The sequence below is a fragment of the Callithrix jacchus genome, chromosome 15 (assembly GCF_049354715.1).
Source record: "Callithrix jacchus isolate 240 chromosome 15, calJac240_pri, whole genome shotgun sequence".
Lineage (NCBI taxonomy): Eukaryota > Metazoa > Chordata > Mammalia > Primates > Cebidae > Callithrix > Callithrix jacchus.
This window is the reverse complement of record NC_133516.1, coordinates 8570751-8714929: the sequence shown is the minus strand read 5'-3', so window position 1 is coordinate 8714929 and position 144179 is coordinate 8570751. Positions and strand designations below refer to the sequence as shown.

General features: G+C 37.4%; 1 long non-coding RNA gene across 1 annotated transcript; it reads left to right on the top strand.

The window, feature by feature from the left end:
- Positions 1-26295: 26295 nt before the first annotated feature.
- Positions 26296-129208, top strand: LOC144579417 (uncharacterized). The gene is made up of 3 exons (XR_013526882.1): positions 26296-26356; positions 65154-65222; positions 129152-129208. It is a non-coding gene; the product is annotated as an uncharacterized LOC144579417 (long non-coding RNA).
- The last annotated feature ends 14971 nt before the right edge of the window (positions 129209-144179 follow it).

Below are 144179 nucleotides of genomic sequence, written 5' to 3'. Positions count from 1 at the left end.
TCCATTCATATCATTCCATGGGTACTATTTATTTATATATTTGCTTTTACTTAGAACTTTAGTTCTAAGAGATTTGCTTTCATAAAGGCTCTTGGGTGACATATACTATAAGAAATTGTTTATTTTTAATGTATTTATATTAATTCTATTGAATAGAGTATTGGTTAGAGAAAAATCTAATAGTATTTAATGACACTTCCTTTCATGACATTGCATGCTTATATATAATCACAGTGAAGAATCAGAGGGTACCCTATATTATATAACATGAAATATTTTAAAGAAATTCGATCTTTAATTCTGTTTTAGGTTTTCACCTTTTAGGTTGTGTTTAAATAATAAAGTGTTTAAGAGGCACTAAAACTGTTTGGGTGTATATATATATATTTATATATATTAACATTTACATTCTATATATCTGAAAACTTTCTAGCAACTTATGAAGTTAGAAAGTCAGTCAACCCTAGAGCTCCTAAGAATTTAGTGATTTGTTACTTAACATCTCTGTCAACTTCAATCAACTCTCAGTCTGCAGTTATTACAAAAGGTATAGACTTTTCACCTCTTACTGGGAAAATGATCACTCAGACCTTCTCAACATCTCTCCTGTTCATTGCTTCTTCCTCTAACAAGTGCCAGATCGATTTCAGATCCTCATTATCTCTTCTCTCAACTATGTCAAGGGCCTCCTAACTGGTCTCACTGCCTTTTGCTTCTGTCTCTCAGAAACTAACCCAACTCCTAAGAAACTAATCATGCTTAAAAATAGCATGGATTATGCCATCTTCTTACACAAAATTATTAAATAATTCCCTATTGCAATCTAATCTAAGCTCAGATACCTTGCTTTTATTTGCAAGGCCATCACAATCCATTTCCTTCATATATCTTACCTTCTAGTCAAAGTTGATAACTGCTGGTGAGGCATGGTACCTCACACCTGTAATCCCAGCACTTTGGGAGGCCAAGGCAGGTGTATCACTTAAGCTCAGGAGTTCAAGACCAGCCTGGCTAACATTGTGAAACCCCATCTCTACCAAAAATAATAAGAAAAATTAGCCAGGCATGGTGGCATGTGCCTGTGGTTCCAGCTACTAGCTAAAGCAGGAGGATGGCTTGAGCCCGGGAGCTCAAGGCTTCAGTGAGCCGTGATCATACCACTGTATTCCAGTCTGGGTGGCAGAGTGAAACATTGTCTCAAAACAGGGAAGTGAAGATGCAGGGGAAAAAAAACCCAGCAAAGTTGATAACTTGCCTGTAAATTGGATAAAAGTTGATAACTGCCATGTGTCACTGGACATGTGAGGATTTGTGGGCAGTCAGAAAGCATGTTTCAAGCAGACCTGTACATTTAACACATGATATCCAGAAATCCTCCTTATTATTTCTAGTTGTAGCAATTCTCATCATTATGCAAGTTAACGACCACTTTCAGCCTAATTCTTCCATGCCTCATTCCCTCCCAATCCAGGCAAAAGTAGGAGTTTCTCATTTCTATGAACATCCAAATTCTTTCTTTGAGCCAGCTTAATGGTAATTACCATGATCTGCCCTGCATTATCATTCTTTTGCGCACTCCCTTAAGCCTTTCCAATGCTGCAAAATTCTTAAAGACCACAGTCACATCTCACTATCCTCACACCTCCCAGAGCACCTATTCCAGTGGTCTACATATTGTTGTTACTTCATCAGTTCCGTTGCTTGGAAGATGTATTTAATGTATTGTTGACTTGGCCAGAGGTTATCATTGTTATCCATTTTATTGGTAGAAATTGGGGGCTTCTAATCATTACTTTGAATTAGTTATCCTAAAATATCTGACATAGTTTAGGTCATTTTTTATGTAAATGTTTTAATTAAAGTTGATATAACTGGACATAATATGAGAAGAGTGACAGAAAAGAAAATGCTACAGATTGTACTTATGAATTTGTTGAGCTCAGAATAAGGAAGCAGCATCAGTTCCAGAAATATCTGCTAGTTAAGACCCAAGAAGTCAAACATACCTAACCATCGTGCATATCACATTCTTTCAACAGGAGGTGCCAAGAAGAAAAGGAGCAATCTACCATCTGCTAGGCCATCTGTTTCATAAGACCTATTCCTTATTTAGAGCCATTGGGGTTTTCATTTCTTTAAAAAAATGATCAGCATCATCAAAGACCCCAAATAAGAGCATATGATAATGTTATCTAATAGGCATCTAGGTTAGCAGCAGATTCTATTTTTCTCCAAGTTGTTTCCCAGTTGAATCATGTCCTTCACAATGTATGTAATATGGAAAGAACACAATCTGTGAATCAGAAGCCCTAAGTCTGAATCCTAACTCTGCTTCCTACTAACTTATCTAGAGCAATTGCCTACATCTATGACCTTAAAATTCTTCCCATGTAATATGGAGATAATAACGTACTTACAGGATGTGAGTCAAAATGTAAGCCCTATAAAGGCAAGGATTTTCATGTGTTTTGTTCACTGATGTATCCTGAAGACTCATCACATTGTTTTGCTTGTAGAAGAAGCTCATTCAATACTTGTTGCATGTGATAGTGCTGAAATAAGATTGATACCCATAAAAATGCTATAAAGACTATTATCAAATAATAGAATTTCAGGATAAGGAGCTTAAGGATTTCTCTAATTCAGTCTTCTTGGTTTATAGATGAATAAACAGAAGACTGGAAACACTGAACAGTGCAAGATGTTATAGCCTTTCTTTTGTTTTTTTTTTTCAGATGGAGTGTCCCTCTTGTTGTCCAGGCTGGAGTGCCATGGTGCAATCTTGGTTCACTGCAACCTTCACCTCTCAGGTTCAAGTGATTCTTCTGCCTCAGCCTCCTGAGTGGCTGGGATTACAGGCATGCACTACCACGTCTGGCTAATTTTGTATTTTTAGTAGAGATGGGTTTCTCCATGTTGGTTAGGCTGGTTTTCAACTCCCGATCTCAGGTGATCCACCTGCCTCAGCCTCCCAAAGTGCTGAGATTACAGGTGTGAGCCACTGTACCTGGCCCACATTCCTTTTTAAAATTGTATAATCAACTGGGCACAGTGGCTCACACCTATAATCCCAGCATTTTTGGAGGCTGAAGTGGGTGATCGCTTGAGGTCAGGAGTTTGAGAGCAGTGTGGTCAACATGGTGAAACCCCATCTCTACTAAAAATATAAAAATTAGCTGAGTGTGGTGGTATGTGCCTGTAGTCCCAGCTACTTGGGAGGCTGAGACATGAGAATTGCCTGAACCTAGAAGGCAGAAGTTGCAGTGAGCCAAAATTGCACCACTGCACTTCAACCTGGGTGACAGTTTCAAATAAATAAATGATACAGATAAAATTGTATAATCAATCTATCACCTTAGTATGGTGCTTTACAAACGTCAGTCTTTTGTTTAACACCTTCTTAACTTTTTGCTATATTTATATACTTTAATATTTCCTTACTACTCTTTTTTAGGTTGAATTAAATCATTAAACTTCAATACTTACTTTAGCCTTGTGTTAAGCAAAAATGTTTGTGCAATAACATTTTGTTGTTCAAGTAATATTTTTTCAATACACATTAAGATAAAAAGTGTACACTTAGGTGCCACCTAAAATAGTTTTGCCTGTTTCTCATAATGTGTATTCCATGCCCTTAGAAAAATAATGTCTAACTAAAAACATCTGGGATGCATTGTGACTCTGTATGAGCATTCTTCTTGGAATAAAGTAGCAAAGAAATTTCTAATATGGTCAATCACAAGTTTTTATATTAGAATAGAGGAGTATGTTGCCACAAGACCTGCCCTGCAAGAGCCCCTGAAGGAAGCACTAACTATGGAAAGAAAAAATCGTTACCAGCCACTACAAAAACATACTGAGGTGCAAGGACCAGTGATACTATGAAGCAATCACATAACAAGTCTGCAAAATAACCAGCTAGCATAATGTTGACAGGATCAAATCTACACATAATAATACTAACCTTAAATTTAAATGGGCCAATTAAAAGACACAGAATGGCAAACTGGATAAAGAACCAAGACCCATCAATATTCTGTCTTCAAGAGACTCATTTTACATGCATACACACACATAGGCTCAAAATAAAAGGATGGGGAAAGTTTACCAAGCAAATGGAAAATAGAGAAAAGCAGGAATTACAATTCTAGTTTCTGACAAAACAGACTTTAAACCAACAAATATAAGAAAAGACAAAGAAGATACACGAGGGACTCAAGATGGTGCGGTGAGAACAACCCAGGATTGAAGCTCTCGGTGAATGCGCAGAGGGTGAGTCAGGGCCGCATTTCCAGATGGATCTTTGTTGCCCACAGAACGGGGAAATTCCCAGGTATAAAAGAGACCCGGGACGCCAGGCAGAGGTTTTGGCCGGTGCAGCCGGCGGCCGGTGCAGCCAGCGGCCAGCGCTGTAGCACAGTGGCGCTCCACAGCACTCCACACAAAGCGCACTGGTCAGGGTGCCCTGTTGAATCGGCAATCTGAGACTTGAGAGGGCTGAACTTGAGACTGAATGGGACTTGGACAGTGAGCCAGGCAAGGAGATTCCAGGGAAACAGTGTGTGGGGTAGCACAGTGGGACAAACAAAATGGTGATTCCAAATGCTCTGGGTGGAGAGGTTCCCTGCGGGCACAGCTGAACCCAGGGTGGTGCAGCTCCGTGGGGGAGGGGCGGCCGCCATTACCAAGGCAATCTGCCCCTACTGAGGTACACACCCATTGCTGACGCAGCCTGCCATTGCCGAGGCAACCTGCCAGAACAGAGAGACTCCACCGGAGGGCATAGCCTATGGCAGCAGGGCGGAGACCGCAGCAGCAGGGCAGAGCCTGCAGCAAGAGGGCGAACCTCACACCAGCAGAGAGAAGCCTCGGCAGGCAAATAGTGACTAGACTGCCTCCTATCTGGGCAGGACAGCACAACAGACACTCACAAAGAAAGCCCTAACCCCCAAGACAGAGCATCTGAGAAAAAAAGGTTTTTTTTTTAATGAGTTCTGCTGCAGCAGAATTAAACATAGCAGCCTAACGGCCCCGAATGAACAACAGAGCTCATAGCTCAGCACTTGAGCTCCTATAAAGTACAGACTGTATCCTCAACCAGCTCCTTGACCCCTCTATATCCAAAAGACTGACATTTGGAAGGCATCATTCTGGGACAAAGATAGCAGAAAAAGAAACTGGTAGCATCCCTCACTGTTCTGCAGCTGCTATAGGTGCACCCCAGACAAGCAGGGCCTGGAGTGGACCTCAGCAGTCGTACAGTGGAGGGGCTAGACTGGTAAAAGGAAAACCAAGTAACAGAAATACTTTATCATCAACAATCTGGGCATCCACTCAGAGACCCAATTGAAAATTCAGCAACTACACAGATGACAGGTGGATAAATCCACAAAGATGGGAAGAAACCAGCACAAAAAGAGGAAAACACCCGAAACCAGAACACCTTGCCTAATAGAAAGGACCAAAACTCCTCACCAGCAAGGGAACAAAGCTGGACGGAGAATGCTGTGACGAAATGACGGAATTAGACTTCAGAAGGTGGATAATGAGAAACTTTTGTGAGCTAAAAGAACATGTTGTAAATCAATGCAAAGAAACTAAGAACCTGGAAAAAAGATTCGAGGAAATGATAACAAGAATGGATAACTTAGAGAGGAATATGAATGAATTAAAGGAGCTGAAAAACACAATACGAGAACTTCGTGAAGCATGCACAAGTATCAATGGCCGAATTGACCAAGCAGAAGAAAGAATATCAGAAGTCGAAGATCAACTCAATGAAATAAAATGAGAAACCAAAATAGAGAAAAAAGCACAAAAATGAATGAACAAAATCTCCAAGAAATGTGGGACTATGTGAAGAGACCTAACCTACGTTTGATAGGTGTACCAGAATGTGACAAAGAGAATGAATCCAAGCTGGAAAATACTCTTCAGGACATTATCCAGGAAAATTTCCCCCACCTAGCAAGACAGGCCAACACTCAAATGCAGAAAATACAGAGAACACCACTAAGATATTCTGCAAGAAGAGCAACCCCAAGGCACATAATCGTCAGATTGAACAAGGTTGAAATAAAGGAGAAAATACTAAGGGCAGCCAGAGAGAAAGGTCGGGTAACCCACAAAGGGAAGCCCATCGAACTCACAGCAGATCTCTCGGCAGAAAAACTACAAGCCAGAAGAGAGTGGGGGCCAATATTCAACATCCTTAAAGAAAAGAACTTTCAATCCAGAATTTCATATCCAGCCAAACTGAGCTTCATAAGTGAAGGAAAAATAAAATCCTTTGCGAACAAGCAAGTACTCAGAGATTTTGTCACCCCCAGGCCTGCTTTACAAGAGCTCCTGAAAGAGGCACTACACATAAAAAAAAAACAACCAGTACTAGCCATTCCAAAATCACACTAAATGCTAAAGAGCATCAACATAATGAAGAATCTACAACAACTAACGGGCAAAACAGCCAGCTAGCATCAAAATGGCAGTTTCAAATTCACATATAACAATATTAACCCTAAATGTAAATGGACTAAATGCACCAATCAAAAGACACAGACTGGCAAATTGGATAAAAATCCAAAACCCATCAGTGTGCTGTATCCAGGAAACCCATCTCACATGCAAGGATACACAAAGGCTCAAAATAAAGGGATGGAGGAAGATTTACCAAGAAAATGGAGAGCAAAAAAAAAAAAAGCAGGAGTTGCAATTCTCATCTCTTATAAAATAGACTTTAAAGCAACAAATATCAAAAAAGACAAAGAAGGCCATTACATAATGTTAAAAGGATCGATACAACAAGAAGAGCTAATGATCCTAAACATATATGGACCCAATGCAGGAGCACCCAGATATATAAGGCAAGTTCTTAATGACTTACAAAGAGACTTAGACTCCCACACAATAATAGTGGGAGACTTTAACACTCCACTGTCAATATTAGACAGATCAACCAGACAGAAAATCAACAAGGATATCCAGGGCTTGAACTCAGACCTGGAACAAGCAAACCTGATAGACATTTACAGAACTCTCCACCCCAAGTCCACAGAATATACATTCTTCTCAGCACCACATCACACCTAGTCTAAAATTGACCACATAATTGGAAGTAAAGCACTCCTCAGCAAATGCAAAACAACTGAAATCATAACAAACAGTCTCTCAGACCATAGTGCAATCAAGTTAGAACTCAGAATTCAGAAACCAACCCAGAACCGCACAGCTTCATGGAAACTGAACAACTGGCTCTTGAATGTTGACTGGATAAACAATGAAATGAAGGCAGAAATAAAGAAGTTCTTCAAAACCAATGAGAATGAAGACACAACATGCCAAAATCTCTGGGACTAATTTATAGCAGTCTTTAGAGGAAAATATATAGCAATAAGTGCCCATATGAGGAGAATGGAGAGATCCAAAGTTGACATGCTATTGTCAATATTGAAAGAGCTAGAGGAGCAAGATCAACAAAACTCAAAACCCAGCAGAAGACAAGTAATAACTAAGATCAGAGCTGAACTGAAGGAGATAGAGACACGAAAAACTCTTCAAAAAATCAATAAATCCAAGAGCTGGTTTTTTGAAAAGATCAACAAAATAGACAGACCACTAGCCAGATTGATTAAAAAGGAAAGGGAGAACAACCAAATAGATGCAATAAAAAGTGATAAAGGGGAAATCACCACAGATTCCACAGAAATTCAAACCATCATCAGAGAATATTACAAACAACTCTATGCACATAAACTAGTAAACCTGGAAGAATGGATAAATTCCTGGACTCCTGTGTCCTCCCAAGCCTAAACCAGGAGGAAGCTGAAAGTATGAATAGACCAACAACAAGGTCAGAAGTCGAGGCAGCAATTAAGAGCCTACCACACAAAAAAAGCCCAGGTCCAGACGGGTTCACAGACGAATTCACCAGACACACAAAGAGGAGCTGGTACCATTACTTCTGAAACTATTCCAAAAAATGCAAAAAGAGGGAATCCTTCCCAAATCATTTTATGAGACCAATATCATCCTGATACCAAAACCCGGCAGAGACCCAACAAGAAAAGAAATCTTCAGGCCAATATCCATGAGGAACATAGATGCAAAAATCTTCAATAAAATATTGGCAAGCCGATTGCAACAGCAAATCAAAAAACTTATCTATCATGATCAAGTAGGATTCATCCCGGGGATGCAAGGCTGGTTCAACATACGCAATTCTATAAACGTAATTCACCACATAAACAGAACCAAAAAGGGAAACCACGGGATTATCTCAATTGATGCAGAGAAGGCATTCGAGAAAATTCAACAGCGCTTTATGCTAAAAACCCTCAATAAACTCGGTATCAGTAGAACATATCTCAACGTAATAAAAGCTATTTTTGACAAACCAACAGCCAATATCATACTGAATGGGCAAAAACTGGAAGCATTCCCTTTGAAATCTGGCACTAGACAAGGATGCCCCCTTTCACCACTCCTATTCAATATAGTACTGGAAGTTCTAGCCAGAGCAATCAGGCAAGAAAAAGAAATAAAGGGTATTCAAATAGAAAAGGTGGAAGCCAAATTGTCTCTATTTGCAGACGACATGGTAGTATACCTAGAAGACCCCATCGCCTCAGCCCAAAAATTCCTGAAACTGATAAGCAACTTCAGCAAAGTCTCAGGATATAAAATCAATGTGCAAAAATCACAAGCATTCCTCTACACCAATAACAGACTTAAAGAAAGCCAAACCAAAAACGAACTGCCATCCACAATTGCTACAAAAAGAATAAAATCCCTAGGAATACAACTAACAAGGAATGTAAGGGACCTCTTCAAGGAAAACTACAAACCACTGCTCAATGAAATAAGAGAGGACACAAACAAATGGAGAAGCATTCCAGGTTCATGGTTAGGAAGAATTAATATCGTGAAAATGGCTATACTGCCCAAAGTAATTTACAGAATCAATGCTATCCCCATCAAGCTATCATTGACGTTCTTCACAGAACTGGAAAAAACCACCATGAACTTCATATGGAACCAAAAGAGAGCCCGCATAGCCAAGTCAATTCTAAGGAAAAAGAACACAGCGTGGGGCATCACACTACTGGATTTCAAACTATACTACAAGGCTACAGTAATCAAAACAGCATGGTACTGGTACCAAAGCAGAGATATAGACCAATGAAAGAAAACAGAGGCATCAGAGGCAACACACATATCTACAACCATACAATGTTTGATAAACCTGACAAAAACAAGCAATGGGGAAAGGATTCCCTGTTTAATAAATGATGTTGGGAAAACTGGCTAGCCATGTGCAGAAAGCAGAAACTGGACCCCTTCCTGACACCTTACACTAAAATTAACTCCAGATGGATTAAAGACTCAAACCTAAGACCTGGCACCATAAAAACCCTAGAAGAAAATCTAGGCAAAACCATCCAGGACATAGGAGTAGGCAAGGACGTCATGACCAAACACCAAAAGCACTGGCAACAAAAGCCAAAATACACAAATGGGACCTAATCAAACTCCACAGCTTCTGCACGGCAAAAGAAACAGTCACTAGAGTGAATCGGCAAGTAACAGAATGGGAAAAATTTTTTTCAGTTTACCCATCTGACAAAGGGCTGATATTCAGAATTTACAAAGAACTCAAACAGATTTACAGGAAAAAAACAAACAAGCCCATTCAAAAATGGGCAAAGGATATGAACAGACACTTTACAAAGAAGACATATATGAAATCAACAATCATATGAACAAATGCTCATCATCACTGGTCATCAGAGAGATGCAAATCAAAACCACATTGAGATACCATCTCACGCCAGTTAGAATGGCAATCATTAAAAAATCTGGAGACAACAGATGCTGGAGAGGATGTGGAGAAAAAGGAACACTTTTACACTGTTGGGAGTGTAAATTAGTTCAACCATTGTGGAAGATAGTGTGGCGATTCCTCAAGGCCTTAGAAATAGAAATTCCATTTGATCCAGCAATCCCATTATTGGGTATATATCCAAAGGACTATAAATCGTTCTACTATAAGGACACATGCACAGGAATGTTCATTGCAGTACTGTTTACAATAGCAAAGACCTGGAATCAGCCCAAATGCCCATGGATGATAGACTGGATTGGGAAAATGTGGCACATATATACCATTGTATACTATGCAGCAATCAGAAATGATGAGTTCATGTCGTTTGTAGGGACATGGATGAATCTGGAGAACATCATTCTTAGCAAACTGACACTAGAACAGAAAATGAAATACCGCATATTCTCACTCATAGGTGGGTGATGAAAAATGAGAACACATGGACACAGGGAGGGGAGTATTAAACACTAGGTTCTATTGGGGGGAAAAGGGGAGGGCCAGTGGGGGGGGGGAGCTGGGGAGGGATAGCCTGGGGAGAAATTCCAAATATGAGTGAAGGGGAGAAAGGAAGCAAAACACACTGCCATGTGTGTACCTATGCAACTGTCTTGCATGTTCTGCACATGTACCCCAAAACTTAAAATGCAATAAAATATTAAATTAAAAAAAAAGAAAAGACAAAGAAGGACTTTAAATAATAGTAAAGGATTCTATTCAGCAAGAAGAGCTATCTATGTTAAATATTTATGCACCCAATACAGGACACCCAGATTTTAAAAACAAGTTCCTTGAGACATACAATGAGACTTGGATTCACACACAATAATAGTGGGAGGTTTTAACACTCCACTGACATTATTAGATTATCAAGAGAGAACATTAACAAGGATATTCCGGACTTGAACTCAGTTCTGGATCAAGTGAACTTGATAAATATCTACAGAACTCTCCACCCAAATTCAACAGAATGTATGTTCTTCTCATGGCCACTTGGCACTTACTATAAAATGAATCACATAATTAGAATTAAAACATTTCTCAGCAGTTGCAAAAGAACTAAAATGGTAACAAACAGTCTTTCAGACCTCATCTCAATCAAATTAAAACTCACAACTAAGAAATTCACTTAAAACCACACAACTACACGGAAATTGAAAAACCTGCTCCTGAATGACGCTTGAAAAAACAATGAAATTAAGGAAGATATCAAGAAGTTTTTTGAAACTAATGAGAACAAAGAGATAATATGCCAGAGTCTCTGGAATTGATCTAAATACATGTTAAGAGGGAAATTTATAGCACTAAATGCCCATATCAAGAAGCTAGAATGATCTGAAGTTAACAATTCAATATCTCGACTAAAAGAACTAGAGAACCAAGAACAAACCCAAAAGTTACCAGAAGACTAGAAATAACCAAGATCAGAGCTGAACTGAAGGAGATAGGGACATAAAAAATCCTTCTAAAAAATCAACAAATACAGGATCTGATTTTTGGAAAAATATAATAAAATAGGTTGACTACTAGCTAGACTAATGGAGAAGAAAAGAGAATAATCAAGTAAATACCATCAGAAATTATAAGGGGGATATTACCACTGACCCCAGAGACATACAGGCAACCATCGGAGAATACCATAAACACCTCTATGTACCTAAACTAGAAAACTGAGAAGAAATGCATAAATACCTGGACATATACACCCTCCCAAGACTGAAACAGGAAGAAATGGAATCTCTGAATAGATCAATAATGAGTTCTGAAACTGAAGCAGTAGTAAATAGCCTACCAACCAAAAAAGGCCCAGGACAGATGGAATCACAGCTGAATTCTGCCAGAGGTACTAAGAAGAGCTCATACCATTTCTACTGAAACTATTCCAAAAAGATTGAAAAAGAGGAACTTCTTCCTAACTAATTCTATGAAGCCAGTGTCATTCTGATACCAAAACTTGGAAGAGATATAAGAAAAAAATAAAACTTCAGGACAATGTCTTTGATGAACATTGATGCAAAAATCCTCAGTAAAATACTGGCAAGCCCAATACAGCCACACATCAAAAAGCATGTCTGCTACAACCAAATTGGCTTCATCCTGGGATGCAAGGTTGGTTCAACATATGCAAATCAATAAATGTGATTCATCACATAAACAGAACTAAAGACAAAATGATATGATTATCTCGAGGCAGAAAATACCTTCAGTAAAATTCAACATCCCTCCATGTGAAAAACTCTCAATAAACAAGGTATTGAAGGAACATACCTCAAAATGACAAGAGCCATATATGACAAACCCACAACCAATAACATACTGAATGGGCAGTAGCTGAAAGTATTCCCCTTGAAAATGGGCACAAGACAGGGATGCCCTCTCTCACCACTCCTATTCAACATAGTATTGGAATTTCTGGGCAGGGCAATCAGGCAAGAGAAAGAAATAAATTGTATTTAAATAGGAAGAGAGGAAGTCAAATCTTTTTTTGCAGATGACATGATCATCTATCTGGAAAACCCCTTCAACCAAAAGCTTCTTAAGCTGATAAGCAACTTCAGCAAAGTCTCAGGATACAAAATCCATGTGCAAAAATCACTAGCATGCCTCTGTACATTAATAGGCAAACAGAGAGTCAAATCATAAATAAGCTCTCATTCACAACTGGTATAAAAATAATAAAATACCTAAGAATACAGCTAACAGGGAAGTGAAGGACCTCTTCAAGAACAACAAGCCACTGTTAAAAGAAATCAGAGAAGATACAAACAAATGGAAAAACATTCCATGCTCATTGATAGGAAGAATTGATATCATGAAAATGGCTATACTGCTCAAATTATAATTCAATACTATTCATTAAACTACCATTGACATTCTTCACAGAATTAGAAAAAACTATTTTAAAATTCATGTGGAACCAACAAAGAGCCCAAATAGCCAAGACAATCCTAAGCAAAAAGAACAAATCTGGAGGTATCATGCTACCTGACTTCAAACTATACTACAAGGATGCAGTAATCAAAACAGCATGGTACTGGTACAAGAACAGACACATAGACTAATGGAACAGAATAGAGAACTCAGAAATAAAGCTTCATGCCTATAACCATCTGATCTTCAACAAACCTGACAAAACAAGCAATGGGGAAAGGATTTCCTATTTAATAAATGATGCGGGGAGAACTGATTAGCTATATGCAGAAATTCGAAACTGAATATCTTCCTTACATTATATACAAAAATCAACTCAAGATGAATTAAAGACTTAAATGTAAAACCCAAAACCATAAAAACCCTAGAAGAAAATCTAGGCAATACCATTTAGGACATAGGCATGGGCAAAGATTTTATGAGAAAGATACCAAAAGCAGTTGCAACAAAAGCAAAAATTGACAAATGGGATCTAATTGAAACTAAAGAACTTCTGTACAGCAAAAGAAACAATCAGAGTGAACAGAAAACCTACAGAATGGGAGAAAGGTTTTGCAATCTATCTGTCTGACAAAGGTCTAATATTCAGCATCTACAAGAACTTAAACAAGTTTACAAGAAAAAAACAACCTCATTAATAAGTAGGCAAAGGACATGAACAGACATTCCTCAAAAGAAGACATACATGTGACCAACAAACATATGACAAAAAGCTCAATGTCACTGATCATTAGAGAAACGCAAATCAAAACCACAATGAGATACCATCTCACACCAGTCAGAATGGCTATTAAAGTCAACAAACAACAGATGCTGGCAGTGTTGTGGAGAAAAAGGAATGCTTTTACACTGTTGGTGGGAGTGTCAATTAGTTCAACCACTGTGAAAGACCGTGTTCTGATTCTTGAAAGACCTAGAGGCAGAAATACCACTTGACCCAGCAATGCCATTATTGGGTACATACCCAAAGGAATATAAATCATTCAGTTATAAAGATACATGCACACATATGTTCATTGCAGCACTATTCACAATAGCAAAGACATGGAACTGACTTCAATGGCCATCAATGATAGACTGGATAAAGAAAATATGGTACATATACACCATGGAATAAGATGCACCTGTATAAAGGAGCAAGATCATGTCCTTTACAGGGACATAAATAGAACTGGAAGCCATTATCCTCAGCAAACTAACTCAGAAACTGAAAACCAGACACCGCATGTTCTCACTTGTAAGTGAGAGCTAAATGATGAGAACACATGGACACCTGGGGGAAGCACACATTGGGGCCTGTGGGAGGGTGGGAGAAGGGAGAGCATCATGAGGGATAGCTAATGTATGCTGTCTTAATACCTAGGTGACAGGATACTCTGTAGCCAACCACCATGGCACACCTTTACATATGTAACAAACCTGTACATCCTGCACAGTTACTCTTGAATTTAACATAATTGTTGGGGGGAAGAGGACTATAGATAACGGAAAATATCAAATAATTGGAAAATCAGCCGAAGTTTTTCTCTCTTGTTCTGTCTTAGTGGAGATGCAGAGTTTTGAATCCTAAACTGTTCTCATGGTAGTGTGTCACTGAATCAATGCAGAAAGGATTAAATACAGAGACGCTGGAGGAAATGGGAGGCACACAGTGGACACTTGAAACTTTGAAACATTATATAAAAAATTCTTAACACATTATGCATATTCTTCATCTGTGTATGCACCTGAAACTGTTATTTTGGTTACTTTGTTTTTCAGATAAAACAAGAGTTTTAATCCTTAATTTGTGTGGTTTTATTTTTTTAGTTCTCATTTTAAAAATTCTTAAACAAATTTTCTGGCTCAGTAGGATCCTCATAGTTTGGGGATATATAAAGTAGAACAAACATCTATACTCGTATAGCATTTTTAATTTTAATTAGAAAAGCTTCTCCTATAAATACCTCTAACTTTTCCCATAATTTTATTAGGGAGACATTGCTCACAAAAACAAGGAAACTGAGGCCCAGAGAAGTATAACTATGAAGTAGTAAGACTAATTGTTTTTAAATGACTAATTTTGAAATAAAAATTTTAGCTGTATAAAGTATTTTTGTATCATAACATTACATATTTATATGTAGTATCAATATGCTTAAATATCTATAAGTTTGGCAATGGAAATATATGTAGTATATGTACAGTTAAAAGTGTTAATAATGTCAATTGCACAATACTTTGTTATATTATTTTGAAATTACTTTTTCTTTATCCAAATGATACATGCATATACTTAAAAAATTAGTTAAACTAAAGGTTGTCTGACCCACTCTAGTTCTCCCTTTCAGAAGGAAGCATTTTCAAGTCTTAGAGGGGTTTTATCTGACATTAACCTTCATATTTCTAAAAAGATTCACTTACATTGTTATTTTTTGGTCTATCAATTTTAGACATTATCTATTGACTTCCTCTCAAAATAGTTGAGGATTTATTGTCATTTCAATAGTGCCATATTAGATAAATGTTATATACAACTAAACCAGGTAATACACTATTACTATGCTTACATGCTCATATAACTTTTTGTAATCCTAAAGTAAATAATTGTCTTTTTATTTGGTTAGTGTTAATATGAACATTTGTGAGTCTAAGAGGCCTTGGGCATGGAAAGAATTTCTTACAACTTTTGATTTTTAAACTAATATTTTGTTTATTAAAAATGCAAGTTACAAAACCTGATTTACTCTAAATGTTTAAGTTCATTTTATATGCCTTATGATATTTTAAAGTTAAGTATATTTTGTAATAAAAGTAACATTTTCTTTTAATTGTTCTTGGATTAAAGTTCAATTAGTTCAGTTTAAACAGATTACATTTCTTTAAACAAATTGTTTTATTTTATACAGTTTGTTAAATTGCCTTAAACATTAAAACGTTATTCATAAATTTGAAATTTGATATTTTAGCCCTTCAAATATTTAAGATGGCAGACTTGTAACCCTAATGAACAAAACTTTCTGAGCACTCTACCAACTCATGTAAACCTAATAAGTTAAACTTATATAAGCATACCTTATTTTATTGCATTTAGCTTTACTGTGCTTTGCAGGTATTGCGTTTTTTACAAATTGGTTTGTGGCAACACTATTTCAAGCAAGTCTATTAGCACCATTTTCCAACAGCATAGGCTCACTTTGTGTCTCTATCACATTTTGGTAATTCTCATGTTTCAAACTTGATTATTATTTTGTCTGTTATTGTGATCCGTGATCAGTGATTTTTAAATGTTACTATTGTAGTTGTTTTGGGGCTCCATGAACTATGCTTATGTAAGATAGCAAACTTAATTGATAAATGTTGTATGTGTTCTGACTACTACACTGACTGGCCATTGTCCCATCTCTCTCCCTCTCCTCAGGCCTCCCTATTCCCTGAGACACAATATTAAAATCAGGCCAAGTAACAACCCTACCATGGCCTCTAGGTTTTCAAGAGAATGGAAGAATCTCACATCTCTCACTTTAAATCAAAAGCTAGAAATACTGAAGCTTAGTGTGGAAGGCATGTTGAAAGCCAACACAGACTGAAAGGCAGGCCTTTCATGCCAAATGGTTAGCTAAGTTGTGAATGCAAAGAAAACGTTCTTGAGGGAAACTAAAAGTGCTACTCCAGCAAACATACGAAGGATAAGAAAGCAAAGCAGCATTTTTGCTGATATGGAGGAAGTTTTAGTGGTCTAGATAGAAGACCAAACCCACCAGAACATTCCCTTAAACCAAAGCTTAATCGAGAGCAAGGCCCTAACTCTCTTCAATTCTGTGAAGGCTAAGAGAATTGAGGAAGCTGCAGAAGAAAAGTTGGAAGCAAGCAGAGCCAGCTTCTTGAGGCTTAAGGAAATGAGCAATGCCTTAACAATGAAGTACAAGGTGAAGGAGCAAGTGCTGATGGAGAAGCTGCAGCAAGTTATGCAGAAGATCCAGCTAAGATCACAGAGGATCCAGCTAAGGTGACTGCACTCAACTGCATTGAAAGTGGTGAAGAAAATCATTGAAGAGACTTTCAATGCAGGTGAAATGACTTATGCTGGGAAAAGATGCCATCTAGGACTTCCATAGCTAGGGAGGGGAGGTCAATCCCTGGCTTCAAAGCTTTAAAGGACAGACTAACTCTCTTGTTAAGAACTAATGCAGCTGGTGAGTTTAAGTTGAAACCATTGCTCACTTATCATTCCAAAAATCCTAGAGCCCTACAGGATTATGTTACATCTACTCTGTTTGTGCTCTTCAATAGGACAACACAACCTGGATGATGACTGTCTCTTTAGAGCATGGTTTACTGAATATTTTAGGAAGTTTACTGTGGGTACAATGCTGATTTTCTTCACCACTTGATTGACTATAGGTTAAATTTCTACATCTGAGTAGAGTTTGCATTATATTTTTAATCCACGTTCACTACTTCCACTTTTTAAAAAATCTGTATAATAGTTTTAATTTTTGTTGTCCCTTGGCCACAACTTTGAAGTTATTATAGTGACAGTTATTTTCAATGTGCCCTTTACTAAGTTTTCAAATGCTTCACCCAATCTCTGAAGTCTTAATAGTTTTTCCAAATGTTCAAGCACACTTCCAAACGCTGTCAGCTCTTTGTTCTTTCCAGCCCTGCAGAACTCTCCTCCAAAGCTGTCTGTGCCCCTGCAGCCGCCTGTAAGGCTGCACTTGCTCTTGCTGTGAGCTCCTGGGGCTTTCCTTTACTGCTGTCCCGTTTTAGGTTTTCCATTTTTGAAGTTCCCCATTTCTTCCTCTTTCTGTATTTGAGTCTTCGTTTTACTAAAATATATTGCTTAATGGTTTTCTGTTGCCTTCATTCTGGGTTTCCGTGGGGAGAAGTTGTCTTGTTTGTTGTTATCCAGCTGTGCAGGCACCAGGATCTCCACTTCTTGTAGTCATTTAGTTGTTTCTATATTGGCTTTTCTTCTTCCAAATTTTGTTGATATCTCTTGCCTTCTATGCTCTCCTCCAATGTCATTTTACTGAAATGTGTATTATATTTAACTGAAAGTTTCTACCTTTCAGTTTGAATTTCTTGCTCTCACTACTCTCTCCTTAACACCAATCCAAAAGAGTGCCCCACAGAGTAACTGACACATATCAATTCTCAGTATTTGCTAAATAAAGGAAGCATACCTGGGGTTGTTGATACTCCTTCATAATATGGCATAAAGGCTTCATCTGGTTTCTCAAAAAAAGGTGTTTATTATTTAGGTAGATGTTCAGAAGGAAAGTTTTAAAAACACAATTCTTTTCAAGAAGTGATTATTTCCCAAAATGTTTTTTGATAAAGGTATTCAGAATATCAGAAATGTGGGATATTTATCCATAGGAGTAAAGTTTAAGTAGTGCTCATAGGTGACTCTACTAAGCAGTGAAAGACTGCTCCAAATATTTCCAATCAGCTTCTCAATTAGGTTACAAAGTGTGACAATGGCAAATACGAGAATGACTGTACCCGATGTGCTCTCCTTCTCTATATAAAAAGCACCATATAATTTATTTTCTAAATTGGGACTGTTTTGAAAATGAAAGTGGGGACTATCAATTATGCAGCAATGTTAGTGTAAACCAGAATTATCCTAGGTGAAATGGCGTGCGTGGCCTCCTTACTGACACTGTAGATTAGACTGGGAGAGACTGTTGTAGTTGGGGCTATTATAACACAACATCATAGACCAGGTAGTTTAAAAATAGACAATTATTCTTCCAGTTCTAGACACCGAGTGGTCCAAGATGAAGGTGTCAGCAGATCTGGTGTCTGGAGGGGGCACTCTTCCTGGTTTACAGATGACTGTTTTCTCCTTACATGACTTGATTACCTCCCAAAGACCTCACCTCCTACTACCATCACATTGAGGTTAGAATTTCAGCTTGTCAATCTCTGGGGAACACAAACATTCAGTCCATGGCAGAAACCTAGACCTACAATTTACAGAGTAGCAATTTGGAGTAGGCTTCTAAGGGGTATTCATGGATTTGTAACTTGAGGTAAGATTCACAACTGCCATTTAAATTCTCACTCATAAGTGGGAGCTAAACTATGAGGATGCAAAGGCATAAGAGTGACACAGTGGACTTTGGGGACTTAGGAGAAAAGGGTAGAAAGGGGGTGTGGGATAAAAGACCACAAATTGGGTTCAGTGTATACTGCTTGGTAGATGGCTGCACCAAAATCTTACAGATCACCACTGAAGAACTTACTCATGTAACCAAATACCACCCGTTTCCCCCAAACCCATAAAAATAAAAAGCTAAAGTAAATAAAATAAATAAAAATTTAAAAAATACATAGGATAAACTACACATTGAGCCTATCTGAAGGGAAATATATTCAGTGAGTAAATCAGAGAAATCATTTTTTGAAGTTTGGGATTCATCATTAATCAAAATAGGTAATAAGCCTCCTCTTTAATATTGAAAAATCTCACCGTCATTGTATTATAGGTATTACCTTCATTGTTAACTAAATTGCATGCTATTTGATAAAACAAAATGTTTCTCTATAAACTATGAAACTAAATTATGGTGATGTAACCAAACTTATAAATGAAGTCAGGCAAACTAGAATCACTTTTATCATGATTAGATATTAGCAAAATTTTTCCTTTTCTTAGTTTCTATTTTATTTTAGTCACTTGAGTATTGTTGAGTTGTAGTGCCTCATTTGAATTTGTTCATTTTGTTCCTGAAATAATTTTATAATTTTTAATCTGAATAGAAAACACCCTACCATATGTGCACATGAGTGCACACATGCACACACACACAGTATGATAAATGTTAAAAAATAATAAAAAATATACTTCACAAAAACTTGCATTTATTTCTTAATATTTAAAAAATAAATAATTGCCCCAGATTTGCAGATAGTTTGAAATGTTTTTCAGTATTTTTCTGATGACTTTACTTGCACTATTAATTACACTAGTAACAATTCAATCTAATAGGTTTCTTGAAAATTTCCCTTGAACTTTCGGCATATTTTCACCATGACATTTTTATTTGAAATAATAGGGTTGGATTAAAAATGTCAGTAAATTCTTTTTAGTTCATGAAATCTTGCATCTAGCTGGATAGTTATATAAAATTAATTATCCGATGAAAATAGTAAATTATAATCTATTCACATAAAAGCTGCTGAAGAGCAAGAGCTATTTTATTGATGCTTAGAATATTGACAGGCTTAAACAGAAATAAAAATATTTGAAATATTTTTATATCCTGGTGAAATTTTGGTCAGCAGAACTTTTGATGCAGAAAACATAATTAAAAATCAATTTCACTTGGTTGTAGAGACAATAACATTGTCCATTATATGTCAAATAATGATTCCAGTGAAGATTTGTGTTCTTTTGTTTAAAAGGCTGTCAAATATCAAGTAACTTTTAATTGCTGAAGCAATTGTCTTTGTCCCTGTTAACAAAGGATTCTGAATTCTTTTGTCTAAAATGTAGCCAGGAGTTCTCATCTGGGTATAAGTATGCTTGTCACACTGGCAAAATTTGTATTTTGTAGTATACAAAATCTGTATACTACAAGAGAGTATGCAGTACTTTCCTTTAGCATACCTTAAAATAATCAAAGTATGCTAAACTTTATTCCAATTGCATGAAGGAATATGTTCATAGAATACATTTAACAAGTACAGTCATCTACTGTGATATCATGTTTATATTTTCTTCATTATAATATAATGTGGGCATGCCTGCCGTTAGGAGTTATGAGAGCTATAGCATAACTGTTAGAATAATTTGATTATGCACAGGTAATAGAATATGATATGCTTAAGCCTGTGAGGTGTCACCTATTCTACTTTCATGGAGACTTGATACTAAAATAATCATATGTGCTATAGATTGTAATAGCAAAAAAAAAAAAAAAAAAAAAAAGGAAACCAGCTAAATTTTTATTAACAAAATGCTGTGAAATTATGGGATGCCCGTTTAGAAAAAAATTTCTCAAAACACAGTGATAAATGATAAAGAATAAATCGTAGGGCTCATATATATAAATGTGTTTAAAATTTATTATGTGCATGTATAAGCTTGTATCTGCATAGGAAATTTCTGGAAAGAGATCTCCAGGGTGGAGAAGTGGTTAGGGGAAGGAAAGGAGACTTTATTTTTTTATTTCTTTCTGTACGGCTTGAATTTTCTTTCTAAAGCCGTGAGCAGCATTTCCATTACTGCTCTAAAACTAATTGATTAAAAACAGAGGCTCTTGCAAAGATATGAATAGACATTTGAAAAATAAATACAAATTACCAATAAACCTACAGAAAAATGTGTGCCAGTAGTATGTTAATACTGTAGCAAGATTTTCTTAGTCTTACCAAAGATGAATGCTGTTTCAAGAACAATTTTTTTGTTGATAATGATATCATACTGATTTCAAATTAGAGCATCATCACAGTCATAGCCATAGTCAATATTATTAAATTTTCAACTCTCATGATGTCCAGTACACCGTAAATTAGCTAGGTACCTAAATTTCACTACTGATTCTGGGACTAAAAACTTTGGGGTAAATATCTTAGGGTTATAAAATCAAGGGAAATCACATTATTATATGTGGAAACACATCTTACCTCTACTTTGTTCAAAGTCCTGAAGTTCTAGATCTAATTCACATTTGTTGTGCAGAGCCTCCTACCAAAACTGTAGTAGTCCACATTTTTACAGAAGTAAGTTTTTTTAATTATTATTGTACTGAAACATTAAGCATTTATGTTTAGCTTCCTCCAAGTACTGAATATAATGTAGTCTTGGCTTTTCTTGGCTTCTCAGCAGTCCTTGCTAAATCCAGCCATCATGTTCAACACCTGTGGTTTTATGGGACAGTCAGAGCACACTTTAGTCTGAACAATTTACAGGTAACTCCTCCAGAAGGCAGTGGGGGAATGAGGTTCTGCCCCTTCTTTCAGCATCTCCACTTCTTGATCCAACAGTTTGAACAATTATATGTAGGATTACATAACAAACAGAAGGGGAAATGATAATTTCCAACTATAAGAGCTATATATAAACTGTTACTCACAATGAAGAAAATTTAAATTAATTAATGATTAACAGAGCTGGATTTTTTTTTTCCTTTGAGATGGAATCTTGCTCTGTCACCCAGGCTGGAGTGCAGTGGTGCGATCTTGGCTTACTGCAACGTCTGTCTCCTGGGTTCAAGCGATTCTTGTGCTTCAGCTTCCCAAGTAGCTGGGACTACAAGCCTGTGCTACTATGCCAGCTAATTTTTGTATTTTTAGTAGGGATGGGGTTTCACCATGTTGGCCAGGCTCGTTCTGACCTCCTGACCTCAAGTGACCCACCTGCCTTGGCCTCCCAAAGTGCTGGGATTTCAAGTGTAATTACTTGGCCACCACACCTGGCCAATAGCTAGATTCTAGAAATATGATCAGCTATTACAAACTAGTGGTCTTGTATGTATTTGGCTGGCGCAGTGTTTATAAAACTTTAAACTTGAATGGCTTTTTAGGCCAATAATGTACTCTCTAGCTTAACACAAGCAGCACCACTTCCTAAATTTGCATTTCTACCTTTTCCCACATTTACATCCATACACTTGTCTTCTGAAGGGGTTTGAGAATCTATATGCTTTAAAATTCCTTAACTTCTAGCCATTTAATTGTATTAAGTTGTAATTGTAAAGTAATAGGGTGAGAGGTACAGAGATCATAGGGAAGTAATCTTCCTAGTTCTAATAGGGTACGAATGGAGGTTCTGTAGAATCTTTCTGTTTCTGGCCTTTACTTACTATGATTTCTGAGCTTCCAAGGCATTCATTAATCATGTAGATATAAGATGACTACGGACTTAAAACCTTGAAAGGGAGAAGGCACATGATAAGAAATTCTAGATATGTCTTATAACCAAGCTGGATCAAGATCAGAAGTAATGAATTCTTGTTTTAGATACAGGGATATTCAGAATTCTGACATTAGTCAGCATGCCTGTGGCTGCCCACCTGTACTTCCACCAAAGTTAGCTTGTCAAGATTTCTGAAAACAGAGGCTTTTAGGATTTGAGAATGAGGTAACTTACCCTTTAAAATCCATGCTGTTACAAGCAATCTTGATAAATCTACAGGGAGAGTTATCCAATCAGAGGCTCTGCATTTCATTTTCCCACTTGCTACATTTCAATTGATAATTTTCAACAGTTGTGCAGTGTAGTCTACAATTTTTTGTGGATAAAAGAAAATGTAGACATTTGTCTGATTGAATCTAAGTTTTTATAGCTATTGACTCACTAATGTTGACAGGGATCCACTGATCTAATTCTTCCAGGATGAAGTACAGCTTGGCTGACCCAGTTCTTGGGATGGGAGGATTAATGAGCTCTCTAAACCACACCTTCTGAGGAAAAGAACTCTGGAGGAGTCAGTTAGCATCCTACTTATGCGATTACTATTAATGACTGAATTCCTTGTTTCTGATTTTGTTAACAAAGTGAGACAGGTGGTCACATTATTTTATTGATTGCTTAAACATTCAATTATCTGGAGACAAGATACAAGAAGCTGGAGTTGGTAGTGGCTAAGTAGGTGGGCTCTGGAGTTAGAAGGCCAGGGATTGAAGTCTGGCTCCTTCACATTTTGACTTGGGCATTCTCAGAGATCATCATTGGCTTCCAGGGAGGCAGTAAGAGTTGGGTATAAGGATGTGGAATTTGGCATTAGCCTTCTTGTTTAGATCCTGCCCTGATACTTCCAAATTGTGTGATCAGGAACATGATAAATGCTCAAAAATTTGTATTCTCTTCCCTCTTCTCTTCCTGCTCTTTTTTCCCTTCTACTCTTCTTCCACTGTAGTAGTAGCAGTGACAGTAGTAGTAGGCATAGTTGTAAAGCTCAGTGGCATAATTTATACGGTGAGAGTAGAATTAGATGTTGGGGAAGATTACCGTGGCAGATTCCTATGTCGCCAGAAACAAAATTTGTGTTCAGGGAACATGCTTGAGGAGGGCAAGGGATAGAAGCAAAAAATATTGTGGCTAGTGAATGTTGAGAGTATTATTTGGCAAGGTCAGTGGCATCTCTGGCATTAGGCACTAATACAAAGTTTGAACATTAGCTGATGATAAGAGTAAAATTGGAAACCAGAGTCTCATTTTCTGGTTACTTTTCTCTGTAGTCTCTACCCTTTAGGAAGTGGAATCTTAAATTTTGTAAAAAAAAAAAAAAAAAACCTTTGTTGTAATCCTTTGTTGTTTTCACATAATGTGAAAACCTGGAACCAAATACTACTAAGTATTCTTGATTCATGTTCTTTATGTACCAATGTAGAATGCCTCTTCTTTATATACCACATTGACCTGCCGCTGCCGCCGCCTCCTCCTCCTCCTCCTCCTCCTCCTCCTCCTTCTTGTTCTTCTTCTCCTTCTTCCTCTTCCTCCTCTTTTTGCAACAGCTTTACTTCCACTTTCTTCTAAAGTTTCCAACTAGTCTAAAACAAGGTCAGATCAAATACTTTTTTTGAATTCACACAATCACACAAGATCTCAATTTCTCAATCACTTTGGTTCTATTTTTTAATTTAAAACAATTTAGGGGTAGAGTTTATCTAGCCCATCAACAACATTGTGACCCATTCTTGTCAACCTCTGCTAAACTTTACAGTGATAAATTTTTTACCTTTGAGTACAGTAACAAATGAAGATGTATGTATAACATATATATTTATTTGGCATTGTCTAAGAGTAATTTAATAAAGGAAACACAGAAAACCAGTCACTGGAAGGGATCAGTATTTCCTAAAATAACTGGAAGTTTCTGAACTTGTCTAGTTTTTTCACCAAAGACAATGATTTTGACAAGAAATAGAAAACTTCCCTTAAACTGATATTCTGGCATATTGGGGTTTGTTTTTTTTGTTGTTGTTGTTGTTTGGTAATTTATCTCCCTTTCAGCAATATCATTGTCCTGTAAATGGCATTTCTCATCTATATTTTAGATCACAAATTTGATAACTTACTCGTCTATTCATTTAAATCTACCTCTTTTCGATGAACCTGTTTCCTCTGTATGAACTACTGAAAGTTAGCACTTTTTCCGCAACACCTTTAAGTGGAACAATAATTATTTGACATTTCATTAATTGATTAATTATTGACATGATCAAAAACTGTACCATAACTTCTTACTCCTCTTAATATTTTATTATCTTCCACTATAACCATTTTCAATTTTATAGCTGTGTACCTACCCCTTGTTTTGGTCTTTCTACTATGTTCATTCTTAGAGGCAAGAGGCAGTGGACGTGCAGTGTAAAAGCACCAGGACAAAGCACAGTTCCAGAGAAGTCAGTGAGTTACTGCTTAAGAAGGGCAGCAGTGGCCGGGCGCGGTGGCTCACGCCTGTAATCCCAGCACTTTGGGAGGCCAAGGTGGGTGGATCGCAAGGTCAAGAGGTCAAGACCATCCTGGTCAACATGGTGAAACCGTGTCTCTACTAAAAATACAAACAAATTAGCTGGGCATGGTGGCTCATGCCTATAGTCCCAGCTACTCAGGAGGCTGAGGCAGGAGAATTGCCTGAGCCCAGGAGGCGGAGGTTGCCATGAGCTGAGATTGCGCCATTGCACTCCAGCCTCGGTAAACAAGAGCGAAACTCCGTCTCAAGAAAAAAAAAAAAAAAAAAAAAAAGGGCAGCAGTGGAGAAAAAGTGTGCTCTCCTGTTACAGGCTATCGGAAATAATTCCACAACATATTGAGTATTAACTATGTGCCGTACAATTTACAATCATTATCTCATGTAATCCTAACAAGACTTTGAGGCAATAATTATTTTTTCACTTTATAGACGAGAAGACAAAGTCTCCACAGGTAAGTTGCCTAAAGATACAGGAATTACAATTTAAATCCTATTTAATGACTGTGACACTATTTTAATGGCAATGTTACTTTCTCCAAGGACACCAAAACTCCAAGATCCCCACTCTTGCATCATTTATCACCATGTCACTGATGAAAGTATCAGCTTGCTCATTGTTATTGGCATCACCTGAGAGCTAGCTAGAAATGTAGACTGTTAGGTCTTACCCCAGATCTACTCAATCAGAATCTTCTATTTAACAAGATCTCCAGGTGCTTTCACATTAAGGCTTGAGCACCCACGGCTGTGTGCAAGTTATTTTCATCTTACTATTGCAGGCTCAGCTTCTAACAGGTAAAGCTGAACTTGTGTCACCCATTCCACGTTCCTGCCTCTATGTCTTTGAGCCTTCCTGCAGCCTAGAATGTACTCTCCATGATATGGTTTGGCTCTGTATCCCCTCTCAAATCGCCTGGGAAATTCTATTCTTCACGTGTGGAAGGAGGAACCTAATGGGAGGTGATTGGATTATGGAGGCACTTTCTCCCAGGCTGTTCTCGTGATAGTGAGAGAGTTTTCACGAGATCTCACGGTTTTAAAAGTGGCAGTTTCCCCTGCACACTCGCTCGCTCTCCTACGGCCTGTTTCCCCTTCACCTTGCCTCCTGCGGTTTCTCCACCCATGCAGAACTGTGAGTCTTAAACCCGTTTTGTTTATAAATTACGTGGTGTCAGGTAGTATCTTTATAGCCATGTGAAAATGGGCTAATACACTCCCTCACTTTCTCTTCCTAAACAAAGCCGGTTCATTCCCAAAGATCTTATTTACTCAGTTGCCACTTTATTGTTCTTTTGTATTCTGATCAATTGGAATTAATAATTTTTCTTTTGGACCCTTGCAGTCCTTAGCAAATATTTCTACAAAGTGTGATTGCCTCGCGTTGGGAGAAGGGCCCTGTCCTCCTCAGAGCTCTTGTTTTCACAGCCCAAGTTTCTGGAAGAGTTCCTTCTTTGACATTGCAGGTGTTCAGTAAATGTTCGTCGTCTAAATAATAAATGGTTTGAAGGATTCATCTTTTTATGCTTTCTGGAAACATTGTCTTAATTTATTATTTGTTCTGAAGGTTATTTAGAATCACGATTCTTAATTTCCAAGTAAAGTTTTATCGTGGTTGATTTTTAATTATGTATTTCCATTTTTGTTCAGTGGTGAATATAGGCTCTATTTTTAGAAACTTGTAGCTATGCACATAATAGAGTTTTATAAATGGACATAAGAGAAAAAGAAGTTGAGAGGTGAAAAATTCTACATACACTTATAAATTTAGTTTAATTTTATATTCAGTTCATCAATGTTTTTGTTGTAAAATCTAGTTCTGAAAGAGGTATGATCATATTGTATATGTACTGTAATTATATACGAATAATCAAACATAGGTTCCTCAGGGTTCAAATACATTTCTTAAATATAAGTTATACTTTAAAAAATGCTTTATTTAAAAAAATTCTCACTCTAACCTAAAATTTAAAATTTTAGACTAAAATGCACTACGATATCTGTGTTTGGGTTGTACCATAGTTTTCCATACATTTTCCTTAGCAGCATTTAGATAATTAAGGCATATTTCATTTGCATAGACAATCTGATTTCCCCTACCCCTACTCACAACCCTCAAAACCTGCAATTTTCCTTAAGAAAGATAAAACTATTGGCAGTGATATAGTCCATCTTTGTTAGAAAATAGTAGCAATTCTGTGTTTCCAGATGGTAGACTGATGCAGGAAGCTGTATCCTAAGTTTATAAGCTGGAAGGGAATTCCGTAGCCAGAGTTGAGGACAACTCTGACTATAGAGTTAGCATTAAAAAATGCTTAAGTCTCTCCCCGTGTACCCTTCTCTTCAGCTGCTACCTCCACTGTCCCTGAGCTCCATGTGTTGAGTTGGTCTTGTGGCATAGCATCTGTTTGTGCCCAATACAAGTAGGACAGGCGAGTTTGGGCCATTCCAGAACATGCAATGGTCTGGGGTCTCTCTGTTCTTGGGCTCTCTGGGAAATGGCAGCAGATGGGAAGACAAACTGAATAAAGGGAAAAGGTGTCCAGAACACAACTGTGAGATGTGACCTTACATAATAATTGAAATGTTAGTTTCTGCTGTCTAATTGGATTTGGTTCATTCTGAAATTCTGTTTACATTAATTAGGTTCACTGCAGAATGGGAAGCTTGCTGAGCTTGAACATCTCCTGTCTTTCAAAATAATGAAAGAAGGTTGGCTCCCTTGGTGGGTTCTTTGTCACTGTGACACTCTATGCCTCATCCCCCAATTATTTTGGACATTAGTAGGATGCTCTCCTGAAATGATTGAGGTTAAATGAACCTTGTACTTAGGCACTTATTTGTTTTAGACTCAGCTTAAATAGGTGTAAACATTGTTTAACTGGTCCCTGGAAAAAACCGGGATGGGAGTAAAAGCATCTGCTGGAGACTTCTTCATTTCTCGCTCAACAAAGGAGCAGGTGGCTTTTGAAGCATGTAACTCACTAATCTTCCTTTTTTCATAATTACTCTCAGGTTTTCTAATTCTAATCCTTTATCTCTTCTTAGTAAGGATCCTGGCAAGAAATAGATGGCACATACAAATTGGATAATTTCAGAGTTTAATGAAGCAATGATTTATAAAGGTGTAGGGGCTGAATGTAGGGAAAATGCAAGGGTTAATGCAGTAATTGGGGTGTAATAGCCATGGCCTGTTGTTAACGGAGCTGTGGCCTTTAGTTGAGGTTCACAGTTTAGGCCATAAAAACCCTGCAGTGGGGAGCCAAAGGAATAAATACTCCCAACTTCTCTCTCTTCTTTCTTTTAACTTTTGGGGGCATATTTCTTATTGACTGTACCTTATTGACTGTACTGGAAGCAGGAGGACAGGAGAGCTTATAATGTCTATACAGGTGCATACAGGCAGAGAACAGGTGGAGAGTGGATTTGGAGGGGCAAAGGGAAGTTCATTAGCATCTCTGACCTCTGCTTCTCTGAATCCTTTATGAGTTCTATTTCCTCCTCTTCCCTACCATGCATAGGTACCGTCTTTCACCATTTGCTCATCTCATTCAAACTGCTTTTTCCTGTGGGTCATACTCTCTCATTCTCTCATACTACAAAGTCTCAATTAGTACTTTCTAAAACATCAGCTCTACCCCTGGCTGGGTTGATTTTTAGGTTTTCTTTTAGATTTTCTTGAAAAACTAGGCCTCTCTTCCTCCAGAGCCACTATAGCTCAATGTTCGTCATGATGTATTTTGCAGCATAAGGACTGCAGTAGTCTGCATACTATTCATTGATAAAAATTGTAGGTAAGTAAACAAGTAATGTTTTTCTTCTAAACACAACTGAGGAGGATCAGACCATAACCATTCTTAAACTTAATGCTGCTATGTTGATTTCATTTGGACAGAAACTGTTGGTATAATTAGGATTACTGCACTTTCCAGGGCATGCAGTAGTTGAAATTAAAAATAATTTCTAAGATATAATATGCAATTGAGAGCATAGCAATGGCAACCACATACCAGATAAATGTCCTGTAACACTATTCCAATTCATTAGCCTGAGTATTCTGACTCTAGAGCATATACTTTTAGTACTTCACCATCCTGGATGTGGGAGTTGGACAGAAAGGAAGGCACCAAATATGATGCCAAAGTGTTGATTTTAAGTGATGGGTAGAATGGTGAGAAGTCACAAAGACACCACGTTTTGAGGGAAGACAAAGAGTTCCATCTGAGTTTGTGCTGTCTAAAAGGAAGTGTCCATTAAGCAACTGGATATGAGGAAGAAGGGGTTTAGAGAGTGTGGGTTTTAGGAAAGTAACTCTACCTGCAGACATTCACGAGTCATGAGCATAGAAGTGGAGTTAAACTGACAGTGGATGTGCTTGTCCCTCTCAAGTATGTGGAATCAGAAGGAAAAAGGGCTTAATTTCCTCCCCTTTGCTGCACCATCAAATTCAAGACATCATTTTTTATCTTCTGCTTGGTCTTTATTTTGACCACTAGTCAATTCATTCCCCTACACAGCCTGCAGCCAGGGTGATCTTTTAAATTGAGGACCAGCAAAGTTCAAAACCTTTAGTTTTCTCATTATACTGAGAGTAAAATCTTGATTGTGAGAAATCTACTCAACATTCAGTGCCTACCACATAGTAAATACTCAACAAGAACTTGTTGAAAGAATGCGTCTAGGCCGGGCATGGTGATCACGCCTGTTATCCCAGCACTTTGGGAGGCCAAGGCAGGTGGATCACGAGGTCAGGAGATCAAGACCATCCTGGCCAACATGGTGAAACCCTGTCTCTACTAAAAATACAAAAATTAGCTGGGCGTGGGGGCACGCACCTGTAGTCCCAGCTACTCAGGAGGCGGAGGCAGGAGAATCGTTTAAACCAGAGGCAAGATCATGCCTCTGCACTCTAGCCTGGTGATAGAGGGAGACTCCATCTCAAAAAAAAAAAAAAAAAGAATAAGTCTATATCATTCAAATTATCTATATTTGTCTACACTATAATATTCTTTATCATGCATTTATTCTCCACTTATTTATTTCTCTATCATTTATTTGTATGATTCTAAAGCCTCATTTTTAATCTCCTCACACAGTTTAAAGAGATCCTTGTTATACCTTATGCAAGCAGCTGTGGATGAATTTCTGTCAAGATCAAATAAAGACAGCAGCATTCAGCTGGAAGACAGGAATGACCTTCTTTCTCTATGTTCTGTTTAGAAAAAACCCTTATTTCCATAATTGACTATGTTGTTGTCTATAAATATTATGCAAACTACCCTGAGTCCTTATAATAACCTTATGGGTTATAATGAGAAGTGAGTAGCAGTGGCCCCGATGACAAGCCATCCTCTGGGGATGGACGTTTTCCATCATGCTTATGGAGCAGCATGGCAAGGTTAGGGTTCATGAAGTAAAGGCAGGTGAAGCAGAACCCATACTCTTCCTAGGTCGTCTCTTTTTTTACTTCTTTCCTACTTTATCTGTTTCCTTCAGGGTAGATGGTAAAAGAAGGGAGAATATAGAAAAAGGTAAGAAATCTTACATGTAATCGGGTTGTAAAGGCTCTCTAATAAAGAAGGGGCTGTAAGAGCCCCCTAATAAAGAAGGCACTGCACACCCCATGTCTCTAGAGATGACCTCTTGTGACCCAACTCAGCCAGGCTCCTAAAGGGCCACCCTCTCTCTCTTTCTCTTGGATTTCTCTATTCCAGGCAGTAAAGTAGGTTCTGTAGGGTAGCTCAAGCCAGGTTACTTTCCAAGGTCTCACATTGGCCTGTACAAATTCAGCTGTGGGGAAACTAGGGTGTTCTCACGTGCTGCCGCCTCTGTTTGCTGCCACCAGGGGCAGCTCCAGATACCTTTATATCTTCAGGTGAAAGGAAGCATCTATTTTCCTGTTCTCAGATACCTGCAGATGCCAGGGTAACATGTTAGGTGCTTCCATGAACTCACTCTCTGAGCTCCAACCTTGGTGCTCATGCTGAGATGAACCTCTGGTTCTGTGGTTCCATCTTGAGAAGTGAGATGTTTTGCTCCCCTTCTCCGAGGTTACTCCCAGTCTTCAAGAGTGGTTCTCCAGGGGTTCTATTTGATGAGAGGAAAGAAGAAAGCCAATAGGCTCTTCTTCGAATCCTCTCACCAAATGTTCTCCTTACCTTTGTCCTTTCCCCTACTAAAGTCCTTTCTCAAAATAGCAACCAGAGCAATGTTTTTAAAAAGTCAAGTTACATGTTATGACTTCTTTGTTCAGAATTTTCCAGCGGTTTCTCATTTCACTCAGAATAAAATAAATTCAAAGTTCTTATAAATAGTAAAAACAAAATTCAATAAAATAATAAATAAAACTCAAAATTCTTCTCATGGTCAATATCCCCCCTTGATCTGCCCCTCACTATTTCTCTGGCCCCATTATCTTCTATTTCTTTACTTTAGCTCACTCTGCTCCTTTTTTTTATTTTCCTTTCATTCCTCTTTTCTTTCTTTCTTTTATTTTCCTTCTTTTCTTTCTTTCTGATGGAGTTTCACTCTTATTGCCCAGGCTGAAGTGCAATGGCATGATCTCTGCTCATGCAACCTCTGCCTCCCAGGTTCAAGTAATTCTCATGTCTCAGCCTCCTGAGTAGCTGGGATTACAGATGTATGCCACCACACCTGGCTAATTTTGGTATATTTAGTAGAGATGGGGTTTCATCAAATTAACCAGGCATTTCCCTTTCCATATGCTAGAATGTTCTTCCTCCAAATATAATTTGGCTAACTTTTAATCTACTTTAACTTGGATGTCACCTTTTCAGAGAGACCTTTGCTGACTACCTTATCTGAAATGGCCCTCTCATTCTTCTGGTATCTAAGCAGCACTGACAAGTACACCCCGAGCTTTAAAAATCCACAGCCACTATGTTTTTGAGTCTAATACAAATACGCATTTTTTTTACTTGATTGATTTTTATAAATATATCCATTCATTTAGCTCCTGTGTTCCCAGGAAGGAAGGATTATCACCCTCTTTATTAGTTCTGCAGCAAATAGGTACTTAATAAGTGCTTTTTGAAACCTGGAGAAAAATCCAGAAAGACGAAATAGTTTCTGAAGCTCTCTAAAGCTCACTACAGGACAGGAAATTTACTGATTTATATAGTTTGGATATTGAAAGTTATCATGAATTTTGTGTGGGCTTCCTATACTCTAGTTTCTATTCTAACCCTTTCTGTATAATACCATCATAACACTTTTTTTTTTTTTGAGACGGAGTTTCGCTCTGGTTACCCAGGCTAGAGTGCAATGGCGCCATCTCGGCTCACCACAACCTCTGCCTCCTGGGTTCAGGCAATTCTCCTGCCTCAGCCTCCTGAGTAGCTGGGATTACAGGCACACACCACTATGCCCAGCTAATTTTTTGTATTTTTAGTAGAGACGGGGTTTCACCATGTTGACCAAGATGGTCTCAATCTCTTGACCTCGTGATCCACCCGCCTTGGCCTCCCAAAGTGCTGGGATTACAGGCTTGAGCCACCGCACCTGGCCCATAACACATTTTTAAAAGAACTGCTGTTATTACTTTCCTCCTGTACTTGCAGCCTTCAAAATAATATATATGTAATTGTGTGTGTGCATAATGCATGCTTGTGTGTATCATGTTCAGCCAAAGCTTGCTTGCTCCTTCCTTCCTTCCCTGTGATAAAGGAAGCCTCCTTTACCACTATTATTTGGTAACCATCATTATATACTGGGTCTGTTTTAGCTATTTTACTTACAAGATTTTCCTGTAACTCTTACAACATTGATATGGTTTGGCTACGTCCCCACCCAAATCTCATCTTGAATTGTAGCTCCAGTAATTCCCACATTTCATGGGAGGGACCTGGTGGGAAGTAATGAACCATGGGGGTGGTTCTTTCCCAGCCTGTTCTCATGATAGTGAGTAACTTTCATGAGATCTGATGGTTTTATATAGGGGAGTTCTCCTACCCAAGCGCCCTCTTGCCTGCTGCCATGTAAGATGTCCCTTTGCTCTTCCTTCATTTTCTGCTATGATTGTGAGGCCTCCCCAGCCATGTGAAACTGTCAGTTCATTAAACTTTTTTTTTTTAAATGAATTACCAACTCTCAGGTATGTTTTTATTAGCAGTGTGAGAACAGATTAATACATGAAATTGGTACTGGTACAGTGGGATGCTGCTGTAAAGATACCCAGAAATGTGGAAGTGACTTAGGAATTGGGTAACAGGCAGAGGTTGGAACAGCTCAGGAGAAGACAGGAAAATGTGGGAAAGTTTGGAACTTCCTAGAGACTTGTCGAATGGCTTTGACCAAAATGTTGATAATGATATGAGCAATAAGGTCCAGGCTAAGATGATCTCAGATGGAGATGAGGACTTCTTGGGAACTGGAGTAGAGGTCACTCTTGCTATGCGAAGAGACTAGTGGCATTTTGCCTCTGCTCTACAGATCTGTGGAACTGAACTTGAGAGAGACAATTTAGGGTACCTGGGGAAAGAAATTTTTAAGCAGTGAAGCATTGAAGAGAAGCAGAGGATACAAATTTGGAAAATGTGCAGCCTAAGGGTGCAGTAGAAAAGAAAATCTCATTTCCTGGGGAGAAATTCAAGCTGGCTACAGAAATTTGCCTAAGTAACAAGGAGCCAAATGTTAATCACCAAGACAATGGGGAAAATGCCTCCAGGGCATGTCAGAGACCTTTACAGCAATCCCTCCCATCACAGGTCCAGAGGCTTAGGAGGAAAAAATGATATCCTGGGCTGGACCCAGGGCCCCCTTGCTGTGTGCAGCCTAGGTACTTGGTGCCTTCTATCCCAACCACTTCAGCCATGGCTAAAAGGGGCTAAGGTACAGCTTGGGCTATGGCTCCAGAGGGTGCAAGCCCGAAGCCTTGGCAGCTTCTACATGTTGCTGAGCTTGTAGGTGCACAGAAGTCAAGAATTAAAGTTTGGGAACCTCTACCTAGATTTCAGAGTATGTATGGAAATGTCTGGATATCCAGGCAGAAGTTTGCTGCAGAGAACTTCTGTTAGGGCAGTGCAGAAGGGAAATGTGGGGTGAGTACCCCCACAGAGTCTCCCACTGGGGCAGTGGAGGTGTAAGAAGAGGGCCACCATCCTCCAGACCCCAGTATGGTAGATCCACCAATAGCTGCACTGTGTGCCTGGAAAAGCTGCAGACACTCAAAACCAGCCTTTGACAACAGCCAGGAGTGGGTCTATACCCTTCCAGGCCACAGTGGCAGAGTTGCCTGAGGCCATGGGAGCCCATTCTTTACATCAGTGAGCCCTGGATTTGAGACATGGTATCAAAGGAGATCATTTTGGAGCTTTACAATTTGACTGTCCCATTGGATTTTGGACTTGCATGGGGCCTGTAGCCCCTTTGTTTTGGCCAATTTATCCCTTTTGGAATGGGTATATTTACCCAATGCCTGTGCCCCATTGTATCTGGGAAGTCACTAATTTGCTTTTGATTTTACAGGCTCATAAGCAGAAGGGACTTGCCTTGTCTCAGATGAGACTTTGGACTGTGGACTTTTGAGTTAATGCTGAAATGAGTTAAGACTTTGGGGGACTGTTAGGAAGACATGATTGGTTTTGAAATGTGAGAACATAAGATTTGGGAGGAGCCAGGGCAGGCTGATATGGTTCAGCTGTGTCCCCTACAGAAATCTCATCTTGAACTGTAGCTCCCATAATTCCCAGATGCCATGAGAGGGACCCGGTGTGGTGGGTCTTTCCCATGCTGTTCTCATGATAGTGAATAAGTCTTGTGAGACCTCATGGTTTTATACAGGGGAGTTCCTCTGCATAAGCTCCCTCTTGCCTGCTGCCATGTAAGATGTCCCTTTGCTCTTCCTTCATCTTCCACCATAATTGTGAGGCCTCTCCAACCATGTTGAACAGTGAGTCCATTAAACCTATCTTTCCTTTATAAATTACCCAATCCTAGTATATCTTTAATAGCAGCGTGAGAACAGACCAAACTAATACAAATGTTTTGCAAGGATCCATTATTATCCTCATTTTATAGGTGGAGAAAATAGGGCTTGTACTGGTTAAGTAGACTGCCCCAGGTTACCAGCTAAGTGGTAGAATTGCAGCTGAGAGCTAAGTCTCTCTCTCCCAAAGCTGCTATACCAATGCTTCCTCAAACTCCAAAAGGACTGCTTTTGTTTCCTTTTTTGTTTGGATATTATTTTTTTACTTTTCCATGAAGATATAATGTAGATACAATAAAGTACACAAACATTAAGTGTTCCATTCAATAGATTTGTAAACATATTCTGTTCAATTGCTTGATATGACTGTTTTTATATCAATACCAAGTTGTTTTGATAATAATTCCTTTATAGTATGTTTTTAAATCAAGGAGTTTGATGCCTCCAACTTTGTTCCTTTTGGCTCAAAATTATTTTGTCTATTGGGCATCATTTGTAGTTCTAGATAAATTTAAGGATTGTATTTTCCATTTCTGTGAAAAATAACAGAATTTTGATACAGATTGCATTAAATCTATAGATCACCTTGGTAGTATGGACATTTTCACAATGCTGATTCTTGTAATCCATGAATACAGGATATCTTTTCATTTATTTGTGTTTTCTTCAGTTTCTTTCATCAGTGTTTTATAGTTAACTACACAGATCTTTTACACCTAAGTATAAAGATACTTTACACCTAACTATTGTTAAATTTATTTATTTATTTATTTATTTATTTATTTTTATTTTTTTTTTAAATTTTTTATTGAATTATAGGTTTTGGGGTACATGAGCAGAGCATGCAAGACAGTTGCGTAGGTACACACATGGCAGTGTGCTTTGCTTTTCTTCTCCCCTTCACCCACATTTGGCATTTCTCCCCAGGCTATCCCTCCCCACCTCCCCCTCCCACTGGCCCTCCCCTTTTCCCCCCAATAGACCCCAGTGTTTAGTACTCCCCTTTCTGTGTCCATGTGTTCTCATTTTTCATCACCCACCTATGAGTGAGAATATGCGGTGTTTCATTTTCTGTTCTTGTGTCAGTTTGCTGAGGATGATGTTTTCCAGATTCATCCATGTCCCTACAAACGACACGAACTCATCATTTCTGATTGCTGCATAATATTCCATGGTGTATATGTGCCACATTTTTCCAATCCAGTCTATTATCAATGGGCATTTGGGTTGATTCCAGGTCTTTGCTATTGTAAACAGTGCTGCAATGAACATTCGTGTAGATGTGTCCTTATAGTAGAACGATTTATAGTCTTTTGGATATATACCCAGTAATGGGATTGCTGGGTCAAATGGAATTTCTATTTCTAAGGCCTTGAGGAATCGCCACACTGTCTTCCACAATGGTTGAACTAATTTACACTCCCACCAACAGTGTAAAAGTGTTCCTTTTTCTCCACATCCTCTCCAGCATCTGTTGTCTCCAGATTTTTTAATGATCGCCATTCTAACTGGCGTGAGATGGTATCTCAATGTGGTTTTGATTTGCATCTCTCTGATGACCAGTGACGATGAGCATTTTTTCATATGATTGTTGGCCTCATATATGTCTTCTTTCGTAAAGTATCTGTTCATATCCTTTGCCCACTTTTGAATGGGCTTGTTTGTTTTTTTTCCTGTAAATCTGTTTGAGTTGTTTGTAAATTCTGGATATCAGCCTTTTGTCAGATGGGTAGACTGCGAAAATTTTTTCCTATTCTGTTGGTTGCCGATCCACTCTAGTGACTGTTTCTATTGCCGTGCAGAAGTTGTGGAGTTTCATTAGGTCCCATTTGTCTATTTTGGCTTCTGTTGCCAATGCTTTTGGTGTTTTGTTCATGAAGTCCTTGCCTACTCCTATGTCCTGGATAGTTTTGCCTAGATTTCCTTCTAGGGTTTTTATGGTGCCAGGTCTTATGTTTAAGTCTTTAATCCATCTGGAGTTAATTTTGGTGTAAGGTGTCAGGAAGGGGTCCAGTTTCTGTTTTCTGCACATGGCTAGCCAGTTTTCCCAACACCATTTGTTAAACATGGAATCCTTGCCCCATTGCTTGTTTTTGTCAGATTTATCAAAGATTGTATAGTTGTATGTGTGTTGTGTTACCTCAGGTGCCTCTGTTTTGTTCCATTGGTCTATATCTCTGTTTTGGTACCAGTACCATGCTGTTTTGATTACTGTAGCCTTACAGTATAGTTTGAAATCCGGTAGTGTGATGCCCCCCGCTGTGTTCTTTTTGCTTAGAATTGACTTGGCTATGCGGGCTCTCTTTTGGTTCCATATGAAGTTCATGGTGGTTTTTTCCAGTTCTGTGAAGAAAGTCAATGGTAGCTTGATGGGGATAGCGTTGATTCTGTAAATTACTTTGGGCAGTATAGCCATTTTAACGATATTAATTCTTCCTAACCATGAACATGGAATGTTTCTCCATCTGTTTGTGTCCTCTCTGATTTCGTTGAGCAGTGGTTTGTAGTTCTCCTTGAAGAGGTCCCTTACGTTCCTTGTGAGTTGTATTCCAAGGTATTTTATTCTTTTTGTAGCAATTGCGAATGGCAGTTCGCTCTTGATTTGGCTTTCTTTAAGTCTGTTATTGGTGTAGACGAATGCTTGTGATTTTTGCACATTGATTTTATATCCTGAAACTTTGCTGAAGTTGTTTATCAGTTTCAGGAGTTTTTGGGCTGAGGCAATGGGGTCTTCTAGGTATACTATCATGTCGTCTGCAAATAGAGACAATTTGGCTTCCACCTTTCCTATTTGAATACCCTTTATTTCTTTTTCTTGCCTGATTGCTCTGGCTAGAACTTCCAGTACTATATTGAATAGGAGTGGTGAGAGAGGGCATCCTTGTCTAGTACCAGATTTCAAAGGGAATGCTTCCAGTTTTTGCCCATTCAGTATGATATTGGCTGTTGGTTTGTCATAAATAGCTTTTATTACTTTGAGATACGTTCCATCGATACCGAGTTTATTGAGGGTTTTTAGCATAAAGGGCTGTTGAATTTTGTCAAATGCCTTCTCTGCGTCAATTGAGATAATCATGTGGTTTTTGTTTTTGGTTCTGTTTATGTGGTGAATTACGTTGATAGACTTGCGTATGTTGAACCAGCCTTGCATCCCTGGGATGAATCCTACTTGATCATGACGAATAAGTTTTTTGATTTGCTGTTGCAATCGGCTTGCCAATATTTTATTGAAGATTTTTGCATCTATGTTCATCATGGATATTGGCCTGAAGTTTTCTTTTCTTGTTGGGTCTCTGCCGGGTTTTGGTATCAGGATGATGTTGGTCTCATAAAATGATTTGGGAAGGATTCCCTCTTTTTGGATTGTTTGAAATAGTTTTAGAAGGAATGGTACCAGCTCCTTTTTGTGTGTCTGGTAGAATTCGGCTGTGAACCCGTCTGGACCTGGGCTTTTTTTGTGAGGTAGGCTCTTAATTGCTGCCTCGACTTCAGACCTTGTTATTGGTCTATTCATAGTTTCAGCTTCCTCCTGGTTTAGGCTTGGGAGGACACAGGAGTCCAGGAATTTATCCATTTCTTCCAGGTTTACTAGTTTATGTGCATAGAGTTGTTTGTAATATTCTCTGATGATGGTTTGAATTTCTGTGGAATCTGTGGTGATTTCCCCTTTATCATTTTTATTGCATCTATTTGGTTGTTCTCTCTTTTCTTTTAAATCAATCTGGCTAGTGGTCTATTTTGTTGATCTTTTCAAAAAACCAGCTCTTGGATTTATTGAATTTTTGAAGGGTTTTTCGTGTCTCAATCTCCTTCAGCTCAGCTCTGATCTTAGTAATTTCTTGTCTTCTGCTGGGTTTTGAGTTTTTTTGATCTTGCTCCTCTAGCTCTTTCAATTTTGACGATAGGGTGTCCATTTTGGATCTCTCCATTCTCCTCATATGGGCACTTATTTCTATATACTTTCCTCTAGAGACTGCTTTAAATGTGTCCCAGAGGTTCTGGCACGTTGTGTCTTCGTTCTCATTGGTTTCGAAGAACTTCTTTATTTCTGCCTTCATTTCGTTGTTTACCCAGTCAACATTCAAGAGCCAGTTGTTCAGTTTCCATGAAGCTGTGCGGTTCTGGGTCTGTTTCTGAATTCTGAGTTTTAACTTGATTGCACTATGGTCTGAGAGGCTGTTTGTTATGATTTCAGTTGTTTTGCATTTGTTGAGCAGTGCTTTACTTCCAATTATGTGGTCAATTTTAGAGTAGGTGTGATGTGGTGCTGAGAAGAATGTGTATTCTGTGGATTTGGGGTGGAGAGTTCTGTAAATGTCCACCAGGTTTGCTTGTTCCAGGTCTGAGTTCAAGCCCTGGGTATCCACGTTGATTTTCTGTCTGGTTGATCTGTCTAGTATTGACAGTGGAGTGTTAAAGTCTCCCACTATTATTGTTTGGGAGTCTAAGTCCTTCTGTAAGTCATTAAGAACTTGCCTTATGTATCTGGGTGCTCCTGTGTTGGGTCCATATGTGTTTAGGATCGTTAGCTCTTCTTGTTGTATCGATCCTTTTACCATTATGTAATGGCCTTCTTTGTCTCTTTTGATCTTTGTTGCTTTAAAGTCTATTTTATCAGAGATGAGAATTGCAACTCCTGCTTTTTTTTTGCTTTCCATTAGCTTGGTAAATCTTCCTCCATCCCTTTATTTTGAGCCTTTGTGTATCCTTGCATGTGAGATGGGTTTCCTGGATACAGCACACTGATGGGTTTTGGCTTTTTATCCAATTTGCCAGTCTGTGTCTTTTGATTGGTGCATTTAGTCCATTTACATTTAGGGTTAATATTGTTATGTGTGAATTTGATACTGCCATTTTGATGCTAAGTGGCTGTTTTGCCTGTTAGTTGTTGTAGATTCTTCATTATGTTGAAGCTCTTTAGCATTCAGTGTGATTTTGGAATGGCTGGTACTGATTGATCCTTTCTATGTGTAGTGCCTCTTTTAGGAGCTCTTGTAAAGCAGGCCTGGTGGTGACAAAATCTCTGAGTACTTGCTTGTTCGCAAAGGATTTTATTCTTCCTTCACTTCTGAAGCTCAGTTTGGCTGGATATGAAATTCTGGGTTGAAAGTTCTTTTCTTTAAGAATGTTGAATATTGGCCCCCACTCTCTTCTGGCTTGTAGTGTTTCTGCGGAGAGATCTGCTGTGAGTCTGATGGGCTTCCCTTTGTGGGTGACCCGACCTTTCTCTCTGGCTGCCCTTAGTATTCTCTCCTTTATTTCAACCCTGTTGAATCTGACGATTATGTGCCTTGGGGTTGCTCTTCTTGCAGAATATCTTTGTGGTGTTCTCTGTATTTCCTGCAATTGAGTGTTGGCTTGTCTTGCTAGGTGGGGGAAATTTTCCTGGATGATGTCCTGAAGAGTATTTTCCAGCTGGGATTCATTCTCTTCGTCCCCTTCTGGTACACCTATCAAACGTAGGTTAGGTCTTTTCACATAGTCCCACATTTCTTGGAGACTTTGTTCATTCCTTTTTGCGCTTTTTTCTCTGATCTTGGTTTCTTGTTTTATTTCATTGAGTTGGTCTTCGACTTCAGATATTCTTTCTTCTGCTTGGTCAATTCGGCTATTGAAACTTGTGTTTGCTTCACGAAGTTCTCGTATTGTGTTTTTCAGCTCCTTTAATTCATTCATATTCCTCTCTAAGGTATCCATTCTTGTTATCATTTTCTCGAATCTTTTTTCAAATCTTTTTTCAAGGTTCTTAGTTTCTTTGCATTGATTTAATACATGATCTTTTAGCTCACAAAAGTTTCTCATTATCCATCTTCTGAAGTCTAATTCCGTCATTTCGTCACAGTCATTCTCCGTCCAGCTTTGTTCCCTTGCTGGTGAGGAGTTTTGGTTCTTTCTAGGAGGCGATGTGTTCTGGTTTCGGGTGTTTTCCTCCTTTTTGCGCTGGTTTCTTCCCATCTTTGTGGATTTGTCGGCTGGTCGTCTGCGTAGTTGCTGACTTTTCGTTTGGGTCTCTGAGTGGACACCCAGAATGTTGATGATGAAGTATTTCTGTTGCTTGGTTTTCCTTCTACCAGTCTAGCCCTTTCGCTGTACGACTGTTGAGGTCCGCTCCAGACCCTGCTTGTCTGGGGTGCACCTCTAGTAGCCGTGGCACAGCGAGGGATGCTACCAGTTTCTTTTTCTGCTCTCTTTGTCCCAGGATGATGCCTGCCTAATGACAGTCATTTGGATATAGAGGGGTCAGGGAGCTGCTTGAGGAGACAGTTTGTACTTTATAAGGGTTTAATTGCTGAGCTGTGCACTCTGTTGTTCATTCAGGGCTGTTAGGCTGCTATGTTTGATTCTGCTGCAACAGAGCTCATTAAACAACCCTTTTTTTTTCTCAAATGCTCTGTGTTGAGGGGTTTGGGCTTTATTTTTGGATGTCCGATCAGGTGTCCTGCCCAGCTCGAAGGCAGACTAGCCACTGTTAGGCTGCCAAGGCTCCGCCCTGCTGTTGTGTGATTCGCGCTGTTCCTGCCGGCTCTGCTGTGGTCTCTGCCACGCCCTGTGGCAGAGTCTCTTCGTTGTAGCATGTTGCCTCAGCAACGGCAGGCTGCGTCAGCAGTGGGCGTGTATCTCAGTAGGGACGGGTTGCCTCGGCAACAGCTGGCTGCGTCAGCAGTGGGCGTGTATCTCAGTTGGGGTGGGTTGCCTCGGCAATGGCTGGCTGCGTCAGCAGTGGGCGTGTATATCAGTTGGGGCAGGTTGCCTCCATAGAGGTGGACGCCCCTCCCCCACAGAGCATCTCGGACCGTCTGCCCGGGATAGTTTGAAATCGCGGTTTTGTTCGTCCCACTGGGTATCCCAAACGATCTGTCCCTGCAATCCCCTGGGCTGGGCTACTGTGCAAGTCTCGTTCAGTCTCAAGTCCAGCCCTCTCAAGTCTCAGGTTGCCGGTTCAACAAGGCACCTGGACAAGCGCGCCCTGTGGGGATTGCTGGGTAGGGCCGGCCGCCGCCGCCCCGGCTGCCGACTTCGCCAGGCAGACCTACTGCCTGGCGTCCCGTGTCTTTTTATACTTGGGAGTTTCCCCGTTCTGTGGGCAACAAAGATCAGTCTGGAAATGCAGCACTGACTCACCGTTTGCGGATTCAACGCGGGCTCCAATCCTGGGTTGTTCTCACAGCGCCATCTTGAGTCCCCTCATACCTGTTAAATTTAAACCTAAGTATTTTTTTTGTTGTTGCTATTGTAATGGGATTGCTTTCTTAATTTCATTTTTGGATAGTTTATTAGTATATAGAAACATTACTGATTTTTGTATTTTGTATCCTGCAAATTTACTAAATTTATCAGTTTTGTGGTGAAGTATTTTTTTCTTTTCTTTTCTTTTTTGAGATGGGGGGGTCTCACTGTATTGCCCAGACTGGTATCTAACCCCTGAGCTTAAGTGATCCTTGTACCTCAACCTCCCAAATTGCTAGGATTACAGGTGCAAGCCACTGCACCTGGCCTTGTGGTGAAGTCCTTAGAGTTTTCTATATAAAATTATGTTGTCAGGAAATACAGACAATTTCTTTCTTCCTTTATGATTAGAATACCTTTTTATTTCCTTCTTGACTAATCGCACTGGCTAGAACTTTCAGTATTATGTTTAAACGAAGTGTTAAGAGTGGGCATCCTTTTTTGTCCCTGATGTTAGTGGAAAAGCTTTCAGCTTTTCAGTATTGAGAATAATAATAGCTATGGTTTTTCATATATTCATTGTGTTGAAATACATTCCTTTTTACTTAATATGTTGAGAGTTTATATTACAAAAAGGTATTGAATTTTGTGAAATACTTTTTCCATATCTATTGAGATGTTCATATAATTGTTACTCTTTATTTTGTTAATGTGGTGTATTACATTTATTGATTTGAATATTTTGAAACATTCTCACATCCCAGTGATAGATCCCTGGGATTTAATGTGTTGTTGAATTTGTTTTGCTGATACTTTGTTGAGGATTTTTTGCATCTATGTTCAACAGAGATATTGACCTATACTTTTCTTCTCCTGCATTGTCATTGCCTGGCTTTGGTATCAGAGTGATGCTGGCCTTGTCAAAAGAGTTTAGAAATTATTGTTTCCACTTCAATTTTTGGAAGAGTTTGAAAATAATTGGCATTAATTCTTCTTCAAATGTTTGGTAAAATTCTGCAGTGAAGCCATCTCATCCTGGGTTTTTTTTTGATGGCAGATGTTTTATTACTTATTCAATCTCTGTACTCATTATTGGTCTGTTCAGATTTTCTATTTCTTCATGATTCCGTCTTGGTAGATTTTATGTGTATGTAGGAATTTATTCATTTCTTCTAGATTATTCAATTTGTTGGTGCATTTGTAGTGGTTTCTTATAATGTATTTATGTGGATTACGTTTTTGGTGGTCCTTCTTTCATTTTTGATCTTTATTTGTCTTCTTGAAAAAGAAGACAAATTTGTCTCACTAGAGGCTTGTCGATATTGCTTTTCTTTTCTTTTTTTTTTTTTTAAACTTTTTTTTCTTTTTCCCCCCCCCCCTTTTTTTTTGCATTTTAGGTTTTGGGGTACATGTGCAGAGCATGCAATACAGTTGCATAGGTACACACATGGCAGTGTGTTTTGTTTGGTTTCTCCCCTTCACCCACATTTGGTATTTCTCCCCTGGCAATCCCTCCCCTCCTCCCCCTCCCACTGGCCCTCCCCTTTCCCTCCTATAGACCCCAGAGTTTAGTACTCCCCTCTCTGTGTCCATGTGTTCTCATTTTTCATCACCCGCCTATGAGTGAGAAAATACGGTGTTTCATTTTCTGTTCTTGTGTCAGTTTGCTGAGAATGATGTTCTCCAGATTCATCCATGTCCCTATAAATGACACGAACTCATCATTTCTGATTGCTGCATAATATTCCATGGTGTATATGTGCCACATTTTCCCAATCCAGTCTATCATCCATGGGCATTTGGGTTGATTCCAGGTCTTTGCTATTGTAAACAGTGCTGCAATGAACATTCGTGTGCATGTGTCCTTGTAGTAGAACGATTTATAGTCCTTTGGATATATACCCAGTAATGGGATTGCTGGGTCAAATGGGATTTCTATTTTTAAGGCCTTGAGGAATCGCCACAACGTCTTCCACAATGGTTGGACTAATGTACACTCCCACCAACAGTGTAAAAGTGTTCCTTTTTCTCCACATCCTCTCCAGCATCTGTTGTCTCCAGATTTTTTAATGATCGCCATTCTAACTGGCGTGAGATGGTATCTCAGTGTGGTTATGATTTGCATCTCTCTGATGACCAGTGACGACGAGCATTTTTTCATATGATTGTTGGCCTCATATATGTCTTCTTTCGTAAAGTGTCTATTCATATCCTTTGACCACTTTTGAATGGGCTTGTTTGTTTTTTTCCTGTAAATCTGTTTGAGTTCTCTGTAAATTCTGGATATCAGCCCTTTGTCAGATGGGTAAACTGCAAAAATTTTTTCCCATTCTGTTGGTTGCCGATTCACACTAGAGACTGTTTCTTTGGCTGTGCAGAAGCTGTGGAGTTTCATTAGGTCCCATTTGTCTATTTTGGCTTTTGTTGCCAATGCTTTTGGAGTTTTGTTCATGAAGTCCTTGCCTACTCCTATGTCCTGGATGGTTTTGCCTAGATTTCCTTCTAGGGTTTTTATGGTGCCGGGTCTTATGTTTAAGTCTTTAATCCGTCTGGAGTTAATTTTGGTGTAAGGTGTCAGGAAGGGGTTCAGTTTCTGCTTTCTGCACATGGCTAGCCAGTTTTCCCAACACCATTTGTTGAACAGGGAATCCTTTCCCCATTGCTTGTTTTTGTCAGGTTTATCAAAGATTGTATGGTTGTAGCTATGTTGTATTGCCTCTGATGCCTCTGTTCTGTTCCATTGATCTATATCTCTGTTTTGGTACCAGTACCATGCTGTTTTGATTACTGTAGCCTTACAGTAGTTTGAAATCCGGTAGTGTGATGCCCCCCGCTGTGTTCTTTTTGCTTAGAATTGACTTGGCTATGCAGGCTCTCTTTTGGTTCCATATGAAGATCAAGGTGGTTTTTTCCAGTTCTGTGAAGAAAGTCAATGGTAGCTTGATGGGGATAGGGTTGATTCTGTAAATTACTTTGGGCAGTATAGCCATTTTCACGATATTAATTCTTCCTAACCATGAACATGGAATGTTTCTCCATCTGTTTGTGTCCTCTCTGATTTTGTTGAGCAGTGGTTTGTAGTTTTCCTTGAAGAGGTCCCTTACGTTCCTTGTGAGTTGTATTCCAAGGTATTTTATTCTTTTTGTAGCAATAGTGAATGGCAGTTCGTTCTTGATTTGGCTCTCTTTTAGTCTGTTATTGGTGTAGAGGAAGGGTTGTGATTTTTGCACATTGATTTTATATCCTGAGACTTTGCTGAAGTTGCTTATCAGTTTCAGGAGTTTTTGGGCTGAGGTGATGGGGTCTTCTAGGTATATTATCATGTCGTCTGCAAATAGAGACAATTTGGCTTCCACCTTTCCTATTTGAATACCCTTTATTTCTTTTTCTTGCCTGATTGCTCTGGCTAGAACTTCCAGTACTATATTGAATAGGAGTGGTGAGAGAGGGCGTCCTTGTCTAGTGCCGGATTTCAAAGGGAATGCTTCCAATTTTTGCCCATTCAGTATGATATTGGCTGTTGGTTTGTCATAAATAGCTTTTATTACTTTGAGATACGTTCCATCGATACCGAGTTTATTGAGGGTTTTTAGCATAAAGGGCTGTTGAATTTTGTCAAATGCCTTCTCTGCATCAATTGAGATAATCATGTGGTTTTTGTTTTTGGTTCTGTTTATGTGGTGAATTACATTGATAGACTTGCGTATGTTGAACCAGCCTTGCATCCCCGGGATGAATCCTACTTGATCATGATGAATAAGTTTTTTGATTTGCTGTTGCAATCAGCTTGCCAATATTTTATTGAAGATTTTTGCATCTATGTTCATCATGAATATCGGCCTGAAGTTTTCTTTTCTTGTTGGGTCTCTGCCGGGTTTTGGTATCAGGATGATATTGGTCTTGTAGAATGATTTGGGAAGGATTCCTTCTTTTTGGATTATTTGGAATAGTTTCAGAAGAAATGGTACCAGCTCCTCTTTGTGTGTCTGGTAGAATTCGGCTATGAACCCGTCTGGACCTGGGCTTTTTTTGTGTGGTAGGCTCTTAATTGCTGCCTCGACTTCTGCCCTTGTTATTGATCTATTCATAGTTTCAGCTTCCTCCTGGTTTAGGCTTGGGAGGACACAGGAGTCCAGGAATTTATCCATTTCTTCCAGGTTTACTAGTTTATGTGCATAGAGTTGTTTGTAATATTCTCTGATGATGGTTTGAATTTCTGTGGAATCTGTGGTGATTTCCCCTTTATCATTTTTTATTGCATCAATTTGGTTGTTCTCTCTTTTATTTTTAATCAGTCTGGCTAGCGGTCTGTCTATTTTGTTGATCTTTTAAAAAAACCAGCTCTTGGATTTATTGATATTTTTGGAGGGTTTTTCATGTCTCAATCTCCTTCAGTTCAGCTCTGATCTTAGTTATTTCTTGTCTACTGCTGGGTTTTGAGTTTTTTTGATCTTGCTCCTCTAGCTCTTTCAATTTTGACGATAGGGTGTCAATTTTGGATCTCTCCATTCTTCTCATATGGGCACTTATTGCTATATACTTTCCTCTAGAGACTGCTTTAAATGTGTCCCAGAGATTCTGGCATGTTGTGTCTTCGTTCTCATTGGTTTCGAAGAACTTCTTTATTTCTGCCTTCATTTTGTTGTTTATCCAGTTGTTCAGGAGCCAGTTGTTCAGTTTCCATGAAGCTGTGCGGTTCTGGGTTGGTTTCTGAATTCTGAGTTCTAACTTGATTGCACTATGGTCTGAGAGACTGTTTGTTATGATTTCAGTTGTTTTGCATTTTCCGAGCAGTGCTTTACTTCCAATTATGTGGTCAATTTTAGAGTAGGTGTGATGTGGTGCTGAGAATAATGTATAATCTGTGGATTTGGGGTGGAGAGTTCTGTAAATGTCTATCAGGTTTGCTTGCTCCAGGTCTGAGTTCAAGCCCTGGATATCCTTGTTGATTTTCTGTCTGGTTGATCTGTCTAATATTGACAGTGGAGTGTTAAAGTCTCCCGCTATTATTGTGTGGGAGTCTAAGTCTCTTTGTAAGTCATTAAGAACTTGCCTTATGTATCTGGGTGCTCCTGTATTGGGTCCATATATATTTTGGATCGTTAGCTCTTCTTGTTTTATCAATCCTTTTACCAGTATGTAATGGCCTTCTTTGTCTCTTTTGATCTTTGTTGCTTTAAAGTCTATTTTATCAGAGATGAGGATTGCAACTCCTGCTTTTTTTTGCTCTCCATTTGCTTGGTAAATCTTCCTCCATCCCTTTATTTTGAGCCTTTGTGTATCCTTGCATGTGAGATGGGTTTCCTGGATACAGCACACTGATGGGTTTTGGCTTTTTATCCAATTTGCCAGTCTGTGTCTTTTGATTGGTGCATTTAGTCCATTTACATTTAGGGTTAATATGATTATGTGTTAATTTGACACTGCCATTTTGATGCTAGCTGGCTGTTTTGCCCGTTAGTTGTTGTAGATTCTTTATTATGTTGATGCTCTTTAGCATTCAGTGTGATTTTGGAATGGCTGGTACTGGTTGTTCCTTTCTATGTGTAGTGCCTCTTTCAGGAGCTCTTGTAAAGCAGGGCTGGTGGTGACAAAATCTCTGAGTGCTTGCTTGTTCGCAAAGGATTTTATTTTTCCTTCACTTATGAAGCTCAGTTTGGCTGGATATGAAATTCTGGGTTGAAAGTTCTTTTCTTTAAGGATGTTGAATATTGGCCCCCAGTCTCTTCTGGCTTGTAGAGTTTCTGCCGAGAGATCTGCTGTGAGTCTGATGGGCTTCCCTTTGTGGGTGACCCGACCTTTCTCTCTGGCTGCCCTTAGTGTTTTCTCCTTTATTTCAACCTTGTTCAATCTGACGATTATGTGCCTTGGGGTTGCTCTTCTTGCGGAATATCTCTGTGGTGTTCTCTGTATTTCCTGCATTTGAGTGTTGGCCTGTCTTGCTAGGTGGGGGAAATTTTCCTGGATAATGTCCTGCAGAGTATTTTCCAGCTTGGATTCATTCTCTTTGTCACATTCTGGTACGCCTATCAAACGTAGGTTAGGTCTCTTCACATAGTCCCACATTTCTTGTAGACTTTGTTCATTCCTTTTTGCGCTTTTTTCTCTGATCTTGGCTTCTCGTTTTATTTCATTGAGTTGATCCTCGACTTCAGATATTCTTTCTTCTGCTTGATCAATTCGGCTATTGAAACTTGTGCAAGCTTCGCGAAGTTCTCGTATTGTGTTTTTCAGCTCCTTTAATTCATTCATATTCCTCTCTAAGGTATCCATTCTTGTTATCATTTCCTCAAATCTTTTTTCAAGGTTCTTAGTTTCTTTACGTTGATTTAAAACATGTTATTTTAGCTCACAAAAGTTTCTCATTATCCACCTTCTGAAGTCCAATTCCGTCATTTCGTCACAGTCATTCTCCGTCCAGCTTTGTTCCCTTGCTGGTGAGGAGTTTTGGTCCTTTCTAGGTGACGAGGTGTTCTGGTTTCGGGTGTTTTCCTCCTTTTTTCGCTGGTTTCTTCCCATCTTTGTGGATTTATCCACCTGTCATCTGTGTAGTTGCTGACTTTTTGATTGGATCTCTGAGGGGACACCCAGATTGTTGATGATGGAGTATTTCTGTTACTTGGTTTTCCTTCTACCAGTCTAGCCCCTTCACTGTACAGCTGCTGAGGTCCACTCCAGGCCCTGCTTGTCTGGGGTGCACCTGTTGTGGCTGCGGAACAGCGAGGGATGCTACCAGTTTCTTTTTCTGCTATGTTTGTCCTAGGAAGATGTCTGCCGATTGTCAGTCTTATGGATATATAGGGGTTAGGGAGTTGCTTGAGGAGACAGTCTGTAGGAACTCAAGTGCTGAGCTGTGAGCTCTGTTGTTCATTCAGGGCTGCTAGGCTGCTATGTTTAGTTCTGCTGCAACCTAACGCTTAAGAAAACCCCTTTTTTTTCCTCAGATGCTCTGTCTGGTGGGGGGGTTGTGGCTTTCCTTGTGAGTGTCCGCCTGACTGTCCTGCCCAGCTAGGAGGCAGTCTAGTCACTTTTTGCCTACCGAGGCTCCGCCCTGCTGGTGTGAGGTTCGCCCTTTTCCTGCAGGCTCCGCCCTTCTGCTGTGGTCTCTGCCCTGTTGCCACGGGCTACACCCTTCGGCGGAGTCTCTTTGTTGTACCGGGTTGCCTTGGCAGCGGCAGTCAGCAATGGGCGTGTACCTCAGTAGGGGCTGATTGCCTCGGTCATGGCTGACGCCCCTCCCCTGCGGAGCTGCGCTTTAAAAAAAGAACCTATTCACCGGGAGCGTTTGGAATCACCGTTTTGTTTGTCGCACTGCGCTCCCCCAAACGCTGAGTCCCTAGGATTTCCTGGGCTGGGTCACAGTTCAAGACCCGTTCAGTCTCAAGTTCAGCCCTCTCGGGTCTTAGTTTGCCGGTTCAACAGGGCACCCGTAACAGTGTGCTTTTGTATGGTGCGCTGTGGAGTGCCTCTGTGCTCAGGCGCAGGCCGGAGCCGCACGGGCTGCCGGCTACGCCAGCGAAGACCTCTGCATGGCGTCCCGTGTATCTTTTATACCTGGGGATTTCCCCGTTCTGTGGGCACCTAAGATCCGTCTGGAAATGCTTCCCCGACTCACCCTCTCCGTGCATCCAGCGAGAGCTTCAATCCTGGATTGTTCTCACAGCGCCATCTTGAGTCCTCCCTTCCTATTGCTTAGCTTTTCAAAAACCCACTTCCTAGTTGTTTTATTTTTTTCTGTATTTTTTCCTAATATCTATTTCTGCTCTGTTTTTTGTTTTTTGCTTCCTTCTGCTAATGGGCTTTGTTTATTCTTATTTTTCTAGTTCCCTGAGGTATAATCTTAGATTATTTATTTGAGATCTTTCTTCCTTTTTGATATAGGTATTTGTTACTACATAGGACTGCTCTCGCTGCTTTTCATAAGTTTTAATATGTTGTGTTCCCATTTTCATTTGTGTCAAGGTATTTTTGATTTCCTTTTTTATTTCTTCTGTGACCCATTGATTAGGAGCATGTTGTTTAATTTCCACATATTTTTGTATTTTCCAGGAATTTTCTTGTTATTGATTTCTAATTTCATGCCACTGTGATCTGAAAAGATACTTGTTATGATTTCAATCTTTTTAAATCTGGAAGTTTATTTTCTTGGAGTTCCCTGAACTTCTTTAAGATGATTATTCTGAACTTTTTGTCAGTCATTCCATAGATCACCATTTCCTCTGGGTCCATTATTAGAGCTTTATTAGTTTCTTTTAGTTGCATTTTTCCCCAATTTTTCAAAATCCTTGTGTCTTTACACTTACACCTGTGCACTTGAAGAAAACACCACCTTTGCTGGCCTTTACAGTTGCTCTTTGGTGGTGAGAGACCTTTACTATTTAGTCTATCCTGAGGTTCTGGATACACCAGATGGTAGCAACCCTCAACAGGCATGTCTTAGGGTTAGTCTTTCTTCTTGGGCTGAGTCACTTCCTGTGCTCTGAGGCTGAATGGTACTGCTGGCTGTGCTTGTGGTCTGGTGAAACTACTGACCAGACTCTACCATTAGGCAGAGGTGTCGTTGGGCTCTGATAGTTTCTGATCAGGCAAGGTTGTTAGGAGATACTCCTGTCTGGAATCTGCCTAAAGATACTCCTGTCTTTAGGCAGGGCTGTGTGCTTGGCCTCTGAGGTTAGGTGAGGTGTATGGGGTTACTGCTTAGCCACATGGAGTGGGTAGGGCCAGAGACTATCTCCAAAGATCTGTATGGATTTGGGCTTGCCTCCTGGCCTAGGGAAGGTTTAAGCAAAGCACTGAGGCTTAATGGAGTTTCTACTCAACAGCTGGGTTTGGGTGGGGCCAGATGCTCCCTTGGAGGATACTCACAGGCCTGTAGTTACCTCCTGGCTTGGGGAAGACTTAAGGAAAGCACGGGTTGGATTACCTCTTGGCCATTGGGGTGGGGTGAGGCTACATGCTCCCTCCAAGGATAATCACCAATCTGCAGTTACCTCCTGGCCTGGGAAAACCTTAAAGAGAACACTGGTGCTGTGTGTGAATATTGTCTAGGGACTTGAGCCTGATAGACTTGTAGACATGCTTCCTGCAACATGATGGTATTCGCTAGTATCTCTGGTGTGGTGCCTTTGGCCAGAATTCGGAGCAGTGGCCAAAATCTGCACTCTGGTCACCGTGAACCCCACCCCCATTCTTTGTTTCTAACTGACCCAAGTAGTATAGCCTGCTGGTACTACCAGTGTTTCCTGTGGGACGAGACAGAAGTAAGCCTCTTGCAAAGGTCCTAAAATGGTGGAGAAGCTGAATGTCTGCCTCCAACTCATTTTTTCCCAATGTAGAAACCAACAGTCTAGGGGGGAGTTTTCTGTGTGTGGTGCTGTCCTGACCTGGGAAGTACAACATAATCAGGTAGAACCATTCTTCTTGCCCTTCAAGTGTAGCTTTTCTAAGTTCTGTGACACAGGTAGGTGTGTCTCAGCCTTACTTCCAAGTTATGGGATATTCACAAAGGTATTCTTGTCTGTGAATAGCTGCTAGCTGAACTTCTGTTGGGGAAAGTGAAGCTGGAGAACTCTTATTTCACCACCTTGCTGAAGTCACTGTTCACCATCATTTATGTTTTGATTCAATCTCTATTTTGTCCTCAGGAGGTCTCAATAATTAAAAGTGGTTTGTTTCAATATTATAATGTAGATAATGAAATGTGGGTACTAAAATCTCTTGTCAGTACATGGTATTAATATGGCGATTAGGATAAATCTATCAAACTATATCTATTTGCTTAATTAAATAAAAACACAAAATTTAAGAATTCGTCTAGAAAACTTGTGGATAAGTGGGGCTATCTCCATGAAGTTTTAGTTTGGGAAACACTATGGTCTTCCACGCTTTCTCTAATGTCTGAGCCCCATGGTCCGCCATGTCATGAGTCCTCTCTACTTAGAAACTACTGCTGGTAACAATACATACCTTCTGTGCTTGTTAGCCTGGTGTCCTCAGTGTCTTGGGAAGGTGTTATGAATATACCTCATATGTTCCTTAACTTTCCTAAAAAACTATTCTACAAGCTATTGCCTGTCTCATGCTGACTAGTCTTAAAATCCCAGTTAAATTTCTACCTTCTTCATAAAATCATTCCCAATGTATTAAATCTGTATCAATCTCCTTTTCCTGCAGTATTGTATTCATATTTTAGTACTTACCATGTTTTTCTGCAACTTAGCATAGTATCTATTATAGTCTTTCATTGTTTAGTATTTATTCTATGCATGTCACTCTTGATCCCCCACTAGATTTTTAGAATTTGGGGTCAGGAAATTTAAGTTCTGTGATAGTGAGTGTCAAAGGAAGAATAATGACTCTTCATTATGGCTCCATTACACATTAACTCTGTGAAATGGCAGCCTTATTGAAATTGTTTTCACATTCAAAAACTGACATTGCAAATTCAGAAATTTAAAACATTTAAGAAAGTCTACAGTGTCTCAGGGAAAAGCAACTTCATGGTGGATGTTTTGTCTGTACTGAAGAAAACTATGGATCTAACTGCATGAAGAGTTGATAAGGAGATAGGGAGCCTCAAAGACATTGAAATTACTGATTATTACTCACAATTGGTGGTAAAAGGAACCATCAAAAGAAGCATAAAATAGTTTACAAGTGACTTTGGAGTCTTGAAGAACTTAAATGATGAAAAAAAGCTATTAGAAGTGAGTAGTTTACTGAGTGCCATGAGATAGGCATGGGTTTCCTGTAATATTTGGGTGCATGGGGAATGTTGGAACATATCTGGAAAAGCCCAGAAGGCAACTTCAAATTTGAAACGAGTTTAGTGATAATATTTTAAAAACACTTTAAAACCAAATAGGATACAGGAAAGGAAGCCTGGCACTGATAGATCAATAGTGGAAATGATGTATTCTCACTGGAGAAAATAAAGAAGAGGAACATCAATAGTATTTTTGGCCTGAAATAGCTTCATGCCAGTGCAGAATATAAATAAGGAAGAAAGCAAATTTGGCATGCTAAGACAGTATGTAATTATTATCTTGGGACCATGGTGGGATGGCATTTAGAACTAAAAGTAAGTAATGGAAAAGCCCAAAGGCATACCTTGTTCAAAGAAGACACCAAAAAAGTGGTAGTATATTTGTGGGTGTCATTTTTTTCCTTCAAAAGGAGTGGAGTAAACTTGTAGTCCAAGCCAAATCTGATAAGGAAGAGATAACTGCTTCGAGATGTAAAAGTGTAAAAGTGACTCAATTTGGAGTTTGTAAAACCAATGAAAGGAAATGAGGGATGTAAGGCCCACTAAGTCATGCTAAGTAATGACAGCTCTTATTTATTGAGCAGTTACAATAAAAAGGGCATTGTGCTAAGAGTTTTATAGATTGCCTCATTTAATTCTCGCAACTATAATCCCTGTTTTTTATATGTATGTTTATGTAATAAAAATACATTTATGTATTAATGAACATAATTAATAAACATACCTTCATTATTTATGTAATATACATATAAAATATATATAATATATAATTATAAAATTATAATTCTATTATTATACTATATAATAAATGTTTGGTTTTCTCTTTTTCATCTTTATTGCAAGAATTGGGTGATATGGAGGAAGGATGCCAGTGATGTTTTTATTTATTCTTTTGTTTGAATTTTATGATTTTCTTTTTTAATGGAGCCTCACTCCTGTCACCAGGCTGGAGTACAGTGACACAATCCAGGTTCTCCACAACCTCTGCCTTCTGGGTTCAAGTTATTTTTCTATCTCAGCCTCCTGAGTTGTTGGGATTACAGGCGCCTACCACCACACCCGGCGAATTTTTGTATTTTTAGTGGAGATGGAGTTTCACCATGTTGGCCAGGCTGGTCTTGAATTCCTGACCTCAAATGATCCGCCCACCTTGGCCTTCCAAAGAGTTGGGACTACAGGTGTGAGCCACCATACCCGGCCTGAATTTTATGATGTTTAAAGAAGAGGAGAAAGAGATTAAAATTTAAAAGAGAGGATATCATGTTATGATTAGGCTTTGTTGCTAAGAACTTAAAGTTGCATACATTTTAACATGACATAAGTTATTTCTCTTTCTTGTTAAAGCCTGAAGTTGAATAGTTGATGACTGGTACAGTATGTGCCCCACAAGGTTCTTGTGGATCCAGCCTTCCTTGTGGCTTTGCTGAGCATCAGCATCATTCTTGAGGTCAGCCAGTGATCTATTGTGGTATATCTGCTCTAGTTTCAGCCATCACTTCTGTAATTCATCCACCAGTAAGAAGGAAGCAAAGAAAAGCGTAGCTCTATGCCATTAAGATACATGCCATTTCCTCTTCTCTTGGACATATTTAGTCAGATGGCCACACTTAGCTACAGTGAAGGGTGGGAAATGCAAACTTTATTGTAGATATTTGTGTCTGCCTCTTTGGAAGTTCTATTCATAAATGAAAATGAAACAGATACATATTGGGAGATATCTGGCAAATTTTGATAGATATTTGTAACCAAATTCAAATAGAAAAGGTAAGCGAAACCTGTAATAATTGTGTCAAGAAGGATAAAAGGGTAGAATAATCTGAAGCTTATAACATACTAACAAAACACTGGCTTTTGCTTGTTTAAATTAAAAAAATTATCATAAGCAGTAAACCAAGACAATGACAGTTCTCCCTTCAGGAAAATTCTAATGTTAACAGGTGATAGAGAAATAGATTTAATGCTCTTTTGTTTTTACCTCCTCTATCAAAATAATAATTAATATAATTTATTATTTTGAGTCAGAGTCTTGCTTTGCTGCCTGGGCTGGAGTGCTGTGATGTGATCTTGGCATCCTGGGTTCAAGCGATTCTCATGCTTCAGCCTCCTGAGTAGCTGGGATTACAGGTGTTTACCATCATACCTGGCTAATTTTTGTATTTTTTAGTGGAGACAGGGTTATACCACATTGGTCAGGCTGGTCTCAAACTCCTGGCCTTAAGTGATCTACTCACCTTGACCTCCCAAAGTGTTGGGGTTACGGTCCTGAACCATGTGCCAGGCTAAAGATAATTATTAAACAGGAAGGAGAAGAACATGTTGATGAGGAATTGAAGCCAAAAATATGATAGCACCTTAATTCTGGCCCTCATTGTTTGCCTGCATTATCTCAGTAGCCTTTTTAAGAGTTCTTCCTGCTGCTTGGCATGCATTTCCTCTCCTCAACCTCTAATCCAGTGAAGAAGATAACTTCTTTACTCTCACACATTATTTCTCTGAAAATAAACTTTGTCATTCCCCTGCTTAAGGATTATTTTTGTTCTCTATAATTTCTAAGTACAGACTTCTTACCATGGCACACAGGGCCCTTCATGGTATATTTTTATGCTTTTTGAGTTCTAGCTTTGCCAAACTTCTCAGTGATCATTTACCTTACTAATGCGTTGGTATAAATACCTCTCTTTGCCTGCAGAATTCATGGACAGTCTTTAAGATCCCCTTACATATCTCCACCTCTTTAAAGTCACAGAAAGGTGGATAGTTCCTTTCTGTATTCACACGATGTTCTGTACATATTCCTTTTACAGCTCTTGTGTTTAAATATGCATTTATTTATAGCATCTGTCTCCCCTGCTAAACTCTAAGTTCCCCGGGGGAAACAATTTTAAACATATTGCTTTGCATCTATTACATGTTCAAAATGTTTATTGACTGACTGATGAGACCCTGCAGATGGTCTAAATTAGTTCAAGTCTTTAGGGTCAGATCAAGTACATGTTAAAGTAGCAAAAAAGGAAAAAACATCCGTCTGTGACTTAGGAGTTTTGAAGGAATTTTGGGTAGTTGAAGTGTCAAAAGACTGGAGATAGGAAATACCCCAATTTCCACAGTGGATGTAAGAGTATATCTAGAAATCATAGACTCACAAGTCTTGGATGGTTTCCAGATTCATCCAAGTCCCTATAAAGCTGGAGGCCACACACAATGGCGAAGCAGATTATTAAGCAGATGGCTTGTTAGCACCTTAGAAAAAAAGTACTGAAGTGTACATGTCTATTGCTATATTTGAACCCTGCCTACTTCTATAAAGGAAGTATTGATTACTAGAAACTGGTAAAAGTTGTGCTTAAGACAAGTAAAATTATGTTAAACTCTTTTCTTATTTTTCTTGAAACTTTCTGATTAAGAATAGGACCTGTGTATTCTGTAAGGCATTTGATAATGTCTCTCATGTACTCCCTACTTTAGTTTTCTGTGGGTCAGATAATGTCTTTGTGTATTGAAAACTGAAACTGTAAAAGTTTATGCTGATTTTTGTCACCTTTATATTTTTGCCATATTGATACACTATCCTTTTATTTACTTAGATTTAAAAAATTAACTCATTGATTTTTCTTAGCCTCACCCTAAGTAAAAATATCTTTTAAGTCCTAGGTTTGTATTGTACCAATGATATATTTAATGTACACTATAGTAAATGCATAACTATGAACCAAAAAATGATAGTCCATCTATTATTTTTATATAACCAATATAAACTTAATCACTTTTAATGACATGACCCTGGTGTAAAAGATAGAAAAGTTAAGGCTAATTCAAAATACCAATGAGTAGATTTTTAAAAAAAATTATTTTACTATAGGTGCATACTATATCTGGCATTTCTTCCCATGTTATCCCTCCCCACCCCCTGTTGTCTCTCTCCTACCCCCCCCCAACTGTCCCCTGTGTGTGATGCTTCTCTCCCTGAGTCCACATGTTCTTGTTGTTCAACACCTACCTAGGAGTGAGAACATATGGTATTTGGCTTTCTGTTCTTGGGTCAGTTTGCTGAGAATGATGGTTTCCAGATTCATCCAAGTCCCTATAACGGACACGAACTCATCGTTTTTTATGGCTGTGTAGTATTCCATGGTGTATATGTACCACATTTTCTTTGTCTAGTCTATCATTGATGGGCATTTGGGTTGGTTCTAGGTCTTTGCTATTGTACACAGGGCTGCAATGAACATACATGTGCATGTGTCTTTAGAGTAGAACGATTTATAGTTCTTTGGGTATATACCCAGTAATGGGATTGCTAGGTCAAATGAAATTTCTATTTCTAGATCCTTGAGAGATTGCCGCACTGTCTTCCACAATGGTTGAACTAATTTACACTGCTGACAACTGTGTAACAGTGTTCCAATTTCTCCGCATCCTCTCTAGCATCTGTTGTCTCCAGATTTTTTAATGATTGCCATTCTAACTGGCGTGAGATGGTATCTCAATGTGGTTTTGTTTTGCATTTCTCTAATGACCAGTGATGATGAGCATTTTTTCATGTTTGTTTGCCTCATCTATGTCCTCTTTTGAAAAGTGTCTGTTCATATCCTTTGCCCACTTTTGAATGGGGTTGTTTGTTTTTTTCTTGTATATCTCTTTTAGTTCTTTGTAGATTCTGGATATTAGCCCTTTGTCAGATGCTATCCCCATCAAGCTACCAATAACCTTCACAGAACTGGAAAAAACCACTTTAAACTTCATATGGAATCACAAAAGATCCAGCATAGCCGAGACAATCCTAAGCAAAAAGACAAAGTTGGAGGCATCACACTGCCAGACTTCAAACTATACTATAAGGCTACATTAATCAAAACAGCATGGTACTGGTACCAAAAACAGAGACATAGACCAATGGAACAGAACAGAGACCCCAGAAGAAACACCACCCATCTACAATCATCTGATATTTGACAAACCCAGCAAAAACAAGCAATGGGGAAAGGGCTCCATGTTTAATAAATGGTGTTGGGAAAACTTGCTAGCAATATGCAGAAAGCAGAAACTGAACCCCTATCTGTCACCTTACACTAAAATCAACTCCAGAAGGATCAAAGATTTAAACATAAAACCTAACAGCATAAAAACATTAGAAAAAAATGTAGGCAAAACCATCCAGGAGTAGATTTTTATCTATTGCAGCATTTCATGGCACAAAGGCAGTTGGTTAATGGATCGCTGTCAAGTTGGAGGGATGTTTTGATTGACAAGCTGCAGGGCTGTGACCTTAGGCCTGACCTGCATTTCTGTTAGTGACTTAAAGACATGGGAGGTGAATGTGTTCAATCTGCAGTGGTATAACCTGGAGGGAATAGCAAATATACTGAATGATAGAGCTGATGCAAGACATTTTTGACAGATTTGGATTATAGGTGAAAAATAGAAACATGATAGAATTAATGTAGAAGATATGCAAATAAATTAAAACAGCTGTCCAAATATAGAAAAGAGAAGATGTAGCAAAAATACTTAAGCATTTCAATTGCCTGTAGACTTATTAGGAGCCAATAATTTTAGCTGACAACTAGATACAGATGTTCAGGAAAGTAAATGCAAACTTAGGTTCTCGGTGATATTCTCAAGAAAATGCTTTAAAACTGACGCATCTATCCTAAATTACTAAAAATAGAAGTACCACTCAACCCAGCAATCCCACTACTGGATATCTTTCCAAAGGAAAATGAATCATTGTATAAAAAGGACAGCTGCACTCATCTTTGCCACAGCACTATTCCCAATAGCAAAGTCATGTAATCAACCAAAGTATCTATTAACAGATGATCACAAAAAGAAAATGTGGCATATATCCATCATGGAATACCATGCAGACATAATAAAGAATGAAATCATGTCTTTTGCAGCAATGTGGATGGAGCTAGAGGCCACAATCCTAAGTGAGATAATTCAGAAGCGGAAAATAAAGTACCACAAGTTCTTACTTACAAGTGGCATCTAAACAAGGGTCATAAAGATGGATATAATAGACACTGGGGACTCCACAAGCAGGGAGGGTAGGGAGGATGAGGGTTGAAAAATTACCTAATGGGTATAGTGTTCACTATTTGGGTGATAGGTACACTAGAATCCCAAACTTCACCATTACACAATATATCAAAGTAATAAACCTGCACGTGTAACCCCTGAATTTAAAATAACAATAATAAAACTGAAGTATCCAAATTAAGACAGTTGATTAGGCTGATCAATCTACAGTTGGAATGTAGTGTTCAATTCTGCCATATCATCCAGGAAAAATGTAGTGCTTTAGATCTTGTCATATGAGAGACAGTTAAAGGAAATGAACCTAGTAAGTATAAAGGAAAACATTCAAAGTGAGTGTGATGGTTAATTTTATGTGTCAACTTTACTGGGCTAAGGGATGCTTAGATCGCTGGTAAAACACCATTTCAGGGTGTTTCTGGAAAAAATGGGTATTTGAATCAGTAGACTGAGTAAAGATCACCCTCACCAATGTAGGCTGGCATCATCCAGTCCATTGAGGGCCCAGAACAAAATGGCAGAGGGAAGGCAGAGGGATTTGCTCTCTGTTTGAGCTGGAACATTCATCAAAATTTTATTTTTATTTTTTTGTGGGTACATAGTAGGTATGCACATTTATAGGGTACATGAGATGACATTCTGCCTTTGGCACTACCAGCTCTCATGACTTCAGCCTCAGACTGAATGAATTAACACCATCAGCTTTCCTGGGTCTCCAGCTTTCAGAGGGCAGATCATAGGATTTCGTGGCCTCCATAATCACATAATTCAATTTTCATAATAGAAGTCTCTCTTCATATATATTTATCTGTTCTGTCTCCATATATATATACATTATATGTATACATATATATATGCATGTGTGTATATATATATATATATATGCATACATGTGTATTCAGTTTAGTTGCAAAAATAAATGAAATGATGAAATCATTTATTTCACAGCCCTGTTAATTGAGTTCTCATAATAATTAAATTAGGTAGTCGTTTAATGATCCAATTAACTGCTCTACGAATTGACCTTCAGATAACTTTGTAGTCCTGGCCTAAGTCAAACATACTTGAAATTTTGGGCTGGGTTAATACAATGATGCTGCCAGATTTAACTAATTTGGGGGGGAGTCAAAGGGAGACTTCAGACAACGACACCATTATTCAACCCAGGCAAAAAATATATGTATGTCTTGGCAATACATTAGACATCATTTTGTGCCTTTACTTTTAGATGTTATATGCAAGAAGTTAAAACCATTTTCCAAAAAGATTATTCTGTTAGCTAAATATACTGCCGCTGGGTGATAATAGCTGCTACTGTCATTATTTCCAAAAAGAGAGGCTTAAGTTCTAGAAGGATTTTCTAGGATTTCTAAGTCGTAGTACTCTTTCTGTGCCTTCATGACTTAATAATCATTTTTCTATGTATTTTTATTTTATAGAAAATAAAAGTCTTATAACAGGTGATTTTAATTTTAATGATGATAATTTAGAGAAAAGAATATAGAGATGGATGAATGTTTATGGTATAATTCATTACCTTTATCACTAACCTTTCACTTTGCTTGCATGAACCAACAAAAATGTTAGCTTGAAATCCAGGCACTTCCCAGCTACCATGTTCCCTCTGGAATGTACCTTTGCCTCAGTGCTTGGCTTGTTTCTCTCCACAGCCAACGAAGCACTGCCTCAGGAAGGAGCAGCTTATTGGTCTTTTTTCTTCTCCCTTCCCCAGACTATTCACACTAATCATAGAAAGGCTTTAGTTTGCCTTTATAGTCTTACTACTTTGAAACTTTCTTTTTATTTTTCTTTGATGTATGCTAATAGCAAACTGTAAACTGTATTCCTTTCTAAAAAATAAGCAACTGAGTTAAAAATAACACTTTGAAATTATACTAGGCTTTTCTGTAGATTTTTGATATAAATCTTAATCTTTATTTTCTTTGCAATTTTCAGAAAATGTATTTGCATTACCAAAGATGGATTATAGTAATTATCACTAATTTCTGTAATAGATATAATTTTGAGGAGAATTCTGACTTTAATTCCTTTAATTCACTTGCTGGCATCAATAATCTTCACACAGATGAGGCTAGCGGCAGGGGAGAGAAAGAGGATGAAGCAATAGAGATTGTGGTGAGGCAAGCACTGCAACTTCTTCTACAGTTACTAATGCTAATTGACATGAAAAGTTTTAGGAAATGAACTCTGCAGATATATTTTTAAGGTATTCACTAAAACTGGTTATGCAAGTTGCCTGTACTTTCTCTGTTGCTCAGGCACCTAAATGACCTCAATCCTCTCAGGGCTCTCCACTATGTCATGCTATTTTTGAGCAAGAAGACATTGCTTAAGGCTAGTCTTTGCAAAAGTGGAGAAGAGATTTTGTGTAGGAGGAAAAAGTCCCTCTGTGTTTTAACTGACCACTTTACCAGTTACAAGAAAGATTTCTTCTTGCTCAGTAGCTTTAGCTGTCAACAAGAAAAATAAGAAGTGCAGAATAAGCCTTAGAAAAGGTTCAAGATAAGAAAAATACATTTTATACATAGTATATTTATATATAAAATAGATAGTGCTTTCACACTGTGTACATGGTTGTAAGAGATATTTAGGAGAAGCAAGAGATCATTCAGATTGGTAAATCTTTCTTCCAGAGGTCAACAGGAAAAACCCTTTAAATAACATTGCATGTCGCTTTTATATTCTTCCTTCTAATGATCTGTGGAGTTAAAAATGATCTCCAAATCTTTTATTTAGTACATGGTGAAAATACCTTTTAATTCTATATTAAATAAAGGATTACTAGTTTTTTAATCAAAAATGTCTAAGTTGGCAAAAAAGATATGACATCAGTGTGACACGGTGGAAAGAACAAGGAACAGGGAATGTGAAAACCTAGTCCAGGTTTTTCATTTTAACACTGTAGCTCTGTGGCCTTAGGAAACTTTAATTTATCTGCTACAATTTGTTCACTAGCAAGGGGGGAGTGATAATGGCTGCCCTGCCTTTCTGATAGGGTTCTAATGGACATCACTTGGGAGTATTGAGAAATGATCTACCATCACAGCCACCATCGAACCCACTTGTTCCCAAAATGGCCAGCCTAGAAAGTCCTCGGCTCCACACATCAAGCGCTCCACATCCTCATGTTGAAACATCCCCAAACTGCTGCTTGCCCTTCTACAGTCAACGAAGAACTGCCAAATTATCTGAAAACCAACTGGAAAGTCCTCTCTAGAAATCCCACCTTAATAGAACACTGGCCGATTGGATTGTTTCAATATTTCCTCTATAAAACTTGGTCTCTTTTCTAAAACTTTTGAACCCCTGCTGAAACAAGCAATAAGTTTTCTTGCTGCAAGTTTATAAACAAATACCCTTTCTTAATTTTGTCTTGATTGTAGGCTTATCTTTGACAACATGTTTATGTCAGTGCTTATAATAAATGTGTTCCATGAATGTAAACACTGCTGCAGAGTTTTACATTTGCTAAAGGAGATGGCAAAGTTAAAAATAAACTTCAAGGCATCAAACTTAAGTTCATTTGGAAAAGTAGACTGTAAGTAGCTAGCTGTTTTCATACTTCAGAGTCTAGGCTAATCATATTCCATACCAATTATCATTTATAAGTGCTTTATTAGTACCATTTAGGGTTAGCAGAATATATCTCTGAAAGCCGACTGCCTACCTTTGATCCCTGGCTCTAGCACTTACTAGCTGTATGAACGGGATACGTTACTCAGTGAATGCTAGCATTTATAGAATACTTACTGTAATTTAGGCACTGTGATAAATATTTTGTGTGAATTATTTCATTGAATCCTCAGTGAGGTAGGTATTATTATCATTCTCATTTTAGAGAGACTGACAAAGGCAAATAATTTGCCTAAGATCACACCCAGCAGTTTCCATGTCAATAAATCAAGAAATATTAATAATATAGATCAAAGTATTATTGAAATAATTACATGGGACAAAGCATGTAAAGTGTTAGTCTATTGAGCTATCTGATATCTAGGAAGTATATCTTTATTATAATTATTCTTATAGCTATTTTTTTTTTGAGATAGAGTCTTGTTCTGTTGCCCAGACTGGAAGGCAGTGGCATGATCGTGGCTCACTGCAACATCCTCCTCCCTGGTTCAAGTGATTCTCATGCTGCAGCCTCTCAAGGAGCTGGGATTGCAGGCATGCACCACCACACTCAGCTCATTTTTTCTATTTTTAGAAGAGATGGGTTTCACTATATTGGTCAGGCTGGTCTGGAACTCATGGCCTCAAGTGATCTGCCCACCTTGGCTTCCCAAAGTGCTGGGATTATAGGCATGAGCCACCATGCCCTGCCTATTCTTATAACTATTGTAAGGTGAGACTAAGTTGTTTATATTAGTATGTATACATATCCAGGTCAAGAGACCTCAGCTGACCTTAACAAACAAAGCATAAAGTGAGGAAGGGTAAATGACATGCAGTCATCCTTTCTTACCCATTACAGGCATGTTTCAAGACCTCCAGTGGATGCCTGAGACATGTATAGTACTAAATCTCATACTTACTATGTTTTTTCTTATATGCACATATCTATGATAAAATGTAGCTTATAAACACATAAGAGATTAACAATAACAATAATAGAATAAAACTATTATAACAGTTATACTGTAATAAACATGTGAATATGTGCTCTCACTCTCATTCTCTATCTCAAAATATCTTAATATTTTTGTACTGGGGAAATTAAAACTGTCGAGAGTGAACTGTGGATAAGTAGGAACAACTGTATTAGTATTGTAAAATACAGTCTGTTAGGTTAGTCAGAGAAAAATTCACAAGAACAAATGCTCCTTAATTGAAAACTTGCTACTGACACAGGAAAATGTCAAGGAGAAAAAGATGATAGGATCTGGTGGAAGACAGCTAGGGACAGTTGCAAAACAATGAAAATAACTATCAGAATTATTATGATGCACAAGCAGGGACTGAGTTTGGAGAAGGAGCACACCTACCTAGGAATTAATCCTGTTCTAGAATTACTCCATTCAAAGGATCAATATTTAAAGCTATGAGATGTGGGGAACATTATTCCTCATCCTACTCATGCCTTAATATTTGAAATGCCAAGACATTATAGGTAAGTCAGTGTTTTGAAGGACTGGGGAAATGGTAGTGGCCTCTAGGTCATGGTTCACCATAGTAGGGCTTTGTTATGCAGATGAATAGGACATGATTTTAAGTTTGGTTAGACAGTGAATCAGTGTAGAAAGATCTGGGTCACTGCAGGAAATTAAAAACTCCAGTAGGAATGGTGCTGGGAGCAGACTTCAGAAAACAGAGACCTGTAAGGTGGCAAAACAGGAAAGCAAGAGGATGAGAAACCAGTGGAAAGGAATATCAAAGACAAGTCGTGCTAAATTTATTATTTTCTTCACTTCAGTCCCGGATTTAACAATATCCATGAAAGAACAATGTTTCTACTTACCTAATCTCTATTGATTGATATAAATGCTTTAAGTATGAGATGTTGTGAGACTGATGGGTATTTAAGATCAGGTGGGAGAGCACCAGGGTCATTGCAAGCCAATGAATGAGCTACTTTGAGGTCTGCAAAGCCATTTATATTGCTCTCTATGATATTTGCCTAGTCATTTAACCTCCGGGTTTCAGTTACTTCATCTGTAAAACGACAGTGTCGAACTATATGATCTCCGGGGAACTTTGCAGCATTAAAATGTTGTTATTCTCTTTGGCTTACTTTTAAGGAAAGGGATAAATCCTTTTGGTTGATAAAATATCAAGAAAAGAAGTTCACATCTCACAAGTGTCAATGCAGATGGATTTGTGCATACTCACACGCACACGTAAGTAGTGTTATAAAGATTATCATGAAAATATATAACTGGAGTGAGTAACATAGAATTGAAGAGAAATCCAGCTGACATAATATATATATATATATATATATATATATATATATATATTTTTTTTTTTTTTTTTTTTTTTTTTTTTTTTTTTCAGCGTGAAAGAACGTGAACACTTTTACACAGAGAGTCTTTTGGCCAAAGGCAAGGGGAGGTCGCAATTTATGTAAGTAAATTAAAACAATATTTATTCACAAAGTAAGTGCATATATCCCTATATTTTTAAGAGTATACCAATTTCTTTTCTAGTTTCTTGCCAATAATTTGAAAATGTCTTTATCCTAAGGATTTTTATTTTGAAAAGCATTTCTCTCAGAAAGATTAAAGCCAAGATTGACTAAACTTACCCTTATTTTAATTTAATTTTTCAAGTTATTCAACCAAACCAAGGTTCTATTGACAGCTTCTTATACAATAAGCTTTATGAAGTTAAAGCTTTAGCTATGGCCAGCAGACCATGAGGTATGGGATTTAAGGCAGGGTGACACCATCCTTTCTTACTACTGGTAGTGACAAGATTTACTGGAAATGGGAACAGTGGGGTTAAGCACTGCATAAAGAAAGAGAAAATAAGCAAGGCTGGGAATCTCTCAGCCTAAACCAACTAAAACACTCATGAAATCCTCCAGAGAGATGGCTATAGCTGATGTTTCTGAGTAGTACACTGTTATTTAAGAGAACCTGCTGATGAACATAAAAAGCTACTAGCAAAGGGAGGAAAGACAAGAAAGAGAAGGGTAGATAAAGAAATAAGGTCTTCTTCTTGGGTAAATAGAAGGCCTCAGTGTTTTTCCACATCATTTGTACAAGCTGCTGATATTAGTGGCATATACAAGAGATACATTTCCAAAGGGCAGTTTGAAATTGTTCATGGTTTCTGCAGACCAGCAATGAAAACAAGACTAACCAGAAGTTTAAGATTATTTCCTTTGCTTGTATCATATTTTCACTTATTCATTAATTATTTTTATGAAAAGAAGCACATAGTTTATATATTTTTTATTTTCTAATCACTGGATAAAATACATGAAAAATCCTGCCCTTGCCCTTAAGGAGTTTAAAATCTATTTGAAAATAAAATATAATACTTTTATTTTTATTAATTCCCCATATGGCTCTAATAAAGTAACTTATAAGAGACCTGAAAAATCAGGTAAAAAATTTCCTTTGAAATGCTTAAGAGGGGTTGATAATAGTGTTTCCTTTATGTAAAAATTGCCTAAAAGACAATTCGGTATGTTTTATTAGGCTGTTAGAGCCAAATTTATTCATCTTCAATATGCTGTAATTTTATTCAGAATCTATTTTTATTCTGCTAGATATTTCAGTCCAAAAGTCCACATGGCCCAAGGGAAAAACGTCCTGGGAATGAGTCATCTGTTCTGCTTGGCAGTTAGACTGCTGAAGTTGCAACAGCTGGAACGTATGCCTGCTTTGCAGGATCTCCCTGTATCTCCACAGAGCCCTTTAGACTGTTCATACTCCCTCACTCTCCTTGGGGAAATCTTCTAGCATCTGGTAGCTAGGACTAAACGTAAGTTAGAAATAGATGCTTTTCTCTGTTATTTAGAGCCAGCCTTCTAGTTTTCTAGTTTGCTCTGGGCATGTAAAGCATGGTGGTGTAGGTAGTAGTAGAGGCGTACATGTTTTTAAGGAAAATGGGAGTGCTGATAAAAGTTAATGAGATGCTATGAAACAGAAACTATTTAATACCAGGAACCTTTGGTAAAGATGCCGAAGCTACTTCTACTACAGAGGAAAGAAATTCTAGGGATACGTAATAATTTGTCTTCAAATATCTGAAAGGTTGGTAAGTGGGGACAAAAGAAAAAGATGATGGTGACTCTTAAGGTTCTAACAACTTCTAAGGAGTGGAAGATAGTGAGGCTCAGCTTTTGGCTCCACCTAAAGAAGAGCATAGGCGTTCCCTACTCTGGTTGAAGCAAAAGCAAACAGACTGCTCTTGTGAGGTGAAGCAGAGAAAACTAGACAAGGAGCTGAGACTGGGATGGGACTTGGGATAGGGAAAGCAAATGGGTTCAATTCCTGTGTCAACTATGGTCAAGCTGTAAGGGCTGCCTGGAGCACTATGGGCCTCTGACACTCTCCAAGCTTATGAGGAAATGCTGTGATTGATGAGAATAGATGTGCATGCTGTATATTTTCTCTCCCTGGACGTCCCTTCAAAACCCTCTTCGCTCCTTAGATTTGGTGATGCTAAGGTGGTACTACTTGGTGCCCAACATACGTACCCTGCCCTATAAATTCAAGCAACTTGAATACACATGACTTTCTTTGTCTACCACTCTTGTAGCTTGTTACTCGAGGGGATAAGTGTGTAGTTGGATTGGCTTGATTGTATTGAAAGCTTATGAAAATTGTACCCCCTGCTGAGGTATGCGGTTAATAAAATTTCAAGGAGGCATAGTGATATACTGGAACATAATTTGGCCTCTACCCCACCACTTCACTGAGGTTGCCTCCACCAATGATGCCATGAAGACTGTTTTACCAAAACCAGAATGCACTTGACAACTTTGGAAACACTTTTCTCTCTTGGCTCATGTCATGCTGCTTCCCTCTGCTTTTTTTCTACCTTACTAATCGTTCCTTCTTGGTATCTTTTACCCTGATCCACATGCCAGAGTCAGATTCTCTTTAAGAAATGATAAAAATATATCTACCCTTTTATCTACTATTCCTGTAGATTTAATTGCTACTCTTTTATTGATAATTCTAACATTTCTAAATATAGCCATGATCTTTAATCCGACCATTCTATCTGACTACTTGCTTGAAATCACTTCTTGGATGGCTGACAGCTTTCTGAAATTTACCATTCAGTGTGGACTGTCAATCCACCTCTCATCTCTTTCCTCCTCTCTTAACCATCCCATTGTACAACCAGCCACCCAGTTAATCATCTAGAAAATCTGAAGCTTACTGATTCTTTTCCTTCTCCTACCTCCTGAACCCTTACCCAATCTATCATCATAAATATCTACAAACTACATTTGGAGTGTTCTACTTCTTTCCATTATGCTGCTGCCACTCTGGACCAGACTACCAGTGTCTCTTACCTAAATGATTGCAATAGCCTTCTAAATATTTGCCCGCTGAATTCTAGTATTCACAGAGTAGTAAGAGGACTCCTTTATTCATTTAGTGTTAATTTAACAAACATTTGATTGAGTACATGAAGGGCTTACTAAGATCAGGCTGTTCAAGGCTCCCGGAAGCCATCAGGGAACAAAACAAAGATCCCTACCTTTGAAGAGTTTATATGTTCTTCCATCTCCTATGGAAGATGGACTGCAAATAATCAACATAATAAAAAGCAAATATATAATGGGCTAGATGATAGCAAATCCTGTGGAAAAATTAAAAGTAAAGCTTGATAAAGGGGCTAGGGAGTGCGGGGAAGTCATGATCCAGTATTAAATAGGTCAGGATAGGTCTTGAGGGAGGACTCAAGATGGCGCAGTGAGAACAACCCAGGAATGAAGCTCTCGGTGAATGCGCGGAGAGGGTGAATCAGGGCCGCATTTCCACATGGATCTTTGTTGCCCACAGAACGGGGAAATTCCGAGGTATAAAAGAGACACAGGACGCCAGGCAGAGGTTTTGGCTGGTGCAGCTGGCAGCCGGTGTGGCCAGCGGCCGGCGCTGTAGCACGGTGGCACTACACAGCACTCCGCACAAAGCGCACTGGTCTGGGTGCCCCATTGAACCGGTTTCTGAGACTTGAGAGGGCTGAACTTGAGACTGAATGGGACTTGGACAGTGAGCCAGCCCAGGAGATTCCAAGAAAACAGCGTTTGGGGTAGCGCAGAGGGACAAACAAAATGGAGATTCCAAACACTCCAGGTGGGGACGTTCCCTTAGGGCACAGTTGAACCCAGTACGGTGCAGCTCCATGGGGGAGGGTCGTCCAACATTACCGAGGCAATCCACCCCTACTGAGGTACACGCCCATTGCTGACGCAGCCTGCCATTGCCAAGGCAACCTGCTACAACAGAGAGACTCCGCCACAGGGCATAGCCCATGGCAGCAGGGCGGAGACCACAGCGGAAGGGCAGAGCCTGCAGCAACAGGGCGAACCTCACACCAGCAGGGCGGAGCCTCGGCAGGCAAATATTGACTAGACTGCCTCCTAGCTGGGCAGGACAGCACAATGGACACTCACAAAGAAAGCCCCAACCCACCCGAGACAGAGCATCTAAGAAAAAGAGGGTTTTTTTAATGAGTTCTGTTGCAGCAGAATTAAACGTAGCAGCCTAACAGCCCTAAATGAACAACAGAGCTCACAGCTCAGCACTTGTGCTCCTATAAAGTACAGACTGTCTCCTCAAGCAGCTCCCTGACCCCTCTATATCCAGAAGACTGACATTTGGCAGTCATCATTCTGGGACAAAGATAGCAGAAAAAGAAACTGGTAGTATCCCTCACTGTTCTGCAGCCGCTATAGATGCACCCCAGACAAGCAGGGCCTAGAATGGACCTCAGCAGTCGTACAGTGGAGGGGCTAGACTGGTAGAAGGAAAACCAAGTAACAGAAATACTTCATCATCAACAATCTGGGCATCCACTCAGAGACCCAATCGAAAGGTCAGCAACTACACAGACGACAGGTGGATAAATCCACAAAGATGGGAAGAAACCAGCACAAAAAGGAGGAAAACACCCGAAACCAGAACACCTCGTGGCCTAGAAAGGACCAAAACTCCTCACCAGCAAGGGAACAAAGCTGGACGGAGAATGACTGTGACGAAATGACGGAATTAGACTTCAGAAGGTGGATAATGAGAAACTTTGGTGAGCTAAAATAACATGTTTTAAATCAATGCAAAGAAACTAAGAACCTCAAAAAAAAAATTTGAAAAAAGATTCGAGGAAATAATAACAAGAATGGATACCTTAGAGAGAAATATGAATGAATTAAAGAAGCTGAAAAACACAATACGAGAACTTCGCGAAGCATGCATAGTTTCAACAACCAAATTGACCAAGCAGAAGAAAGAATATCAGAAGTTGAAGATCAACTCAATGAAATAAAACGAGAAACCAAGATCAGAGAAAAAAGCGCAAAAAGGAATGAACAAAGTCTCCAAGAAATGTGAAACTATGTGAAGGGACCTAACCTACGTTTGATAGGTGTACCAGAATGTGACGAAGAGAATGAATCCAAGCTGGAAAGTACTCTTCAGGACATTATCCAGGAAAATTTCCCCCACCTAGCAAGACAGGCCAACACTCAAATGCAGGAAATACAGAGAACACCACAAAGATATTCCGCAAGAAGAGCAACCCCAAGGCACATAATCATCAGATTCAACAAGGTTGAAATAGAGGAGAAAATAGTAAGGGCAGCCAGAGAGAAAGGTCGGGTCACCCACAAAGGGAAGCCCATCAGACTCACAGCAGATCTCTCGGCAGAAACACTACAAGCCAGAAGGGAGTGGGGGCCAATATTCAACATCCCTAAAGAAAAGAACTTTCAACCCAGAATTTCATATCCAGCCAAACTGACTTCAGAAGTGAAGGAAAAATAAAATCCTTTGTGAACAAGCAAGTACTCAGAGATTTTGTCACCACCAGGCCTGCTTTACAAGAGCTCCTGAAAGAGGCACTACACATAGAAAGGAACAACCAGTACCAGCCATTCCAAAATCACACTAAATGCTAAAGAGCATCAACATAATGAAGAACCTACAACAACTAACAGGCAAAACAGCCACTTAGCATCAAAATGGCAATATCAAATTCACACATAACAATATTACCCCTAAATGTAAATGGACTAAATGCACCAATCAAAACACACAGACTGACAAATTGGATAAAAATCCAAAACCCATCAGTGTGCTGTATCCAGGAAACCCATCTCACATGCAAGGATACACAAAGGCTCAAAATAAAGGGATGGAGGAAGATTTACCAAGCAAATGGAGAGCAAAAAAAAGCAGGAGTTGCAATTCTCATCTCTGATAAAATAGACTTTAAAGAAACAAAGATCAAAAGAGACAAAGAAGGCCATTATATAATGGTAAAAGGATCGATACAACAAGAAGAGCTAACGATCCTAAACATATATGGACCCAATGCAGGAGCACCCAGATACATAACGCAAGTTCTTAATGACTTACAAAAGGACTTAGACTCCCACACAATAATAGTGGGAGACTATAACACTCCACTGTCAATATTAGACAGATCAACCAGACAGAAAATCAACAAGGATATCCAGGGCTTGAACTCCGACCTGGAGCGAGCACACCTGATAGACATTTACAGAACTCTCTACCCCAAATCCACAGAATATACATTCTTCTCAGCACCACATCACAGCTACTCTAAAACTGACCACATAATTGGAAGTAAAGCACTCCTCAGCAAATGCAAAACAACTGATATCATAACAAACAGTCTCTCAGACCATAGAGCAATCAAGTTAGAACTCAGAATTCAGAAACCAACCCAGAACTGCACAGCTTCATGGAAACTGAACTACTGGCTCTTGAATGTTGACTGGATAAACAATGAAATGAAGGCAGAAATAAAGAAGGTTCTTCGAAACTGAAGGTCTTTTGAGGTGAGGGGTTTAGGTCTCTTCACATAGTCCCCCATTTCTTGGAGACTTCGTTCATTCCTTTTTGCGCTTTTTTCTCTGATCTTGGTTTCTAGTTTTATTTCATTGAGTTGATCTTCGACTTCTGATATTCTTTCTTCTGCTTGGTCAATTCAGCTGTCTATTTGCAGACACAACATGCCAGAATCTCTGGGACACATTTAAAGCAGTCTCTAGAGGAAAATATATAGCAATAAGTGCCCATATGAGGAGAATGGAGAGATCCAAAATTGACACCCTATCATCAAAATTGAAAGAGCTAGAGGAGCAAGATAAAAAAAACTCAAAACCTAGCAGAAGACAAGAAATGACTAAGATCAGAGCTGAACTGAAGGAGATAGAGACACGAAAAACCCTTCAAAAAATCAATAAATCCAAGAGCTGATTTTTTGAAAAGATCAACAAAATAGACAGACCACTAGCCAGATTGATTAAAAAGAAAAGAGAGAACAACCAAATAGATGCAATAAAAATGATAAAGGGGAAATCACCAGAGATCCCACAGAAATTCAAACCATCATCAGAGAATATTACAAACAACTCTATGCACATAAACTAGTAAACCTGGAAGAAATGGATAAATTCTTGGACTCCTGTGTCCTCCCAAGCCTAAACCAGGATGAAGCTGAAACGATGAATAGACCAGTAACAAGGTCAGAAGTCGAGGCAGCAATTAAGAGCCTACCACACAAAAAAAGCCCAGGTCCAGATGGGTTCACAGCCGAATTCTACCAGACACACAAAGAGGAGCTGGTACCATTCCTTCTGAAACTATTCCAAATAATGCAAAAGAGGGAATCCTTCCCAAATCATTTTATGAGACCAATATCATCCTGATACCAAAACCCGGCAGAGACCCAACAAGAAAACCTCAGGCCAATATGCATGATGAACATAGACGCAAAAATCTTCAACAAAATATTGGCAAGCCGATTGCAACAGCAAATCAAAAAACTTATCCATCATGATCATGTAGGATTCATCCTGGCGATGCAAGGCTGGTTCAACATACGCAAGTCTATAAACATAATTTACCACATAAACAGAACCAAAAACAAACACCACGTGATTATCTCAATTGATGCAGAGAAGGCATTCGACAAAATTCAACAGCCCTTTATGCTAAAAACCCTCAATAAACTCGGTATCGATGGAACGTATCTCAAAGTAATAAAAGCTATTTATGACAAACCAACAGCCAATATCATACTGAATGGGTAAAAACTGGAAGCATTTTCTTTGAAATCCGGCACTAGACAAGGATGTCCTCTTTCACCACTCCTATTCAATATAGTACTGGAAGTTCTAGCCAGAGCAGTCAGGCAAGAAATAGAAATAAATGGTATTCAAATAGGAAAAGAGGAGGCCAAATTGTCTCTATTTGCAGTTGACATGATTGTATATCTAGAAGACCCCATCATTTCAGTCCAAAAACTCCTGAAACTGATAAGCAACTTCAGCAAAGTCTCAGGATATAAAATCAATGTGCAAAAATCACAAGCATTCCTATACACCAATAACAGACTTAAAGAAAGCCAAATCAAGAACGAACTGCCATTCACAATTGCTACAAAAATAATAAAATCTCTAGGAATACAACTCACAAGGAACGTAAGGGACCTCTTCAAGGAAAACTACAAACCACTGCTCAACGAAATAAGAGAGGACACAAACAGATGGAGAAACATTCCATGTTCATGGTTAGGAAGAATTAATATCATGAAAATGGCTATACTGCTCAAAGTAATTTACAGAATCAACGCTATCCCCATCAAGCTACCATTGACTTTCATCACAGAACTGGAAAAAACCACCATGAACTTCATATGGAACCAAAGGAGAGCCTGCAAGGCCAAGTCAATTCCGGGGGGCATCACACTACCGGATTTCAAACTATACTACAAGGCTACAGTAATCAAAACAGCATGGTACTGGTACCAAAACAGAGACATAGACCAATGGAACAGAACAGAGGCATCGGAGGCAACACAACATATCTACAACCATACAATCTTTGATAAACCTGACAAAAACAAGCAATGGGGAAAGGATCCCCTGTTTAATAAATGGTGTTGGGAAAACTAGCTAGCCTTGTGCAGAAAGCAGAAACTGGACCCCTTCCTGACACCTTACACTAAAATTAACTCCAGATGGATTAAAGACTTAAACATAAGACCTGGCACCATAAAAACCCTAGAAGGAAATCTAGACAAAACCATCCAGGACATAGGAGTAGGCAAGGACTTCATGAACAAAACACCAAAAGCATTGGCAACAAAAGCCAAAATAGACAAATGGGACCTAATCAAACTCCACAGCTTCTGCACGGCAAAAGAAACAGTCTCTAGTGTGAATCGGCAACCAACAGAATGGGAAAAAATTTTTGCAGTTTACCCATCTGACAAAGGGCTGATATCCAGAATTTACAAAGAACTCAAACAGATTTACAGGAAAAAAACAAACAAGCCCATTCAAAATTGGGAAAAGAATATGAACAGACACTTTATGAAAGAAGTCATATATGAGGCCAACAATCATATGAAAAAATGCTCATCATCACTGGTCATCAGAGAGATGCAAATCAAAACCACATTGAGATACCATCTCACGCCAGTTAGAATGGCGATCATTAAAAAATCTGGAGACAACAGATGCTGGAGAGGATGTGGAGAAAAAGGAACACTTTTACACTGTTGGTGGGAGTGTAAATTAGTTCAACCATTGTGGAAGACAGTGTGGCGATTCCTCAAGGCCTTAGAAATAGAAATTCCATTTGACCCAGCAATCCCATTACTGGGTATATATCCAAAGGACTATAAATCGTTCTACTCTAAGGACTCATGCACACGAATGTTCATTGCAGCACTGTTTACAATAGCAAAGACCTGGAATCAACCCAAATGCCCATTGATGATAGAGTGGATTGGGAAAATGTGGCACATATACACCATGGAATACTATGCAACAATCAGAAATGATGAGTTTGTGTCATTTGTAGGGACATGGATGAATCTGGAGAACATCATTCTCAGCAAACTGGCACAAGAACAGAAAATGAAATACCGCATATTCTTACTCATAGGCGGGTGATGAAAAATGAGAACACATGGACACAGGGAGGGGAGTACTAAACCCTGGGGGTCATTGGGGGGAAAAGGGGAGGGCCAGTGTGGCGGAGGGGAGCTGGGGAGGGATAGCCTGGGGAGAAATGCCAAATATGGGTGAAGGGGAGAAAGAAAGCAAACACACTGCCATGTGTGTACCTATGCAACTGTCTTGCATGTTCTACACATGTACCCCCAAACCTAAAATGCAATAAAAAATTTAAAAAAAGTAAATAAATAGGTCAGCGTAGGTCTCAATGGGAAGGTGATCCTTTCATGCGTTAACAAGTTCCAAACAAAAAGAACAGCCATAGTAATAACCTTTAAAATGAGAATATATCTGATGTGTTTGAGAGACATCAAGGAAGCCTGAATGGGGGAAGAGTGTAGAAGAGGACCTCAGCGTTAGCATGAGTGAGAATGGAGAGCCTTGTGGGAACTTGTAAGAACTTTAGCTTTTACTCTAAATGGAAGGAGGAACTATTGGATAGTTTTGGTAACAGAATTACATAATAAAAGGCACATTTTCAAGGAATCATTTTGGCTTATATTTTGAGAATAAACACTAGGGATAAGAGTACAGTGGGAAGATCAATCAGGTGGCTATTGCAGTAATCCAGCTGAGAGATAATGGAGGCTTAGACAAGAATGGTAATGGGAGAGGTGAAGTGATTAGATTCTGGATCTGTTTTGCATTCAGACCCAACAGATTTCCTGATAGATTTGATGTGGGATGTGAAAGAGAGAGATTAGAGATGACTGCAAGGTTTTAGGATGAAGCAAGAAAAGATGGGGCTGTCATAACATGAGATGGGAATATGTTTAGTGGGAAGGTCAGGAGGTTTAGTCTTGATGATGTTAAGTTTGAGATACCTATATTAGAGAACAGAGTGGAGATGCTGAGGAGTCAGTGGGCTGTGCAAGTCTGAAATTCTGGAGGAGGACCCAGCTGGAAACTTTGAGCATATAAATGGCATTTAAAACCAGGAGACTGGAAGAGATCATCAAGAAAGTGAATGTAACAAAGAGAAGAGGACCAAGGATTGAGTGCTATGGTATTCCAAAATTAAGGAGTCAGAAAGAAGAAAACTCAGGAAAAAAAAAAAGGTCAGGCAAGGTGGCTCACACCTGTAACCCTAGCACTTGGGATGCTGAGGCTGGTGGATTGCCTGAGCTCAGGAGTTCGAGACCAGCCTGGGAAACACGGTGAAACTCTGTCTCTACTAAAATACAAAAAATTAGCCGGGTGTGGCAGCATGTGTTGGTAGTCCCAATTACTCGGGAGGCTGAGGCAGGAGAATCACTTGAGCCCAGGAGGAGGTTGCAGTGAGCTCAGATCAAGTACTCCTGCCTAGATGAAAAAGCAAGACTTCGTCTCTCCAAAAAAAAAAAAAAAAAAAAGATGATGAAGGCAAGAACAGCGAAGCTGGAGAACAATCAAAAGGTATGAAGTTAAAACAAAAAAAGTGAAAAAGGGCATTAATCAGAAGCAAGTCATTAGCTGATAAGTCGAATAAGATGAAGGTTGGGTTCAGCAATAGAGTTAGGGGCTGTTTACAGGAGCAGTTGTGTTGGGTGGCTGAGAGGAAAGACTGCTTTGTGTAGGTTTGGAGAGAAAGAAATACTACCTATGAAGTGTTTAAAAAAAGAAAAGAAGAACCTAAGTCAGATTTGGGTCTACCTATTCATTTTTAGAAAACGCATGTAAGAGAGAAATAACATGGAATACAATTAGCAAAATCCAGACTGTGGGAAATTAGAACAAAGGAATTGATTTCCTCAACAAATACATTGCGTGGGGGTAGGGATGGAGAAAAAGGAGAAGCCAAAGAGGAAGGTGATATCACATGGATTAAAATAGATTTAGGAATAAGGTGACCATGTCTTTCAGCTTGTATAAATCAGATTATCCTGGTTTATGCTTATTTCTGACATAATTATTAATAGTGCTCCTTTTTATTCTTAGTTAGGTCCCAGTTTGGACAATAAATGATGAAGTCACCCCATTTAAGATACATAGCAAATGCAAGTATAAACTTCATTTCAATCAAACTACACACTGTTAAAAATATTTACAACATAATTGGGAAAATTGAACACTGATTATCTGTTTGATAATGTTATGGAATTATGGTCAAAATTTTGAGGTGAAATTATGTTGTGATTGTATTTTTAAAAGTCTTATCTTTAGATATTTGTAGGTGAAATGATATGATTCCATGAATTGACTTAAAAATAATCCTGTGTGTGGTGGGTGAGTGGATAACAATACAGGTAGCACAAGAATTATAATTCGTGAAGTTTATAATTGTTAAAGCTAGTGATGAGTTCCTGGGGGTTCATTACACTATTCTTCTTTCTTTTGAAAATTTCCATGATAAAAAGTTTAAGAATGAAATTTAGGGAGAATAAGATGAGTGGAATTGGAAATCATGATTAGATGTCTCTTTTGAGGAGCATTGCTGTGAAAGAGAACATTGAAAGGATTCAGTAGCTGGCAGCAGAAGTAAGATCAAGAGAAGGGTTTTTGTTGTTTTATTTCATTTGTTTGTAGTCATTTTAAAATGGGGGAAAGAACGATGATGGGAACAACCCAGAAGAGGATGAAAACATGAAACAAATCATCTTACTCCTCGTTAAAACTCATCGATCAATATCCCTCCGCTGTACTTAGAACAAAATTTAAGCGCTGCGTCATCGTCTTGTCTCTGTCTTTCTGTCTCTCTGCCTCTGTCTCAGTTTCTTGTTGCTTAGGCTCTAGCTACAGTGACCTTTTTCTTCTTTAAACATGCCGAGCGCTTTAACTAAGGCCCTTTATACCTGCTCTTCTCTTCGCCTGGAATGCTTTTCTCCTAGCTCTTTGCATGACTGGCTCTTTCTCATAATTTATCTCAGCAAGAATGTTATTATGTCTTCAGTGAGGCATGAGTTAAAGGTTACTATTTTAAAATTTTTAATATGGGTATCCACCTGTGCTATCACTATTTGTTGAAAATATTCTTTCTTCCTTGAATTGCCTTTGACCTTTAATGAAGATCAACTGTCAACTGTCAATATATAAGTGAATCTATTTCTGTAATGCTTTCTATTCCATTCCACTTATTTGATATAAATTTATAATTATGGGAGGCCAAGGCGGGTGGATCACGAGGTCAAGAGATCAAGACCATCCTGGTCAACATGGTGAAACCCCGTCTCTACTAAAAATACAAAAAATTAGCTGAGCATGGTGGCACATGCTTGTAATCCCAGCTACTCAGGAGGCTGAGGCAGGAGAATTGCCTGAACCCAGGAGGCGGAGGTTCCTCTTAGCCAAGATCGCTCCATTGCGCTCCAGCCTGGGTAACAAAAACGAAACTCCATCTCAAAAAAAAAAAAATTATAATTAATCTTGGAATCGAGTAATGTTAGTTTTCTAAATTATTCTCTTTTTCTTTGAAATTTTTGCCTGTTTGTATTTTGATTGAAATTGCATTGAAGCTTTTTACAGAAAATGATATGTTAACAATATCATGTCTTCTGATTCATAAACATAGTGTAGCTCTACTTTTTTAAGACTTTCCCTAGATTTTCCTGACAGTGTTTTGTAGTTTTCAGTATGTCTTGCACATATTCTGTCAGATTTGTCTCTAAACATTATATATTTTATGCTATTATAAATGACATTGATTTTTAATTTCATTGCTAGTACACAGAATTGCAGTTGATTACTGTAAATTGATCTTATATTCTAGAATTTTGCTAAACTCATTAATTCTATTAGTTTTTTGGTAGATTGTATGGAGTTTTCTACATAGGCAATTAATTCCATTTCCTTGTTTTCAACATGTTGTCTTTTATTCATTTTTCTTGTTTCATTGCACTGGTTAGAACCTCCAGTAAAATGTCCAAAAGAAGTGGTGAGAGTGAACACCTTTCCCTTGCTCCATTCTTAAGTGGAAACATTCAGTCTTTCACCACTGAGAATGATATCATCTGAAGTTGTACAGTTACCCTTTATCGGGCTGAGAAAGTTTCTTTTTATTTCTACTTTGCTGAGAGTTCAATGTATCTTTTGTATCTGTTGATATTATATATTATTTTATATATTTTGTAATAATATATAGTTTTATTTTCCATTTTCAGTCTGTTAATATAGTAAATAACGTGAATTGATTTTTGAATGTTAATCCAACCTCGTGTTATTGAGACAAACACAAATTGGACATTCTATATTTGTCCTTTGTATATAGTTTTCTATGTTGTGGAATTTGTTTTTTAAAATTCCATTAAGAATGTTTGTATCTCTGTTTAGTGTGGGTATTGATTTATGGTTTTCTTATCATGTCTTTGGTTGTGTTATCAGGGTAATGTTGGCCTCAAAAAGTAAGTTGGAAAGTAAAATTTTCTATTCAAATTATTAGAGAGTTTGTATAGAACTGGTACAATTTATCCTTTAAATGTTTCATTGAGCATAACAGTGAAGTAATCTAGGCATGAAGTGTTTTAAACTACAAATCCAATTTCTTTAACCAATATGTGGCTGTTCAGATTATCTATTTATTCTTAAATGAACTTTGGTATTTTACATCTTTCAAGAAATGGATTTTTATCTAATTGTTAATATAATTGGTTAAAGTAGTTCAGAATATTGCTTCCCTTCTTAATATTTGTAGACTCTACATTAATATCTCCTTTTCAATCTGATATTAATAGTTATTTCTGTACTTTTTTCTATGGTTAATGCAACTAGAGGTTTATCAATTTTATTGATCTCAAAGAAACTGCTTTTGGTTTTATGGATATTTCTATTATCTTTCTGGTTGTCTTTCTCATTGACTATTTTCCCTGCTACTCTGTAGTATTTTTTCTGCTTTTTTTGCACATCATTTTCTCACTTCAATAGGATTCTTAATGTGAACACAGAGATCGTTAATTTGAAACTTTTCTTCTTTTCCCACATAAATACAGTTTTAGTGTGATAAGTTTTCCTCTAATTAATGCTTCACCTGTATTTTATAATTTTGCTATGTTTTTATTTGAATTCATTCCTACTATCTTGGTAAATGTTCCTGTGAACTTGAAAAGAATGTGTATTTTTTTGGCATTGAGTAAATTAGGTGAAGTTGATAAGCAGCCTTATTCAAGTCCTCAATATTATTGATGTTTGGCCTACTTGTTCTGTCTATCGAAAGAGGGCGTTGAAATCTCTTGCTATAACTGAACTTTATTTATTTCCTTGAAGTACTATTAGGTTCTACTCTATGTATATTTTGGTATATAATTTTTTATCCCAATTTATTGACGCATTTATTATTATGAAATGATGCTTTTTATCCCTGTTAATATTCTTTGACCTGAAACCTACTTTGTCTGATATTAATATTACCACTCCTGTTTTCTTATCTTTTTTCCATTCTTTTGCTATTATCTATTCATGTGTTTATCTTTAAAGTGTGTTTATTGTGGGCATTGTACAGTTATATCTTGCTTTTCTATCTAATCTGACAGACTCTGACTTTCATTTGGGCTGTTTAGACCATTTACATTTAATGTGATCATCACTATGGTTGGGCTTATATGTTCCATCTGTTCTTTGTTCTTCTTTTCCTCTTTTTCTGTCTTCTTTTAGGTTGAGCATTTTTTATGTCTCCATTTTATCTTCTTTGTTGAGTTTATTTTCTATAACTCTTTATTGTCTAATTTTAGTGGTTTATTATATACAACTTTATCACAGTCTGCCTTAAAGTAACATTACACCATTTTATGTGTAGCATAAGAATTTTATGATAGTAAGCTTCTATCTTGTTCCTTCATATCTGTGATATTACTGTTTGCTTTACATGTATGTATGTTATAAATCCTAAAATGCTTTATTTTTTTTTGGCTTTAAACAATTGGTTAACTTTTATTGATATTTAGATAATGAAAAACTTCTTGGATATTAACCAACACAATTGCCATTTTTAGTATTCTTCATTCTTTTGTGCAGATTCCAAATTTCCATCTGGCATCATTTTCTTCTAGCTAAAGAACTTCTTTCATATTTTCTGTAGTGTTAGTCTGTTGCTGATGAATTCTTTCCACTTTTGAATATCTGAAAAAGCCTTTATTTTGCCTTCATTTTTGAAAACTTCTTCCCCCCTACTCTAAAAATAGAAGTTTGTGGTGATAGTTTTTCTTTCATTGCCTTGAAAGTGTTGCTCCATTCTCTTCTGACTTGCTTGTTTCTGACCAGAACCCTTCTGTCATCATTAGAATTTTCCTCTTTATGTCATGTGTTTTATTTTTCTCTGGTTGCTCTTTTTTTAATTGTATTTTAGGTTCTGGGATACATGTGCAAAACATGCAGGATTGTTGCACACATACACACATAACAATGTGGTTTGCTGCCTCCATTCCCCCATCACCCACATCTGGCATTTCTCCCCATGTTATCCCTCCCCAACTTCCCCACCCAACTGCTGTCCCTCCCTTATCCCCCCTAAACAGACCCCAGTGTGTGATGCTTTCCTCCATGTGTCCATGTGTTCCCATTATTCAACAGCCACCTGTGAGTGAGAAGATGCGGTGTTTGATTTTCTATTCTTGCGTCAGTTTGCCGAGAATAATGGTTTCCAGATTCATCCATGTCCCTACAAAGGACACGAACTCATCGTTTTTTATGGCTGCGTAGTATTTCATGGTGTATATGTGCCACATTTCCCTTGTCCAGTCTATCGTTGATGGGCATTTGGGTTGGTTCTAGGTCTTTGCTATTGTAAACAGTGCCACAATGAACATATGTGTGCATGTGTCTTTATAATAGAATGAGTTATAATCCTTTGGGTATATACCCAGTAGTGGGATTGCTGGGCTCTTATTGGTGGTTTTAATCAATTTTTTTTGATATGCTGTAGTATAGTTTTCTTGCTTTTTTGTTTGTTTGTTGTTTTTTGGTTTGGGATACCTTCAGCTTGTTGAATCTCTGAGTTTATAGTTTTCATTATATTTGAAAACTTTTCAATTATCATTTCTTTGAATATTTTAAAAGCTGTTCCTTACCTTACTGATTCTCTTTTCCTTTATTTTCAGTCTTCTGCAATGTTTAATTTTGGATAAATTCTTTTGCATTTAAGTTCACTAATCTCTTCTTACACCCAAGCTCATTAATCTTTTTTGCAATGTCTAATTGTTGTTAATGACATGATATATTTATATATGTGTGTGTGTGGCTAATTAATCTTTTTTTTAGTTTATTCCACATATAATAGCCATTTTTATTACCACGTCTGCTAATTCTATCTTATGTATCAGTATCTCTGGACTGGTTTTGATTGGTTGATTTTTTTCCTTGTTATGGGTTCTATTTTTCTAATTCTTGCCTGCCTGATAATTTATGATTAGGTGTTAGGCATTAAAAATTTTGCCTTTTTGAGTGCTATGTATTTTTATATTTCTACACACATTCTTTAGCTTTGTTATAGGATGCAGTGGAGTTACTTGGAAAAAAATTGAATTATTTTGGCTTTCGCATCTGAGCTTTGTTAGATGAGACCAGAACAGTGTTAGTCTATGGATAATTTCCCCACTACTGGGGCAAAATGCGTTTGAGTACCCTACTGGATGCCCTATGAATTATGAAATTTCTTATACTCTAGCTATGGGGAATAGGAAATACCCCTACTCCCATGTAACTGCCTGGGATTGTTCTCCCTAATCTTTTTGTGAGGTTGTTTCTCTGCCCTCAAGTGCTTCCCTTCTAAGCATCTATTAAACACTAATCAGTAATAAGCTGAAGAATAAATGTGGATTTTCTGAAGATGTCTTGAATTCTCTGTGCCATTGTCTCCTTAACAGTATTTTATACGTTGAAAACTCTAGCTGCTTTTGTCTTTCCAGAATACCAGTTCTACCTCCTCAATTGTGGAGATCTGTGGGTTCTGCCATGGTTTCCCCTTGCTGAATAGTAGTCTGGGTACTCTCTTAAGATAGTAAGTTGGAACAGATTTAAGGATTACCTTATTTCTCATTTCTCAGTAATCATTGTTTTTCATTGTCTGATGACTGATGTGTTATTTATAAACTTTGTCCTGTGCTCAATTCTTTCCGGTAAGAAGGCAAATGTGGTACCTCTTATGTCTTGGCTGGAAATGAAGGTGCTCCTCTGCCATTAGCTTATTAATTCTTTTCTTGTTTGGTTGCTGCTACTGAAAATGGATTTCTCCCATGCCATTTTTTTCTTTGTTTAGTCTTTTTCATTGCATTAGTTTTGGGAGGGATGTTCTATGACTAGGCTTCGTGTAGTTATCTTTTCTCTGTGTATTAGACATGTAGATTTTCTTTCCTGTGATTCATGACTTTCATGTTCTTTTCTTATATTTCTGTGGGCATCTCTGTACATTCATTATAGGTTTCTCTGAGATCTTAAATGTCAGTATACATGCTCTTTATATGTCATATACCAACCATTCATTCCAATTTGTTTGCATTTTAATCTTGGTGATGATTTCTTTTGAAGTAAAAGAATGTTTCATTTAATGTAGTCAAAAGTCTTTTTTATAAAGTTCTTTCATGACTAGAGAATGATATTTACCTCTATTGTTCTATGTTTTTTATGGCTTTTGTGTTTTTTAGTTACTTCTAGATTTTTTAGATATTTTATTCTTCACATAAAGTATAAATCAATTTAATTTTTCCCTAAATATTCTCCTAGAACTATTTATGAAATGTTCCTCCTTTGCTACATATTCATAGCATTCCCTTTATCATATTTGTGTCTATTACTGGGTTCTATTCCATTTATTCATATATTCCTACACTATTTAATTATTATGTTATATTAGATATTTTGTTGTGCCAAGGACCCCATTTTTACTATTTTACATGAATTTAAAATTTATTCTCATACAAAATAATATTTACTCATCGTGTAATAATTAAACAGTGAACACTAGCACAAAGAACACAAAGCATCTATGAGCCAACCAAAATTAATGTCTCAGTGTATAGTCTTCTAGGTCTTTGTTTATATATGTACTTTTAAACATTTTATAAAATCAAACCACACTCTTTTGTAATTTCTTTCTTTTCCTACTTTTATTAAGCATATTTTCTTTAAATAGTGTATTATAATATTTTTCATGGTTAAAGGATGCATGGTTGCATATTTTGTTGCATTGATGTAAACAATTTAATCAATCCAGTCTCCTCTCTTTTGGTAATCTTTTTATAGGAAAACATCTTTCAAAAACGTTTGTAAGTTTTACATGGTGAGCTTGTGTTTTCACAGTGAACACAGTTTCCAGATCAAGAAGCAAGGCATTATAAATTGCCTCCCACTTAAAATAACCACTCTATTCCACAGAGTCATAGTCATTCTAACATCACAGATTAGTTATTCCTGTTTTAGAACATTACATAAGTGAAATAATATTATGTATACTCATGTGTGTGGCTTCTTTTTCTTAACATTATATTTGTTATCCATTTGGTTGCATGTATTAAGAGTTCTTAATAGTTAATTAATTGTTCTTAATGCATGTTAGGTTTCAGGGTTATTATAAGCATATGTCTAACTGTACAAGAAACTGCTCTATTTCTATGTAGAATGAATGAGCGCTCTTTACATATTCTGGATGTACGTGATCTGTAAATATTTTCTCCTGACCTATGGCTTGACTGCTTATTCTCTTAACAGTGTCTTTCACAGAGTAAGTTTTTTATTTGGAAAAAATAAAACATCAACTTTTATTTTCTTTGTGAAGTGTGCTTTTAGAGTTGTGTTTAGTAACTCATCACCTGGCCCATCACAAGGCTTCCTCTTATGTTTTCTTCTAGAAGTTTTATATTTTACACTTGCCTATGACCCAAAGAATAGGCATATTTATAGTTAAAAGCAGCACAATAGAAAAGCCTTATGAAAGGTTTTACTAATTTACACTTTCACAAGTGGTATCTGATAACATTTTCACAACCACCACCACACTGCATATTACCCTGTTTTTAAATCTTTGCATCTTAATCTTTTAAATGGTAATTTAAAAAATAGTTTTGTTGTTAATGATTTTCAATACTTTTCATGTATGACTTTTGTAGTTTTAAAATTATATCCTGTGTGTAGAGTTCATTTCTTTCCTGTTATAGTGTTCATCTTCTTCTTTAAAAATTTTTAGTTGTAGAAATGTTAAGGTTTTTTTTTGGCTTAAGTGCATGTAACAGAAACCAGATCATATGGAGTGACCAAATAATAGTATGTTTTCTCACATAACAAGTTCCCCAATGGCATTTCAGGCCTGGTGCAGGCACTAAAGGAACTAGACTGTTCTCTCAATGCTTCACTCTTCCTAGTGTGTGACTTTTATTTTCTTGTGGTCAAAAGATGGCTGTTACCCCTGCAGGCATCAATTTGAGATATCAAAAAGGAAGGCAGAAAGACTCAATGGCAAAAGGCACACGCCAGCTTATACCCTTCCTTTCGATAAGGAAAACATAGCTTTCCTTGAAGCCCCATCTAGGGAATTTTGCTTATGTCTCATTGACCAAACATGGTTTAAGAGACATCTAACTACAACAATAAATAATTGACATGTTACTGCCTCAAACACAATATGGGATCTTGAAGCAAAGAAGCAGCAGAAACTAGATACAAGACAGGCCTTCACAAAAGTCTACTATAAGAATATGTTGCTGTTTGTCAGTCACACAAGTTAAAGATTTTTTTTCCAATTTTTTTTCCATTACTTTTTTTGTGTATGGATTTTTAATATGAAAGTCTTACATTAATGATTTTTTAATGATGTCTGTTTTGGTAATTATGGTTAGAAATATCTTCCATAATCTAAAATTTACCTAATTTTTATTTTATATTATTATTGTCTTATTACAGTTATATTTTTAATATCGAGAGTTTGACTAGAATTACATTAAAGCAAATTATATTAAACTAACTAAACCAATTAAGAATTTATACCTCTTTGTATCTATAATACCTCTAATAGCCAATAATATCTATAATATCTACAATGACCAATAACATCTAAATTTACCATAAACAGGTATATTTTACCCTCTTGCTTGGCTATGCTTTACCATCTTATTCATACAGATTTTACATGTACCATTAATGTTGCTCCTATATATTGTATATTGTATGATTTGATTTTTTTGTCTATTATATGAAGAATCCCACTTATTATTATTACATATTATTTTCTAACTGATTATTATTGGTTGATTGTAACATTCTATATGTAATGTATTGTACATAGGTATCTGTATACATATGTATATATGTACATACAAATATATATATTTTGTCTTATTCACAGCCATTTTTTGTAACTTCTTATTCTATTTTTTTTATTGATTTCCTGGGTATATAATTTTATTTTCTGCAATTATTTGTACTCTTGGTACTTTCTTCCAATTTCTTAATGGTTTTTCAGAACCTCCAGAACATCATTGTTTGTTCTGAACTTTAATAAGATTGACCCAGTATTTCAGCAGCAAGTGTGAGTTTTGGCTGCCAGGAGAAATATGTCTTTACAATATTAGAAAAAGGTACTCCTAGTGCTAATTTTTGCTTATAGATTTTGTTTTTATTCACTGTATACCATGCCATCAGCTGACTGCAGCAGACAATTTTGTTTTCTTTGAGGCTCAAATTTTAATCTAGTTTTGCCACTGCTAAGTGTCTCCTGAGGTCCAAGTTGGTTTTATAGTCCTTGAGCTCAGTACATGTGGTACCAAACTGTCAAAGGAATAATTGAAAACCAAGTGTTGGCTATGCTAACTCTTCACCTAGATGCACCTCCTGATTTCAAGGTGATGTAAAATTACAGGTGAACACTGTTTAATTTTATTTTTTAACAGAAGCTGAGATCTTTACAGTTGAAACCTATAAACCTATAACTTAATCTAATGAGAAATATCTATTTTATGTTACTTCACACACACAATACACACACATCTACGTGCTCACAAAATACCTCACAGATGCTAAATGTAAATAAATACTTAAAAAAAAATCCACATTTGCCCTGGAGAAGTTTAGGCTATTGGGGCTTTCCAGGCTCAGAACACTGAGTGCAAGTCACTGACAGGTCTGTACTGTGTGTATTCATGTGCTGGTTACTGAGCTTCTGTACTTCCCTTACATATTATTTTGATCAATTTAATTAGCTCTTCTTTTCTCTTCTGAAACTGTTTTGTTCTTTGTCTAAGTCATAGTGCCTGTTATGCTAATCATTTTGAGGAAACGTTAAACAGGAACCTTTTGTGATATCTGAAAAAAATGCCAGAACATTCTTACGCTCACTGGAGGAAACAATTTTTTATCCTTTATCATTTAAATTGCAAAAGTTGTTCTAATACCAGATCTATTTTTAAAGCTATCGCATTCATTTATTCACCAAATCTTATTGATAAATAATAAGATAATAGAAACAATAGATAATAATAAGATGAATATGTCATAGTTTCTGTTCTTGAGGTGCTGAAAGTCTGAAAGGGGAGATGTTTAAAGAAAATAATTCAGGTCAGTGTGTGGTATGTGCTATGACCTGATATTATGGGGGTATAGAGATTGGGCATCTAAATCAGACTCTAGTTTAAGTAAATTCATTAACAGTAGCAGTGCATATTTGTTTACCCTTTCTTTCACTATAATAGAATATTTTGTTAAATACATGACCACTAAGCTATAGACTATGTTTCATCTAGTTATAGATATATGACTAAGTTATAGCAACAGAATGTGAAGGTGGAGGAAGGGAAGTGATATGTACCACTTCTGGATCACGACCCCCTTCCTTTCTTTCTCCACCTGGCTTCCTAGAGTGTGAATGCTGTGAGGAGTCATCTCAAGCCATACAAAAGAGAGCAATGTCCTAGGATAATGGAGCAATAAAAGAGAACATAAAACCTAACACAATAAAAACACTAGAAGAAAACGTATGCAAAACCATCCAGGACATAGGCATAGGCAAAGACTTCATGACTAAAACACCAAAAGCAATGACAACAAAAGCCAAGATAGACAAATGGGATCTAATTAAAATTCAGATCTTCTGTACAGCAAAAGAAGCCATCATTAGAGCGAACAGGCAACCAACAGAATGGGAAAAAAATTTTGCAATCTGCGCATCTGACAAAGGGCTAATATCCAGAATCTACAAAGAACTAAAAGAGATATACAAGAAAAAAACAAACAACCCCATTCAAAAGTGGGCAAAGGATATGAACAGACACTTTTCAAAAGAAAACATATATGAGGCCAACAAACATGAAAAATGCTCATCATTACTGGTCATTAGAGAAATGCAAATCAAAACCACATTGAGATACCATTTCATGCCCGTTAGAATGGCGGTCATTAAAAAATCTGTAGACAACAGATGCTGGAGAGGATGTGGAGAAATAGGAACACTCTTACACAGTTGGTGGGAGTGTAAATTAGTTCAGCCATTATGGAAGACAGTATGGTGATTTTTCAAGGATCTAGCAATAGGAATTCCATTTGACCCAGCAATCCCCTTACTGGGTATATACCCAAAGAACTATAAATCTTTCTACTATAAAGACACATGCACACATATGTTAATTGCAGCCCTGTGTACAATAGCAAAGACCTGGAACCAACCCAAATGCCCATCTATGATAGACTGGACAAAGAAAATGTGGTACATATACACCATGGAATACTATGCAGCTGTAAAAAACGATGAGTTCATGTCCTTTGTAGGGACTTGGATGAATCTGGAAACCATCATTCTCAGCAAACTGACACAAGAACAGAAAACAAAACACCACTTGTTCTCACTCATAGGTGGTTGTTGAACAATGAGAACACATGGACTCAGGGATAGGAGCATCACACACTGGGGGCAGTTGCGGCGGGGGGAGGTAGGGGAGGGACAGCGAAGGGTGGGGATGGTGGGGAGGGATAACATGGGGAGAAATGCTGGATGTAGTATACACCTAAAGTAAAAATAAATAAGAAAGAGAGAGAGAAAGAAAGAGATTAGCTTTCTGACAACCTTATAAAACAGGATCTTGTTCCTGCAGGCTACTAATGTAAAAGAGATACATGTCTGTTTGTTTAAAACACTTGTTAATGTGGGTCTCTACTATAATTGCCATATCTCTAAGTGAATGCAGCAAGCTTTCCCCAATCTTTACTCTCTTTTCAGTGTATTTTGACCATATTCTCGTGTTTAAAAGTTTCTTTATATTGATATCTTTGATCTGGTTCTCTTAATTCCTCTCAAATATTTGACCAGTTTTCTGTAAGACTCTTATTATTTTTGATGGTAATGTAGAATTTCCCTAAAGCTTTTTTCTTGACCTTCTTATGTTTTTACTTTTTTCTCTTACAATCCCAATGGTTTTAAATATCCTTTCTTGAAATTGATTTCCAAAAGCTATTGCTATCCTGAAGTTCAGGCCTGTGCTATGGGCTCCAGTTCCAGATTTCTAACAGCTTGTAATAAATTTCTACTCACATGTCCTGCTTCCATTTCATATTGAGCATGTTTAAATTTAAGTTCATGTTCTTTTCCAAATCAAACTCCCTTCTAGAGTTTGCTATTTACATTAATGACATAATTATTCTTTTAGTCATTTACACTTAAACCTTAGAATTGTCTTTAGTTTCTTCTCTCTTACCTGTCAACAAAATTTAAAATAGTGGACTACCTGATTTACTGCCTTTTTCAGTCCTGATCACCCACAATCCTGTCTATACAGATGGAGATACTGATTTCAGTACCTAAAACTCCTTTAATTTTTTCTGCAAAATCCCAATCAGAGTAGCTAGTTTTAGATCACCTCTGCGAAAAACCGCAGTCTAGATAGCTCAGGATAATTCCGCTTCCAACTCCATTAACTTCTCTTACACAGACTATGAACTTACGGAACTGACTCAGCTTCTCCCATTTTACTACTAAGTCCTTGCTCTTCCATCTTCTTTCACATAATTTCTGGTTATCTAGCTCTCAGGTGTACATATTCCTTTAAGTATTTGCCCATTTTGCTTTTGAAGATAACTATTTATACCCTTCTATTGGTCTGTAAATGTATTGTTACTTTATCTCTCAGTTTCTGCCCTTCTCAAATATAATTGTTATAAAATGGTTAGATATAATATCTGAAAAATTCAAGGGTTGGCTACTGGTAATTTTGCTATTAGTTTACTGAGCATGGAGTTTTTCAAGCATCTTATGATAAGTGCATAAACTTGAGTTCAGCTCTTGAGTCAGAACTTGCAGACCAACCACATACTAGCTTTCTTATCCCTTATCTGTAAGCCTAACACCAAGCCCCAGTAGATTTTATGTCAAAATGATTCCTTCCACCTGTACCTCCTTGTGAATACTCTCGTTGCTGTCATCTTGGTCTAGGTAGTCATTATCGTGTCTTAGCTCTTTGCTTTGTCCTTTGGGCCTTATGTTTCTATGTTCCATAGCTTAATCTTGAGAAACAGTGGCGTTCATGTTGCTTTTTCTTCATGAACCTCCAGTAGTTCTCATTTTCTTCTAATAATAATGTACATTCAAGACTCAAGTGCCTTTGTCAGCTTCTCTATCACTTACCTTCAATAATTCCCCCTTACATATCATCATCTCTAAGATCACTTCTTCTCCAAAATACAAAGAAATGCCTAGATCTTTGCCTTCTAGTCAAAGCCTGTTTTTGAGGCATAGCACTTCTGTTAAACTTTTTCAGATCCTTGAGACTCATAGTGATTACCCCCTACATGAGTTTTTATAGTGTAAGTTCCTTTCTAGCCAGAAAAATCTTTATTAGATCTTACCTTCTTAAGACACATCCTTCCCTGCTTGCCTCAACAAAAACCCTGCAGATGTTATTCCATTATACTTCTTAGTGTTGTGGTGTAGTTAGGGTCAGGCCAAAATTTCTTTCTTTGTAGATAATCTGATTGTTTTTTCAAAATTCATGAGAGTCTTTCTCTCCAAAGTATGAAATTCTAATAGGAGTGGCCTAGATATATTATGCTTTTCTGTTAGTTTATGTCAAGGATGATATGAATTTTGATTTTTAGACCAAGGATTTTTTTTTAGAGCAAGAAAATTCCATGTGTGCAGTCTAGATGTGATTCAGTTATCACAGGAAGGCTCCATTCTAGCCTTACAATAGCCTTGAGGCAGGATCTCAGCATAATGTATAGTCAAAGTACCAGCGAACAATATAAATTTTACCAACATTTTAATGGGGAGATAGAGGAAAATGGTTGTATTGGGAGATCAATCATTTTGCTCCCCAAATACCTGCTTGAGATTTCTTTTCCTGTCCTTCTCAGCTATGTTATTTTCCTGTTTCCAGCCTTTCCTTCCTCCCATGTCTTCTAATCCCCATGTCTTTTCCTATTCCTTTCCTTGAACAGAGGAATTTAGCTTCTCCTGACATTATTTATTATCCAACAAATCCAGAGTGCTTAATAATCATACTTCTTAATAACCACCAGGGGGTTTTAAATAACAATTTTTCCTACATATTTTTTAATTACATTGAAGATTTTTCATTATGAGTATTTCTTCTACTCTTGCTTTACTTTTTCAATAATTGTTGATATTTATAGGTTGATTTCCTAGTCCTGTCATTTGTCTTTTCTTTTTATGTCTTTATTGCCTTTCTCTTCCAAGATAAAAAAACAAACATTTCTTGAATTTAATCTTAATATTGAGTTTTTGTAGTCTTCAATCTGTTACTCATGTTCTTTGTTCATAATCATTAATTTCTTCATTAAGCATGTCTGTTATGTTTGGGTTGGTCATCAACATCAGGTTCTCAAAGTGTCACTCCATTACTTCAGTGTTGTTGCCCAAAGCCTCCTTAGACTGAAGCTTTGAGTTAAGGGATGTCAGGGATGGGGGAATATCATTCAAGATTCTTTTAACTTTTATCTTGAACATAGCACATTCTCTCAATGGAGAGTTTGTGTATATCTTCATCAATCAGTTCTTTTGGTATCTATCTAGCAGAAATTATTCCAACTTTCAGACATGTAGAAAGCTTTCACCTTTATTTTACAAAGTTGATTCATGATTTGTATATTACATTATTTATTTCAGTTGGAATTTGACATGAGAAAAGACAATTCTTTTGCAATACTACCATTAATCCCTGATGTATTGCAATTCTTTTGTTCCTGTATGAGGTACAAAAAGCCATGTAATTTGATATTAAAAAGTTAACAAAATTTTCTAGTTTATAATATGGCTTTATTATTCTAATTTCTTAAGAAACTAAATGTATTGGCTAATTGTTATCAGAAAAAAAGCAAACAAGCTTTAACTGTATTAAAAGTATTTACTTTTATCACACAATTCTCACATCTAAATGGGCAATTGAAAGAATCCCAACCAAGTCCCATTATGAAGCTACTTGACAATATTTTTCTTCCTGACTTACCCTTGTGGGTCCATCAGAATGTAGCTCAATTTAAAAGTAGCTAATACAAAGGATGTTTTATTTTCTTTAAATGAATGGGATGACAGTGGGTTCATTAATAGGTAAAAACAGCAGAATGTTTTTGCTTGCAAGTAATGGAAAATACAACAACATGCTTTATTAAATAAGGTAATATTCTGGCTTATGAAACTTGAGAGTCTAGTTTGATTTGATGGAAAGGTTTGATCAAGAGGACCATAATGTCTTCAGGTCTCCAGATCCATTTCTCTATAATTTGGATTCTGTCCTCCTCCTTGTGTCAGTTTTACCCTCAGGCTGGGTTCCTTCATGATAATAAGAATCAACATCATGGTTCCAAGTCTCACAATCACACTCCACAGTTTCAAAAGGAATTTGAAAAGAGTGCATTAGTTTCAGAAATGTAAGCAAAATTTTGAGGTTCACTCTAATTGGACTGGTTTGTATCATATGCCTGCTCCTGAACAATTATGACAGCCTGGCAAACGGGTGGTGCTAATTGACCAGCCTGAGTTATATGAGTTGGAAGTGGCAAAATAAGGATCCTTAGAACTACATGAACCCCTAAATAGGATACTCAGGACAGTTGGAAAAGGAAGACTCAGTATCCACTATCCTTCCCAAAATGGTTTCTTCTATATATGGCACAACACTTGGAGATTTTAATCAGAAACTTAAGAAATTTTAAATACATACATATATATCTATCTCAGGCTAGAGTGCAGTGCTGTAATCTCAGCTCATTGCAGGCTCTGCCTCTCAGGTTTAAGCTACTCTTGTGCCTCAGCCTCCTTAGACTACAGGCACACACCACCATGCCCAGCTAATTTTTATATTTTTAGTAGAGACAGAGTTCCCCACGTTGGCCAGGCTGCTCTCAAGTTCCTGACCTCAGGTGGTCTGTCTGCCTTGGCCTCCCACAGTGCTAGGATTACAGGTGTGAGCCACCACACCTAGCCCAAAAAATATTTTTAAAAGAAAATTATTAATACTTATTACAATGACTTCTAAAGTTATAATATGCTCCTGTTGAAGTTTTTCTACAGTTGTGCCCCCAAATTTCCACAGATGAATAAGAATTGTCTGTCTAATTTTGTTAATTTGTTTGAAGCCACATAATAACATCTATGACTCTTCTACATTTTAGTAATTTATCTGGTTTTTGACTGCACATTTGTGACCTTTCTCAAGTTCTTTATGAAAATAAGAGAAATAACAGGAAGTCTTATGTGTGTGTGTGTGTGTGTGTGTGTATATATAGATATATATACATGAAAAACACTTTATTGTCCTTTCAGTTGGCGTTGTTTATTACTTTAAACCACTTCAAGGGCTTATCAATCGATTCTAAGTTTCCCAGCAGGTCTTTCCTCCATGCTGTTTTTTTGAACTGTGTAGTCAGCAATTCCCAGATTTGGTAATTGTAGTTATGAGATGAATTAGATTGAAGCTTTACAAAGCACAGCAGCTACTCAAGTTAAAGCTTCAGAGTGAGGATAGATCTTTTTGGTGCTAGAACCCAATACTCCTTGTTCATTAAAGCATTTGGAACTGAAATAGTCTTGTTCCTTGCTTAAAATCCAGCATTGAGAAAAGGCAAATGATTCAAAATGTTTCAGTGCTCTTAGACTGTATGTGGTTTTTAAGAAATAGTTTTCTGGTAACTTGATTTTTGCCTGCAAAGAAATTAACAGATACAATACTAGTTCACTCCTTGCCCAAGTCTGTCTTAGAAGATATGGAGGCGAGAAACTTAAAAAAAAAAAAGATGTCTTTACAAATGGGGATGGGTGAATGTAGTGTTTGTGACCAGCTCAAGAGTGCACAAGTCTTCAAAATGAACCCCAAAATTCCTCGCTGGCTTGGCTGTCATTCCTCTTTTATGATGATTAGTGCCAATTTCTATCATGCTGCATCAAATAAACAAAACAAATAAGAATAAAATGATAATAATAACAAAAAGAGTACCACCCAGTGACATCTAGCTACTACCTTTCCCTCTGTCTTATTAGCAATTTGAAATTACACATGCATAACTTTTTTTATATTTAAAACCTGGAGCATCCCACACTGGGGTCTGTTGAAGGGGCCAAGCAAGGGACAGTGGGGGTGGGGTGTGGAGGTTGGGGAGGGATAACATGGGGAGAAATGCCAGATGTAGGTGACAGGGGGATGGAGGCAGCAAACCACCTTGCCATGTGTGTACCTATGCAACCATCCTGCATGATCTGCACATGTACCCCAGAACCTGAAGTAAAATTAAAAGAGCAAACCCTGAAGCATTGTAAGCATGGTGAAAATGTTGTTGTTGTTGTTGTTTTTAACAACTTGCATTAGTTTCCTCTTTCTGCCATATCAAATTAACACAGACTCAGTGGCTTAAACATTAAAAATGTATTATCTTATTGTTCTGGAGATCGAAAGGCTGGCACAGCTCTCACTGAGGTAAAACTAGGGTGTTAGCTGCATTCCTCTTGGAGGCTCCAGCACGAAGTCCATTTCCTTTTTTTTTCTAGTTTTTAGGAGCTGCCCACATTTCTTAACGTCCTTTCTCCATACTCCATCTTTGAAGCCAGCAACATTGAGCCCAATCCTTTTCATGTTGCAGTCTGTCTCGTCCTCCTTCTTGTACTTCCCTCTTCCACTTTAAAGACCTTTGTAAATACATTGAGTAAACCAGATAATTCAGATTAATCTCTGTTTCCAAGTGAGCAGATTAGCAACCTTAATTCTATCTGCAATCTTTATTCCCCTTTGCCATGTAACTTAATATATTCACCGGTTCCAGGGATTAGAATGTGGACATTTTTTGGGCAGCAGCATTATTTTTCCTGTCTTTAAATTCTTATCCAATATCTCCTTCTCAGAAATACGTCGTTATCCCTTTGGTATATTCCTTTCAGGCCTTTTTCTTTGCACTGACCAAAATGCAGTAATAGAAATATGTAATTCTGTACTTTTTTTTTTTGTATTTCTCTGCATCTTGCTTTGATTTCACAGTATACCTTAGAAAAAATATATTTGAATTCATATTTATTCATCTATGATTCATTTTAACTGCTGTATAATATAACATATTTACTTATATTTTTCTCCCATTTTTGAAGAATACTATAAGGTTGGGAACTAACATGATTTGGGGTGCCATCTTTATCTTATTCTTTATTTACATACATGATTCTGCTTCAGGACGATCTATTGTGTCTACTAATTTATTTGTTCCTATACAACTACTGTGTTAATTTCATTAGTTTTAGAACTTGTCATAATGGCTATCTGGTATAGACAAATATCTCTCTTATTTATATTAAAATGATTATGACTTTCCTTGTTCATTTTGAATTTAAAAAATTTTGTCAAAAGCCAAAAACTGTTATGGTATTTTGATTGGATTGCATTGAATTTATAAATTAATCCTGGGAATATTGATATCCTTCCAAAGGAATCTTTATGTCTACAAATATATTTCCACTTATCAAATCCTTCTTTACGTATTTCAGTAAATGTTTTCAGTTTCATTCATAAATGTTTTATACTTTGCCTATTAGGCTTATTTCTAGGTGGTTTCTGTTTGTGGTTTTTGTTGCTATTGTGAATAGGTTTGTCTGTTGATTCTCTTGTGTTATCTAGGTTAATTCATGCCCTGTAAAAATGGACAGTTTTACCCCTTCCTTTCCAATAGTATACTCTCAACTTCTCCATTTATTTATTCATCCCTTCCTGTTCCAGATCTTATTGCATCAGCTGGAGATTCTATTACAGTATTGAACAGTTGAATGACTGTGTTATCCTGGTCTTATTCCTGGCTTTAATGCAATGTCTTTGGAGTTTCACTGTAAAAAAATGTTCGCTAAAGTTTCTGATGGTTACCCTATATAGAGTTAAGAAGTTTGCTTTCCAGTCTTAGTTTACTAAAAGTTTTAAAGTACACTTTGGGTGTTTAATTCTTTCAATTGCTTTTTGAAAAAAATATATATTTCAAAAAACCTAATATATAACAACTCAATGTATAACAGATATAAAATTATATAACAACTTAAATATGTAATTTAATTGATTTAAGTTGTTATATAATTTCTTTTTCAGTTTCTTAACATATATCATGAAACATATTCATGATGGATTTGTGGGATACAGTGGTTCCATGGGAGGTAGGGGAAGCAGTGGTGAGGAAATGACCTCTGCTACCTCTTATGACCAGAGACAAGGAGGAGTGTGCATCCAGTTTGCATGTACTTACATTCTGCCTTGTGTGGGGTGCTGTAGTTTAAATGTTTATCTGTTCCAAAGCTTTTGTTGAAATTTAATTGCCATTATAACAACATTAAGAGGTGGTGCCTTTAGGAAGTGATTAAGCCATGAGGGTTTTCCCTGCCTGGGTGGGTTTAATGCCATTACAAAAAGGGCAACCTTGACCCCCTATTGCTTCTTTGCCCTTCTGCCTTCCACTATGTGAGAATGAAGCTTTTCTATCCTCAAGAGGACATGGCAATTGAGGCACTGTCTTGAAATCAGAATTGCCACATCTGCCTGTACCTTGATACTGGACTTCCAGCTTCCAGAACTGTGGGCCTGCAGATTACCGTTTATAAATTATTCCAGTCTGTGGAATATTCTGTTAATATATCTTTCCCGATAACATGGACATGTTATCAGGTACATATGTGTGCGTGTGTGTGTGTGCATGCGTGTGTGTGTGTGTGTGTGTGTGTGTAGTTTTGGAGTTTCCTCCAAAATTTGAACATGCATGTAGTGTTTAGATTTTTTCACACAAGACACTTTCATTTAAGCATATAGTTTAGCTAGTTAAGAAGCATCTATTAATCCTGAGTAAAGTGCATACTGCCACTAACTGCCCGTATTGCAGCAATAGGCCCAGCTCCCTTTGAGTGTTAAAGGGTCAAGAAATGCGCATTAGCCAAGAGGGAGACAAAAGATCTCAGGATTGATAGAATGCTCCTATTCCGTAAATACAGGCTAAACTCAACAGAACCATTTTAGCAACCATACATTTCAATGAAAACCACTTCCCTACTACACTGACTTTGATACAGTTTATTCTTTTTATTTGAGGTAGTAATGTTCTACAAAGTCACCACAAACGACTGAATTAGCAAATAATGAACTGTTGCACATAGGGAAAACATAAGGTTAAGTTCCTGTGAGCTTCTGGTCATAATATTTTTGCCAACTGAAATGCCATTTGCATTATATAGAGTTGTTTGCCAGAGTTCTTGGAAAGCAAGCCAGTATAATCAGCATTGAAAAACTGCTCTTCTACATAACCCTTTACTTGTATCATATTTAGCAGTTATTTTAAAAATTCTTCTCAGCTTCCTGTTCTGTGGAACCTGCTTATCTGCAAGCTTAACCTTTTCTGACTTTGTATTGCCTTTTAAAACATCTGAGTCAGCCAACACTAGCTGAGAAGGGTTAAACATTTTCCTGACCCTGGGTAATATGATCATAAATTTCTTTGGCTTTCAGCCTCACAACATTGTTGTCCACTTTGCTTTTTAAAAATAGGTTGTCATCTCATGAATCCACAAATTTAGCTACTTTTCCTCTTTTTTATAATTTCATCATTCACTGCAGATATTACTTTAGCACTTCCAGAGTGGTTTCATATGCAGATCAGTGAATTTTCTGTTTCTTTTTGTAGATGTCCTGCATTGCTGATTCATTGTTACTGAATTCATGGCCAACAGTCCTATAACTTATGCCTGAATGAAGCTTGTCTGACACATACATTTTCTCCATAAGGCACATCACAGCCTTGCTACTCTGAGAGACATTAGACAGCAATCTAATACTGTGCTTGGAGGCTATTGTAAATATCAAAGTCACCAGCAAAAGTCACAACAATGTGAAAAGTGTGGCACTAAATAAACCACAAAAAGGATACTTGCTTACAGTATGAGAGCTGAAATAGGAAAAGAGAGGATTTCTTTCTTCTACCTCAGCTGGAAATATGAATGTCAGTTTACTCAAATTTTTTACCAATCTGTGCATGTCCATGAATAACCATGGACACATCTTTGAGCGTTGGTTTGGTGGTTAGAAATAAATTTTAACAAGTTGGTGAATCTGCAACCATGGAATCTGTGAATCATGAGTGCAGGTCATAGCAAGGAAGTAATCTAGATTCTTTTCACACCAATGTGATTGTTGTATAGACCTCTTTGCCATTGACTCCGTTGTTCTTTGTGTATAAAATGTTCTTAGAGGATTGTTATGCAAGGTAACAAAGGTCAAATTTTCATCACTTGATGCACATTAAGGAAAAGGCTTTATTAGAAAACTTAGGACCTGAAAACCAGCATGAAGGGGAGTACAAATCCTTGTCTTCTCATCATCTTACAAAAAAGCAATTTGGGGCCAAGGGCAATATGTAGGAGGGTTATATTCAAGAGAAGAGGCCCCTGAGAGCAGTCTTACGAGTTGGACGTGGGGTCATAGAGGGACAAACTATTTGGGTGCCAAACAGTCTGAGTATAGATGGCAGCTATTTTCAGATTTTTGTGAAATTCAACTGCCCAGCAGCTGGAGAACTTGAAGCCTGTGGGAAGTTTCATACCCTTCTGCTGGGGGAAGAGTCACAAGTCTGAGGATCTGAGTTCAAATGTAGCCTTTCCCACTGAGAGGATGTAGGAATCTGAGATCTAGACAATGTAGAGTAAGCTTCTGTAGTTACATTAAGTCATATTTTCTCATTGCACCATATTGTAGTTGAATTCTTTGTGTTCATTTTATTTTCACATTGGAGAAAGTTCAGTTTTTTGATGTAATTTTAAAACTCTTATCCATTTTGTCTTAATTTTTTTTCTGGAGACAAGATTAAACTGATCTCAAGCCACATGATGAGAGAATATTGATATAGAATATTCTATATTTGAAGCAGCTATAAAGTACAGGATTACTTATGTTATCTAGGTGTGTTACATGTTGGTTATATAAATTGTATGACTTCCTTTAAATATTAGAACTCATACAAATTAGTCTATTCTACCCTTTCTGAAAGATATTTCTCTATTCAACTTGCCAATCAGCTAAAGAAATCCTCAATTAAAAAAGCAGCCTAACATAATTTTATTTTACTATAAGTTTTTACCATTGTTACTTTCCAAAGCTTTCAATTTAAAGGTTTTAAATTTTTAATAGGTTAAAATTTTCAAAGAAATAACCATTTTTTAAAACTTGTAAACCTCTTTAAAATCATTTTATTAGAGATGGTGAGAAGATTGACCAGGACCCATTCTCAGTCAGAGGCACAGATTCCATACGCTCTAAACCAAGATTCCAAAATATTCTGTAAATGATTTTTCCCAAAAAACTTCAGCTTTGAAGAACAGTTATAAGATAATCATTGCTAAACATAGAATGCCATGCAATTTTCTTGTATTACCCATTTTTATTACTCTTTATTTTGGTCAACTTTCTGAAAACAAACTTAAGCCAAACACACAAAAAATAAGGATTTAAAACATAAGTCAATCTATAACAACAGATCAATTATAATGGTCCATAAAAATGAAAAAATATATAACTTAATTCTTATAAGCATAGCCCAAATTCTAATCTCTCTTGTTTGTTTTACAAAGAGGTTTTAGAAACACTTGGTTATGGTTTTACAGATGGAAATTCTATGTTTCCATTGAGGAGGAATGAAATCCTGAATATTAATTTGAATCCGGTTGAGTCTCATTCTTTTGTAAACTTACAGAATCTCAAAGGCTAGATTTTGTTATCTGTTAAGGACAGATATTTAAGCCACGCACATTAACAAAAATTTAAAAAGAGTGTTTAAAATTTTGTCTTCTAACTAGCACTGTACTAACAGTTTCAAAAATTTTTTACTTTAAAACACTTTATTTGCAGCTAACCTTTTTTTAAGGTTGTTCCTTTGGAGAAGGTCAGTAAAAGCACAGTGTTTCCTCACTCTCACCTCTTAAAACCTTTGGCTTCCCACCAGTTTCCTTTGTTTTCTTGTTTTTTTATTGCTGACAGTTCTCAGAGGTTCCTGAATTGTTCCTCTGAAGGCATGTCCCTTGTTGAAGCGGAAGGCTACCTTCTGAGGAGTCTTTTTATTTTTCTTTAGCCGCCCTTCCTTTTTGATATACTTAATTAGGGCAGCTCAGTGATCCAGGTGCAAGGCCTGGGTAATCTGCTAGACATTCTGACCATCATCTTTGATTCTTGCTGCGGTCACAATGGTACCCACAGAAGAAGCCATGACATAGGCACAGCTTAGCTATTTGCCAGTTGTCATTGCTAACATACTACTATTTACAGCCACTCTTCTTGGGGACTAGGAAGGGAAACAGAAAGCTCTTTCCTTGTTTCCTCATTGAAAGTGGCATGTCATGGCATGACATGGCATGGCTACAATTTCTGACTTCTCTGTCATTTCCAAAATCAAAATGGCCTGAGCAGAGCTTACTATGATGACCTGCTAGGTCTCTGCAAGTTTTCTTTTCTCCCTTGTTCTTTTTAGACTCTCTTATCATCTTGACCACACCTTGCTTATGAACCCTGTGTGGTCCTGGCCCTTGGGCATCTTTATCTCTCTTCCCACTTCTGAAGATAACTCCAGTTCTATTCATTCGTGAGAATATCCCCAGATTTTTTTAGGGCTGTGAAAGTTTCTCTTTATTTTGGATCCACTTCTGTAATAAAGCAAATGTTTACTGGTTTAGATGTTGCATCTCCTTCCAACAGCCCATCATGGGCATCAGTCTATCTCTGCATTTTTTATGCCAGGTACTGTTCCAGTTTCTCTGCATTTACCTTAGCCCGGGTCAAGTTGTATTGCTAGTATCTCTGCAGAAACAAGCTTGTACCTTGCCTATGTGCCAATTTTTTGATCTCTTGAGCAATCTAAGTGGTGGGTTCCAGTCCCCAACCCAACTTAAGTCACAAGGAGAATGAACTTCCATTATTTCCCAGTTGTGGTAATAAAAGAAAGAATGTGTATAAAATACTTAAGCCACACTCTGGTTTAACTGTTTTTTCCTTGCAGTGGGACTAATGAGTACAGTAGATGAGACATAATGGTGATGAATACATACTTGACTTAGCAAGGGGGGAGCAAATTCATCTAATTACACAGGTCGCTGGCCAAGCTTCAGTTTCATTTAATCAGTAGCATACTTGGCTAGAATGTTGGATTTTAGCTCCAAAACTTCTTTTAGTGTATTAAAATCAAAACTGAAGAGAGAAGACTAAGTTGGGGTGCCACCATGAAGCTGAAGGAGATGGGGACACAATTTTATTCTCCTTTTGTCAAGTTTCCAGATATGGCAAATACAAAATAAAAAGTGAGTGCTTCATTTTTGAAAAACAAAATTGAGCTGTATTGAAAAATAAAATAAGCTCTCTACGGCACTTAGCCTTCCTTTGAGAATGTTTTGTGAGAAAAGGGCCCATAAGATTTTAAGTGCAGCTTTTTTTGGTTAATAGAAGGCAGCATGGGTGAAAAGATGAGGATTTACATTAAAAGCTTAAAATATAAAGCCTATGATGGTACTAGAGAAACCTTAATGTGCTGTCATTACTACTCTGTTAAAAATTGCTAGATTGGTCCTCAGATGGGATAAGGAAGGGAAGCAGGAAGAGGGATGTCTGGACCATATCTGTTCCTGTTTCCTTCACTGTGTCATTACTTTTTAAAATATACTTTAAGTTGTGGTGTACATGTGCAGAATGTGCAGGTTTGTTACAAAGGTATACACATGGGATGGTCGTGGTTTGCTGCATCCATGGCCACATCATCTAGTATTGCTCCTAATGCTATCTCTCCCCAATCCCCCCATTCCCCGCTATCCCTCCCCTAGCTCACCCAACGCCCAATAGACCCCAGTGTGTGATGTTCCCCTCCCTGTGTCCATGTGTTCTCATTGTTCAACACCCACTTATGTGTGAGAACATGCGGTGTTTGGTTTTCTGTTCTTGTGTCAGTTTGCTGAGAATGATTGTTTCCAGTTTCATCCATGTCCCTACAAAGGACACAAACTCATCCTTCTTTATGGCTGCATCGTATTCCATGGTATATATGTGCCATATGTTCTTTATTCAGTCTATCATTGATGGGCATTTGGGTTGGTTCCAAGTCTTTGCTATTGTGAACAGTGCCACATAAACATATGTGTGCATGTGTCTTTATAACAGAATGATTTATGATTCTTTGGTTATATACCCAGTAATGGGATTGCTGGGTCAAATGGTATTTCTGTTTCTAGATTCTTGAGGAATCACCACACTGTCTTCCACATGGTTAAATTAATTTACGCTCCCTTCAACAGTGTAAAAGCATTCCTTTTTCTCCACATTCTCTCCAGCATCTGTTGTCTCCTGATTTTTTAATGATTGCCATTCTAACTGGCATGAGGTGGTATCTCAATGTGGTTTTGATTTGCATTTCTCTAATGACCAGTGATGATGACCTTTTCACTGTGCCATTGCTTAATCCATGCATGAAGTAGATGTTATTACCTTTATTTCATGGTTCAGAACTGAGGCTCAGTTAAGTAAAATAATTCATGGGAGGTCATCAGTCACCTGCTTACTTTTTTAGCCTCACCTTCTACCATTCTCAACCTTACCTGCTCCGTTCATCCTTAGCATCTTTGCTGTTCCCTGAGCATCCCGAGGATGCTCCTTCTGTGACACTCGCTCTAGCTATTTCTTCTGCTCAGAGTTCTCAGCCCCCAACTATTAATGTGGTTAGATTCTGCTTGTCACTTGGATTTCTGATGACATGCCATTGCAGAAAGGACTTCCCTGATGACCCTACATAAAATATTCAAGAAACTTCCAAACTTCTCCCCAAATTTATCTTTGTTTCTTTCTTGCTCCTATTTTTGGAGGAAGAAAAAGAAAGTGGCTAGGGCTGGCTGATCAGGGTGATGAAGATGGAATGAAAAGAACTGTTTTATTTACCTTTTTATCTCCATATTAAAATACCTGGGAAATGCTGTTACAGTTGTAGAATTGCAAATATCTAAAAATAGGATTAATGTATTTTCTTCTCATTGAGGATTTAGCTTAGATGTGATCTCCTCTGGGAAACACCAGGTAAAGTGCTAAGGCTGGATTGAACCCTTGTTCCAGGGATCCCTCTAGCATTCCATGCTTTTCTTACACTCACGAAAGGTGAACATGGTTCAGGGGCAGAGTCTGCATCTGCTTCATTACTGTGGTCCTAGAGCCCAACACAGGTGAACAAAATGTTCAGTAAATATCTTTTGAACAAAAGAGTAAATGGTGCTCTCTTTTTTGGACAACAGAATCATTGAAGGCAGTGATTGGTTCATGCCAGGGTTTGCTACTCTAGGTTCAAATATGTTTTTAAAAAGAAAAAGACAAAAATAGCCTCCAAACTACTCTGAATTGAACATTTATTTCAAGTCATCTGCTCCTTTCCTTGTTATTTCTTAGTTATGCCCAATGACTGCAAATGAGTTTATTGGAAAAGGCTTCTTTCTGATTTGTAACACATACTGCACAGACATTTGGCTCAGCTTCATAGGGATCCATTTTACGTGCTAAATTTGCAGGTTTTGTCTTTCTTGGCTCCTCATAGCTTTCTGTTTAGTGCCGTGGACTTTAGGCCATTATACAAATTTTGATTTTAAGGTGAAAGTTTGAGGTCATTGCCATCCTAAGATGAAGTTGCATTGACTTAGTATTTCAAAGCTGTTAAATGGAACCTATACATAACAGTCATGACAGAATAACGCTGTCTCCTTGCATAAGAACTTGACTATGCTGTAGCTCTGAGACTCTGCTCTTTCCCGAAGCAGGTTGACAGGACTGGGCCTAGAGCCATCGGATCCACCTGACAGGAATCTGTCTATGGTAGTGGATGTGAAGGAATGGAGTGGGGTAGGGGGATGGAGGAGAGGTGAAAGAGGGGGAAACAGAAGGGCTGGGCTAAAATAGTGGGTACTAGGTCAAGATGGGGTGAGAAGAGGGAAATATTAATATAACAACAAAAATTAACAGCTGTTGCTATGCTCTTACAGATAGACACACAAAGAAACACATAAAAACCCCACATTTATTTATTTATTTATTTATTTATTTATTTATTTTTATGATGGAGTACTACAAAAGTAAAAGCTTTTTTTTTTTTTATTGCATTTTAGGTTTTGGGGTACATGTGCAGAGCATGCAATACAGTTGCATAGGTACACACATGGCAGTGTGTTTTGTTTGCTTTCTCCCCTTCACCCACATTTGGTATTTCTCCCCTAGCAATCCCTCCCCACCTCCCCCTCCCACTGGCCCTCCCCTTTCCCCCCTATAGACCCCAGTGTTTAGTACTCCCCTCTCTGTGTCCATGTGTTCTCATTTTTCATCACCCACCTATGAGTGAGAATATGCGGTGTTTCATTTTCTGTTCTTGTGTCAGTTTGCTGAGAATGATGTTCTCCAGATTCATCCATGTCCCTACAAACGACACGAACTCATCATTTCTGATTGCTGCATAATATTCCATGGTGTATATGTGCCACATTTTCCCAATCCAGTCTATCATCAATGGGCATTTGGGTTGGTTCCAGGACTTTGCTACTGTAAACAGTGCTGCAATGAACATTCGTGTGCATGTGTCCTTGTAGTAGAACGATTTATAGTCCTTTGGATATATACCCAGTAATGGGATTGCTGGGTCAAATGGGATTTCTATTTCTAAGGCCTTGAGGAATCGCCACACCATCTTCCACAATGGTTGGACTAATTTACACTCCCACCAACAGTGTAAAAGTGTTCCTTTTTCTCCACATCCTCTCCAGCATCTGTTGTCTCCAGATTTTTTAATGATCGCCATTCTAACTGGTGTGAGATGGTATCTCAATGTGGTTTTGATTTGTATCTCTCTGATGACCAGTGATGATGAGCATTTTTTCATATGATTGTTGGCTTCATATATGTCTTCTTTCATAAAGTGTCTGTTCATATCCTTTGCCCACTTTTGAATGGGCTTGTTTGTTTTTTTCCTGTAAATCTGTTTGAGTTCTTTGTAAATTCTGGATATCAGCCCTTTGTCAGATGGGTAAACTGCAAAAATTTTTTCCCATTCTGTTGGTTGCCAATTCACACTAGAGACTGTTTCTTTTGCTGTGCAGAAGCTGTGGAGTTTGATTCGGTCCCATTTGTGTATTTTGGCTTTTGTTGCCAATGCTTTTGGTGTTTTGTTCATGAAGTCCTTGCCTACTCCTATGTCCTGGATGGTTTTGCCTAGATTTCCTTCTAGGGTTTTTATGGTGCCGGGTCTTATGTTTAAGTCTTTAATCCATCTGGAGTTAATTTTGGTGTAAGGTGTCAGGAAGGGGTCCAGTTTCTGCTTTCTGCACATGGCTAGCCAGTTTTCCCAGCACCATTTGTTGAACAGGGAATCCTTTCCCCATTGCTTGAAAAACCCCACATTTATATCTGTCACCTTAACTTAGAGTATTTATAGAGAAAGTATTTTCTACAACTCTTATTTCAAAATATGGCACAGAAAAAATTGATGAGTCTGGCACGAACAATATTGTAGAGCAAGAAACTCAGGAAAGTACAATGCAGTTTGAGTGTGAGGACAGCACAGTGTCTGGAGCATGTTGGCTGTTCAGAAAGTACTTGTTGCATATCCTTGAATTTTGAATAAGAGACCTAGCTGCAGGGTCAGGATGAAAGCCTGTATAGAAAGATGACAATGGCTTCCTATGACTGACAATATTAATATAACAACAAAAATTAACAGCTGTTGCTATGCTACTACAGATAAGATAGATACTTTATCAGTGCCCTAGAAATGACTAAAAGATAGTGAGTTAAGAAATGGATAAATGTAACTCACTGATACTTTCAGTTTATAATTGGGTTTACAGTGTCATGTTTTATTTTTCTCAATTAATTTCTTTTTGCTATTCTTCTAAAATCCCAAGTTAAACAACTTCATTAGGAATTGTTTTAAAAAAGTTGAAATGGATGGAACTGAAGACCATTATCCTCAGCAGACCAATGCAGAGAACAGACAACCAAACACTGCGTGTTCTTAGTTATAAGTGGGAGCTCAATGATGAGAACACATGCACATGTAGAGGGGACAACACACACTAGGGCTTATGGAAGGTGGAGGGTGGGAGGAGGGAGAGGATCAGGATAATAACTAATGGGTACTAGGCTTAGTACCGGGTGACAGAATACTCTGTACAACAAAACCCCATGACCTGAGCTTACCTACGTAACAAACCTATGCTTGTACCCCTGAACTTAAAAGTAAAAAAAAAGAGTTAGATGATGTTCGTCATGATGGTTGTGATGAACAAACTGTATTAATGATCTCCTGGTGCTTCCTAGGAGGGAAGGATTGGCTGTAACTGGCCACCAGGCATCACAGACTGTACCCGTAATAGTGCTTGCTATATTTTGAGCAGTCGGTTAATATTTAGTCACTGAACTTGACTCAGCCAGGTAAATGATCTGTTACATGAGCATCACCTAAACCCACTGATAATGGAATTCTTTATCTTTCTTTAATTGTTTTATATCGAAGTTTTCTGCTTTAAGAGAGAAATTTTTTTTTCTTCAAAATGACAATGTTAGGCCAGGCATGGTGGCTCATGCCTGTAATCCCATAACTTTGGGAGGCTGAGGTAGGCAGATAGCTTGAGCCCAGCAGTTCAAGACCAGCGTAGGCAACATGAGGAAACCCTGTCTCCACAAAATACGAAAAATTAGCCAGGCACGGTGACATGTGCCTGTAGTTCCAGCTACTCAGGAGGCAGATATGGGAGTATCACCTGAGCCCCAGTTGGGGGAGATCAGGGCTGCAGTGAGCCATAATGGAACCACTTCACTCTAGCCTGGGTCACAGAGAGAGAACATGTCTCAGAAAAAAAAAAAAAAAGGGCAGTGTTACATATTAATTCTTGAATTCTTGGCTGGCTTCAATTTTATAGCTAAAATTATTGCTTAGAGGCACAGATGAGTACATTTTCTGTCACAGATTTAATCTTTTTAACACTTGGCTAACTGTCACATAATATGTTTAATTAAATGTATCAGATAAAAACACAACTGCCAATTCAGTAGAATTGCACCAAATAGTTATTTCTCCCTGAAATTCCTGGGAGAATTTTTACATTAAATGTTACCTCTTAGGATGTGTCTCTTTATATTGTTTAAACTAATATTACAAATATGTATAAAATGTTATAAAACCAAGGCAAATTATAGAATCAGTGAAGGCATTTCACAATTTTAGTGAACTATATATGAATCCAATGACACTTTCCTTCTTCTGTTTCTAGTTTTCTCTTAAACTGACTTTTACAAAGAATGTAATTTAAATGAAATTCTTTGTGCTCACTGACAATTTGGGGGCTATTCAGGAGATCCAATTAGCTTTAAACCAGTTTAGCAGAAAATCACCTTTACATTTTCTGGTTCCTTCTAGAAAGCAGTGGATTTTTACTTATTAATGACTCCAGGCCATTTATGAAAAATGTTGCGTTTGTCTGAAGAGCTGAATTAATGAATCTCTAACACTGAACCTCTTTTGTCAGTGGATCTTTTTAAATGAACTGCAGTGAAATTGGGAAAAGTAAATTGCAAAGAAAATTTTAGCAAAATCTCCTCCCTTTTTATTATAAGGCACAGAGACACCCAAATAAAGTAAAGTGGAGAAATGTGAAAGAGTAAATGGATTTAGTGGAAGCAATATATATTCAAAAACCATTAATATATTCAGACAAAGAATGTTTCTTTATAAATTTCTCCCCCTTTACTCCTTTTAGATTCATCACTGTATGTGTCATAGACTCTGAATGATTAATTCTTGCATTTTACTCTTGAGGCAGATAGGCAAATATTACTATTCAACTATTAGCTGTATAATACTTGACATGCTCCATAATTTTATAGTTGAGAAAACTAATAATTAGGCTGTAAACTCCCAGGGGTGGAGAAATTAAGGGATTGATCCAAAATCATAATGAATGTCAGAATAATTATTATCATTTTATTCACAAATTCTTGGCTCCTGTACACAAAACTTATCTGTATCTATACACACACACACACACACACACACACATATATACACACACATACATACACATATATATACACATATATACATATATACACACACATACATTATATACACACATACACATATTTATATACACATGTATACACACACATATATACACACACATACATACACACATATACATATATACACACATACATTATATATACATACATACACATATTTATATACACATGTATACACACACATATATATACACACACTTACATACACACACATATATATATACACATACATTATATATACATACATACACATATTTATATACACATGTATACACACACATATATATACACACACATACACACATATATACATATATATATACACATACATTATATATACATACATACACATATTTATATACACATGTATACACACACATATATATACACACATACATACACACATATACATATATACACACATACATTATATATACATACATACACATATTTATATACACATGTATACACACACACACACATACACACACACACACATATATGGTATCTCAAATTCCTGTTGTCTTAATCCTATTTGCCATTCTCCATGCTTTCTAGTTTTTCTCAAATGACTTACCATTCTGATATACTAAAACAAATATGTCTTATTTTAAAACTCAAAATATATATTGCCTTGAGAAAAACTATTGTGATTAAATAAAATTAAAGTTTAAGTATAGATAATTATCTTTATTAAACAGTAAAACAATCCCTTAATTTCTTTCCTCTACATAAAAACCTATACATCACTTCACCTACCTTCCCCTTTCTTCATGCCTTTCCCCATCTTCATGCCTTAGAGGAAAAGGTGTTCACACAAAAGCTTAATCCCTCCCTTTCTTCTCCTTACCTAATTCTAAATCACCTTTTTCACTGATTTCCTCTCTTTTGCTTACAAATATGCTAAAGTTTTTCCTATCCTAAAAACAACAACTAAAGACACCTCAATTCTCTTTTTCCCCTCAGGCACTTTCTGCTTTAACAATTTCCCCTTCACTACCAGGAGCTGAAAAGTCATCTAAACTTACTGTCTCTTCTCTTTCCCTGCTCAATTGCTCTTCAATTCATTGGTCTATATTCCTGAAACTTGAATGAAACTGCTCTGATAGAAATCAAAGATGTAGTTGTTTAATCTAATAACTGCATTAAAATTCTCTTCTTGTTTTACTTGTCTGCAACATTCAGCATTGTCAATCACATCCTCCTTTACTAAAACTTTCTTTGTCTGACTTCACATTTAAGTATATATTTTTGGTCCTCTCTTTAAATAACAATTTCACCCCCTCTTTCTCTCATTATTTCTCCTCCAATAGTAGCTTATCTATCATTTAATCTTGCATTGGCTTAGGATGCAATTTATTCTAAACATGTTATTCTTGCCCCAGTTTCTCTAGTGAGTTTTATCCATATTTCCAACTGTTTATTGCCCATTTCCTCTTCAATATCCTTTAGCAGTCTCCAACTTTAACCTGTCTGTCTTAAAACTCTCGATCCAGCTCCTGAAATCTGCTTTTCTTCCTGACTTACTGTCTCAGTTAATGTTCGTTAAATTAAAATCTAGGAAAAACACAAGACTTGGAGTCAGAAGTCCTGGGATCAAATTCTGGATCAAAGTCAGATTAGTTTTAAGATTTTGTATGAGTCTCTTTTCTCAAGCCTCCATTTTCTTCCCTGCAAAACAGTAAAATAATACTTCAAAGAGTTTTAGAAAATAAATAAATGAAGATTAACATGAAAGCATCTAGCAAAATGTCTATCATGTAACTATCACTAAATAAGTGTTAGTTGTCTTTCTTTTGTACATTGCATTCTTCGTGTTGAAGGACAGGATCATCATACAATAACTAAAAGAATAGATGAATGTGTTACTTTCTTAAGTCAGGAAGAATGATGGTAGCAGGGAAGTTTCCCTTAACAAAGCCAACATTTGGACAAGGTATGGGGAGAAATTGACAGACTTTTGAGGAAGCATGGATTTCAGAGTTAGAAAGACTTTCAGGAGTGGAAGTGGTTGAAGCCAGCTGTAGAGGCATAGTTCATCAGGTCAGACTGGCTGGCTTTCAGAAGCGTATTCACTGAAGAAAGTTGTCATTAATTTATTAATGCTTTTAATTCCTGTTTAGGTGATTACTCAATACCACAACAGAATAGCAACTTCTTATCCCAGGAGTGTGAAATCTTGTGGGTTTTCTTTGGAGGTGGGGGTTGTTTCTCATTCTTTTTCTCTCTACCCTGCCTCTCATCAATTTTCAGTTGGTCAACAACCTTGCTATTCAACTTCCAATGTCTTTCAAACCTTGCCTCGCCCCAAGTGTCTATTGCTGCTGGTGCCCTAATTTATGTTTTCATCATCTTTCAACTGTGCTTTGGTAATGGTATCTGAATATTCTACCTCAGTCTTCCAGCTCCCAGACTCCAATTCTAATCCACTCTCCACTCTGGCGCCAGAGTTAGTCACCTAAAACAGGTGTGATAATCAACTCTAATTTCAAATCTTAATGATTTAACTGGGTTTATAGCATTTTTCCCAGTGTCACCTGATATGACAATGCAGATTCCTGGGTCTTTTGAGGATGGTTCCAGGAATCTGAGTTGTAATACGTATTCCCAGGATGTTACTGTGTTCACAGGAGTTTGAGAACCACTCACTTGTAGGCTATAATGCAAGTTCCTTGGGGCAAGCAGCCCTAATAAACCAGCTTTCCAGCTTCATATTTTAATACTTTCCATATATCCTGTATTGCAATTATACTGAGCTACTCATCTTTCCCCAGACATACATGGAAAATTCTCTTCTGTTGTCTCTGTACATTCTGGTCTTTCAGCCTGAAATATTAATTCGCCTCATAAACTCCTGCTAATCTTCGACAATCAGTTCACATCTTCCAGAAACCTACTTTTTTCATGATTATGTTTCTGTGCCTTTCTATATACTTAGTAATTGCAATGTGTGGCGTTAGGTGCCTACTTTCCTCTCTAGTAGACTATGTTTCTTGAGGGTAAATGTCAGATCTTATTAATATGTACATGACTATTACCTAGCACACTGCAATCACATAATACATGTTGACTGCATATTTTCTGTGTTAAATTTTTATGGAAACCTTGAAGAATCATAGACTATCAAAGAAAGGATTTATTAATCTACTCCACTTATTTGTAGATTCAACTAAAGCCCAGTGGTATTCATTGACAACAAGCCAACTTTACTTTGGCCCTAACTTTGGGTGGAAATAAAAATTAGCCTAAGCCCAGACAATTTTAACAGAAAATTGTTTGTATTCTCAGTTGTTCACTGGATTGCAAGTATTTGGATTGTTCCACAAAATTTATAAGTTCTTTTTTAACCCAGGTTTATTTGCAATGGCTTATACAGGCCCAGAATAATGCCTCTTCCTGTGACATCATTACATTTGATTATTTTCCCTAATCACAAAAGTAATACTAATTTTAAGCAATGGAACAATTTGACATATAAAAAGTAAAAAATAGAATCTTTACACACAGCTTCTGACTCTCACCTTCCTCAATGCTCTTTTTATTCCTATGTAGTAACCAATGTTTATAGCCTGGTATGCATTCCTCCTACTTTTCTCTATATTCATATAAATATACACAAGAATAGTTTTAAAAATGGCTTTGTTTGTTGTTAACGGAATCATATTATACAAATCTTGAAATTTACTTTTATCATTTAATAGTTCATTGTGGGCTGGGCGTGGTGGCTCAAGCCTGTAATCCCAGCACCTTGGGAGGCTGAGGCGGGTGGATCACGAGGTTGGCAGATCGAGACCATCCTGGTCAACATGGTGAAACCCCGTCTCTACTAAAAATACAAAAAATTAGCTGGGCATGGTGACGCGTGCCTGTAATCCCAGCTACTCAGGAGGCTGAGGCAGGAGAATTGCCTGAACCCAGGAGGTGGAGGTTGCGGTGAGCCGAGATCGCGCCATTGCACTTCAACCTGGGTAACGAGCAAAACTCCGTCTCAAAAAAAAAAAAAAAAAAAAAAAAAAGTACATTGTGAAATTCCTTCAATCAATAGATAGAGATCTAACTTGTTTTTTTTAAGAACTAAATACCATGTCACAGTATGGATGTTAAGACCATTATTTAACCAATCCTCTGTTCTGAAACAGTCATGCTGTGTCCAGTTGTTTTTTTCTCACTATCCACAATGCTTCAGTTAACAAGCAAATCTATATGTGTTCTATTGTTATTTATGTAGAAGAGATTACCAAAAGTTAAATAGCAGAGGAAATGCATATTTTTATTTGTAATGACCAGACTACGTAGCAATGTGTTAAACATCTTTTCTTAAGTTTACTGGGCGCTTGAATTTTCTCTTTTGTGAATTACATGCTCATATCCTTTGTCCATTTTCCCATTGATTTGTTTTTTTAAAGACAATAATTTTTCGAAGCTCTTTTATATTAACCTTTTGGCTCTTAGATATGAAACAATTTCCTTCTATTTTTTGCTTATTCTCTTTTATTTATTATAATATTTTCACCCTGAAAACATTTTTTTACATAATTAATTATATTTATCTAGTCCTTTATGGATTTTCATATTTCTTATTTTTATCCCGTTTCTTTCCATCACCAATTTATGCAGTCTTCTAATTTTTATTCGAATATTTGTGTAGTTTTACTTCATATATTTAAATATCAAAAAGAAGTAGAAATCTAGTTTTGCTTTTTTCCAGTTGAATAGCCAATTAGGTCAACAGAATTTAACAATAAGTTAATAAAGGGATTAGGTGAGAAGGAAATTGCCTACTATTATAATTTCTTATTTATTTGCCTCTTCAAATTTTCTACTTCTCCTTAAATTGTATCATTTAATAATACATTGCTATGAGACAGGGAATGACTGAAAATATTTTATACCTCAAGATGTGTAAACACAGATGTGGCAAAGTTTTTTATTTTTAATTGTAAAAAATGTTTCCAAGTTTTCTTTTACAAAAAGGTAAATGTTCTAAATATGTTGACATTTTCTGAAATGACAAGTGACTGCCACAAGAAAGCTACTGTTTGTATGTACTCAATAATAAGGGCAATATGCATGTTTCTGGGCCAGGCACAGTGGCTTACCCCTGTAATCCCAGCACTTTGGGAGGCTGTGGCAGGTGGATCATCTGAGGTGTTCGAGACCAGCCTGGCCAATATGGTGATACTAAAAATACACAATTAGCCTGGCATGGTGGCACATGCCTGTAATCCCAGCTACTCAGGAGGCCAAGGCTGGAGATTTGCTTGAACCTGGGGAACTGATATTGCAGTATGCCGATATCATGCCATTGCACTCCAGCCTGGGCAACAAGAATGAAACTCCGTCTGGGAAAAAAAAGGTTTCTGAATCACATAGAATCAGACATAAAACCTGGTAATTCCAACATCTCAATGTCTTTCAATGGAATAGATAGCTAGATGTGAGTTCTACCTTTTAATAGGGGCTGTCTTACGGATCTTAATGGAAACACATTATCTTTTGTTTCAATCATCTATGTAATTGATGAAACAGAAATTTTTACATTTTGTATTTTAATGTCTTTTGACTCTAAGAATCTTCTATTTTTGTGACCTCTGATGCAACCTGTAAGTTTGTCATTTTTCTAGCAGCTGCCTCTTAAAATGTGGATGTCTTTGTTATTTTATCTCTGCAGTGTGAGATGTTATTTGTTCATCTTTCTATAAGCTGAAAGTATTTCTTATGCCAAAATGTCTCTCTCTTTTTTGGGACAGAGTCTCACTCTCTTCCCCAGGCTAGAGTGCAGTGATGCAATCTTGGGTCACTGAAACCTGCACCTCTCTAGTAGGAAGAAATTTGTATTAAGAAATATAACCATTTATATGTCTTCTGTGAATCGTTTATTCAAGATCTTGCCTATATTCTCTTTGGTTTGCCTTTCTTTTCCTATTGGATGCCACGTGTTGGCTATGGATAGTTTGTTTTTGTTTTCTTTAAGTAGAGTCTCACTGTGTCATCCAGGTTGGAGTACAGTGGCACAATCTCAGCTCACTGTAGCTTTCACTTCCCAGGTTCAAGTGATTCTCCTGCCTCAGCCTCCAAACTAGCTGGGATTACAGGTGTGCACCACCATCCCCAGCTAACTGTTGTATTTTTAGTAGAGACAGGGTTTTGCCATGTTGTCCAGGCTGGTCTTGAACTCCTGAGCTCAGGTAATCCACCCATCTCATACTCCCAAAGTGCTGGGATTACAGGTGTGAGCCACTGCATGTAGCCAATATGTCTTCTATGTTAATTGTTTTTGGAAATAATACTTGTCTTTTATATATTGCCGTACCACTGATAATACCTATTAACATATCATTTAAATTAATACCATGCTCAATTAGAACCTTAGCTAATGAATTTTAGTTCAAACTCTGCCATCAAAACCCAAAATTTACTTAAAATTTATGCAGAGATCTCATTTTAATGTTTAAAAATTTTGCATAAAAATAGAATTGGGACATTGATTAATATAAAAGACATTTTATTAAAATGAAATTATTGTTCAATTAATCAAATATAACATAAATCACTTTCACTATCTACATGAATACATGTATCCATTCATCAAACATAAATTATTTACTACATTACCAAATACATTCTAGCCTCTGGATATGCAATAATCCATGGGTTCTGGTCCCCTTACTTAAAAGAGCTCATGTTTTAGTTGAAGAGACAGTCAAATGAATAATTCAATAGGGACGAGTTTAATAATGAGGCATAGACAGGTTCAGTGCTTTCAGAGAGGAAGGAATGATCATTTTTGCTTTGGAAAGTAAGGGGGTTTCTGGGAGGTTTCACCGTGAGAATAATGGTTCAATTTAGGCTTGGAAGATAGGTAAGAATTTCCCTGGTCGAAAAAGATAGAAAGTCATTTCAAATAGAAGGAAGAATACGTCCGAAGGCAAAAAAGGCGCAACAACATTATGTTCTAGGCAAGGCAAGTGGTTTAGTGTATTTCTGGGTGTAAGTTTTGAGGTAGGGAGTTGCTGAAAATAAGTCCAGATTGATGTAATGGAGCAAATTATATAATAATATAGGCATTAAGGGATTTTCACTGTAAGATTTGCTTTAGGATAATCTAGCTCTAGTATAGATACAACACAAAGAGTAAAATAACCTACGTTCTTCAAAAAAGGAACTGCATAAAAGCTAGATGAAACTATGCAATTGTTTGTTACTTACTTCCCACGGGTATTTTGGGAAATCACAAACTATTCATAAACAAAGTCAAAGAAACTTATATATAGACAATGAAATTACATTTAAGTCACAGGTGAAATTAAAATTATTAAATATGAGAATGAATAATTATACGAATACAATGAAAAGACTGAAATACTGATTTTAAAATTTTGATTTGGTAATTCCAGTAAAAAGATAATTTAAATGAATAGTCTAATGTTTAATCTAGTCATCATTCAGGAGAAAATTCAAGTGGGTGACCGAGTTAAGCCAGGTGTGGTGAAATTGTACTTGTAGTCTCAGATACTCAGGAGGCTGAGGCAAGAGAATTGCTCCAGCCCAGGACTTCAAATTCAGCCTGGGCAACACATCAAGATCCCATCTCTAGAAATTAATTAATTAATTAAACAAATATTAGGGTATAAAACAGTATTTAAAAAAGATTTGGCTGAGTTATAGTAAGTTGGTCCATGTAAGACAACTATACAATTGCTTAGAAAGTTGAAAGTATCTTAATGTTTCCTTACAAATAAAGTTTTTGAAGAGTTCAGGGAAAGGGAAGGTTATTTCTGGTTGGGCAAGACAGTTATTTTAGAGTCGAGGTCATGAATGGTAGATGTACAATAATGGGTTTGCAGACTTACAATAAATGGAATATAGTAAAGAAAAACAGAGTGAAACAATATTTATAACTGACCAGAGATTTTGGCTGATGGAATTTAATACCATTTAGTTCATTTCATGGATCTTGATGAAGCCATATCTTTGTTTGTTTGTTTGTTTGTTTTTGAGACAGAGTTTCGCTCCTGTTACCCAGGCTGGAGTGCAATGGCGCGATCTCGGCTCACCGCAACCTCCGCCTCCTGGGTTCAGGCAATTCTCCTGCCTCAGCCTCCCGAGTAGCTGGGATTACAGGCACGCACCACCATGCCCAGCTAATTTTTTGTAATTTTTAGTAGAGATGGGGTTTCACCATGTTGACCAGGATGGTCTCGATCTGCCGACCTCGTGATCCACCCTCCTCGGCCTCCCAAAGTGCTGGGATTACAGGCTTGAGCCACCGCGCCCGGCCCGAAGCCATACCTTTGTTAGCCATAACTCTTCAGATGACAGTTAGAGAAACTTAAACAGCTCAAGCAACAAGGAGACTGCGTGGGCTTCTGTCACTGAGAAATCACATGTGGCTGCCTCCAAGGGCCCAGGCAATTTCATCGCTACTCTCTGTCTTTACTGCTGGCTCTGTTTTAAGGCAAATCTTCTCTCCTTCAATAATGACTAGAAGTTTCAGACATATGTGCCAACCTCAGCACTATCTGCAGGAAGAGAGCTTCTCTTTTAACAACTGTCTCAACAAAACCCCTTCATTTTCTCTGTTTGCCCTAGGCCTCAGGCTTTTGCCTTAACTAATCACTGGCTGGGAGTTGATTCCCGGTCGCGTAGTTTCATGAAGTCTTTTAAAATGCAGAATTCTTACTCGGCCAAACCTTACATACCAGGTGTTGTAGAGTTAAAGGTAGAATGACATGGTTGGAATCATCCAGCTCACTCTTGAATTTGTGTTCCTCATGCATTCATATAGTCTGTTAGAACTATGATATAAGAAAGCTATAGCCCAGAGGGAAATTAGAATCTTAGAGAAGATACTATATAGTGAGAAAGTAATTTTATCACAAAAATTAAATAGTACAATATTGACATGTGACTCACATTGATGCAAACAAATATTTTATAGTGCTCTGTATGTTCCTGCTCTTAAGGGAGTCAAAAACTAGTGGAAGAAATCAGTAGTTTAAGATTATTGTTGTTCCCATAAACCCTGTAACAAATGTGTTGTTAGAGGGTTCTATGGGAGCCCAGAGAAGGGGCGTGTTTCTAGGGTGTAAAATGGGATGTGAAAGTTGTGAGAAAATGTGTCTGAGAAGAAAATGTGTTCTCTAAGTAGAGTTGAAGCATGATTTCAATATTCTCCATAATTTAAATGTGAAAGTTCTTAATTGTTCAGATGAGTAACAGCCAGAGAAAGAGGTAACATAGCTTTCATTTTCTACAAATTGCTTTAGTTTAAATATATTCCACTGACCTCCCGTAATTTTCAGCTTATTAATTTTAGGACTTTTCTGTCCTCTGTATTGTCGTCAAGGATGAAATTTTAGATGGAGGAAGAACAAGAAAACCAGAAAGAATTTTTTAAAGGATACTATTATTAAGGGATTTCTTTTGTTAGTTTCTCTGAGGATACTTAAGAAGCTCTGTTTTAATAAGTGAATAATTAGGAAAAAAAAAAAAAAAGACCGCTCTACGCAATTCTTTAGGAGAGGGCGGAGAGGCTCTCTGGGAAGGGAGAAGGGAAATACCAATGTGTAAGTGCCTCCTCTTTCCTGGATGCTGGAATATGTGCTCCGCAGACTCCGAGACAGGATGACGGAGTGCTGGTCTCAGCTTTACCAGTGAATCAGTACATGGGTGGTCTTGGGCGCCTCTTTCTTTTGTTTCCTTGTCTAAGAAAATGGGAATAATTTTTACATTGCTTACTTTTGCAAGCAGACATGACTGCTTTCTTTGTCTTCTTTCTCTTCCTTTTCTTCCCCCCCATTTTTTTTTTAACCTTCCTGCCTCCTTCCTTCTCCTCTTTTCTTTTTTCTAGAAACATTTTATTAGAGCCTACTAAATACTAGGCACTTAACGTTGGGGATACAAAGATGAAAATGGCGTAATATTAATACTTACCCTCAAGAGGTCACAGACAGTGGGGGAGACTGAGTAGTGAACAAGCAATATCAATAAACGGGATCTAAATTCTGGGAATAGGAGAAAAGCTTACCTTTGACTGCTAGTAATCTCTTCGTAATTGAGAAAAAGATGTGTCTTCCTGCAGCACATACACAGATTTCCTTGTAAAGTGAAATCTGAGGTAAACAGCAGTTACTTTAGCACAGGAAACCACTCCATGGGCCGTGCCAGCCACAGTCTGGGTGCCCATTCACTGAACCTTCAGACCTTTGGTTTTAAGAGAACTCATTTTACATGGACATATTATTAGTAGTGTCCGTTTTCAACTGTTCCATAATAGTGATGGCTACTGACATGCCAGGATTCTGATGAGAATTATGAGAAATATGTATATAAAAATGTCATACTAATGCAAGGCATTTTAAAAATTTCCATTTGCTTGCTTATTCAACAAAAACTTTCTGACTTGCAGACTTACTCTATTCAGTGCACTGGCTACATACTGAGCAACTGATGCAAATATTACATTTTTTTCTCTGAGTCTAAAGGAAGGAAACAATTATGTGAAACTGTATTAGAATTCAGTGTATTAAGAGCAGTAATAGAAGGATGTTTGAATGTTAAGGTGGCTCAGAGGAGGAATTTTTTTTTTTTCTGGCACATTAGAGACAGCTTCACAATGAAAAAGAAACTTGAGTTGGGTCTGAAAGGATGTCAGAGCTTTGCAGGTGAATGTTGAAGTAGGTGATGCGAGAGATGGAAAAGGAATTCTAGGCAATGGGAAAACCATGTGCAAAGACAGGAGACACGGACCAGTTTACTGTTTGGGAGCTTTAGTAATTTACCAAACGAAGCTTAGAGCATGTGCAGCGATTTAAGGCTGAGAAGGTTGATAAGGCCAGACCTGGGTCCTGCGTATCACACTAAGAAGACTGGATTTTTTGTTGTAGGCATTGAAGAGTCAATGAGGGTTTCAAAACAGGGGAGTTATACATGCTTAGATTAATGTTTAGGAAAGATCAGCCATGGAACAGTATGAATAATGCATTGGGATGAGGAGAAAGGAAGATCCATTAGAGGCAATTGTGATGGTTCCATTAAGAGAATACTATTAACAACAATATGTTGTATATTTCAAAATAGCTAGATTTGAAATCTTCCCAACACTAAAAATGATAAATGCTCTCAGTGATAGATATCTACCCATCAATAGTTGTTTAGGGTTTCATCATTACACATTGTATGATCAAACTATTACATATGCTCATAAACATGTTTAATTATGTATCCATAACATTTTTTAAAGAAAAATAGAAATATCATTTTTTTAAAAAAGAGAAAATACTAAAACAATAATAGTGAGAAAATACCAAATTAAGAAGTACAGGGAAAAGAACATATTTGAATGGGTGGGAGGGATGAGTTTAATATTGTACATGTTGAATTTGAAGTAGCACTACAGGGTTGGCACTCAAAAGTGTGATCTGAGATAGATATATCAAACTAGGAGTTCATAGGCACATCAAAGTTCTCAATAAAATTTCTCTTTAAAAAAGATGCCTTTTGCTCTGAAATGATATGAATCATAAAGGACACCTCTAAAATCTAATAAATAAATTATAGGAACTCAGACTCAGAAAATGATAGTTTGTCTTCATGTTGGCAAACACTTGCCCAAATAATGTTTTTGTCTGAAAGTAAGCTCACCCAACTCTCTTATGTCACACAGTGCTGTTCAATGGGGGTATAAGAGGATATTGGAAAAGTAGAAGAAAAAAGTTCGATCAAGAAGCAATCTATTTACATGTGGAAAGAGGAATCAAAGCTCTTGGCACAATGGGATCATATCTGCTTGGTTTCTCTTTATTATAATGGAGCTATTATTATTTACAGGTTTTTCTGGGCACCAGAAAAGATACCTCTGTTCTAATGAAAGGACAAATGCTGTGTACATTGTACTGTTCCTCACACTCAAACTTTAAATAGTAGTTGTTTCAAAGTTATATTATTTTTAAAAAGCAAGAGGAAAATATACAGCATGATAATCTTTTTCTTGTATTTTTCTTTAAAAATAAAACCAAATAAATACTGTTTTTAATTGGTAAAATAGGAACTTCCTCATTGGATAGGAGTAAAATATCAGAGTTTTATTTGCGAATGAAAAGAAATGCTACAGAGACAAATAATGAAAATTACAGTTTCCATTTGCACATATTTTCCCCAAAATATTTCACAACTTAATCGCCATGACAACTTGTGAGGTAAGCAGCGAAGATGCTGTTATTCCCACTTTACAGACGCTTAACCTCCTTCGGATTTAGCCGTTTTCAAAACAAGTGAGTTGGAGACTAGGGATTAGGGTCCACAGGAAGTAACTGCAGAATTCTGGAAAATAACAGAATTTTGAGATTTGAAGGTCCAGTGCATTATGAATACGTATAATTGTACTTCACTGCAGTAAAATGAATGGGTTTAACCAAACAGTCTGAAGACCTGTTTATATTCTCATTCTATGAATTATTCCATGAGCAAATGCTGTGTCTACTGAATGCACTGTTCTGATTGCCCAGAAATTTCAAACCATCATGCAAGTGGGTCCAGTATTTATTCCAGAGACAAAGATTAGTAATCTCTCGATAGTTTCAAAATTCCCCATATTACTTTATCTTTAGATAAATATTTCCTTTGTACTCAATAACTGTACTGTTTTTAATTTGCATTTTATATGACAGCTAGTCCCAAGCATTACTTGAGGTGACTAAATAGCAGTAGTCTGCATTAACTGAGATCTCATTCCATGCCAGAATGTATGGGTTCTGCATGCGTTTTATAATCAAATTCTCCAACAATGCTGTAACACAGGTAATGGGAGTATTCTTATTACCCTCATTTCACAGATTAAGAAATTCTGTGCAGAGGAGTCAAAACATACAATGAGGTAGGTTAAGGACCAAATTCCTATTCAGGTCTGGCTAACTCCAAAAGCCACCTGCTATAGATTCTCTTTAGCATAAAACATGCATGAAATATGGGAGTGGAGCACTAAAAAACAGAGGAAAAGCTTTAGAAAAAGGAAAGGGAGCCGGGTGCGGTGGCTCACGCCTATAATCCCAGCACTTTGGGAGGCCGAGGTGGGTGGATCATGAGGTCAAGAGATCGAGACCATCCTGGTCAACAAGGTGAACCCTGTCTCTACTAAAAATACAAAAAAGTTTAGCTGGGCATGGTGGTGCGAGCCTGTAGTCCCAGCTACTTGGGAGGCTGAGGCAGGAGAATTGCTTGAACCCAGGAGGCGGGGGTTGCAGTGAGCCGAGATCATGCCATTGCACGCTAGTCTGGGTAACAAGAGCGAAACTCCGTCTCAAAAGAAAAAAGAAAAAGGAAAGGACGGCGATACCTTTACTGCTACAAGTACCTCTGCTGTATACAAGTTTTCTGACAGAGCTGAAAATATGAAACTTTGATTTGGAAATCCTCTTAATCTGACACATGAAGATATAAAATCATCTTTTATTTAGAATAAATATTTAGGACTGTTTCTCTCATGCCCCCATATGATAAAGATTGGATATGAAAATAGTCCACATCTTTTATAACATATTTGGCAAAAGATATAGATGTCTTCTTTAAATAAATAAATATCTTGCTTTTGTTAAATTTCTTAGATTGGTGGTTTGCTGCTTCTGGTCAAATATTGGAATGTTTTTAGTCAATATTTTTCCAAATACTTTTCTGCCTCATTCTCACTCTTCTTTTATTTACTAGGACTCTAATTTCATATATTTTTGGATGGCTTGAGAATGTCTCGTGTGCCAGTGAGTCTCTTTTAGCTCTTTTTGTATTTCAGTTTGCATAATTTCTATTGACCGATGTTTAAGTTCACTGGTGTTTTCATCTGTTGTGTACAATCTACTGTAAATCTTGTATAATACATTTTTACTTGACATACTGTATTTTTTAGTTCTAGGATTTTTATTTTATTCCGTTAAGTAATTTCTAATTCTCTTCATGCATTTCACAGTACTCTTTTTACTGACTGACTTTTCTTTGGTCTATGTGTCACACATTTCTGTTTCATCATGTCTAGATATTTTTAGTGTATACTATACATTGCAGATGATATGTTGTAAGACACTGAATTTTAATATCTTCCTCTGAAATTTGTTGGATTTTGTTCTTGCAATGATTGACTGAATACGTAGGGATTTGGCTTTGTGCTTTATTCAAGATGGTCTATTTAGGATTTTTTTGTAATCTTGGTGCAAATCTTTTCGTTCTGGATCTTAATTTATATTCCTAAAATGTGATCATTCTGAGATACCAATGGAAAATTTAAGATGTTTACCAAGCCTTCCTAAGTCCGCAAAACCCATACTCCAAACTCTCCCCCTTGTGGTGAGGAGAAACTGAAGTGTGTGGTCTGATATCACTCTACCTGCCTTTAAACGGAGGACAAAATGTCCAAGTGAGCATTCTCTACTGTCTTGTCCAGACCAGGTGCCAGTGAAATTTTTACTTTCCTTCTAAACTGCTCAGGGGTCAAGTTTGATCCCCTGAGTGGCTCAACTAAAGTGTTTCTCTTAGATATGTTCCGGAGAACTGTTGGCATGCAATGCTGGGCTGGATGTAGAAAATACAAAACTATCTTTTTCCATTTGTCCTGTCTCTTGTTTTATGCCAGCTCTTCCAGATGTCCAACTGTAAGAAACTTAATTTTTTTCCACATTAATTTACCACCTTTCCTATTAATTTCTCTGGAAGTCCCTGCAAAATTGGGGGAAACATGAATTCAGGATATGCCCCAGAAACTCTGTTCTGTTTATCTTCTCTTGTGGGCCTTGTTCTATTTGTGACCTTATTGATTTTTCCTATGATACCAGATTTATTTTTTGGTTAGTCTGCTCAAAGTACAATAAAATATGTTTAGGGATATATACATGAGTGCCAAACCTGTAAACATTCACAAAGGAATTAGTAATATCAAAGAAAGTGTGGGCTCTTTTGGGAAAAGAGAAGATTGTGATCAGAGAGGTGCTTACTCCTAAGGTTCTGGTAATATTCTTTTTCTTAATCTGGGTATATGCTTATTCATTGTGTTATGAATCTTTAATTTTACATGTTCATTTTATACTCCCTTCTGTCTGCATAAGACGTTTCATAATGGAAAAAGAACTTAGTACAGCTACATAAAAGGACAAGTGAAAGGAAGAGAGAGAATAAGATATTAGCAAGTGAGTTCTGGTTAAATGTTTCTGATCTACATAGAAAAAATAGTGTGCTGATTCTAGAAGCTACGGTTTTTAACACCTAAGTTGTTCATGATTAATTCAAAGATGCAGTTTATTTTAAAAATGTCTTCTGTGTGGTAATAAAAAGCATAGGTTTGGATCCTGACTCACCATGGTTCATATCCCACCTCTGCCAAATTCTATTAGTATGATATTATTTTCAATCTCTCAGTTAAGAAATCCCCAGTTTCCTCAACTATAAAATAGGAATAAAAGTAACTACTTCACAGAGCTGTTGTAAGGGATATGAATTAGGGTAGGTAAAGTACTTCCTAGTATAGCATCAATAAATATGTCTACCAACCTCCACCCTACTTTATTCCCATGGGTATTCTATGATTAGAGACAGAGTGAAACCCATAGTCAAATTAATTCTTTGTATCAATTATAAGATACTTTTTCAACTCAGCTTCCTTGGAACTTAATTTTTATTCTAGAGCCAACAACTACTCGTGATACAGCATTGTTATTACATGCTGTATTGCCTAATCCTTGAATATCCTTAAATTCCAGTGTCCCAAATACTTTCTCTGGTTAGAGCAAGTGAAAATAGAGGACAGGAGACAGGCGTAGGGGGAAAAAAACCGGATGGATGAAAACAAATGAACTGTGAAAAGGAGACCCACAGGAAGATTATAAAAAGCTCTTCCTGTTGAATGAGTCACGTGGTGGACTCTTCTTGTATAATCAGCAGCATCCCAAAAACAGAGTCCTATAAAGAAGCACATAGCCCTGGGACATGCATGCTCTACCTAGAATTATTGTTTGATAAACAGAAAATATTACCGCAGGCTAGCAAAGGCATTTACAGACACGTGGAAAACCTCTCTAGATTTTTTTTCTAAGAATAAACTTATGGAAAAACCTTTTAGAAACAGTTTGTTAATGTAGGTATCACTCCTAATTAAACTTGACACTGAAACTAACCTATTCACTTCTCTAACAGTCTATTTTTGGTTTTCTTAGACTTTCATCATGAGTAGGCATTTTTCTCAGTGCAGATATGGGTATATCCCTTGTACAAGCACAAAATAATAATTCAGAAACAGCACATTTATCTGCTGAAACAATTATTTTGCTATTATCAGTACATTAAAGGTCAAAATGTGAGTGTAGAATCTGGGAGTTAGACAGACCAAAGATAATTGAATCTGGAGTAGCAACAGTGGACCCTGAAATTCAACAGACCCAAGTTTGCATCCAGGCTCAGTTTCTCTACCTCTACCACCTGAAACCAGCTGCTTGATCTCTTAAAGCATGAGAATTGTCTTCAATAAAGTGAAGTGTTGCTAAGGGATTCAATGAGAAGGCACATAAGAAGGGGCAACACAGTGCCTCTTTTCTTCCCCCTGGAATCTAGATTAGAACTGGAAACAGATCAAGGCCTCCCAAGTTTCCCAGGGACTAAAATTAAGCTGCTTCCCTCCTCTCTTCCTTTGTTCTTTTTTAACTTGTCCCATGGAAAATGCTTATATAACGCAGCTCTAAGGGCCTGGCCATTATTGCCCTCACCCTACCTGCCTTGACAAATCAAAGGCAGATTGTCCTAGACTCATGATGGAAGAATCATTCCCATAGGACAGGAATAGCTGTGTGTAGTAGCCACAATTCCTTCCTCCTAGATTGACTTTCTCCTTGAGGATTTCTCACCAGTAGTGTTGTGCCCACCCTCTTGTCTGAGGAACATTGTCTCCCTAAAATATGGATCAAGTATGACATACTTGACTATGGCTATAGGAACTTTCCCTAATTTTCCAGTGACTTAAGGAACCCATTCATTCTTCATCAAATATTTATTTACTGCCTAGTCCTGTTCTAGACACAGGGGTTACAGCAGTTAATAAAACAGACAAACATTCCTGCTCAAATTATTCCATACACCAATACAATTTAAAAATAGGTTTACCAGATACCATGGGAAAACACAAAGGAACGAGATAGACTAGCAATGTGTAACTTGATTATCTGGCTCACGAATCTCGCTTCTGAGCTCTCTTCAGCCTTTGGCCTACATGAGGGTGGATATTCCTACCTAGTCTTGTCTCAAAGTGTCATGAGATACTGTTCTTCAACATCTAGGAGTGTTCTTAATCTTGAATTGACTTCTTCAAGTCCAGACAAGTAGAGTGTGACACCCAGATACATGTCTTCCCCAAATCAACTTCTTGCCTCAGAACTATCCTCTCTCCCTTTCACAAAAGAAGAAGCTGGGGTAGGGAGGGACTCACCACCTGTTCACAGGGTTGTGGTCTTTCCTTATTATCTCAAAGCAAAAACATTATTGGAACACAATCCAGGAAGCAGAAAATGAGCAGTAGGGCTGCATATATACTGCAGCAGCATGCAGGTGAAGGAAAATGGGGGATATTAAATCACACACACACACACAAACACACACACACAAATACAAGGACATCATCTTAATTAGTTGCTAGGATTATCCTTGGTTTTATTGGTGACCACACAACTATGTGAAAAGACTCTTGTTCCCTTCAAATAACAAGGCTTGAACATTTTTGCATTCTGGAATATATTAGGATTTCTTATGAAAAATGACAAGCACACTTGCTATATACATGTATACTTTGTAATAGGACATTTTGACTGGCTTAGCTGGGTTCAGACCTTGGTGGTAAGGATAAGATCTTTTTCCCAGCTGCTTGGATTATGTATATATTTTAACTATGCAAAGCATTTTTGCCCTAAGTATATTCACCTTGAGTGCTTGAGTTTTCATGCTCTTTTGCCCTCAGGTGCCCTGAAGAATAAGCTGTTAGATAGTTGTGATTTCTTATTGAACCTTTAGACGAAACATTATCTGACAGATTATACACACACACACATGCGCATGCACAAGAATTATTTAAGAAGGAATGTTCTTTATTTGATATAGAAAATAACATTAAAAAAAAACCACTTCACCAACTTTAAATACCATGACAGATTGTCAGGTTCTGCTGCATTCTTCTTTCAAGTGGCAATGCTATTAAGATACTATCACTTCCGCTGGAAGAGTGGAAAATACTTGCATTGTGGGATGATTGAAAACCCTAGGTATCAGTGTTTCTGTCAACTCTGGTTGCACGTATACCTTTCCAAAATTTATTCAGAAGAGACTTTGATTCTCGAATAATGCTTTGAAGACTTCATAACTCATCAGCTCTCTGTTTTATGAGTTTTCTTAATGTGATTTACAGTATTTCATAGAGAATTCTTGTCTCTATGCTTCCCAAAAGATTTTATGAAGTTTTTTAAAATAAAAATGAAGCTCTTAGTCATGCATCCTCCATATAATCTTTTTTTTTTTTTTTTTTTTTCCAAACAAGAGCTTGTTCTTTGGTTCTATTCTTTGCCTCTCCCTGAACTCCTCCCAAGTCCCGCTAAGGTCAAGCTAGCTCCATCCCTAGTTCCAGGCACTGCATCTGCTTGGGGCTTTTCTTATTTACAGTATCATTAATATGAGGAGGAGATTTCACAGCAAGGGAACTAGGAGTGGAGCTTGCTCAGTTTGGGTCAGTTACATTCTCTGTGCATTTGGTGAAATTTCAACTGTGTTCTTGGCTTATCTAAGTGTGGTGGTCCCAAAAATGAGGATACTCTTCAATTCCTTTATCTTTCTTCTTTTTCCATAATATATTACAAACACATACATATTCCCTTAAATTTGCTTACTTACTGTGTTCTCTTTCCACCAAACTCATACAATTTCGTCCTCCAATAAAGTAGATTCTATTCTAATCAGCATTACCTAAATCTAATAATGTAAATGATTTCTTAAGTGTAGGTGAGAAAATTGTTCTATAAATGAAACAAATGTTCAGTTTTTCTTCAATTTCATCCTTTTTACTCTGAAAAAACTATTTATTATGGAGATATCTAAAACCAGCTTTCATCTGTATCTATAAGAAATAATGTTAATTAATGTAGTCCACATTAGAATAATGAATCAGTTGAGAGGAAAATCCATTTCTGTCATAGCATTTTTCTATTACTGCCATGATTAGTATTTTAATTACTCTTGCCTCTCTTTATCTCCCAAGAGAAATATTTAAATGCTATTCTTAAAAAGGTAAATTTTCATTATCAAGAAAATGAAAAGACAATCTACAAATGGGAGAAAATATCTGCAAATCATATATATGATAATGATAATGGTTTAATATGCCAGAATATACAAAGAACTCCTAAAACGCACCAACAAAAAGACAGTTCAGTTTTAAAATGGGCAAGGAACATGAAGGGGCATTTCTCCAAGGAAGATTAACAAATGACCAATAAGCACACACAGAAAGCTTGAAATTACTAATCATTAGGGAAATACAAATCAGAATAACAATGAGGTACCACTTCACACCTACTAGAACGGCTATCATAATTTTTATTAAAATACAGAAAATTACAAGTGTTGCAAGGATGTGGAAAAACTGAAACCCTTGTACATGACTGGTAGGAATTTCACTTCTAGGTATATACCCGCCAACATTCTATTCTTATGTATGTATTCCATATAATTGAAAATAGGAGTGAAACAGATATTTGTTCACTGTAGTTTTATTTATAGTAGCTCAAAGGTGGAAACACCCCAAATGTCCATCAACAGATACTTGGAGAAACAAAATGTGGTATATACATAGAATGGAACAGTACTCAGCTATAAAAATAGATGAAATTCTTTTACATGCTATGATATGGATGAACCTTGAAAACATTTTGCTAAAGTGAAATAAGCCAGATGCAAAGGACAAATACTGTATGATTGTATCTATATAGAATTGCTAGAATAGAAACATTCATAGAGACTGAACATAGGAGGTCATCTGGAACTGGTGGGGAACAGAAGGAGTGAGAAGTTATTGCCTTATGGTTATGGTGTTTCTGTTTGGAATGATGAAAACGTTTTGGAAATAGTCGTGTCAGTTGCACAACACTGTGAATGTAACAAATGCCACTGAATTATACAATTAAAAATGGCTAAAATGGAAAATCTTATGTTACATATGTATATTTTATCACAATTTAAAAATTCAAAAAAACGCAAAGTTATATTAAGGATGTGTCTCATTTTTGGTCTGCTGGTAAAAAATCAATGTGATTATAGCTGTTATTAATTCCAGAGAAACCTGAAACATGTTTTGTTTCCATACCAAATTTTCCTTATTATTGGCATATAAAAGCCATCTTCAAGAATTTTTTAAAAGTCGTTTTCTCAGTACTCCCATGAATATAACAAAAAATTCTAGAGTTGGCACATTGATTTCTTTTATAGGCATGTAACATCAATAATTCAAAACAATATATTATGAAATTCTTTTAACTGATCACTTCCAACAAGATTGGTTCATGTTCTTTCTGCAGCCAAATGGTGCTTAGCAAATCTATATGGCTCCAAAGAGTGCCATAATTTACATTAACAGGTTTAAGTGAAATAGTAATTTAAGTGGAAGGTAGATGTTCTTTACAAGCTCTAATGGAAAACATCAAGTTTGAAGTGGTACTCTGGGATTCTTATCTTGAAGGAGCTGCTAACATTTAGAGACACATTAAAGGCTTGTTTTTAAGAGAAATTGAAACAATCGTAATAAAAAGGTAACTTAGGAATTGCCTCAATTTCTTTTTCAGATCAGAGAATTACAATTCTGGGGGTAAATTTGCTATAGCTTTTGAAGATCCCTCAGGTTAGTACAATGAACATCTGCAATGTTGCATAAAATTTGAAAACACTTTATCCTAACCAGTGGATCACACATAATGCCTTTAAAAGTTTCACATACTTATTTTGCAAAAGAAAATGTTAAGAAATGTTAGGTTTGGATGCCAATTTTTTCTGCATTTCTTCAGTTGGTCCCAAAAAATCACAAGCAGCATTAGAAATGAAGTATTCCTTTCATTCCAACCCGCCCTCCCCAGTCACTGTCAGCACCTGCTTGATAAATCTCAGCCAGTAACTGGGGAGCAGAGTACTCCTAGTAACACTTGACATATTCAGATTTTTTTCTATGATGCAAGATCTGAAGGTGATGAGAAAGATGGTGTTTTGTGCAAAGTGGCCCCAAGATGCCAAAGGAGCCAAGAAACCAAAGAATGCGGCAGACAAATTCAGTCTGTTGGAAAGGGTGGTTTGTTGGGGGAACTTACAAGTGGAAGCATGGTCTTGGGTGGCGGCAAGACAGGTAGATCTCAGCTCTGTTACTTCCCAGACCCATGACTTATATACCATAGAGAAAAGATACATGGGCCCTGTAAAGACAATTAAAGGCAACCCTCCAGAACAAGCAAGAATGTTGTGTGTACCATAGCCTATAATTGTGTGGTATCATCAAAGTTGCTTTGCTTTAAAGGCAGGATTTATAGTGAATACATGTTCTTACAATAAGGACAGTCAATAAAGTAGGAATCAGGAGACATTAATGGAACTGAGGTTAATCAGAAGTTATCATGGCAGATTAGCATTCATGGTGGAGTCACTTTCGTCTCCACAGATAGAGAGGTGTTTGAGACTTAAATACTAGTATATTTCTCCAGTAACTTTTGCCAAATAGCAGGACGGATTAAAGAAACTCTGTTTGTGAAATATCCCAAAGGTGTTATTCAGCTGAACTGGACTGCTTACAGGGTTCATACAGCCAGATTTGCTTCCTACATCTACTGAGAATAAGGAAGCTTTCTTCCTATGACATTTTTCATTTCACAGAATGACTTATCTCCTGGCTTTTATTATTTTTCTTATCCTTAGTTTATACACCATTATTGTTATCCCAGGTGTTAATTGTATTTTAACCTTTGGAATTATATTTTGTTTGTGCTACCTTGTTGGAAATGTGCTGACATCTTTAGAATGAGGGAAGGAAAGTTTTTACTTTAAACAAAAAGATACCTACATGTAACTGATGTTTATTATGTGTTAAAACACTTTAAGCATTTTACGTGTATTAATACATTTAATCCTCACAGTGCTACATGGTAGACTAATAGTGTTACTAGCATAGAATATTCATTTCCAGAAGAGGAAACTGAGATATAGAAAAGGCTGGGACAATTAACTTGTATATGATGGAGTCAAGAATCCCAGCTCCAAAGCTTATGCTCCATCATTGCTTTGTCTAGTACATTCAGAATCTCTTTCTATACAATTTTTACCATATGGTTAATTGAATTTTACTAATTATATTAATCATAGCACAACCTATTTTATTTAATTTTCAAGCACTTATCCAGACTTTTAAGGCTGCTAAGTAGTAAGGAGAGACACTTACTTTTCTAGTGGGTAGATACAGTAGTCTGCTCTCTTGCTGCTATGAAGGCATAGCTGAGACTGCGTAACTTATAAAGGAAAGAGATTTAATTGACTCAACTTCCACATGGCTGGGGAGGCCTCAGGAAACTTATAGTCATGGTGGAAGGGGAAGCAAACACGTTTTTCTTCACAAAGCGACAGGAGAGAGAGGTGCAAGCAGGGGAAGTACCAGAGGCTAATAAAACCATCGGAACTCACTCACTATCATGAGAATAGCATGGGAGAAACCATCCCCATGATCCAGTCACCTCCGTCCAGGTCTCTTCCTGGATACATAGGAATTATGGAGGTTACAATTCAAGTTGAGATTTGGGTGAGGACACAAAGCCTAACCGTATAAGTAGATAAGTCAAATTTGCAGAGATAAGTTTGCTATAAAGCTAATGAAGCTTAAGCTTTATTTGTAGGGGAGCCTTCTAAGATCTTGGGAGGAGGCCAAACATATACATGGTCAAAATTTTGGTAATTTTTGAACAACAAGGACTCTAACTGCAATTGGTTAAGACTGCTGTCTCCTTCTACTCCAACTTTTTCTCTTTCGCACTTCTCATATTAGGTAGCATTGGAGTTGTTCAGGGCTATTTCTGAAATCCAAAAAAGAGAATTTGAGTTGGGAATAAATTTAGTTTGACTTTTGTGTAATATATCTAAGTGACTTGCAATCACATTCTTACACAATTAAATTACTGTTTGTGATGACACTCTTTTCAGTAGAAGCAATGAATTAGGCTTTGGATAAAATAACACAATTAATAAAAAAGAATTCATATAAACACCTTCAGAAAAGATTTTTAATTTCTTGATGATTTGATATAACCACAAACATTGTTGATGATAAAATAATCCTAAGACAGACTGATCAATGGGTGTTATTAAGTTAAATAATATTTTAGGTTAATGTCCAGATGAAAAACATGAAATGCTCTGAAATTGTAGCATGCACATAGGAAAGACATGAGATTGAGGTTATTTCCAAATATGACAATTCAAAAAATGTGTAGGACATTGCCAGAAACAAATTGTGAAGCTGAAGGAAAGTTAAAAAGTGCAGTCAATTATGTTAGAAAAAGGTAAAAGTCTACATTATTTTTTATACTTTCCATAAAAATTATATTTCAAAACACTTATTATCTGAAGAGGTGTTTAAAAAGTGTGAGCCAAAAATATAGGAAAAACCAATTACAAGACTGTATTAAGCATTTAATTAGTAAAAATATTATGCTCTTTCTGGTTTCTGGTTCCATATGTTAAGGAGTTTGAAGTCACCATTTTATTCTAAGAAGTAAAAAGCTGAACAGACTAAAAAATCAACAGCTCTTCTGGGATCCATTAATGAAGTGAGGACATAAGACACCCATTGCTCACAGGATTGGAGAAATAAAAAGGGGAATACAGGGAGTCACAGATTACTAGAGCAGAGACTCAGAGCAGAAACCATCATGGGAATCAGTGCTATGGTAGAAGAAATGGAACTGCAATTGATGAGCTGTTGTTACCTCAGTGTGGACAAATATGACAGTTAAAACTCCAGGGGAATCCAGTTGTAGGGGCCCCCAAGCTTTTGTGAGTTTTGTCTCCAGAAATCTGACCAGGTTCTCATAGAAAATATCACAGAGAAAAGTCTCCACATGCTTCTGGCAGGGGGAGAAAAAGGACCATTTTTAAATACATCAGAGCACTCTCCTCTTCTTAATAAAGTCAGCCCTCAGGAGAAACTATTTAAACAGAGCCTAACTGGTTGGGGGAACAGAAATATCAAATTTTTAAACCAGTTCTACCCTTCCATAGGAGACAAGGGAAATACTCAACTTCAGTTGATATGATTTGGCTCTGTGTCCCCACCCAAATCCCATGTCAAATTGTAATCCTCACATGTTGAAGGAGAGGCTTTGTAGGAGGTGATTGGAGTATGTGGGCAGTTTCTAATAGTTTAGAAACCATCAACCTAGTGCTTGCTGTCTTATGATAGAGGTCTCATGAGACCTTCTTGTTTAAGAGTGTGTAGCATTTCCCCTTCACGCTCTTTCTCCTGCTGCCATGTGAAGTGTGCTTGCTTCTCCTTTGCCTTCTGCCATGATTGTAAGTTTCCTGAGGCTTCTCAGTTGTGCTACCTGTACAGCCTGTGTAACTGTGAGTAATTAAACCTGTTTTTTTTCATAAATTACCCAGTCTCAGGCAGTTCTTTAGAGCAGTGTGAGAATGGACTAATATGTCAGCCCACTCTGGCCGTTCTCTTTCATGTAAGTGTGTTGATGGGGGTGGTTAAGGGGGACTGAGGGACCTTTGAAGTGCACAGTCCAGAGGCATAGGCTCACTAAAAGACTGAGACCTAATCCTAAGGCTATAGAATTCTTCCTTTCCCCCAAACAGTATTCCAACATTGGGGAAAGGCAGCATTTTATGGCCTTATGATTAGGTCTCAGTCCTATTGAAGCAATTCTTTTTGCCAAGAACTTAATGTCCTGGTATTAAAAAAAAACCCACAAGGCACACTGAACACTAAAAGGCAAAAAACATACTTTGAAGAGATAGAGCAAGCATCAGAACCAGATATGTCAGGGATGTTAGAATTATCAGTCCAGGAATTTAACAACGATTAACATTCTGAGATTTCTAATGGATAAGTAGGCAGCATTCAGAAACAGAGAGCATGCAATGTAAGCAGAGAGATAAAAATCATAAGAAAGAACCAAAAAAATGATAGAGATAAAAAGCATTATACTAGAAATAAACAATGCCTTTGATGGGCTTATTGGTAGATTGGACACAGCTGAAGAAAGAATCTCAAGCTTTAGGCTATATCAGTAAAAACCTCTAAAACTGAGCAAAGGGAACAAAGACTGAAAACAACAGAAACGAATATCCAAGGACTGTGGGACAACTACAAATAATGTAACATATGCATAATAGAAATACCTTAAGGAGAAGAAAGAGAAAAAGGAACAGAAGAATAATTTAAAATAATAATTATAAAACTTCTCCAAACTAATGTCATATACCAACCACTAATTCAAGAAACTCAGAGAACACCAAGCAGGATAAATGCGAAAAAAAAAAACAAAACCAAAAAACTACACCTAGGCATAGCATTTTCAAACTATAGAAAATCAAAGACAAAGAGAAAATTCTAGAGAAATCAGAAAGTGGGTGGGGAGGGGAGCATTACCTATAGAGGAATGAAGGTAAGATTACATCTGAGTTCTCCTCAAAAATCATGCAAGCAGAGTGAAGTAAACTATTTAAAGTATTGAGATAATAAAACCATAGAATTCTGTACCTTATGAAATTGTCCTTCAAAAGTGAAGGGAGAAAATTAGTAATGACATGGTTGAACTCAACAGCACCATTTATCAACTGGATAAAATTGACATGTAAACAGCTTCATCCAACAACAGAAAAATACACATTAATTTCAGGTTTACACAGAACACTCATCAAGATAGACCACATTCTGGGCCGTAAAATACCTTAACAAATTTTAAAAACAGAAATGATGCAATGTCTGCTCTCAAAACACAATGGAATTAAACTATGATAACAAAGCTAATGAAAAATCCCCCAAATACTTGGAGATTAAACAACACACTTCTAAATAACACATGAATCAAAGGGCTTGAAAGAGAAATTTTAAAATATTTTGAACTAAATAAAAATGAAAACACAGCTTATCAATATTTGTGGGATGGAGCAAAAGCAGTGTTCATAGCAGTAAAAGCGTGTAATAGAAAAAAATGAAAATCTGTAATGTAACTTTACACCTTAGGAAACTAGAATAAGAACAAATTAAATCCAAAATAAGCCATGGAAAAGAAATAATAAAAATTAGAGCAGAAATCAGTGAATTAAAAACAGGAAATTATACTAGAGAAAAATCAATGAAACTAAAAGCTGGTTGTTTGGAAGAAATCAATAAAATCAATAAGCTTCTAGCCAGCCTAACCAAGAAAGAGAGAGGACACAAATTACTAATGACAGAAATGAAAGAGAGGACATTATTACAGATTCAGCAGACATTAATAAGATAATAAATACTGTGCCTACACATTTGATAACCCGAAACAAATTTGATAAACGAATTTGATGAAGTGGACCAATTACTTGAAAGCAATCTGCCAAAACTCACATAACAACACAAGTGGAATAGGCCTATATCTATTTAAAAAGTTGAATCAATAATTAATAACTTTCCAAATCAGAAAGTAACAGGCCCAGATGGGTTCACTGGTGAATTCTACCAAACATTTAAGGAAGAAATTATACCAATTTCCTACAGTCTTTCACAAGGTAGAAACCCCTATTTCTTAATTCATTCTGTGAGGGCAGCATTACCCAAATACCAAACCAAATAAAGATATTATTAAAAAACAAAAACTACAGACCAGTGTTTCTCATGAATATGGTTACTAAAACATTCAACAAAATATTAGCAAATTGTATCCAACAATGTATAAAAATAATCATACACCATGATCAAGTGGGATTTATCCCAGGTATGCAGGGCTGGTTCATCATTTGAAAATAAGTTAATATAATCAATCACATCAACAGGATAAAAAGGAGAAAAAAATTTACATGAGCTTATCAATGTAAAAAAAGCTTTTGACAAAAGTTAACACCTGTTTATGATAAAAATTCTCGGTAAACTAGTTATAAATGAGAACTTCCTCAACTTGATGAATACTGTGTACATAAAAACCTACACTAGCATAATGCTAAATAGTAAGAAGCAAGCTTTCCTATTAAGATCAGGAGCAAAGCAAGGATATCCTCCCTCATGTCTTCTTTTCAACATTATACTGGAGACCCTGGCTAGTGCAATAAAACAAGAAAAGGAAATACAAATAGAGAAGGAAGTAAAAATATCTTTGCTTGCAAATGACATGATTGTCTGTGCATAAAATCTGAAAGAATGACCAAAAAAAATTCTGAAAGTCCTAAGCAATTATAGTGAATTCGCAGAACACAAGATTAATATACAAAAGTAAATTGCTTTCCCATATTTCAGCAATGAAGAAGTGGAATTTGTGATTAAAAACAGGAAACCATTTATATTGACCCCTCCCCAAAATGAAATACTAGGTATTAATCTTAACAAAATATGTACAAAATTTTTACAAGGAAAACTACAAAACTCTTACAAAAAGAAATAAAAGAAGAACTAAATAAGTGGATAGGTATTTCATTTTCATGGACAGGAAGATTCAGTAGTGTCAAAATGTCAGTTTTCAACTTAATTTATAGATTTAATGCAATTCCAATCAAAATACCATTAAATTATTTTATAGATATCAACAAACTGATTCTAAAGTTTATATAGAAAGAAAGGACCCAGAATAGCCAACAAACTATTGAAGGAGAGGAACAAAGCTAGAAGCCTAACACTAGCCAACTTCAGGGCTTACTATAAAGCTATTATTACACAATAATCAAGACAGTGTGGTGCTGGCAAAATAACACAGAAATCAAGGGAACAGAATAGACGGCCCTGAAATGGACCCACATAGATATAATCAAGTGATGTGTGACAAAGAAGCAAAGGGATACAGTGGAAAAAACATAGTTTTTCCAACAAATGACACTAGAACAACTGAACATCAACATGCAAAAAAAAAAAAGAAATTGAATCTAGACACAGATATTATATCCTTTACAAAATTAACTCAAAATGGATCATAGGCCTAAATGGAAAACTATAAGGCTCCTGGAGGATGATACAGTATAAGTCTAGATGACCTTGAGTATGGCAATGACTTTTTAGCTACAACAGCAAAGGCACAGTTCATGAAAGAATTGATAAGATTGTCTTTACTACAGTTAAACAGTTCTGCTCTGCAAAAGACATTGTCAAATGAATTAAAAGACATTTTGCCGACTGGGATAAATATTGGCAAAAGGCACATTCAATAAAGGACTATTATCCAAAATGTACAAAGAACTCTTAAAACACAACAATAAGCAAATGAACAACCTGATTTAAAAATAGGTCAAAGAGTTTTACAGACATCTCAAAAAGAAGATATACATATGTTAAATAAACATATGAAAAGATGCTCTATATCACGTTATCAGGGAAAAGCAAAACAAGAATGAAACTCTTATTCATTACTAGTGCAGAATGTCACATCCACTTTTGGAAGGTAATTTGAGAGTTTCTTCAGTTTCTTACACAATTAAACAGGAACATATGATCCAGCAATTATGCTCTTTGGCATCTATCCAAGGAGTTTAAAACTTATCTTCATACAGAAACCTGCACACAGATGTTTATAACAGCTTTATTCATAATTGCCAAAGCTTGAAAGCCACCAAGATGTCCTTCAATAGCTGAATGTCAGATAAAAAACTTTGGTTCATTCAGACAGTGAATTATTATTTAGCACTAAGAAGAAATGAGCTATCAAGCCATGAAACGACGATGAAGAATCTTCAATATGTGTTACTAAGTGAAAGGAGCCAGCCTGAAAAGGATACATATATATGATTCCAAGTATTTGATGTCTGGAAAAGACAAAACAAGAGTGGCGGTAGAGAGAGGAGAGGTTGCCAGGGGCTAAAGCAGCAGGGCGTTGGGATGAACAAGCAGAGCTTGGAGGATGCTTACAGGAGCGAGACGACTCTATGACACTCGAATTCTGACTACATATCATTACACCTTTGTCCAAACCCATACAATGTACATCAAGAATGAGACCTAATATAAACTATGGACTTTGGATAATTATAATGTGTGTGTGTGTATCTTACTATATTGCTGGATTTCGTATTTGTGATTTTTTTTAGCATCTTAACATTTATAGTTTATCTTGACTTATTTTCTCATTCTACATTAATATACATTTTATATTCATAATTTTGTACTTTTCTTATGGACAGCCCCATATATATATATATATATATATATATATATCTGCTTCACAAACCTAACATAATACTATGCCCTTGAATCTCTGCATAGTATTTTTAATTTACAAAATATTTTCACATTTTACCTGTTTTACCTGTTTTCTCCATATGGAAAGGAAGGCTCCAAAGGCTTCAGTGACTTGCCCAAGTCTACTGAGGCCTACAGTTCAAGACCCACAATTCAGGCTCAGGTTGTTTTATTCTGTTATTTTCACTACACCTCACTGTACCCCATACCTAAGATTCTGTTAATTAAAGCAAAACCTCCTGGAAATTTGTGACTAAAAGATATGTTGGACTAAAATCCAAATTTTAATGGATTAGCATGACTTTATGTCTTAGTCCATTTGTACTGTTATAACGAAGTATCACAGACTGGTAATCTATAAATGACAGATATTTATTTCTCATAATTCTGGAGTCTGGAAAGTCCAAGATCAAGGTGCCAGCAACTTTGGTGTCTGATGAGGGCCTAGTCACTGCTTGCAAGATGGCACCTTGTTGCTGCGTCCTCCAGATGGGATGAACACTGTATCCTCACATGTTGAAAGAGAGGGGAGGAGCAGAATCACACCCTCAAGCCCTTTTATAAGATCACCGTCATTCATGAGGGCTCCATCCTCAAGACTTAATCATCTCATAAAGACTCCATTTCTTCATACGCTCACATTGGATATTTAATTTTCAACGTGAATTTTTGGAGACATTCAGACCATACCACCTTGTAAGGAAAACTTATTTGAAATCTCATAAAGCTTTAGAGATGTAGGTGAACAGCCAATAAAACAGTCTAAACTTCACAAGTTTAGAGTTTGTAAATATTTAAGGACATGACAAAGGGTCTTGTTTGTTAAGCAAACAAAAAGTAAACCCAGGGTTAAAAGGGGACATGTAAATAACAGTACAAGCTATTTTCAAGTACTTTGTTTTATTTTTATATGACAAATTTTCTTTAACCCCTTGTTTTCTTTAGGCGTGACTGATTGCATTAGGTCTTAAAGTGAGTTCGTGTACCAAACTCAATGGTATAGTCTTCAAGCTATAATAGGGTTTTGCATGTACATAGTGCATAGTACATCTCACTGGTTTTCAAATGTACCTGGCATTCTTTTCAAATGTGCCTGATGACTTAGTGCCTCCAAATCCACTAAGTCATCACAATGGCCTGGAAGGTCTTTTTACTTCCGGAGTCCTTATTGTATGCCAGGTACTGTTCTAAGATTTTCATATTCATTAATCCATATAATAGTTACATTAAAGCTATGAAGTTGGTATTATTATGAACATTCCCAGATGAAAATTGAGGCTTGGAAAAATAACTTGTTCAAGGCCATGAAGCTTAAATCACAGAGCTGGTGCTATACTGCTTCCTATATTACATCTATAAAAGGGGTGATGCTGTTTGCAATGCTTCACCCAGATGTCTATATTCAATTTGAAGGCTGCAGTCTTAGGTTATATTGAATATTCAATTAGTTCTATCTCTTTATATTTATTTCTACTAAATTAGAAATTCTTTTATCACAATTATAGGCTCTTAGAAATGGCAGTGAGTGAGTGTTGGCTTGTTCATATAGTTCCAGATTTTCAGACTGCATAGGGATCCAGAATTATGATGAAGTTTTCCTCTGAAATCTATTTTGAGCATTCTAAAAAATGCTAAGTTAACACACATCAACTCTGAAAGCTTCAACTTGTGAGATATGGCCAATGCTTTTCCAATCTACTCTTTAGGTAGTAGTCAGCTTTGGAAATATAAGCCATGTTCTGTTGCAGAATTTGGATTTGGTTTTAAAATTAGCTTAATTTCTTTCTCTGATAAGCATTGAAAAAGAGCCAAACCCTTAGCTGTCAAGTTACTTCTCCACGCTGCTTGATCTACTTATAAAATCATGATATGCCCAATCTCAATATTAAAATTGTGCCATTTTTGTCAGGAGGTGATAGGTTCGGGATATATCTCTGAGATATACAGCTTGAGCAAGCTGGTATAAACCATCTTTTCTGGTGCTATGAATTTCTGAAGAGATGTTTTTATCTTGCCTAGCTTTCCAAAGCCTTCTGTGAGCACCTGCTCCCTGAACAGCTAGGATTCTTCAGTGGACAAGGCAGTCCTGCTCCCTCTCTCAGGTTTTCTGCACAGTACACTGAGCAGGTCATCCCAGGGAAGGTCTCTCTTGCCTCTCAGTGCTCTTCATTCACCCCCACCCTATCCCAAGACACCCTCACTCTCTGCTCTGCTTGTTTATCACCATGCTTAACTTCTAAAATTTTGAGTTGAAATGTATAAAGTTTTCATTTGTGTAGGGTCAAAGCTTTCAGATATCAACCATCTAATTGACTTATTTATTTGCTTTATTATCTGTTTCCTTCCATACACCACACAACACCAGCAGGAGGCAGGATATTTTGTCTGCTTTCATAACTACTATATCCCCAGTCCCTGCAAAGTAGTGCCTATGACATACATGTTTGTAGAATTAATTAGACCATATTTGCAGTTTGAATTATTTCCTTCAATACTGAGTTAAGATGAGGAGAAAAGTTGGTGACTGCCAAGAATTCTCCCTGTATAAGGCTCTAGGACACCTGACACCTGGGTGCAATTTCTTTCTTTGTTCACCAATACCCCTTCCTGTACACACACAGCCACATGGCTCACACAGCGGTTCTGATCCCAGTGCATATTTTCCTTCTTTTCTTTTTGAGAAGGAGTCTTGCTGTATTGCCCAGGATGGAGTGCATTGGCGTGATCTCGACTCACTGCAACCTGGTTTCCAGGTTCAAGCGATTCTCCAGCCTCAGCTCCAGGAGCAGAGTAGCTGGGAATACAGGCGTATGTCACCATGCCCAGCTAATTTTTGTATTTGTTGCGGAGATGGGGTTTCACCATGTTGGCCAGGCTGGTCTCAAACTTCTGGCCTCAAGTGATCTGCCTGCCTCAGCCTCCCCAAGTGCTGGGATTCTAGGCATGAGCCACTGTGCCCAGCCTAGTGCACATTTTCTTACAATTTCTTATGGGCATGTTGTAGCATTAGCTCCTCCATGTTGTATGCAATTAATATTAAATGGCGGGCCTGGCGCGGTGGCTCAAGCCTGTAATCCCAGCACTTTGGGAGGCCGAGGTGGGTGGATCACGAGGTCAAGAGATCAAGACCATCCTGGTCAACATGGTGAAACCCCGTCTCTACTAAAAATACAAAAAATTAGCTGGGCATGGTGGCGCATGCCTGTAATCCCAGCTACTCAGGAGGCTGAGGCAGGAGAATTGCCTGAACCCAGGAGGCGGAGGTTGAGGCGAGCCGAGATTGCGCCATTGCACTCCAGCCTGGGTAACAAGAGCGAAATTCTGTCTCAAAAAAAAAAAAAATTGCAACTAGTAGTGCCATTTGATAAAGCAATATTATGTAGGACTTATTCTGCTGTTTCTGTGGATGTGGTATTTGTTAACTTTACACTTTATCAAGTGTCTCAGTGGATACCTTATTGTACCTCTCTGTGAGGAGTACAACAGTGAATGACATCTCTGTGACTTCAGTCACATCTCCTTCAACTGATTCACAGAGTTAATCAGTTTCATACTGGAAACATGTACTCATTCTGGTAAAATGTAATTGGTTTACTAAAAAGGTCACCATGCTTTGTTTCAGGATGAGAGAGCTGGGAATTTATTTGTGAGCATCATCTATGCCAAGGAGCTTGTCCAACATTTATAGAAGCTTTTGGATTAAATGAAAAGGGGCTTGATCTGTCTGTGGAGACAGAAAGTAGATGAGTGGTTGTCTAAGAGGTCGAGACTGCTAAAGGGTACAGGGTTAATGGAAATGTGTTGAAGTTGATTGTGCTGATGGTGGCTGCACAACTCCGCTGGTACTAAAAGCCATTGAGTTGTACTCGAAATGGGTGCAAAACTGGTCAAAAAGGAAAAAATAAAGGATGAGAGACTTCCTTGCCTTGATGTTACTATTTCATGTAGTCTCCTGGTATACAGCACACCAAGGGACGGAGTGGCCAGACCCCTTGTCCAAGAAAGTCAGCTTTTTAGATCTTTCTGGTGGTGGTTTTTTATTTGTGAATAAACATTTTAGTTATAGACTCTGTCAGAACACATATATTCAACTTCTGTATTTGCACTGGAACACTCTTTATGTGTACAATGAGTGGAAATATTTTTGCTACTGTTTTCATAATGACTCTGAAGGTTTTCTGAAATTATTTTGAATCAGCCATCTTTTTTGTAGCTTCAACACTATGATAATGTTTAAATTCCAGGTGTATGCAAATGATCTGAAAATTTATTAGCTGAGACTAATTCACCTTAAGTTTGCAGCTGCCTTGTTGCTCTCGAATATCACTTAAGGACATAATGATAATTAAGAATAATATTTTGGGGACAGTAGTAATCTTGTATTTCATATTTATGAAATGTAGATGAGCAAAGCTGAATAATTAATCGCTGTTTCCACCGATACCACCAAATCATCTGTGGACCACTTACTAATGTGCGGGCAGTGGCATGATGGTAATTGTTTAACAACTGGCTCTCTGGGGAGGAGAACCCTTGATTTGCAGCATTTGCCAGATTGGGTGGTGTAAATACTCCTGCTATGACCAATTTTAAGCTAACATGGGCCTTCAAAATTCCTGAATATTTAACAATTGGTTCTCACAAAGTCAAAGTTGTATTAGTTTGCAGGGGGCCACACATCTCATCTTGAAAAACTCTGGTCAAAGGGAAAAAGGTGGTAATTGCTCTAAATTAAAAACTTGTTGCCTCAGTTTTAAGACCTCTTCTACTTCAGTTTATTCCTGTAGCTTAGAGCTGGCTTATTTGATGCAACTGATCATAACTTAGTAGAGATTTCCATTTTGGAAAGAGGGAAATTTCATAGGTAGTAAAATTTTTATAGACTGACTTTATTAAATATGTGAATTGAAATTGGAAAATGATTGGAGCTCAAATACTTAAAATGGGCTATAGATTTACTGAAATCTGTGAAAAATCAGTATGTAGTGGGTTGAATTGAATATCTCAAGAGATATGTCCAAATCCTAACTCCTTATCTCCTCTTCTCATACGTATTAATGTGACCTTATTTGGAAACAAGGGTTTTGCAGATGTAATCACGGATCTCTGAATGACATGATATGGATATATGGTGGCCCCTACATCCAATGACTGGTATTTTTATAAGAGAAAGAACATCGAAATACAGGCACAATGAAGGGAAGGGAATATGGAGAGAAGTTCAGAGATTGGAGTTGTACTGCCACAAACCAAGGAACACCAAAAACCACCAGAAGCTGGAAGAGGCAAGAAAATGTTCTCCCAGGGCGTCTCCTGAGAGAGTGTGGCCCTGTGGCTCCTCCAATGCAGACTTCCAGCCTCCAAAGCAGTGGAGAAGTAAAATTCTGTTGTTTAAGCTACCAGCTTTGGGGTAACTTGTGACGACAGCTCTAGGAGCCTAATACACGACATATAAAATTGGTAGTAAAATGAAAAAAAAAAAAACACTGTTTGGCTAGTTTGTTTTCAGCTGAGTTACACAAAAATCAAATATATTTATTTATTTTTATATTACAACAATATCTAGCCACTATTGATGTAAATATAAAATTAATTGATGACAGGCTGTCATTAAGATCATTGTAACTGTTAAGATCATTGCCCTGTGAGTATCCTAACTAGCTAAATCATGAGGAACATAACTAGTTGATTAGGAAACTGGTGTCCACAAAATCAAAAACATGCCTATAGACATTAAGAAGGTAATTGACGTGAGTGAATTTAGCTGGATCTGGCATATACCATGTTTGAAGAGGTCTCTAGAGGACTGGAGTGTTCATGCTGTACCTAAAAGAGGACTCAGCCATTCGACTCCAGTGCTTGTTGTCAGTGGAAATGTGAGTTTCTAGATCCTCTGATTTTTCTGAGGAGAAACCAGGAATCCAGATTTCTATGTGATAGCCTTGAAATTTTAAATGTTGTCTCAAAAAATAAAAAGGAAAAAAGAAAAGAGAGAAAACCATTCTCTGCTTTTGCACAAATCTGTGACCTCTGCATTAATGCAATAACTTGTTTAGGTAAATGTTTGTATCAATTTGCTTTTGACAACTGAAGTTGCTTGTTATGCTCTTAATTACCAATGCTCCACAGTAAAAGTAGGTGTAAAATTCTTCATTCTTTATCCCCCCTTGGTCAAAGTAGTTACAGTGTCAATGGTCTATGGAGAGGAATATCTTTAATGTCATGAGAATTTGTTTTCTAAAACAGTTTTGAAGTAAAGGTCTTCACATAGTGAGGGTCTTTTCTATTGGAAAACAATAGATTTCTTTTGTAAATTTAGGTTTTTATATATTGTATTTCAGGAGATCGGACTAAAATTTCCATAATAAAAATGCATATTTTATGAAGAATTTCAACCTCCCATCTCATGTTTGAAGCCCCTA